Genomic DNA, 135367 nt, shown 5'->3' with positions numbered 1-135367 from the left:
TTGGAGCGGGAGCAGACTTGGTGAGGTCCACGGGTGAGGGGTTGCAGCGAGGTTGGAGCGCAAGTCTCGCGGTGCAGTTACTGGCTTGGGCTGTGGGTGGCGCCATGGTTATTGCTAGAGTTGGGTGGGGAAGGGATTCACGATGGTGGGCGGAGCCAGGAAGGTGAGCGGCTCAGGCGATTGGACAAGTGCCAGTGGGCGCAGCTCTGGGCCAGGGGCAAGGTCAGCAGCTGAGCCTCTTCTCACAGATCCAGTTGTCGTTCTCGTTGTTACACGGCGCGTCGTTCCACATCCCCGTGCGGAGCATCATGATACAATCCTCGCGCCCCATCGAGTCGTTGGGCTCCCCCCGATTCCAGTGGCTGCAGTGGTTTGGCAGGGGAGGAGGTGTTGCTGAAAAGCTAGGCCTTTCCGAGTTCTAGCCTGTTTATTACTTGGGTCTAACCCTCACATCCTGAGAATTAACCTGAGTATGCACCTTGGTGTATCACTTTCTCAGCCCAGAATTTAACCCTAGTCAGTTCCTGGGGTCTGGCCCGCCCAGCCCTAAGGATACCCTATGACCTGGCCGAAGCACTTCCCCTAGGATCCGAACGGTCAGCCTCCCCGGGTCCCTTCTCACCTGAAGCTGAGCGCGACTCCGTCCACCCACTGGTAGCCCTGGATCCTGCGCACCTTGCGCACGGCCCTGAGGCCCAGCCAATAACCGCGGCCACGCGTGTTCCGACTCAGGAAACCCTGGGCAGTGGGGAAAACTGAGCCGGCGGCGCCCGTCCCCGCCTCTGACCCCGGGCCACGCCCCCTCGGGTAAACGCTTTCGGCCCTCTCCCCTCTCCCAGGCAGCCGGGGCTTCGCACCTGCTCTTCCAGGCCTCCCACTATCACCAGGTGCGCGCCGGAGCGCTCGCAGTGCTGCTGTGCCTCCACCCATGTGGCCCGCAGCGTGGAGAAGAAGTAACAGGAACCCTGGAACGGCAGCCACGACTCGGGGCACTCCTTGCAGGAGGAGCCTGCAGGGTGGCGAGGATCAAAAAGGTGATTTGCTCCCGAGTGGAGCAGACGAAGTGGATTGGAGAGGGGGATGTTGGACAACACCCCCCCGCCCCACCCCGGGCCCAGTTGGAACCACCGAGACCAGGCCAAGGACAAAGGGCGGGGCCAGGCGGATCAGGGAACCCCGGGCAGGGTCCACGGATCCTCTCCCCTCGCCGCCCTCCCCGCTTGCTCACTGTTCCCAAGCCGGGCTTGCTCCAGTGCCCGGAAGAGCTCAGTGCGAATGTTCTCACGGTCCCTCCCCGCTTCAGCCAGGCTCCGGGTCACTGAGAGGGAGAAGATTATAGCTAGGGTCAGGATCAAGGGTAAGATCATGATTAGTTAAGGTCAGCATCCACGTCCGTGGCCAGTGCCAAGGTGACGAATGACATTACTGTCAAGGACTGTTAGAGCTGGGTAGGGTGCCCATTGTGGTTACGGTTAGGACTTGCAGTTAAGGTTAGAGTCCACAGGTCAGGGTCAGGATGGGGGACACGATTTGGGTCAATGGTCAAGATCACAGGTTAGGTGGGGGGGGCGGGGGCTGGTGGTGCATAGAAGGGTCCAGAGTGAATCAAGGTTCGGGTAACAGCCGGGGTGAGGGGTCAGGGATGGTCCCGCCCTCACCGCGCTCGCTCAGTTCTTTTAGGGCACTCTCCTGCTCCAACAACTTCGACCTTGCCTCTGCAAGCTCCTTGCTGACTGTCTGCAGCTGTGTCTGCGTCCCCAGGCCTGGGGAGGGGGTGAGGTGATGGGAGCGGGACACCTGAGGTCAGGCCGCCCAGCCCCTACGAGCCGCGAGCCCGGCTCCCACTCGCCTCCTCCAATCCCCGCCACAAGTCCCGCCCGCTCGCCCCCTCCCCGCCCACCACCACCATCTCACTCACAGCAGCTATTGCACGCTCGGACCTCCTCCTTCAAGATACCCAGCACCGCCGTCTGTTTGGAGGCTGGAACGATTCCACGCCCGCCCGCACGCACGCCAGGTCACCCTCGGGGACTCCCAGGACCCCACCCAACTCCAGGGCCAGCCCCGCGGACCGTGGAATACCCGCGCTCCCGCCCACTACTCCGACACCGGGGTCGGAGAACCTTCCGCCCCCAAACTCTGGCAAGGGCCTCTGTTCTCTCCGTACCGTTTGTGCTCAGCAGGTCTTGGTGGCCAAGCAGCGCCCCGCGCTCGGTGGACGCTGCGGAGAGAGGAGGACTCGAAAACTCTCCCCTCGGCCCCTGGGAGTGCGGGCGCCCGGGTCATGGGGTGCACAGAAGGGGGCGGACGGACGTGCAGCATGGGCGGACAGGCACACGCACAGGCGTACAGGCTCGCACATGTGGGTGCTCGCGCTCAGATCCAGGCAGAGGCTCCCGATCTGGCTGGTGAGCCCTGGGGCGCAGAAAACGTCTATGTTCTCTGCGGGGCGCGGGGCGCGGGGCGCGGGGCGGGGGCGGGAGGGGGGCGCGGTGCACTTGCCATCTCCCATCATCCAGTCACTCACCCTTGGAAAACAGGACGCTGAGAATGAGGGCCCACAGGACTGTGATGACCACGAGAGCCAAGACCAGGAAAAGGGGTCTCTGTCCCCAGCGTCCCGAGTACTCTGGGGTAACACAGACAGACTCCTGAGCTCCCCCCTGGATCCCTGGGCTCCGAGGACTGAGCCCCAGTCACTTGGGTTTCTCCTAGGTAACTGAGATTCAGAGAGGTGCAGTAACTTGCCTGTGGTCACACGCAGCCCCTAAGCGGCAGAGTTGAAATTTGAAACCAGGTCCAGCTGACTCTAGGATCGGTGGTGTCTTTCCTGCACCCACTACATAAGCTCTCGTGGCTGATCATCTCCCTTCCCCCATGTGTGCGAGCGTGTGTGCCAAATCACTCCACTCTTGTCTGACTCTTTGCAACCCTATGGATGGTAGCTCGCCAGGCTCCTCTGTCCATGGGATTCTCCAGACAAGAATACTGGAGTGGGTTGCCATGCCCTTCTCCGGGGGATCTTCCCAACCTAGGGATGCAATGAACCCACGTCTCTTACGTCTCCTGCATTGGCAGGGGGGTTCTTTACCACTACTGCCACCTAGGAAGCCCCTCCCTTCCCCATTAAACCCCAAACCACTGGCCAGAGAGGGACCCAAGGGGATCTCTGAGGCAGCCCCTTTGCTCATACCTCCGGGGACCTCTTCCTGCCTGCCGTCCCACTTGCTGTATCCAGCAGTGTCCATGGTGAGCAGGCGCCTAGCTCTGGGAGTAGATACAAAAGTAGTCCCATCCCTCCCCCTACCCTACCCACCCTCTTCCTTCCTTCCCATCTTCCTGGTCTCAATTCCTGGTACCGAGAACCACTGACCAATCACAGAGATGGACCCTTTCTGGGCTGGGCTGGGCTAGGCTGGAGTAAGGGAGGGGTGGGGAGGGGAAGTGGGGAGTTGGAGGGGGTGGAGGGGTAGAAGAAGTGGGGAGGGAGTGGTGGGGAGTGAAGTGTGCCGATCAGGCCTCCTGGGCCTGGTTGCAGCAGCAGCATCTCCAGGCCGCTCATCCTGGCTGGACCACCACCAAGTACACACTCCAGCAACACTCCCCAGAGTCTGCTGGGGCTTCTGTTTCCAGCCCAGTCTGCATCTCTTATAGGTCTGACATCAATCTGCCTTCAGAGAGAGACAGGTTGAACCCAGTCAAGTTCAAGGCCGCTCCCTTCTGGTCCCTGAGAAAGCCCCTTCAGGTGTGCCCCCCACTCTACCCCCACCCCCACCCCACCCTGTGCCAGCTGCTCATCCCTTTTTGGCTCTACTGCAGGTGCCAGCTAGAAGTTGCATCTGACCTGAGCTTCATTCAGTCCTCTTTGGCCAGAAGGGAGAACATTGCCAATGGTTGAGGGGCAGTCAGCTAAGCTTCCGGACTCCACGACTGGGTGTGTATGTATAGGGTATTCATATGCAACTTCTAGAAGCCTCTGTTTTTCTCCTCTGTGTAAAGGGGGAGAATGACAAGGCCTCCCTCCAAGGAATACTGTGATAAAGAAATGAAGCAATACGTGGCAAGCCTTGACATCATCCCCAGGCACAAAACCCTCCAAATGTCACTCATTCTTTCAACTAATATTGGATGTCTACCACATGCTGAGGAACTGAAGCTACGTCAATGCCCCAAAGAAGCAAATTCCTTTTCCCTTGGAGTTAACATTCCAGTAGGAGCTTCCTTGATAGCTCAGTTGGTAAAGAATCCACCAGCAATTCGGGAAACCTGGGTTCAATTCCTGGGTTGGGAAGATCCCCTGGAGAAGGGAAAGGCTACCCACTCCAGTATTCTGGCCTGGAGAATTCCATGGACAGTCCATGGGGTCTCAAAGAGTTGGACACAACTGAGCGACTTTCACTTTTCACTTTCAGGATGTGGGAACAGCCAACAATGAACATAATCAAAAGATAAGCTGAATAGCATAGTGGCTCTAAACTCCAAGCAATTAATCTCCCCCACTGATATGGACCAATGTCAGGAGACATTTGTGGTTGTCACAGTTGGTGGGGGTGCTCCTGGCATCTAGTGAATGGAGGCCAAAGATGGGGCTCAACATCCTACAATGCACAGGACAGGCCCCCACAGCAAAGACTGATTGGCCCCCAGGGTTCATATGCTGAGGGTAAGGACTTTAACATTGTGTTTTAAAAAGTCACAAGCAGCACTTTCCTCGTGGTACAGTGGATGGGAATCCACCAGCCAATGCAGGAGACCTGGGTTTGATCCTTGGTTCAGGAAGATTCCACATGCTAAGGACAACTACCGAGCCCAAACGCTGCAACTACGGAAGTCTGCACACCCTAGAGCTCATCAACAAGAGAAGCCACTGCAATGAGAAGCCTGCGCACAGCAACTAGAGAGTTGCCACCACTCGCTTCAACGAGGGAAAAGCCCATGTAGCAACGAAGACCCAGCGCAGCCAAAAATTAAAACACTTTTTTAAAAGTCACAAGCACACTGAACTTATTTACAAAACAGGAACAGCCTTCATAGCCTTAAAGAACAAGCTTATGATTACCAGAACGGAAGGGTGGGGGAAGGGATAGTTAGGGAATTTGCGATTATTTACACACTGCTATATTTAAAATGGTTAACTAACAAGACTTACTGTGCACCAAAGGGAACTCTGTAACAACCTAACTGGGGAAAGAATTTGTGAAAGAATGGATTTAGGTGCATGTATAACTGAGTCACTTTTCTGTAAGACTGAGACTAACACAACAATGTGAATCAACTGTACTCCACTATAAAATTTAAAAAGTATTTAAAAATATAAAACAAACAAAAAGTCACAAGTGTTACAAAAGAAAAGGAAGACCAATCAAGTTGGACAAGGAGCCCTGGAGTGCCAGGCTGGAGCAGTGACCAGCAAGTAAGGTAGCCTGGGTGGGCCTCGCTGAAAAGGAAAAAAAATTTTTTTTATTTTGGTAAGGAGCACTTCCTGCATTTTAGCCCCCCTTATCGATGTATTTCGGAGAAGGCAATGGCACCCCACTCCAGCACTCTTGCCTGGAAAATCCCATGGACGGAGCAGCCTGGTAGGCTGCGGTCCCATGGGGTCACTAAGAGTCAGACAGGACTGAGCGTCTTCACTTTCACTTTTCACTTGCATGCATTGGAGAAGGAAATGGCAACCAATTCCAGTGTTCTTACCTGGAGAATCCCAGGAATGGGGGAGCCTGGTGGGCTCCCATCTCTGGGGTCACACAGAGTGGGACACGACTGAAGCGACTTGGCAGCAGCAGCAGCAGCATAGATGCATTTACACACTCCACCTTCTCACATCCTCTCAACAACCCTCAAAAATAACAAACCTTATCCACCTTGTGTTTCAAATTGTTATTCAATTCCTATTCTCTCACCTTGTCTCAGGCAGGAATGAAAGAGAAGTACATGATCAAATAAAATGGAAAGACAAGAGCAGTTTTTTTTAAAGGAACACACTCATTAGTGTAACTTGGAGTCATGTGTTCTGCACCAACTCCCAAAGGTCCCCTGTGAGATTCAGCCCTAGGTGCCCACAGCAGTACCTGCACCTGAGCACAGCCTATACTAGCATTTCCCCTTCCCTCTCCTATCCTCACATTCCTCTAGGGGCTTCTAGAACCACCTCCCAGGTAAACTACAAGTCCTCGAATCCTTAGGCTCTGCTTCTGGGGTGACCCAAAGACTCCCTGGCTGTTTCAAGAGACCTGCAGAGTAACACGTTCAGCCTGGCAGGATTCCATAAGAGGTAGCTGCTTTTATTTTTGCTGTTGATACTGTTATTATAATCTTTCTATGACTGGCCATGCAAGATCAACTGAAAACTCTATTTAAATGGATTACCCATGTTAAGGGAGAGAAAGGGTCTTAGAAATGTTGATTTTAACCTATTTTCTTGTTTTTGTTGTGTAGTGGCTAAGTCGTATCCAACTCTTTGAGACCCCATGGATTGCAGCACACCAGGCTTCTCTGTTCCCCATTATGCTCCAGAGTTTGCTCAAATTCATGTCCATAGAGTTGGTGATACTACCTAACCATCTCAGCGTCTACTGCGCCCTTCTCCTTTTGCCTTCAATCTTTCCCAGCATCAAAGTCTTTTCCAAGGAGTCAGCTCTTTGTATCAGGTGGCCAAAGTATCAGAGTTTCAGCTTCAGCATCAGTCCTTTCAATAAATATTCAGGGTTGATATCCTTTAGCACTGACTGGTTTGATCTTCTTGCAGCCCAAGGGATCCTGCAAGAGTCTTCTCCAGCACCACAATTTGAAGGCATTCTTGGTGATAACTAAAAGGAGGATTATCAGAGTGATGAGAAAACTGGGTTGCTGGGTCTTCTGTGATGGCTCAAGTGGTAAGGAATCCACCTGCCAACCCAGGAGACACGAGCTCAAGTCCTGGTCTGGGAAGATCCCACATGCAGCACAACTACTAGGCCAGCGTGCCACAACTATTGAGTCCATGCTCCACAAGGAGAGAGTAACCCCGACTTGTCACAGCTAGAGAAAGCACACCCAGCAAAGAAGACCCAGCACGGCCAAAAATAAGTGAATAAATAAATTTTTTTAAATTTATTTATTGCTTCTGCTTCACAGGAAGGAATCACAAGTTCAGACAGGAAAGGTAGTTCACCCAGGATTTAGCCAAAACGCGTCTGCGCCCTAATCCAAAGCCATGTTCCTCCTGCAACACAGCCAATTCTCTTAGTTACTGTGCAAGACTGAAACATCCGGACCAAATCTTACCGCTTTCCTACACAAAACCCTGCATTGTGACTGTGTTACTCCTCCCCTCAAGTGGAATCAATTTCCTCTCAGGCAGAATCTCGAACACCCGCGTGACTTGCTTTGACCAATGGGTGTGCAGAAGCGTCCCCACGTGAACTCGGAGTCCGGGGGCTCCAGTGCGTTTTGCGGCTTCCACCCACGTGCTCCTGGCGTGCTGCAGGTCTCCTGGTTAGAGAGCCTGACTTTGCTGGGTGAGAATGAAGATCACGTGGAGGGGAAGGTGGTCCCCATGGCCTCCAGCAAGAAAAATCCTCTCGGCTCGTCCAGCCAGTTCAGCTGTCACCCCGGGGCAACAACCCAACTGATTCTAGGCAAGACCAGGAAAGGAGTCACCCCCGAAATCCGTGGAATTGCGAAAAATAACAAGTCAGTTTTAAGCCCCAAGAAGTAGGGTGATTTATCTTGCATAGACAGCAAATGAATATGTACCGTGTATTGTAGTGTCACAGAGCAGTAAGTATACACAGTATTCTATACTATTCCACCAAGGAATGAAGGGAAAATGAAATAGGGTAGACAGTGAGTGACTTAGGGCAGCTGTTTTAGGACAGTCAGGAAGGGGTCTTCTGAAAATGCAACATTTCTTTGGAAAGTGGTTTGACAGTTCTTATGTCAGTGAAACATAGTATTACCATGTTACCCAGCTGTTTCCAAGAAATATGAAAACACACACCCACATAAAAACTTTCACCTGAATGATCGTAGCCGCATGATTCATAGTAACCAAAAAGTGGAACTAAGCCAACTGTCCACCAACTGATAAGTGAGTAAACACAGTGGGGTACATTTAAACAATGAAATGTCAGCCATAAAAAGAATGAAATGTTAATACATGCTATGATGTGGGTGAATTTCAAAAACATTATGCTAAATGAAAGAAGCCTGATATAAAAGACCATATATTATATGACTCCACGTGTAAGAAATATCCGGAACAGGCAATTCTGTGGAGGCAAAAAATAGATTGGCAGTTGCCTAAGGCTAGGAGTGGGGCTTCCCAGGTGGTTCAGTGGTAAAGAATGCACCTGTCAATGCAGGAGACTCAGGTTCAATCCCTTGGTCGGGAAGATCTCCTGACAAATGAAATGGCAACCCACTCCAGTATTCTTGCCTGGGAAATCCCATGGACAGAGGAGCCTGGTGGGCTACAGTCCATGGGGTTGGAAGGAGTCGGACATGACTTAGCAGCTAAACAACAACAAAGGCTAGGAGTGATTGAAGGGAAAGTGGAGGGTGATGGTTATAGAGTGTAGGTCTTATTTTTAGGGATTATGAAAAGTTCTTACATTGGTTATGGCGATGGATGCATGATTGTGTGAATATAATAAAAGGCAATGCATCGCAAGAGTGAATTGTATGGTATGTGAACAATATTTCAACTAAGCCAGAAAGAGAGAGAGAGAGGAAAGAGTTAGGGAGGGAGGGAGGGAGGGAGGATGCAAGGAAAGAAGGAAGGAAGGCAGGGGAAACATTTAAGCACAGATCCAAAAGAAACAAGAGAATAGCCTCAATGCTGGGAGCCAGCTCGGGAGATCCCACCCATGACAAGGTCATGCGAAGGAGACCTGATAAGCAAGGCCTCAGGACTCGAGGGACTCCCTGGGCCAGTCCCATCCATGACAAGGTCATGCGGAAGAGACCTGACAAGCAAGGCCTCAAGGAACCCCCCTGGACCTGCTCGAGCATCTACCCCAAAACCAGAATCTGTCTGTCTTACTGTTTTATGCCTTTCACCAACTCTTCTGACATTAACAGGGGGCTATCCCTGACCACCTTTTTCTGGCAAAACTCAACTTAGGGCTTTAGTTAATGAGTCTCTTGGGCATGACAGGAGTATTTCAGTTCAAACCCCCCTGTTAGCATTCTAGCTTGCTTGGCAGATTTATCCAGACTCTTGCAGCTATGCTTGTGATTGTTCACAGCCTCCCAACTGTGAGAGGGATGGAAAGCCTAAAACATTCTGAAAATATAGAGCCTTTCAAAGAGTTAAAAACTATTAGAGTAGTGCTAATGTAGGATTTCACTGTTGAGCCAATGCTTGCTGCCAAGCTCCCATATCCCTTATCCATTGTGCACCTGGGAGTGCATTAGTTAACATAGTTGGAATTTAAGGAAAATAAGCAGTAACCTTGGAATTAACCACATCAGACCTTTGAGCTAATTGGTTCTTTCTTTGTTGTAACTCACTGAACCTTTGCTCCGTGAGAAATGTAACTCTGTTTAATACTTTCTGAGGCTGACATAGATTAGAATTATAAAGAAAAAACACTTTGAGGGAAGGTAAGTTTTCTGGTTGAGCAGCCTTTATCAAAAGAGGGTCATAAAATGTCCACAGGCCTCCAAGGCCGAAATATAATGTACACAACATTGTTTATGGGAAAGGTATGCAGAAAAAATCCTGGTTTTGATAAGGGCAAAACTGCTGGAGTGTTTGGGCTGATTCTGCATGACCTTGCATCTTTCATTTCCCTCTAAGTACAAGTCAAGGTATAAAAGTTCCTTTTGAAAATAAAGTTAGGGGCCTCGCTCACCGAAGCTTGGTCACCCCGTGTCAATCATTCTTTCTCTCTCTCAGCCTCTTTCTCTCCCCTATTTTCTTATCTGCAACATTCTTTCTTTATCTCTCTCTAAATCATTTACTCACACCGACACACTTCGGATACCCTGGATCCAACCGGGGCAGGACCCTGGCACCTCAACATATTAGAGAAAGCACATTTCAACCAAAGGGAATAGCAGGTGCAAAATCTTCACTATTTACTCTCATTTATTTAACAAACATTCATTTAACACCTCCTAAGTGACAGACCCAGTCCAAGGAGCTGTAGATGTCAAAAAGAAGCAGCTGCAATTTCTGCCCTCATAGAAGTCACACATGAAACTAAGAATTCCAATTATTATGTTACTAGAACAAAATGTTCCATAAATTCATTTCGTTTTCTAATCAATGATATTCTCTCCTACTTTCCTAATTCACAAGCTCAGGTTTTTCCCTCCTTTCTCTTGAATTGTCCAAGAATCTTTCAGTTCAGTTCAGTTCAGTTCAGTTCAGTTGCTCAGTCGTGTCCAACTCTTTGCAACCCCATGAATTGCAGCACGCCAGGTCTCCCTGTCCATCACCAACTCCTGGAGTTTACACAAACTCCTGTCCATCAAGTCAGTGATGCCATCCAGCCATCTCATCCTCTGTTGTCCCCTTCTCCTCCTGCCCCCAATCCCTCCCAGTATCAGGGTCTTTTCCAATGAGTCAGCTCTTCGCATGAGGTGGCCAAACATTTGAAGTTTCAGCTTTAGCATCAGTCCTTCCAATGAACACCCAGGACTGATTTTTAGGATGGACTGGGTGGACCTCCTTGCAGTTCAAGGGACTCTCAAGAGTCTTCTCCAACACCACAGTTCAAAAGCATCAATTCTTCTGCGCTCAGCTTTCTTCACAGTCCAACTCTCACATCCATACATGACCACAGGAAAAACCACAGCCTTGACTAGACAGACCTTTGTTGGCAAAGTAATGTCTCTGCTTTTGAATATGTTATCTAGGTTGGGCATAACTTTCCTTCCAAGGAGTAAGTGTCTTTTAATTGCATAGCTTCAGTCACCATCTGCAGTGATTTTGGAGCCCAAAAAAATAAACTCTGACACTATTTCCCCATCTATTTCCCATGAAGTGATGGGACCAGATGCCATGGTCTTCGTTTTCTGAATATTGAGCTTTATGCCAACTTTTTCACTTTCCTCTTTCACTTTCTTCAAGGGGCTTTTTAGTTCTCCTTCACTTTCTGCCATAAGGGTGGTGTCATCTGCATATCTGAGGTTATTGATATTTCTCCCAGCAATCTTGATTCCAGCTTGTGCTTCTTCCAGCCCAGCGTTTCTCATGATGTACTCTGCATATAAGTTAAATAAGCAGGGTGACAATATACAGCCTTGACGTACTCCTTTTCCTATTTGGAACCAGTCTGTTGTTCCATGTCCAGTTCGAACTGTTGCTTCCTGACCTGCATATAGGTTTCTCAAGAGGCAGGTCAGGTGGTCTGGTATTCCCATCTCTTTCAGAATTTTCCGCAGTTTATTGTGATCCACACAGTCAAAGGCTTTGGCATAGTCAATAAAGCAGAAATAGATGTTTTTCTGGGACTCTCGCTTTTTTGATGATCCAGCGGATGTTGGCAATTTGATCTCTGGTTCCTCTGCCTTTTCTAAAATCAGCTTGAACAACTGGAAGTTCACAGTTCATGTATTTCTGAAGCCTGCCTTGGAGAATTTTGAGCATTACTGTACTAGCGTGTGAGATGAGTGCAATTGTGCGGTAGTTTGAGCATTCTTCAGGATTGGAATGAAAACTGACCTTTTCCAGTCCTGTGGCCACTGCTGAGTTTTCCAAATTTGCTGGCACATTGAGTGCAGCACTTTCACAGCATCATTTTTCAGGATTTGAAATAGCTCAACTGGAATTCCATCACCTCCAGTAGATTTGTTTAGTAACCCTAAAAACCAAAGGGGAGGAGACTTAGCAGACCACCCCCAGTGGAGACTGGGACTTTTTCAGCCCACTTTTGCCGTTCCTTTACAAACCATGCAGTGGTGTTATTGAAGACCAGTCTCTATGGGTTGACCAATGAGATGGGCAGCCTTCTGGATCCAGGTACCCAGAAGCTAAAGCTGTCTCTTTGCACTCACTCTCACCAAAGGACGTGTGGGTTGAGATGCAGACTGATATCCACCATCCCAGGAACTCATTATCTTAAGCTTCACCCAAACTCTTTGAATAGATATTTAATGACTGCCTACTCTGGCCTCTTGTGAATTCCTTTAACAAATATTTCTTGAGTGCCTGCTATGTACCATGCCCTGTGGAAGGCCAAGTCATGGCAAAAAAGTCAGCCAACCCCAGCTCAGTTGGATCTAAATCTAAATATTTGAAAAGCAAAATGTTGGGGGAAATAGCCAGGTAGAAAGGATTTCTTAGTCAAAATATCAAGAAGACAAAAGAATGATTAATAAATTAAGCTATTTTAATATATTATTTGTCTATTTATTTTTATCTATTTATTACTTATTTGACTTTAAAATTTTTAAAGCTGTAGTCCAATTTATTAATGTTTATGCAACAAAATGATGAATATTAACACTTGAGGAATTTTTAAAAACCCTATAAATCATTTCACATCATTTTGCCACCAAATGATTTACAAGAACATCTTTTCTGTTTTTAGAGTTTCATAAATTTGACATTGTGGTTAAGGCACTATGGAGCATTCGTTCTGGGGGAGCATTCTGTTCATGTGAGGGGTCGGGGTCTGATATTCAGCTCAGTTGATTATACAACTGTTTCTCTTAAAACGTTGTAACCATTTCTCCATGGCTTTAAAATTTTTTTAAAAAAATTCTTTTTTAAGATTTTTATCTATTTATTATTTATTTGCCTGTGTCTGTTCTTAGTTGTGGCATATGGACCTTCATCATGTCATGTGGGATCTCTTATTACAGTGCACAGACTCTCTAGTTGTGGAGGGAGGGCTCAGCAGTTGCTCCTGGGCATGTGGGACCTTACTTCCCAGACCAGAGATCAAACAGTCCCCTGCCTTGGGAGGCGGATTCTTAACCACTGGACCACCAGGGAAGTCCCTAAACTACATTTTCAGAAATTCAACTTTTATTTGGGTTATGTTTCCTTAAGAGGCTGTTTTCCCCAGATCTTTCAGTATATTACTATATAAGCACACACAGTGGGGTTTTTAAAAATTATTTTAATTGCTGTTCTATTTTTGTTGTACTTTTATATCCATTCCAGGCTTACCTTAGATATACCCCATGGGCTAGTCTGATTCTAAAAAATAGGTTATGTTTTGTTCTTTCTACTATTTTTGGTTTAAAGACATGGTGTTATTTACTAGTTGAGTCAAACTTCCTGGGTTTAAATCCCAAATATACCCTTTACAAGATGTATTGGGTTGGCCAAAAAGTTCCTTCGGTTTTAAAAGTGAAGCTGAAAGACACAGTTTTATATTTTTGCCAAGAACTTTATTGAACAACATATTCACATTTTGTTTCACTACTTTTGGCCATTTTTCAGGCAACTTCATAATTCCATCTTCCCAAAACTTATCTGTTTTGGCAAGGAACTGTTTCAGGTGCCTTTTACAGTCTTCCAGGGAATTGAAATTTTTCCATTAAGAATAAAAGAAAAAAGATTTTAAAAAAAGAAGAAATTTTGTAAAGATTGAGCTAAATGGACATCTGAAGGTTCAGTGTCTGGCGAATACAGCAGATGAATCAGAAATTCCTGGTCAAACACTTATAGTTTTTGCCTGGTCATCAAAAAAACATGCGGTCTTGTGTTATCCTGATGACTAATTCCTGATGCCTTTCATGGAGTGCTGCTTTCAGTTGGTCTAGTTGGGAGAAGTAGTTGTTGGAATTCATCGTTTGGTTTTCCAAAAGGAGCTCGTATAAAGGACTCCCTTTCAATCCCATCATATACACGTCCTCACCTTCTTTGGATGAAGACTGGCCTTTGCTCTAATTGAGAGTAGTTCATTTCACTTGCCCCCAAATCTATTCCATTCCACATTATTGATTATCACACAGTATCCAGTTTTCATCCCCTATCACAATTTGTTTGAAGAATGGAATGGTTTCAGACTTCCATGGTCATCCGGTGGTTAAGAATCCACTTGACCATCCAGGGGAAATGGGCTCGATCCCTGGTCTGGGAAGATCTCACGTGCCACGGAGCAGCTAAACCCACGCACCACAACTATTGAGCCCCCATTCTGCAAGTACTGAAGCCCTAGAGCCCGTGATCTGCCACAAGAGAAGCCATGGCAGTGAGAAGCCTGTGTCCCACAAAGAAGGCTCAGCATAGTCAAAAATAAACATATATTTTTAAAAATTCTACTGTCATTTAAAACAATGAAACATTTTTGTTATGTTTCAGTAGAGAATTGCATGTGGAAATACAGTGAAGAAAGTTTTTCCCCGTTAACTTACGTGGAACCCAAACATCAAAGTGATTAACTTAATCAAGCTGGTGCAAATGATCTTCAACACTTGACTTGAATACTTTGAGTATATTGGCTATCTCTTGTGTGGTATAACATTGATTATTCTCAATGAACGTATTGATTTGATTGATATCAATTTCAACTGATCTACCTGACTATGGAACAATCTCCAGCACAAAACTTCATAGACCACTATTGACACGTTCACAGCACCTTCTCATACACTGCACAAACCTCTTTGCATTTCAGTTATGTTTTTTGTTGTTATTCAGTCACTAAGTCCTGTCCAACTCTTTGTAACTCCATGGACTGAAGCATACCAGGCTTCCCTGTCCTTCACTGTCTTCCACAGTTTGCTCAAACTCATGCCTTTGAGTCAGTGTCTAATCCTCTGTTGCCTACTTCTCCTCCTGCCCTTAATCTTTCCCAGCATCAAGGTCTTTTCCAATGAGTTGGCTAGAAAAGTTGCCTTTTTACCTTTCTTGAAATAATAAAGCATAGTATGCTAAAAATGTTGCTTTCTTTCCTTTCACCTTCAATATAAAATGGCCACCCAAAAATTCACCAATTTTGATGAGTTTTTTAAAATGCATGCTGATATAATAGCTGTCACAATACAATCTAACAAAATTGTTTCAAATGAAGTTAAAGACAACTAAGAACCACTAGAGCCATCTTATGGAAGAAAATGAATGAATCTTTTGGCCAAACCAATACAATCTTGGAACAATCAATGAATCTTCTTATGACTCAGTTCCCCATCTAAAAAATGGGAGAGTAAAATTAATAGTTTCTACTTCTTCAGATGGCTATGGGCTTATGAGTTAATATGTATAAAAGTTCTTTGAAATTCATGGCTATTCTTATTTTTATTCAATTATTTCAACTTTAATTTTAAAAACATCCCCTATTCTTACTTTCTTTTTGCGTGTGTTGTTTTATTTTTTATTTTTTTCCCAAGTTTTATTTTGCTTTTATTGTTTTATTTTGGCTTTTTAAAAACTAATTTGTCTATCTATGACCCAGCAACTAATGTCCTGGATGTTTATCCTAGAAAAAAGAAAAAGTATGTTCACCCAAACTTTGTGTACAAATGTTTATAGCAGCATTGTTTATAATAGCCATTAAGTGGAAACAACCCACTTAAAAACTAACTTGTCAAGTGAGATTAATTCCTTCATTTTCAGTCCTTTATTAATGGACTGAACCATCCTTTCAATCCACCCTTCCCCCCAACTCCTCTCTCTTACTTTCCACACATGCCCCTCGCCTTAGTTTTTTAAAAAAAAAGTCTTCACATTTTTATCAGAAAACTCCTTTTGCTTCTCACTGAATCTCATTGTGGCTTTTCCCCCTCTCATTGTGGCTTTTGATCCTGTTCCCTGACTCCTGCAGATTTTGAGTATCAGTATGTATTAACTCTTCTGGTTTGCTTTTCTATACATTGTATCCTTTTTCCAACTTTTTCTATGAGATGGTTTAGTTTTGTTTTGTTTTTTCCTTTATTAACTTAGAGAAGTTCTATAGGTAGAGATACAAAGGCAAATAGCATCTCCCAGGTAATGGAGGGTTCTTTCCATTTTTCTTGTGATGCTTTTGATTGCTTATTAATGAAGAAGAAGAACCTGATGGGCACTCACTCTGAAACAAACGAGTAATAAACTAGTTGCGTCGGTGGCCGTGGTCTAGAGCCCAGTGACCTAGGTTGACAAGAAGCAGAAACCGCTTGAGATATATAGCTCTGGGACATTTCTGTAACTTACACACACACAACCACACCAAGTACGTATTTATATGCAAGGGTGTCTTTCACCCATTCAGAGAGGCTGGCCATGGTGCTGAGTTGGGGAGGATGATTAGACATTAAAAGTCAACAGTCAGACTTCCCTGGTGGCTCTGTGGATAAGAATCTGCCTGCCAATGAAAGGGACATGGGTTTGATCCCTGGTCCAGGAAGATTTCCACATGCCAAAGAGCAACAAAGCTCGTGCGTCACAACTACAGAGCCTGTGCGCCTGGAGCCTGTACTCCACAAGAAGAGAAGCCACAGCAATGGAAAGCTCTTGAAGCACAAGAGTAGCTCCTGCTCACCAGAGAAAGCCCACGCAAAGAGAAAAAGAAAGCCCATGCAGAGCAATGAAGACCCAATGCAGCCAAAAATTAATAAAATAAAGTTTTTAAAAGTCATCAGTCCTGGGGAATTCGCTGGTGGCCCAGGGGTTAGGACTCTGCACTTCCGCTGCAATGGGCACAAGTTCAGGAACTAAGATCCCACAATCTGCATGAAGTGGCCAAAAAACCGTGATAACGACAACGGCTAAAGTCAGCAGGGCTCAGAGGCCGTGCAGGGCTGACGACGATTCCTGTCCACAGGATGGGAGGTTCCCGCTCGTCTTTCTAGAAGTCCCCTGATTCTGAGATGCACAAGGCTTATCTTGCCTTTGTCATCAGAAATGGAACCTGAATCAACAGGGGCTGACAGCTGCCTTCCCAGCAGGAGGTTACAGAGGGGCAGGACATTCTGGGAGCGTGCACCCTCCTTCTAGGGCTCTCAAGGACAGCAGAACTCAGGAGGGTTGAGGGCTCAGTAGGAGGAAACGGAAGGAAAAAAAACCCACAAACGTTGCACAATCTCATTAGACTATGTTCTTGGGAAGGGATCTAGAAGGAATGGATTTGTCAGCCATTATGGAGGGCATTGCTATTTACTTTTGGCTGTCTTGGATCTTTGTAAAGAATCTGCCTGCAATGCTGGAGACATAGGTTCAATCCCTGGGTTGGGAAGATCCCCTGGAGAAGGGAATGCCAACTCACTCCAGTATTCTTGGCCTGGAAAATCCCATGGACAGAGGAGCCTGGCAGGCTACAGTCCATGAGGTTGCAAAGAGTCGACATGACTGAGCAACTGACGCACATATATGGAGGGCATTAGAGGAAGTTTTCTGGAAGAGGTGGCATTGGAACAGGGCCACCAAGAACTTGTGTACTGCTGACAGAGAAAGGAACAGTCCACCAGACAGAGGGCACAGCCAAGGCTAAGGCAAGGAGACAGGAAAGTGGATCTCTGTTGTACATACTTGTAGCTGAGGATACTTTGGGGGAGTGTGGGGAGGAGAGGGGAGATGTGCGCCATTACCAGGCAACCAGAAGGCTGCCTACTCCCTGTCCCGTGCTCAGAATTTTCCCACAGGGGAGGTTCAAAGGGAAGGGAGGTCCGAAGCACAAGACCAGCCACAGCCCTCTAACGTCTATCCCTGTCCTCCACCCAGGGAAGGAATGGAGACTCATCCTGGGAGTGGGAGAGAGAGAGCAAGGAGATGGGAAACATGGGACCAGGAACTGGAAAACAATGTGATGAGTCTAGGAAGCACAAGGGACCAGGAGAACCCCTAGAAGCATCTGACTCAGCCTGGAGGATCCGGTGGGGCTTCCGGGAGGAGATGTTGCCTGAAAAAAAACCCAGAATTATTCCAGAGGACGAAAGAGCATGATATTAATATTTGCTAAGATTGGGAGGAGAGAGGGCATAGGACTCTTCAGAGAAGCTGAGACTAATTCAGAGTGGCAATCTGAGGCTGGGGTGCCGGCTGGGGTGCCACCTGGGGCCAGATTGTACAAGGACTTGGATCATGGACACAGGGGGTTTGGATTAGTGTGGGAGGAAGGTGAAAGTCAGACTTCCCCAGGTGGCTCAGCGGTAAAGAATCTGCCTACAATGCAGGAGATGCAGGAGGCTCTGGTTTGATCCCTGGGTTGGGAAGATCCCCTGGAGGAGGGTGCGCAATCCACTCCAGTATTCTTACCTGGAAAAGCCCATGAACAAAAGAGACTGGTGAACTATGGTCCATAGGGTCACGAAGAGTCTGAAGTGACTGAGTTCACAAGGTGAGAGTCACAAGGTTCAGTCCCAAGGCCAAGACCACTCTGATTTCCATTCTCGCCAAAGACAAGAAGCTTGCTATTGACCAGGGTACCTGGTTTGGTGCAAAGTACATCTTGTGCTTTGGTCGCTGATGTTACTTTTGGGTTTGCCTTTTTATTATTAAGAAAACTAAGCATGTACACAGGTTAAATATGAAAAACCCCTTGACTTCTACTCAGCTTTATCAAGTACTGACTTTGCGTTTTTTGAGATCTTCTTAAAAGTGACTAAATTGTAGCTGATAGTCTCACATACCCACTCTGGTTTTATTTCTCTCCTTCCTTCCCCAAAGAAGATGCCCTCCCAAACTTTGTGTTTCTCATATTAAATCATATCTGAATCATGCGTGCATTTAAACAATTTATTGAATTGTTTCACACATCTGAAAACTTTGTCTAAACAGTACCATGTGGGCTACATCCTTCCACAATTAATTTTTGACCTTTCCACATTGCAGTTACAAAATATATCTATTCAATGCTCATTCTTCTTTAAAAAAAAAAAAAGAGATAAACACACACAGAAAACAAATGGTGAGGTAAACGAAGAATGAGATAACAATTTCTTCTTTTGATAAGTGAGAATTTCTGGGAACCCACAGAAATGTCTTACTTGTGAATTAACACATTATAAAGCAGCTATAAGGCTTCCTCAGTGACTCAGTGGTAAAAAAAAAAAAATACACCTGCAATGCAGAAGACTTATGAGGCTTGGGTTCAGTCCCTGGGTTGGGAAGATCCCCTGCAGGAGGGCATGGGAACCCACTCCAGCATTCTTGCCTGGAGACTCCCTTGTGGGTCTAAGTCCCAAGCTGAGTTACACAGTCAGTTTATACCATAGGATGAAGCTGAGACCAGGGAAGTGAGAAACGGAGTATTTCTTGCCATATCAATAAACAAGGGTGTCACAGTCATCAGCAGTTGGAGCCTTCCAGGGCAACCGGGAAGAGAGCAATACCTGTGATGACAGCCATTGAACGGCAGCCACTCTCCACTGTGAACCCCAAGGGAGGGCAAGATGCGAAAACACGGGATACTGGCTCCAGTTAGCTGAGATATATATGGAAGGAATGATTTTCAATGAGCCTAGACTCTTGCATCTTACCATGCATAGGTAAGCACTAAATTCCTTATCTGGTTTTCTTTAATTAACAATAGTCTTCTGACGTTTAGACTACTGACCCTTTGTTGCAACACTTCTATATAACCTGGCTCCTCTCCTCACCTCCTTGGAGCAGCTCTTTCAAGGCTACTTGAGATGCTGCCTCCTGGCCTTGAAGTCCTAAAAATTCCCACTGAATAAAACATCACTCTTAACTTTTAGATTTTGACTAATTTTTAAGTCAGCAGAAGGTAGAGGTGGATGAGAATGGGGTCAGGAACAGCATCCCTGATCTGCCGAGGACCACTGTAAAAAAGAACTTACAGTGAGCCACACCAATTAATCACTCAATCATTCTTTTACTCCTGTTTCTGCTCTTATTATGTTACTGTTGTTCAGTTGCTCAGCTGTGTCTGACTCTTTGAGACCCCGTGAACTGCAGCACGCCAGGCTTCCTGTCCTTCACCATCTCCCAGAGCTTGCTCAAACTCATGTCCATTGAGTCAGTGATTCCATCCAACCATCTTGTCCTCTGTCATCCTCTTCTCCTCCTGTCTTCAATCTTTCCCAGCATCAGGTTCTTTTCTAATGAAAAGAAAGGCTTCTGCACCCATGGGCCCCACAGGGTCCTGCTCAGTTTCAGTCTTGAACATGGAGATAATTTTTAAATCCCTGCTTTATTTTGAGGAAGAAAAACAGAGGTGGGGGAATCAGGCTTCCTGAGCTTCAGGCTATATTACAAAGCTACAGTAATCAAAAAAGTATGGTACTGGCACAAAAAATAGAAATATAGATCAATGGAACATAATAGAAAGTCCAGAGATAAACCCATGCACCTATAGTCATCTAATCTATGAAGAAGGAGATAAGAATATACAATGGAGAAAAGACAGTCTCTTCTATAAATGATGCTGAGAAAACTGGAGAGCTACATGTAAAAAAATGAAACTTAGAAAACTCCCTAACACCATATGCAAAAGTAAACTCAGAATGGATTGAAGACCTAAACGCAAAATGGGACATTATAAAACTCTTAGAGAAAGACATGGGCAGAACACTCTGACATAATTTGCAGCAAGGTGTTATTGATATACTTTCTGGAGTGATTAAAATAAAAGCAAAAATTAAAAAATGAGACCTAATTAAACTTAATAGCTTTGCACAGCACAGGAAACAGTAAACAAAATAGAAAGTAAGCCCTGGGAATGGGAGAAAATATTTGCAAAAGAAGCAACAGACATGGGATTAATCTCCAAAATATATAATAGCTCAGGCAGCTCAATATTAAAAAAAAAAAACCTCAATCAAAAAATAGCAAGGAACTTCCCTGATGGCACAGTGGATAAAGAATTAACCTACCTATACAGACAGCACAAGTTCAATCCCTGGTCCAGGAAGATCCCACATGCCGTGGGCCGCTACTACCCGCACTCTGGCACCCATGCTCCACAACAAAGAGAAGCCACCACAATGAGAAGCCCAGGCACTGCAATTAGAGAGTAGTCCCCACTCACTGCATCTAGAGAAAGCCCAAGTGCAGCGAAGAAGGCCCAGCACAGCCAAAAATTAAAAACTTAAATAAAAATAAACTAATTAAAATTTTGAATTAAAAAAATCAAATAGATAGTTAAGAAACTCCTACTGTACAGCACAGGGAATTCTATTCAGTGGTAGGTAATGACCTATATGGGAAAAGAATCTTAAAAATAAGTGGACATATGTATGTATATGTATAACTGATTCACTTTGCTGTACGCCTGAAACTAACACAACATTGTAAATCAACAATATTCCATTTTTTAAAAATTCAGGTCTCCCCACCTATCTCTGCCACAAACAGAACAAACAAAAACAAAATCCACTAAATTAAGTCGATTTTGCTGCATTGGCATAAGTGGGCACCATCAAGCTGCCCGTATGAACAAAAGGACAAAAGTAAATTCAGAGAGAGTAATTGGAAGCACCTCGAGAAAAAGGAAGGAAAAGAAAAAGATTTTCTGACAGAGTTAAGGCTTATATTGATATCCAGAAAGTTCTCAAATAGTATCTAATCAGATCAAGTAACAACCTGATTTGTTCTTGTAGACACTATATATGTGTTAGTGTGTGTGTGTGTTTAATTCAATTTTCTAAAATTTGGTTTTATGATGTCTATTGGGCTTCCCTGGTGACTCAGATGGTAAAGAATCCACCTGCAATGCGGGAGACCTGGGTTCGATCCCTGGGTTGGGAAGATCCCCTGGAGAAGGGCATGGCTACCCACTCCAGTATTCTTGCCTGGAGAATCCCCATGGATAGAGGAGCCTGGCAGGCTACAGTCCAGGCATCACAGAGAATCAGACATGACTGAGCAACTAAGCACAGCACAGCACAGAATGAAAATACAGACAAAATCAACAAAGGAAAAAGTTCCTCTGAAGTGGAATCAGGAAGTAGAAGAAAACTGTAAGTCAACACTCTAAAGAGAATTAAATGTAATCCAACAAACATTTCAGGATATGAAAAACCACTATACATCAAAAATTAAAAACTGGGGATTTCCCTGGTGGTGCAGTGTTTAAGACTTCACCTTCTGATGCATCACCTTCTGATGCAGGTCCAATGTTTAAGACTTCACCTGACCAGGCATGAAACCCTGTTGGGTTATTGAGATCCCACATGCTGCAGAATGCAGACAGATTTTTTTTTTTTAATTTAAAAGCTAAAGAGCCAAGTACTGATGTGGTGAAGAGATATTTGAATCAACTAAGGAAATAAATGGCAGAAAAAGACAAACTTATTTCAGAAATGCAGACTAAATAAGGTACCCAAGAGAGAATAAACTCAAATGAAAGTATAATAAAAAGACATTGGAAAAAGACAGAAAAACAAAGAAAGTGACAATGATATAAAGAGGAAGAAATGGAAAAGCTTCAGAGACAGGGAGAAATGAATGGCAATGGAATTTTGGACATGGAAAGAGAAATACAGACTTTTTTGGGATCCTTGAAGAAACAAAACAAAACAGCAAAGATTTAAAGTCATAGGGAATCCCTTGGCAGTCCAGTGACTGGGACTCCACACTTCCCCTAGAGGGACCGTAGAGTCAATCCCTGGTGGGGAATCTAGGACCCTGCATGCCACACAAGCAAAAACAAAAATTAATCAATTTTTAAAAGGTAAGATATGGGACTTCCCTGGTATTCCAGTGGTTAAGAATTAATCTTGTGATTCAGGGGATGTGGGTTTGATCCCTGGTGAGGGAATTAAGATTCCACTGCTTTGGAGCAACTCTACCTGGGCACTACAACTACTGAGCCCATGAGCCATAGTTGGAGAGTCCGTGCGCTGCCATGGAAGACCCTGCGTGATACAACGAAGACTCAACACAGCCAAATGAATAAAGTAAAGTCATAATAAAATTTTTTCCTGAAATTACACATTGAGAGGGCTGACTAGGTACCTGGGAAAGTAGCCCAGAAGGTCAACTCTGAGGCATATTCCTATGTCAATTTGACATAGGAAAAGCTACTTGATTTTGAAGATTAAGATAAAATTCTTAAGTCTTCCAAATCAAGAAATTTGCAAAGTCATAAGAATTATACTGGTATTAGACTTTACAAAGCTAATATTCAAAGCAATACAACAGTGGAGGAACATTAAAAATTACTCAGTGCATGAAAGTATGAACCAAGGATTTGATATCCAGCTCAGCTGTCTTTCAAACATGTACAAGAAATTAAGGAATTTAATTTATGTGTGTGTGTATATATATATATATGTATACACACACGTGCTTAGTCACTCGGTCATGTCCGACTCTTTGGGACCCCATGGACTGTAGCCCACCAGGCTCCTCTGTCCATGTGATTCTCCAGGCAAAAATAGTGGCATGAGTAGCCATACCCTTCTCTAGGGAATCTTCCTTACGTCGGGTCGAACCCGAGTCTCCTGCAGCTACTGATTGCCAAGTGGATTCATTACCATCTGAGCCACCTGGGAAGCCCCAATCCCAGGTGGCTCAGTGCTAAAGAATCTACAGGCCAGTGCAAGAGATGCAGGAAATGCAGTTTCGATTCCTATATCAGGAAGATCCCCTGGAGGAGGAAACGGCAAGCCACTCCATTATTCCTCCCTAGAAAAATCCCGTGGGTGGAGGAGCCTGGTGGGCCAAAGTCCATAGGGTTGCAAAGAGTCGGACACCACTGAGCATGCATGAAATGCACAAACAGGAGGGTGGGGGGGAAACACCAGGCAAACACAATCTGAGGAACAGTGGACAGAAGCATTGACCAGCACGCATCAAAAATGACAGGAGAATGAAGGTTAGGGCAAGAGTAGACCATTACAGATTGGAGGAGACTAAGAAATGACAATTAAATGCTATTTGACATCCTGAGCCAGGAAAAGAACCAAATAAGTTTGGTTAATAATAGTGTATCAACATGACGTTCCTGGGTTTAATCATTATACTGTGGTTGATAAGACGTTAACATTGGTGGAATGTGGATGAAGAGTATTTGGGAATTCGTGTCTATTTCCCCAACTTTTCTTCTAAGTCTTAAAATCATTTCACAGTACAAAGTAAAATAAATAAATGCGCTCCAGTGCTCCTTTCACTCATAAATTTTATCTCAGCATAAAGTTTCTATTGCGTTTGTGCCTTTCGTGGTTAGCCCACCAGCTGACCCCACACTCAGGTGTGGTTTATTTGGGAGATGAACTTGAGAGGCTTGAGTAAGGCAGTGGGGATGTGAGAAACGAAAAAGTGGGAATTAAGATAGCAGATAGAAATAAGGTCTTTAGTTGACTTACCTGAAAATAGTGGGTTTAGACTGCTTATCCAGTGTGTGTGTGCCAAGTCACTTCAGTCATGTTCAACTCTTTGCGATCTTATGGAATAGCCTGCCAGGCTCCCCTGTCCATGGGATTGGAATGGATTGCCAATGCCCTCCTCCAGGGGTTCTTCCCAACCCAAGGATCTAGACTACGTCTTTTGTGTCTCCTACATTGCAGGCAGATTCTTTACTGCTGAGTCACCTGGGAATCCTATGCTTATCCAGTGGGACCAATGTAAGGGTCCTTTAAATGTGGAACAGATGAAGCAGTGTTTGAGCTACACAAGGTGAGAAAGACTTAGTCATGGCTGGCTGACAATTGCAGGCAGCCTCTAGAAACTGAAAAAGGCAAGAAAGCAGACTCTCCCCAGGAATATTCAGAAAGGAAAGCAGCCCTACTTGCTTTCAAGCCCATGAGACCCATTTTGGACTTCTGAATTCCAGAACTGTAAGATAACACATTTGTGTTGTCTGAAGCCACTAAGTTTGTGATAATTTGTTACAGCACCAATAGGAAGCCAATATGTACTTAGTCACTCAGTCATGTCTGACTCTTTGGGACTCTATGGACTGTAGTCTGCCTGGCTCCTCTGTCCATGGGGATTCTCCAGGCAAGAATACTGGAGTGAGTTGCCATGCCCTCCTCCAGGCGATCTTTCCAACCCAGGTCTCCCGCATCGCAGGCCAATTCTTTACCATCTGAGCCACCGGGGAAGCCAAAACACACACCTAGAAATAGTGGGTTTTTTCAGATTCATATGAAGAAAATCATAAAACTTTACTGAAGAATATTTTTAAAGTACCTGAATAGGGGAGGGCAGGTGGGGAAGGGATAGACTGGGAGTTTCGGATTAGCAGATGCAAATTGTTATATACACAATAGACAAACAACAAGATCCTACTGTATAGCACAGGGTAATATATTCAATATCCTGTAATAAAACCATAATGGAAAAGAATACGAAAAATATATATGCATAAAATCACTTTGCTGTACACCAGAAACTACGATAAAATTGTGAATCAACTATACATTAATAAAGTAAATTTTTAAAAACTAAAGTACCTGAATAATAATTGGTTCATGAATAAATGAACACACAGCTAGACAGACACATATAAACATATGCATATTGTATATATGCATATTCCCAACCAAAATTACAAACTGATTCGAAACCCTATCTGGGGACTTCCCAGGTGGTCCAGTAGTTGGGAGTCTGCCTGCCAATGCAGGAGACAGGGCTTCAGTTCCTGCTCTGGGAAGATCCCACATGCTGAAGGGCAACTAAGCCCATGTGCCACAACTTCTGAAGCCTGTGGGCCCTACAGCCCAAGCTCTGCAACAAAAGAAGCCACTGCAATGAGAAGCCCACGTTTCGCAGTGAAGAGTAGCACCCCTCCCCCATCCCATTCCCCGCTTACCGCAGCTAGAGAAAGCCTGCATGCAGCAGCGGAGATCCAGCAACGCCAAACATAAATAATTTAACTAAATTAAATAAAAACTGTATCTGGGGGACTTCCCTGGCGGTCCAATGGCTACGACTCCATGCTTCCAATGCAGGGGGAGGGAAATACAGGTTCCATCCCTGGTCAGGAAACTAAGATCTCACACGCTATGTGGTGCAGTCAAAAACAAAACAAAACGGTATCTGGGAAATCAGCTTACACAAAAAAAGAGAAAAGGGCATTGAAAAAAGACAATGTCCTCCGGTGCATCAAACAGATTATCAAACTACAGTAACTCAAACAGTGGCAAAGGAACAAAAATAAGTTCAGTGGGACACATAATGCAAGGTATGACTTTATTAGGGGGATATCATGGTGGGACAGAGTGGGGAGCTGAGCCTATCGACAGATGAAGAAAAATGGTCTATAGCTTGTGGAGAGATTGGTCTTAGAGGATCTCAAAGTCTTCTGAATAGTAAGGGGATGGGCATTCACGAGAGGGGAAAACAGAAAGGGGTGGGGCCCAAGAGGAACCCTCGGAGTGGATGTTCCAGTTGGCTGATCTCTGCTAACGGGGCGGGATTGGGAACGGGGCGGGAATGGGGCCGGGATCGGGAACGGGGCGGGAATGGGGCGGGATCGGGAACCGGGCGGGATCGGGGCGGGGCGGGCCGAGGTGGGAAGGTGGAGGCAGCAGCCCTCAGAGGTCTGGGCAGGGAGCCGAGGGCTTCTCACAGATCCAGGGGTTTTCTGTAACACATCTGCCATCATTCCAGCCATCGTTGTGCAGTTCCACACAGTCCTCATCTCCGTGGTTGTTGGGCTCCCCTTTTTTCCAGAAGCTGTGAACCGCATCAGCGCAATGAGACCCCTACTCCACCCAGGGCCCACCCCCAATTTTGGAGGGGCTGGTCCCTGGACTTCGACAGCAAATTGCCAATACCAGCCAGAGGTTGGTGAGGAATTCGGAGGCAGGGTTTTTGAAATGTGGGTTCAAACACCACATCCACCAGAATCAGTTCTGGGAAAGTTAAATGTGGGCTTCCCTGGTGGCTCAGATAGTAAAGACTCTACTTGCAATGTGGGAGACCCAGGTTTGATCCCTGGGGTTGGAAAGATTCCCTGGAGAAGAAAATGGGTACCCATTCCAGTACTCTTGCCTGGAGAATTCCATGGACAGAGGAGCCTGGTGGGCTACAGTCCATGGGGCTGCAAAGAGCCTGACAAGACTGAGTGATGACACCAACACAGAATTAAATGCAGATTCCTGGGCCTGTACCTAGCCGTGTAGAATCAGACTCCCACCCAGCTCCTACCACTGCCCCCGGCTGAAGGCAGGACTCTGCATCTTCACCAAGCTTCTCAGGTGATGCTTTCCAGTCCAGAGTTTGAGCACCCTTGGTTTGGAGTTCCTGCCCACCTCTCCTGGGCCGTTGTCACTGGGAGGTTACCTGAGCTGGACAGGACTGTCATCCACCCACCGCCAGGAACCCTCACTGTGGTGGTCACTGAGGCCGATCCAGGTGGGTTTATTATTTCTGGCATACCAAAAGTTCAGGAATTTCTGCGGGTGGGTGGGGAGAGGAGTATCAGGAGGAAGATCCCTGAACGCCACACATCTCATGTCTGCCCGCATCTCCACGGTCCCCCGCCTCCCACAGAAGTTCTTCTCACAGTCTAGCCTAGAGGCCCTACTCAAGTTGTATGTGTTAACATGTGCATGGAGGCTGTGGATGTGTGTTAATGTAATACATATGTGGGTATGTCTTGTGTCTCAGTTAACATGCATTGTATATGGCCTCAAGGGCACTCTGAATTCCCTTCGTATCCATACATGGGCTCCTCTCATCCATGTTCTTCTCTCACGTGACCTTCCTGAGTCCATTATGATACCTCGTCCAAGAAGCCTTCCCTGATTGTATCTCACCTCTCATCCCCCTGCCACACCCCCAACTGCCCATCTCTCAGAGTGCAGAAGAGGGAGGCAGAAGGCTTTTTCTTGACCTGGCAATATGGCCCAGCCTCTCGGGGGACCTTGCCCAGCCCACCTCCTCCTCAGTACTGTTGATGATAACTAGGTGGGCCCCAGTAAGCAGACAGGCAGAGACGGCAGATCTCCAGTCACTCTGGGTCCAGGAGAAGAAGTAGCAGCTTCCGCCGAAGAACTCCCAGTTCTGAGGACAAGGGTGGCACAGGCCAGCTGGGGAAGAGGGGCGGAGTTGGAGAGGTTGCTTGGCTCCTAGGCTCCAGATCTTCGGAACCCAGGGCTAGGCCCTTCTCTTCAGCTGTCAGCTCAGTTCCTCAAGAAACCCGTGAGGAACACCCCAGTTCTGCTCTGCCCTCCTCAGCCTGGCAGCTGCAGCAGGTGTGGCCCAGCCCCCACCCACCATCCTGTGACTTCCTCTTGACCTTGGTGTGGTTCCCTTACCCAGGGTGGCATTCATCCGGGTCAGGCGCTGTAGGATCTCCTCCAGGTTTGATTGCATCTGCTTCTGTGCAACTTCAGCTGGAGGGAGAGGACATCAATTATTAAGCACCTACTGTGTATGTGGTGCAGAGGGCCCCATGAGAACATCATGCGTGGGTGTCAGGTGACCTGGAGAGCCCATCATACAGACGAGAAAACTGAGGCTTAGAGAGTGACTTGCTGGACATCGCCAGTCCCCCAGGACCTCTTGCAGGGGTCTGGTCCCCTCCCCAACTCCTGCCCTCTCTCCTCCACCCCTGGCAGTGGTGACTTGTCCACAGCCATACAGCCCCAGAGCCCCATCCCTACTCAGACTCCGGAACCTGGTGTCCAGCCATTTATCCAGGCTGTTGTTCTCATGGTCTCCCGAATCTCTCTGCAGACACCGGATCCTGGAAACTACAACGGAGCAGAGAATTCCCCCTTTAAGCACTGACCCTGAGCCGAATCTGCTTTCAAAGTCTCCCCACGGGGAGGATGAACTACCTTTCACAGGAGGAAACAGACTTAGAGAGGGAGAGTTACTGGCCCATGGTCACACAGAAGGTGACACAGAGCCCACACGACCCAGCCCTAGTAGGTCTAGGGACTGTGGAAAAGGGCAAAGACCATCCCAGAGAGAAAACCCAAAGGGACCGAGGACCCTAAGCCCCTAGATGCTCACTCACCTTGAACCAGAGTGGTCAGCTGGAGCGTGAAGAAACCCAGGGAGACGAAGAGGAGCAGCAGGAGAAGCAGAGGGGCCCAGGCCAGACACTCTGCAGGACCAGCAGAGGGGTGGGGCTTGGGGCTGGGGGCAGACTCTGCCCCCACTTCACCCCCTGCCCGCCCCCGTTCCCCCCAGCTGCCTGCTACTGAACCAAGCGCTCCCGTACCTGGCAAGCTCCTCAAACTGTGTAGCAGTCGAGGGCGTCTCTCAGCCAGTCTCTGGCCCCCAAATGTCTCCTCCTCTGGACAGAACAGAGCACACGCACTTGAACTTGGAAGTCTGCTGAGCCCTGCTCTCAGAGTTGCAAGCTGGCTGCCAGACCCCAGCACCGTCAGGACCCTGGGGCCCTGTCATCCCCACTATCACCCTAGACTGGGGGCCCAGCCTCACCAGAGTCATCTGGCTCCTTGTGTTCATACATCTCTGCCATCCTTCTCCCCTTTCTGTTCCTCTTCCCAGCTCTGGTCTGGACTATGGTTTTTATAACCTCATGTATTTCCCTCTGTAGCCCCTCCTCAGACCTGTTCTTTCTCAACTCACGAAGAATGAGGAACACGATAGGGATAAGACTTCCTCTCAGAAAAATCTGGGGACACATGAAGCGGCTGACACAACTAAGGAGGGGTCACTTAGGGCAGGGCAGAGGCCGGGCAGTCAACTTTGCAGCCAGAAGGCACTATTCCAACCCCTGTCCAACTCCGGTACCTGCAGCCTCACGTTTCCAGAGCCTCAGTTCCCTCACCTGTGAAATGGGACAATTAGCCTGCCTAAAGGAAACTGACCCTGAATATTCCTTGGAAGGACTGATGCTGAAGCTGAAGCTCCAACACTCTGGACACCTGATGCGAAGAACTGACTCACTGGGAAAGACCCTGATGCTGGGAAAGACTGAGGGCAGGAAAAGGGGGTGACAGAGGAGGAGATGGTTGCAGGGTATCATTGACTCAGTGGTCATGAATTTGAGCAAAGTCCGGGAGGGAGTGAAGGACAGGGAAGTCTGGAGTGCTACAGTTCACGGGGTCACAAAGAGTTGGACAGGACTTAGTGACTGGATGGTATCGATCCTGCTTCACATTATAATTGTGAGGTTGAATACAGTGCACTAGCAACGGATAGAAGCTGCCTCTTCTAATGATGAATACTCAATCATAACAGCACTGGAGCATATGCCAACCATTCTCCTTGGTGTATGCTCTCCCTCACTGCTCACAGTAATAAATCCAGATTCGTTAATCACAGTGTGTTCTTGGTGGTCTAAAAGTTCTCACAATAGCCCTATGAGAAAGGTAGTTACTATCCTTCTTTACAGATGCTGAAACCTAGAGGGCAAGGAACTGCCTGCGGTCACACAGCTCAAAAGCAGTGGGGTTAGGAGCTGATTCCTGAATCCCTGCTTAACCACTACACAAAGCAGTTACTTTTTCCCCCTTTATAACTACTAAATATAATATAGACAGTCACTTTGAAACTTTGTGTACCAAACTTCCAATTTATTTCTATACGGACCCTATCTGATTCAACTGAGTATATATAACTATTTTTTCCCTTAATCTTAAAGTGAGTCTTTTGTAGACAGCATATAATGGGATCATCTGTTTGATTCTTTCTGTCAATCTCTACCTTTTAGTTGGAGAATTTAACCCTTTTATATTTAACATAATTACTGATATGGTAGACTTTCTATCTGCCATTTGCTATTTGTTTTTCATATGTCTTATTTCCTTTTTACTCCTCAGTTCCTTTGTTACTATCTTTTTCATGTTAAATAACTTATTCTTTTTTTAAAAAATGAAGAATAATTGATTTACAGTGTTAACTTTTATGTAAACTGGGAAACCAAAGAATTTATGTGGTTTGCTTCACTGCAGTATTTGCTTTATTGTGCTAGAACCAAAATTCACAATACCTCCAAGGTATGCCTTGTAATATAATATGGCAACTATGGATATCATATTCTACCTCCTCCTGAAGGTTTCTTGTCATTGCTATTTTCCATAGTAGTTGTTTCTTATTGATTTAATGATTTTTCTGAATTAATTCCGCAAAGTCTCTATTCTCTGTCATGTACGATCACTTAAATCTCTATTTAGCTTGGTGTTTAGCAAGTGATTGAACAAACTTCCTTGAAAATCTGAAACTAAAAGTCTCCCAGTCTTCACCCAGAATCTCTGTGTGTTTTGACACTCAGTCAGGAAGCTTGCAACCCAGCCTTAGCTGCCACTTCCCGCTTCCTTGGAGCCTTGAAGTCAGCCAGAATTAAGAGCTTAGGAACTTGTCAGATTATTCCTGAGTATGCACACAGCCTTCCACATGCATGCGGCCTTCCAGATTCCCAGGAATACGTTGGAACTTTTCAAAGCCTCTTATGTTCACACTTAGTCTCTCAGTCATGTCCAACTCTTTGCAATCCCATGGACTATAGCCCACCAGGCTCCTCTGTCCATGGTATTTCCCAGGCAAGTATACTAGTGAGTTGCCTTTCCTCCTCCAGGGGATTGTCCTGACCCTGGGATTGAACCCTTATTTTCTGCATCTCCTGCATTGGCAGGTGAATTCTTTACCACTGAGCCATCTGGGAAGCCCTTTCAAAGTCCCTACGGACATCTCATTCCTTAACTTTTCTTGTTAAGACTGTTTGGTTAGGTTATTATTTGCCCCAGCTGTTATCCTCCACCTCAGGGAGCTGTGATGTTAAAATATTTGACAGACATCACCTGGGGAGAGGTTTTTAGCATTGGGCAAGTTCGAGTGAGGTCAATGAAAGATAATCTTTTCAAGTGTGGTCTTCCAGGGAACTATTCCAGGTAATACTATTCCTTGGGAACAAGGCTTTGTAAGAGCTCTGACTCCATTTTTCTTCCTGTACCAGAAAAGTGACCTGTTATTTTTTAAGGCTATCTTGTTTTTAAATTTTGTTTTATTGAAGTATAGTCAGTTTACAGTGTTGTGTTAATTTCTGCTGCACAGCGAAGTGGTTCAGTTATTCACATATATACATTCTTTTTCATATTCTCTTCCATTATGGTTTATCACAGGATATTGAATAAGGCTCCCTGTGCTCTACAGTAGGAACTTATTATTTACTCATCTTATATATAATAGTTTGCATCTGCTAATCCCAGACTCCCAATCCTCCCCACCCCCTTGGCAACCACAAATCTATTCTCTACGTCTGTGAGTCTTTAAAGCTATTTCTGTGTTGGAGAGAGGGGAATGGGACTAGGGTGAGTTAAAATTCCACCAAGCTCACTGTTCTTTATTGAGATTCAGCCGTATTTCTTGTCTAAGTACTCCCTGAGTTACTGTGAGCGTTTGGTTGATTGCCAGCGTTCTAAAAGTGTTGATTCGAACAAATTCTGCAGTTTTTCCATTGCTTTCATGGAAGGGCAAAATTTTTACTCTGCCATTTTTGCTGACATTTCTTTTTTTCTTTCTTTCTGTTTTTTTGATGGTTAGAGTGTCTTTGATTTGGCTAGTGGGAGCCTTTCACTCTGGCTCTGTGTCCATTTAACATGTGCTTATCAGTTCTTTTGCTGATCAGACTTTCCTTGCCCAAAGCCTGGAATCACCCATTTTCCAAAAGAGACCCAGTTGGTTTTAAGTGGAGAATGACATTCAGAAACCAAGACCTGAGTGTTAAGTGCATCGTTATTATTAGGGTGTCACTGATCCCAGGACCTCTGAGTAGACAGACAGGAAAACAGATACATGCACATTTATTTCTCCATCAGTCAGTTCAGTCGCTCAGTCGTGTCAAAATCTTTGGGACCCCATGGACTGCAGCACACCAGGCCTCCCTGTCCATCACCAACTCCCAGAGCCTGCTCAAACTCATGTCCATTGAGTCGGTGATGCCATCCAACCATCTCATCCTCTGTCGGCCCCTTCTTCTCCTGCCCTCAATCTTTCCCAGCATCAGGGTCTTTTCAAATGAGTCAGCTCTTCGCATCAGGTGGCCAAAGTATTGGAGTTTCAGCTTCAACATCAGTCCTTTCAATGAACACTCAGAACTGATCTCCTTTAGGATGGACTGGTTGGATCTCCTTGCAGTCCAAGGGACTTGCAAGAGTCTTCTCCAACACCACAGTTCAAAAGCATCAATTCTTCTGCACTCAGCTTTCCTTATAGTCCAACTCTCACATCCATACACGACCACTGGAAGAACCATAGCCTTGACTGGACGGAACTTTGGTGGCATATTTCTCTATATATATCACAGATTTGGAAATGACTGAGCAACCAAGCACACACACATATATGTTGAAAACCATGAGTTCACACCAACACTAAATACAGTAGAGTTCATTTTTAATTTGCCCTCCATTTTTTTTTTTTTTTTTTGTCACACAGTTTTCAGCATCTCAGTTTCCCAAGCAGAGACTGAACTGGGGTCATGACAGTGAAAGCCTGGAATCCTAACCTCTAAGCCACAAGGGAATTCCCACTCCATTCATCTTTGTAACACTCTTCTCTGATGGTGGGAAACCTGGTTCCCATTATCCTGGATGCATTTATTTACTTATTTCATCAGTCCCACCATATGTATAGCCAATCTCATCTTCCCATCACCAACCCTTATACAGTATAGATGCACTGGGCACTGACCCCCTCCGGCCAGGCAGACAGGCCCTCCTGTTGTTGTCCTTCTTACCTCACTTGAGCTCTGACATCCCATACCACTCATCTCTCCACTAGGATGCTCTCCTCCCCAAGTCTGGACTCCAACACTCTAGTGGCGGCCATTCTGAATGCTTCCTTCTGTCATCTAAGAACTGGCTGATCTATCTTGTCCCCAAAACACCTCTCCATCCATGTGCGCCTGTCCATACCCAGAGCTTGCGCCTGCCTGTCCTCTGGGATAGAAGCTGCAACTGCTGTTGGCTCACCTAAAAGGAGTTTTTGTTGTTGTTGTTGTTAATTAAAAAAAAAAAGTCACACCACATGGCATGTGGGATCCCAGTTCCCAGGCCAGGGGTCGAGCCTGTACTCCCTGCAATGGCAGCAGAGTCTTAACCACTGGACCACCAGGGAAGTCCCTGAAGGGCTCGTTTTTATTTCTGAAACCCAGCTCCTCGAGGCTTCCTTGCATTTACCACTCTGACTAGGAAAAGAAAAGTGTGGGGCCTTCTAGTTATCACCGTAGAAAGGAGGATCTTTGGGAAATTTCTGCATTCTCACCAGTGGAAATCCTGTCATCACTCTTTCAACACGTATTTTGTGCTAAATGCTTTTCAGACACGATCTCAGCAAATCTCCACAACACAGCTACTACTGTCCTCATTTTACCTATGAGCAAACAGATTCAAGGGCTTCCCAGGCTATGCAGTAATAAGCAATCTGCCTGTCAATGCAGGAGGTAAAAGAGATGTGGGTTTGATCCCTGGGTTGGGAAGATTCCCTGGAGGAGGAAATGGCAACCCACTCCAGTATTCTTGCCTGAGAATCCCATGGACAGAGGAGCTTGGCAGGCTCCAGTCATAGGGTTGTAAAGAGTTGGACATGACTGAGCAACTGAGTACACACATACAAACAGAGGTTCAAAGGTCACATCAAATGTCCATGATCCATCAGCTTATAAATGCTGGGGCTTAATCCATGAAAACACATCATTTTCTTTTCTCATATAGGTTCTTTTTTTTTTTTTTTTTTAGTTTTGGTCATGCCCTGCGGCATATGGGATCTTAGTCCCCCAGCAGGGATGGAATCCACACCCCCTGCGTTGGAAGCACAGAGTCTTAACCACCAGTGAAATCCCAAGCACATCATTTTCATTCATCGCTGTGTCTCTCAATTCAAACCAGCTCAAAAAATACCCATTGGAGTGCGGAGTGAGAATTGATAGTTTGCATCTCTTAACTGAGAAGTCTAAGAGAAAGAGAGCACCAAAGAATTGATGTTTTTGAAATGTGATGTTGGAGAAGACTCTTGAAAGTCCCTTGGACAGCAAGGAGATCAAACCAGTCAATCCTAAAGGAAATCAGTCCTGAATATTCACTGGAAGGACTGAAGCTGTAGTTAAAGCTCCAATATTTGGGCCACCTGATTCGAAGAGCTGACTCACTGGAAAAGGCCCTGATACTGGGAAAGACTGAGGGCAGGAGGAGGAGTGGGTGACAGAGGATGAGATGGTTGGATGGCATCACCGACTCAATGGACATGAGTTTGAGTCAACTCCAGGAGACAGTGAAGGACAGGGAAGCCTGGTATGCTGTAGTCTATGAGGTCACAAAGAGTCGTACACAACTGAGTGAGTGAACAACAAGAAAAAGAGAGAAGAGGACAAGGTTCAAGTTTTTGAACCTAGCTGTCTCACCCAGAAGGTAACCTTCTAGACCAAAAACTGGCAAATGTTTTCTGAAAAGGGCCAAATATTCTGGGTGTCATTTCCGCCACAGTTACTCCACTGTACCCCTGTAAAAACTGGGACAATATGTATCAGTGGCTGGGTGGGGCTGAGTTTCACCAAACTATTTATAAAAACAGCTGGAGCCAGCTGTTCAGAGGAAGGAGACCGATTCTGTTTTATTCACTGCTTCATCCCAGTGTTAAGAACACTGACTGGCAAGTAATGGGCAATTCAAAGATGATAATAAGTGAATTATCACTTGTGTATTCTTTTTTCCCCTTTATCTCTTTCTCTTTTTAAGTTTTTTTTGGGGGGCATGCCATGTGGCTTGAAGGATCTTAGCTCCCCAAACAGGAATTGAATGCACGCCCTTAGCAGCAAAAGCACAGATTCCTAAGCACTGGTTGTTGTTCAGTTGCTAGGTTGTGTCCGACTCTGCCACCCCATGGGCTGCACCACGCCAGGCTTCCTGTCCTTCACTATCTCCCAGAGTTTGCTCAAACTCATGTCCACTGAGTCGGTGATGCCATCCTTTGAGTCGGTGTTGCCCACCCCTCCTCCTGCCCTCAATCTTTCCCAGCATCAGGGTCTCTTCCAATGAGTCAACTCCTCGCATCAGGTGGCCAAAGTACTGGCACTTCAGCTTCAGCACTGGTCCTGCCAATGAATATTACCTAAACACTGGACCACCAGGGAAATCCCATTGCTTGTATATTCTTGATGGAAAAGTAGTGATACAACCAGAGTGAGCAGTGCTGGTGGGATGGTTGGACAGAGCATGGGAGATTCAGCTGCGCAACATATTCAAGGTGTTTTGGAGGAGTTTTTGCTCTTTAAAGAAAGGAGTGGGAATGGGACTCCCATGGGGGTCCAGTAGCTGAGATTGCAAATTCCAAAGCAGGGGACATGAGTTCGATTCCTAGCTGGGGAACTAAGATCCCACAGGCTATGGCCAAAAAAAAAAGTTTTTTTAAAGGAGAGAAAGAAATGAATTTTATTGGGCAACTGTTTGGTGCCAAGAGACCTAACTTTTCTCATGACAGACTTGTGAGGTGGGTCTGTATCATAGACTGAATGCTTGTGTCCAACATCCCCACCTTGGTATTCCTATTTTGAAACCTAATCCCCAATGAGATGATAGTCAGAAGTGGGGTATTTGGGAAGTAATTAGATCAAGAATGGGATCAACACTCTTATGAAAGAGACGCCAGGGACTTCCCTGGTGGTCCAGTGGTTAAGATTCCAAACTCCTAATGGAGAGGACTACGTGGTTCAGTCCCTGGTCAGGGAACTAGATCCCACATATTGCAACCAAGGGTTTACATGTTTCAAATAAGACCCGGCACAGCCAAATAAATTAAAAAAAAAATTTTTTTTTAAGAGAGAGACGCCAGAGAGCTTTCTCCCTGCTTCTGCCCCCTGAGGACATACCCAGAAGGAGATGGTCTTCCATGGATCTGGAGACATATCCTCAGGTTGTGCTAATGGTAAAGAACTCACCTGCAATGCAGGAGGTGAAAGAGATGTGGGTTTCAGTCCCTTGGTTGGGAAGATCCCCTGGAGGGGGAAATGGCAACCCCCTCCAGTATTCTTGCCTGGAGAATCCCATGGGCAGAGGAGCCTGATGGGCTACAGTCCATGGGGTCACAAAGATTCGGAAACGACTGAGCACACACACAAAAATACAAAATCCTCAGCAGACGCCAAATTTCACCACATATTGATCTAATTTATTTTATTTTGGGGCTGCACTGGGTCTTTGTGGCAGCATGCGGGCTCTTTGTTGTATTGTGCAGGCTTTCTCTAACTTAGTTTCCAAGCTCAAGCTTAGTTGCTCCATGGCAGGTGGTATCTTAGTTCCCTGACCTGGGATTGAACCCCCTGTCCCCTACATTGAAAGGTGAATTCTTAACCACTGGACTCCCAGGGCAGTCCCCTCACACGTTGATCTTAGACTTCCAGCCTTCAGAACTCTGAGAAATCAATGTTGGTTGCTTAAGCCCTCAGAAGTCTATGCTATTCTGTTACAGCAGTCTGAATGGACTAAGATGATCTATGTCCCCATTTCTCATATGGGGAAAACTGAGGCTCAGGAGTTGAGGAGACACACCACTCATGGCCTCAGAGCTAGAGACACAGTTGGGAAGGTGGTGGCTTTCCCATCTCCAAAGACACATCAGCAGAGTTGGAACACCAGCCTCTCAGAAAGGTGAGACAAGACACTCTATTGGATGGGCTATTCCTACTACATTCATTATAAACCTCTCTGCCTTGTAGGGCTTCCTTGGTAGCTCAGCTGGTAAAGAATCTGCCTGTAATGCGGGAGACCCAGGTTCAATCCCTCAATCCCTGGGTCGGGAAGATCCCCTGGAGAAGGAAATGGCAACCCACTCCAGTATTCTTGCCTGGAAAATCCCACGGACAGAGGAGCTTGGAGGGCTGCAGTCCATGGGGTCAGAAAGAGTCAGACACAACTGAGCAACTAACACACACTGCTTGGTGTTCAATGCTCCGTGACTGGATCCTGAACTGGCCACCCCGTTTTTCTCTCCTGGGGCGGCAGAGGCCTGCTGAAAAACTTTTTGTTCCTCTAGGAAGCCACATTCTCTTTCACTTCCCGACCTCTGCATGTGCTGATTGCCCAAACAGAAAACACCCATTCTCCAACCACCCTGTCCCATCTCCTCTTGAACAATCAGTCCTTCAGGATGTAACCTTTCCCCTAGAACATGATCTTAAGAAAGCTCCAGAGTATTTTCCAGCATCCTCGAGCCACTCTCCAAGTCTCACCAGACTCCAGTGGGATGTCCTGCAGACTGAAGGCAGTTCTGACACCATCCACCTGGAGACCAAATGAAATCTGTTTAAAAAAAAAAAAAAAGCAACTGCGTATATGTTAAAGATCTCATTGGCTTTATCCAATGATGCATGAATCAGGCAGCATCCAGTTTGGCAGACAGAAAGGAGCTCTGAAGAGCTGTACAAGGCTAGAGGTTTTCTAGGCAGATGGGAGCAGGGTCAAGGAAGTTGTACCTGAAAAAAAGTGGATGGGTCATTGCAAAGTTATTTTCCAATAGGGGGATGGCAGAGGTCTATCAGATGATTCCTGATTGGCTGGTTTAAGATGTCATTTCTGAAACAGCTGAAACTGTCATGAAGGCTGAGTTAAGCTTTATTGAGGCTTTCACTGGCTAAATCAAAGATCTCCCTTGGTATTAATAAATGTCACATTGCACTTGAAAATGTGCGTTATTTTAAAATATGTTTTGACGTTGATTTCTGACATAATTCCACAGTGATAAGAGAACAGACTGCATGGTTTCAATACCTTTAGACCACGAAATTTTTGCACCTTGTTTTATGTCCCTGGATATGTTCCAGTGTCTCCTAATTTATAGTCTATGGAAACTTGAATAGAGTTTGTATCCTACTGTTGTGTGAAAATGGTATAAATTTTAATTGTGTTGGATTGGTTCACAGTGCTTTCCAGGTCCACTATATCCTTCTACTTTTCTGTATATTCATTCAATTAATTTTTGAGAGTCTGATGTTGAAACTCCAGCCAAAAATCTTAACTTATCTACTTTAAAAATTTGTAATATATAGTGAAACAATTGGAGAAGGAAGTGGCAACCCACTGCAGTATTCTTGCCTGGGAAATCCGATGGACAGAGGAGCCTGGCATGTTACAGTCCATGGAGTTGCAAGAATCGGACACAACTGAGTGACTAAACCACCGCCACCAGGTATATGTAACTTTGTTCTGTATTTTCCAAGTCTCCTGTAAATGTGTTATCATGCCTTCATAATTAAATTTTAAAAAAAAAAAAGAAAGAGAAAGAAAAGACTGAGTTAGGTGTTGTGAGACTTACCATAAGTAACTCCACTTTTGGTCTGTTGTCTTATTTTTTTTTTTTAATCTTTATTTCTGTGTATGCATGCTAAGTTGCTAAGTCATATCTGACTCTTTGAGACCCCATAGACTGTAGCCCGCCAGGCTCCTCTGTCCATGGGATTCTCCAGGCAAGAATATTGGAGTGGGCTGCCATGCTCTCCTCCAGGGGTTCTTCCCGACCCAAGGATCAAACCCACGTTTCTTATGTTTCCTACACTGGCAGACAGGTCCACTAGCGCCACCTGGGAAGCTCCAGTTATTTCTGTACATACCTTTATTTTTGGCTGTGTTGGGTCTTAGTTGCAGCGGGCTCAGTAGTTGAGGCCCTCGGGCTTAGTTGCACCCCAGGCATGTGGGATCTTAGTTCCCTTACCAGAGATTGAACTTGTGACCTCTGTATTGGCAGGTGGATTCTTAACCACTGGACCACCAGGGAAGTCCAGATATATTTCTTATTCTATCACAAAAGCTGTCCTAGGTTCCCTCCAGGCTGGGTCAGGTGCCTCTTCTGGGCAATCCCAACCCCCTTTTCAGGTATCACACAAAAGTTCTCTGCTTTCAGATCTGTGTCCCCCTCCAGATTGTGAGTTCCACAGGAGACCATGTCCTTGGAATCAAAGCAGATGTTCGACAAATGTCTAGTAAACAGATGAGATGAGTGAAGAAATGTTGTCTCATTCTATTGCCTATTTCATCTTCTTACCACCCAGACATGCGTAACTGTCCAGTCCTCCATTCCCACCCAGAATCTCACCTCTCTCTTCCACTGACAAATCACATCTTTTAATGCCACCTCCTCCAGGAAGACTTCCTTTCCCACCCACTTGGAGCCCCATCCAAAACCAGGTGAGGAGCAGACTCTGTCATCCCTTAGAAGGTCTCATCTGACAGCAGGAAGATTTCCCCAAAGACTTGCCCCAGGTTAGACCCCACCTTCCTCCTCTCAGACGAGTGCCATCCGCTGCTTTAGAGGTGTCATTGAAATAGGGCTCAATGGGCTGGGCTGGCCTTACAGAAACTTGCCAGCATCAGAATTCCAGAACTTCAGCTAACATCGTAGACTGGGAGAAGACCATCCTGGGCTGTGGGCAGGAGGAAATCAGGGAACCAACAGCCTATTGGGTTTCTCGCCAGGTTGGACAGCGCCACCCAGTGGTCAAAAAGGCTTCGACATAGGTTAACAGAACAGACACCTTCCTGCCTCCTTGACTTCGCCTTGGCTGGTCCTTTTGCCTGGCATGCCGCCCTTCCTCCGTCTCTTGTCTTACCTGCTCTTTAGAGTGACATCACAGTCCTCCAGTTTGCTCGTTTCCTCACCATGAGCCTCAGCTCCTCTAGAGCCCCAGGAAGGAAGGCATGTCCCACCACACATTCTGCCCTGCAGTAAAATGTCCTGAGTCAGCTGCTCCTCCAGCCTCGACGGCCCCACTCCTGGTTATGTGGGTAAACTGTGCCCCACGTCTTGGAACAGGAAGACTTCCAGGAACAGGACCACGCTTCTTCCATCTTTGAGGGGAAAACCTCTGGGTATCATCACACTTCTTAGAAGAGGGCTGTTCTCATTCTTGCCTTCACCCCCTCCCCAAATCACCAGTGACGGTATCTACCTTTCCTTTGAGAAAAAGAGCAGACCCATTTTTGTCTTGGTCCCACCCGTGACAGAGGTGGCCACTTCCTCCTTCCTGCCTGAACTCCACTTTCCTGGGACTCCCCTGATAGCCTCACCCGCTGTGTCGCCTTCTTCCTCCTGGGCTGCTCCTGTTCCATCTCCCTTCCTCTTCTTTTGCCTGACCTTGCAACTTGCTTGTCATTGATGAATCTTTGCTATCCAAATCCTCTTCTTCTGTTGGGAGGACGAGAAAGGAAGAATGCCAAGGATGGACTGATTGTCCAGTTTCTCCAGGATTGCGGCCAGCCTGAGGTTGCAGAGGGCAGCAAAGTCAGAGGGAGACACCAGAGCCAGAGCCTAGTAAGAAATTACCCAAGATCCAGTATGTCAAAAGTGAAAACCCAGGGACTTTCCTGGTGGTCCAGTTGTTAAGACTTAACGCTTCCAGCCCAGGGACCTCCCTCCTGGCACTAGTGATAAAGAATCTGTCTGCCAATGCAGGAGGTGCAAGAGACGCGAGTACAATCCCTAGGTCAGGAAGGTCCCCTGAAGTAATAGGCAATGGCACTCTGCTCCAGTATTCTTGGCTGGAGAATCCCATGGACAGAGAAGCCTGGTGGGCTACAGTCCATGGCGTCATAAAGACTGAGAACAGGCACACCTGCGTGCACGCACGCACACACACACACACACACACACACACACACACACACACTTTTCCAGTTCAGGGGGGCATGGGTTTGATCTTTGGTCAGGAAACTAAGATCCCACATTCTGTGTGGTGTCGCAAAAAAAGCAAGAATGCCCAAACTGGTTTTAAACACCAAATGGCCACAAGCTAGGGTATAGGGAGACCAGGATGAGGCTATAAAACCATCTTACCCTGATGCTGTTTCAGGTACTTGGTCTTTAATCATCTTCCTTTCTAGCGTCTCCTATGATGTTTAGTCTGCTCAGTTTTCAAACCTCTCCTTCGTGGATCCCTTCGGATATCTTGTGTCATTCTATGGTCTATTTCCAAATTGTTCTTTGATTTGTTTGTTTCAACTCTGGCTCCTCTATATAAAAGTTATCTATTATCTATTATCTAATTGCTACACACTGAGTGGATTAACATGCATTTATTATTCCAGGCTTTTGTGGCTTAGGAATGTAGCTATGTCTTAGTGGATCCTTTGCCTAGGATCTTTCTTGATGACCTAGGGGGTGGGTTGGGGAGTTGGAGGGAGATTCAAGAGGGAAGGGATGTATGTATACATAGGACTGATTCACAACATTGCGCAGCAGAAACTAACATAACCATTGTGAAAGTTGCTCAGTCGTGTCCGACTCTTTGCAACCCCATGAATTATACAGTCCATGGAATTCTCCAGGCCAGAACACTGGAGTGTGTAGCCTTTCCCTTCTCCAGGGGATCTTCCCAACCCAGGGATTGAACCCAGGTCTCCCACATTGCAGGCGGATTCTTTACCAGCTGAGCCACAAAGCTAAACCCATGAATACCGGAGTGGGTAGCCTATCCTTTCTCTAGCAGATCTTCCTGACCCAGGAATCAAACTGGGGTCTCCTACATTGCAGGCGGATTCTTTACCAACTGAGCTATCAGGGAAGACCAAAAATATGTGACAGTCACTCAGTTGTGTCCAACTCTTTGCCACCCCATGAACTATATAGTCCATGGAATTCTCCAGGTCAAAATATGGGAATGGGTAGCCTTTCCCTTCTCCAGTGGATCTTCCCAACCCAGGGATTGAACCGAGGTCTCCTGCATTGCAGGTGGGTTCTTTACCAGTTGAGCCACAAGGGAAGCCCAAGAATACTGGAATGGGTAGCTTATCCCTTCTCCAGAGGATCTTCTGGACCCAGGAATTGAACCAGGGTCTCCTGCATTGCAGGTGGGTTCTTTACCAACTGAGCTATCAGGGAAGCCCATAACCATTGTAGAGCAGTTATATTTCAGTAACAAAATAACTACCTTAAATATCAAGCTGGAAGACTCATATGTTCTGATTTTAAACAATGCAAATCTATGGTAACAAAACAGTTCAAAACAGTGTCATTCTGACCCAAGAAAAGATGTATTACCAACAGAAAAGAATTAAATGTCCAGAAATAAACCCATGCATCAATGGCCAGTTGATTTTTCACAGTGGTGCCAAGTCCATTCAAAGGGGGGGGAAAATAGTATCTTCAACAAATGTTACTGAGACAACTGGATTTCCACAAGCAAATGAATGAAATTGGACACTTGGATCACATTGCACATAAACATTAACTCAAAGTGGAACAACAGCCTAAATATAAGAGCTAAAACTATTAAACTCTTAAAAGAAAGCATAAGGGTAAACCTGTATGACATTGTATTTGGCAACAGATTTTTAGACATGACATGCAAAGCACAGGTGACCGAAAAAATAGATAAACTGGACTTCATCAAAATTTAAAACTTTCATGCATTAAAGGACATCTTCAAGAAGGCGAAAACAACCTACTGAGTGAGAGAAAATACTTGTAAATCATATATCTGATAAGGACTTGATATCCAGAACATATAAAGAAAATCCGCACCTCAATAACAACAAAAACATACAATTCAGTTTAAAAATGGGCGAAAGACTTGAATAGACATTTACCCCAAGATGATGTACAAATGGCCAATAAGCACATAAAAAGATACTCGATATTATTTGTCATTAGGTAAGTGCAAGTCAAAGCCACAATGAGATAACAATTCACACCTACTAAAATAACTATAATTTTTTTAAAAAATAATAAATATTGGTAAGAAGGTAGAGAATTGAAACCCTCAGGCTTTGCTGCTGGGAATTTAAAATGGTGCAGCCACTGTAGAAAACACTTTGATTGCTCCTCAAAAAGTTAAACATAGAATTATCATATGGTCCAGCAATTTCACTCCTGTTGTTCAATCACTCGGTTGCAACCCCATGGACTGCAGCACACCAGGCTTCCCTGTCCTTCACCATCTCCCAGAGTTTGCTCAAACTCACGTCCATTGAGTCGGTGATGCCATCCAACCATCTTGTCCTCTGTTGTCCCCTTCTCCTTCTGCCCTCAATTTTTCGCAACATCAGGGTCTTTTCGAATGAGTCAGCTCTTTGCATCAGGTGGCCAAAGTATTGGAGCTTTAGCTTCAGTGTCCGTCCTTCAAATGAACATTCAGGATTGATTTCCTTTAGGATTGACTGGTTTGATTGCCTTGCAGTCCAAGGGACACTCAAGAATCTACTCCTGGGTATTTATCAAAATAATTGAAAGCAGGGACTGAAATAGACACTTGTACACCTGTGTTCATAGCAGCATTATTCACAGTAGCCAAAAGGTGGAAACAACCCAAGTGTCCATTCACTGATGAGTGGATAAGCAAAATACAGTTTAGGCAAACATCAGAATATGACCTAACTTTTAATAAAAAGGAAAGAAGTTCTAACACAACATGAATGAACCTGCAAATCTTTGCTAATAGAAACAAACCAGACACAAAAGGACAAATATTGTATGATGCCACTTACGTGAAGTGCCTAGAATAAATTCATAGCGACAGGAAGTGAAACAGAGGTTACCAGGGTCTGGGCAGGGTAGGGGGTGGGTAATGGGGAGTTTTTAAATAGGGACGGAGTTTCTACATGGGAATGATGAAAAAGTTTTGGAAGTAGGTAGTAATGATTGCGCAGCATTGTGAATGCACCGAATGCCACTGGATTGTACATTTTAAATGGAAAATGTTAGGTTACATGCATTTTACCACAATCAAATATTCTCAAAAAAGAAGAAGCTGCCATGTCTCTTAAGTTCTAGGCTCAGAACTAACTAGCCCAACATCACCTCTGATGTATTCTTTTGGTAAGAACAAGTGACAAAACCAGCTCAGATTCAAGTGATGGGAAAACAGACTCCACTTCTTCATAGGAGGAGCTATAAGTATTATCCCCCTGTCTGCTCTTTACAAGACAAAGTATCAAGTCTGAGCCCACGGTGATCAATATCACAACAAACAAATTTTGAGTTAAAAATCTTAATCTCGAAAAAAATTTTGTGCTGAAACTTCTTATCCTCTAAATACTGAGAGAAAAATAATTTAATCAGTTGAAAGATGCAAAATTTGACTCTGAAGAAATGATAACCACCTCCCCCACTACTGAAAAAAATCACAGAGAGAGAATTGACAGTTGGTAAAAGAAAAAAAGAATTGGACAAAAAGAACCCAATGAATCAAATGTTTACTGCAAAGATCACATGGAAAAAATGTTCCTGATAAAAATGATTTCAATCAAATAAAAGTAAACACTGAAAAAAAAAATTGGGGACAGTTTAAGTGCACTGAATAAAAGCAAAGTTATCCAGGAATCTAGTTGGCTAGATGCAGCTTAGGATTCAAAATCTTTTCCAACAGAAACGTGTTGGATTTTTTTTCTCACTGAGCTTTTAAAAATGGAATCAAAGTGTCCCCAGAATAAAACCATCCTTTGTGTGAGCATGGCAGGGTGAGCAAGAGAAGGTCAAAAGCCCTGGGCATCTTTCTGGCATTTAATTTTATTCCCCAGACACCAGACACCAATTATCTCCTAGGCAAATTCCCAGAAACGATCTAGTCCTTACGTCTTTCTGGGCTTCTCTGGACCCCACCCAGGTTTGTGTCTCTGCAGACCCCTGTCTCCCACCTCTCATAACAATCCAGGTATTTTGTTCCTTAAAAGTTGTAGGTCACACTAAACTGTTCTTTTCTGGGGGTGAACCCCAAGATTTGTCCTCACTCCTCCACACTGGGGAGTAATGGGCAGCCAACTCAGAAATTATCCCTTGGTGGTTATTTGGCCCTCACCACATCCTGGGTATTACTCTTGCCCTCCTGACTCGAGACCATGTGTTCCATCTCTAGGGCTCACCTAGTGCTTCCCAGGTGGCACAGCGGTAAAGAATCCACCTGCCAATGCAGGAGATGCAGGTTCCATCCCTGACTTGGAAAGATCCCCTGGAGGAGGAAATGGCAACCCACTCCAGCATTCTTGCCTGAAGAATCCCACGGACAGAGGAGCCTGGTAGGCTACAGTCCATGGGATTGCAAAGAGTCGGACACAACTGAGCAACTGAGCACATCCCATATCTATGTCCACAGGGATCCTCCCCCCACCTCTTAAGTCTGCTAGGAATCAATGGACAATGTCCATGAGGTTCACTTCAGCTTCATACTCTGCAAATACAAGGCCACCTTGTGACTATGTCAGGACTATGAAACGTCTAGCACATAAATTTTAAACTAAGGGAGCAAATAGAGACTTCCCTAGTGGTCCAATGGTTAAGGCTCCACCCTTCCACTTCAAGGAGCATGGCTTCAACTCTGGCCCAGGCAATAAGATCCTCCTCCCCAAAAGGAGAGGGAAGGCAAAGATATGCTTTTCTGGCCATGTGGCATGCAGGATCTTAGTTCCTCAATCTGGAATCAAATCCCGGGCCCTTGGCAGTGAAAGCACAGAGTCCTAACCATTGGACTGCCAGGGAATCAAAGATGTGTTCTTTAAAAAAAAAAAAAAGAAGTATGGGGAAATATGGGCATGTGGAGAAGGAATTCATTATAATTATTTTTGCCATTGAGTTTTTAGAAATATGCTTCAAAGCTTTTCTGAACAGTTCCAGAATTTTAATAGATGCAATGTACAATAGATAGTAAGAGAGAGGGGGAGAGAGAAGACATCCACTGAGGGAGTATAGACAGTGGCGAGAGGGTGTAGACAGACTCAGAGTGGAGACAGAGACAAAGAGAGAGAAGGCAAGCAAAATGTAGATTAGACAGAGTGTAGACTGAGGCGGAGACAAATCACAGGGGCAGGGAGTGTGGCCTGACGTCGTTCACTGCTCCCCAAACCAGAAGGAACCTCCTACCTACTATTTAGAAGACTGAGATCTCAGACCTCAGTAGGTCCTGACATGGCCCATCTTGAGTCCCAGGCTTCCCGTTCCCATTTCTGTCTCTTTCCATTTTCAGCTCCATTCTGAGCTGACGATGTCACCCTATCTTCTGTGACAGGGTCCTTCTTCCCTGCCCCAGCCCCTCCAGAACCCTTCCCTGCATCTTGGGGTGTAAGCGTGTCCTTTTTGCTAAGTCTTGCCCCCTATCAGTAACTCCCCAGCCTGAATGATCCTTCCACCCTTCCCTTCCCTTCCCTGTTAATATCTTGGGCCCGCCATTCATTCATTTATCAAACATTTTATAAGCAGTCCTATGTGCCGGGCCCCTACTCAGCAATGCTGAGGACCACGGGAGGAAACCTGACCTAGGCCCTGCATCACTCCCACCCTGCCCCCGTGGGTCTAAGAGGTGTTGGGGGCGTGGGAGTCATGTAAGCAGTGATAACGGCATGCTCAGAGTTTGATGGAGGAACATTAGACACTTAAGAGAAGATATTTAACCTAGCCTAGACTAGAGGAGGGCCTGAGTCCCCGGTGTGACACCCCAACCCCCCAAAGCCCCGCCCCCAACACAAATAGGGCAGTGTGAAGATGCTGTCCCTCAGCCGCAGGGACTTCTGATAACGCCCCTTCTCAGACCCAACCCTTTAGCCTCTACCTGCTCAGCCCCTGTCCCAGGGCTGATCTAGGCCACGCCCCTCTCAGCCCCTCCCCTATTTCATTCACTCCCGAAGTCCCACCGCCTGGGAGGGCAACTGCGCAACAATATCGCAATCTCATTGGCCAGAAAGCGTTACTTCACCGCCCTCCTTCAGTGTCATTGGCTCGCTAGATGTCAATTTTCTTTATAGCGGCCCAACAGTTGCCATGGCCGAGGTTTGAGGGACAGATAATAATAGACGTCCCAGGACGTCTCATTACTGGGCAAAAAGCCCGGCTCTGGGCGGGGCTTAGCGCCAAACGCTCGCCTGCCTCTGTCTGCGGTTCCTCAGGGACGCAGTCTTTCCTCAGAGACACACCCCTCTCTCCTCGCTATTGGTCATGCCAAATGTTGATCAACAGGGCGCCACATTTCGATAGGCAAAACTACCCGTCCTTCACTGCTTCCCTAACTTCAATTCGCTTCTCTCCTTAAAGGCGGCAACCTTCTGGCCGTAGCCAGGGCCCGCCTTACGATATGACCAAGGATTGGCCAAACACGCCATCACTCCTTGACAGTGGGCGGAGCCAGAGCGGCTGGGGGCGGTGAATTGGCTGACTGGGCCTCGGGGGCGGGGCAGCGGCTCCTGTCAGCGGGTGAAATGGCAGCGGCGGAGCCGGCGGCGACCGCGGTCCCGGGGGGCGGCTGAGGGGGCCGGGCCGGGCCGGGGCTGCGGGGCGAGCGACACGGCGGGGATCCGGCGGCGCGGCCCGGGACGGCGAGACTTGGCATGGCGATGGCGCGCTCTTCACAGGTAGGTAGGCGGCACGGGCCGGGCCTCCCGGGCGCCTTCTCAGGCCCGCGGCTCCGCGTTGCGGCCCACGGGGGCCGGGCAAGACCGGGACTCCGGGCCCCTTGCCCCGGAACCCGCCCCGGGAGCCCTCGGCACTCCCAGCACGGACACTGGCCGTCAACCTCGGGCCCTGGCCCCTGCACATCCTCGTTCCTGGAGCTTCCCAACCCCTCTGGGCCCCTCCCAGGACCCTTCCAGGTGCCCTCCTCCCCCACACAGCGCCCTTCCCGGGAGCCCCCCTCAGGCCCATGACCCCCGCTTACCCTCTTTACTGATCCTCAGGACCCCTTTCCAGGCCCTTCAGGGCTCCCCCAGTCACCACCCCACAGACCCGCCCCCTACAAACGCCCCCTACCCCGCCGCAAGCCCAGGACCCCCGCCCTCCCTCTCTCCGGATCCCCCAAGACTCCTTTCATCTGTAGACCCCTGGTCACGCCGTCCCTCTTCTAACTTCATATCCCATCCCTGGGCCCAGACCTGCCCCCACCCCCAAAGATACCAGCCTTAGAGCCATACCCCTCCAGTCTGACCCCTCCTCAGCCTCTGTAAATCTGGATTCCTGCCCACAAGCCTCACCTCAGCCTGCTGGCCCATCTCCCACTCCCAGAAGCCCCATACCCAAGGGCACCCCCGAAAACCACTCCTGGGATCCTCCACACACACACCCCTGAACCTGATTCCCCTCAATCCCTGCTCCTGAAAATCCACCCTCACTTCGTGCTTGAAACAGCCCAACAGATAGTCTGAACCCCCTCCCCAACCAGGGACACCCACCCCTCTAAGGGCCCCACTCACTTGCACAGACACACACACACCTGAGAGCTAACAGAGCAAAAACTATGAATCCTCAACAGCTCATACTGATATGAGTATGAGGGGCCCAGGGTGGGTGTGATAGACGGCCTGGACCCCTCATACACAGACATTCAGGAGCCCTTCACACAAACACACACACACAGAGTCTGACTCTTGGATCCCCAACACACACAGAAACACTTAAGACCTCCAACACAGACCCAGGCAGTTGGGAACCCCCCAACTTGCCTCCCATACACACACACACACACACACCACACACTTGCCTCCCATACACACACATGTGTGCATGCACGTGTGCGCACACACACACACGTCTCCCACACGCACACACATGTGCATGCACACGCACACACACACACTTGCCTCCCATACACACATGCGCATGCACACACACACACACAACTCCTCAGCACTTTAGCACTCCTCCTTGGAATTCACCTGCCCAAGTCCTCCTGGAAGCCGCCACCAGCTCCCAGCTCAGGCAGAGACTCCAATGTCAGCTGCCTGCCCTGCCCCAGATGGCCAGCCTTTCCGTCCACACCAGCCTGCCTGAACCAGTACCCTCACCGGAGCCTTGCAGGTGGCAGAGTGACCCAGAATCTCCCAGCATCCCTGTGGACACCTGTCCCAGACCTCTTCCCATTCATCCATCTCTCCCCATTCATCCATCTCTCCCCCTTCAAAGGGAAGGATGCTCCCTCTTTCTCTCCCCTACACCAGTCTCCCCCAAAGACCCAGTGCCTTCCCCCTGATTGATGCCACCCGTGGCATAGGGTGGGGGTGCCGGCTGCCCCTGGCCCCAGTCCTGAAGTCTGACCAGACTGGTAGGACCAGCATCCTGACCCCATCACGCCTGCTGGCCTCAGATGGCAGCAGCTCCCCAGATGCCGCCCATGACTGGCCCGGGAGCTCCTTCCCCCATGGCCAGTGTGTCATGAGAAAATGAAACAGCTTCCACCCACCCTGGCATTTGGGACCCGGTGGGGCTGGGTTTGGGCCTGCCAGAAGCAGGCAGCTCTTTGTTAAGGAATATTTTCAGAAGGGAAAAATGTGCTGAAGAGGCTCGGGTGGAACACGAGTGAGGAATCGGCTTGGTTTTTGTTTTTGTTTTTTTTCCCCACCTTGGCCTGACTGGGATGGAGCTGGGCGACCTGTGTCCACATGTCTTTCTAGGTGTTCTGGCTCTTTCTGCCCAGCCGGCCCTGGCTGGCTGACCCACAGCCCACCCCCTCGTGTCCAACCTGTGGGTTCCCCTGGGCTTCAGCAGTTGCCCGCAGGTGATCCGGCCCTGGCACAGGGAAGGGGCAAGTCACAGAGGGGGCCAGATCAGAGAACTGGGGAGACAGCGTGTCCAGGACCACAAGGTTGAGGAGGAGCCCCAGGTCCCCCCCCAAAGGGGAGTCTGGATCAGTCCAGTGCTGCCTGCTGTCTCCTTCATCTGACCTGAGCCTACCTGGAAAACCCTAGAGAAATAAGCTCAGCTTCTCTGTGGACATTCACCAGTGGTTTCTGGGTGGCTCTGGGAAAAAGTGCATCTTGGCTTGAGGCCTTGACTTACGCATCTGGAGAATGGGGAGAGAAATCCCACGACCAAGACCTGGGACTTCAGGGGAGCCAGCGAGATTAGGATGTGTCCCTGAGTGTCCCCCTGGGCACCATGTGAAAGAGGGGTCCATGGGGTCTGTGGTTGCTAGTAGAGTCACTGGCCTTCTCAGTCCCCTGGTTGTAATTCGCTGATGCCTTGGTGAGTAGCGGCTGTTCTTCCATGGCTGGGCTATGCTCAGGGCTGAGAGTCTGTTATGGGATTTGTGGTCACACAGGGACCTCCCAGAGGGACAGAGGGCAGTCGGGGGTCCACTGGCTGGCGATGCCCACACCCCATGGAGCCCTCTGATATGGGGCAGAGCGAGGTTTCTTTTGTCCACGTGCTGAAGGGAGGAGAGAAGGGGAGACTGCTGAAGGTCACAAGGTACACAGGAAGCAAACTCCACAGCCTCCCTGGGGAAGGGGAGACTTTGTGCTAATGCACTGAGGTCAGGAGGCTCCCAGGACAGACTGTGAGCTCCTCAGGAAAAAACGAGAAGGCTCCAAAGGAGGGCTGGTGAGCAACATCGGTGCCCATTTACCCTGGTCTGGGGGTCCGGGGCAGGTCTTTATGTCTGTGCTATTGATGTACGGTACAGGGGGCACAGAGGATCCTGATCTCAGTTTCCCCATGCAGAATACAGGTGCTGGTTGGTTGTTCCAGGTGAGGCCCCCAGCAATGAACTGGGAATTGAGTCAGGGGTTAGGGTGTGAAGGAATGTCAGGTGTGGCCCATGCCCTGTGTCTAAAGCCCCTCTCCATTTCAGGAGGCCAGAGCTGAAACCAGTAGGTCATGCCAATCAGGCCATGCCATGTGCCATGCCTGGTGCCAGCCCCATTTACATATCATCTCACTTAATCCCCCCAAACCACCCGGAAGAAGTGGCATTCCAGCCCCTGCCCTGACCACCACATCCCATGTGGGAACAGGAGACAGATTAATGGATGGCATGTACTGGGAGCAGAGGGAAGGGCCCGGCGCATCCCAGAAGCATCAGGGAAGGGGGAGCAGGGATGACATATGAGTTGGGAGAGGAGCTCTCTGGCTCTCCAGGCAGGCGTGGCTGGGAAGGGCATTCAGGCAGCCCGAACGCTTGGACCAAGGCCTGGGCAGCAGGAGCGAGCGTGGCGAGTACAGGGAGGTGCGTCTCTTGGGTGGGTTTCATCCTATACACCTTCATGTCCTGCATGCAGTCCACGGGGCACATACTGGGGGACCCTCCCTGGTCAAAGGAGTCAGTATTTGGAACTGAACTTGGAACAGCAGTCAACCCTACCCTGCCCAGAGATGTCTGCAGCACGCATGCTCTAGAAGCTGAACACAGGGCAAGGGGGAGGTGAGTTAGGAGAGCTGACCGCCAGGGCCAAGGAAGATATTGGGCCCTCCAGGGAGATCTCAAGGGCCTCACTGGCACAGTTCACCTGCACTTCTATTTCATTTCTCATCATGATGTGTTGGTGAGATCGTTTCTTTTCTTTTTCTTTAATCTTTCGGCTGTGCCATGTGGCATGTGGGAACTTAGTTCCCCAACCAGGGATCAAACCCGTGCCCTCTGCATTGGAAACATAGAATCTTAACCACCGGACCTCCAGGGATGTCTCCATGAGATTGTTTCATTGGCGGCTGTTTTCCAGTCCACAAGTCCCACAAGGGCAAGGCGCATGTCTGTTCATGGCTGAGTCCAAGGTGAGAACAGGGCATGCAGAAGATGTTCAGTAAACACTTGGTTGGTTTCAGAAGCTGAGCATCCTCCCTACTCACCCACTTCTGCAAGAGGGCCTGGATCTCTTCTGCAGAAAGAGGTTGTGTCCATCTACTTGGAGAGCCCCCAAGGACAGGGTAGATGCACCCCACCTCAGCCCCCAGCCTAGCCAGCCTTCACAGCAGGAAAGCTACCATCTTGACTTGAAGAGCCAAGAGCTGTACAGGATGCCATTTCTCTTACTCACCTGTCCCTGGAGGGCTTCTGGGGGCTTTAAATTGTTTTCTTTGTCATCCTCAGGGACACTGAAATATGGAGAAACGAAGGATTTGCCAGGAAGGAACTTGTGACAGTGGCAGGAAGTATTAGCTGCTGACATGAAGGATAGTAAAGTTTTGGGGTTTTTTTAGGTCAGAAGAGATTCCAATGGTCATAATAAAATCTGCCCCTCAGATTTTAGCCTGAGGTTGTTTACTGCTGCTACTGTTACTACTAATAAAGGTGATTATAGTTTTACTGCATTTAACACTTAAACAGAGCCACCACGGAAGGGATGGGCCTGCTGAGGAGGGGAAGTTTGTTTCTTCAGTCCACAAATGTCAGATGCCTGATGGTACACTGGATGCTGGGGATCCAGTAGTGGGCAAGTCAGCCCCTGCCCTCATGGAACTTTTCATCCAGGAGAATATTACAGGCCAGTTCCCCTCCTAGGCACTTGACAGGTTTTAGCCTGTACATTCCTCCCAACAAAACCTGTGAAGTCGGTACTGTCATCAGCCATGTTTTCAGATGAGGAAATTGGCATAAAGTGCATCATACCCAGATCAGAAAGCAATAAACTGGGAGAAGAGGGATTTGAACCCAGGCTTCTGGCCCCGAAGTCCTCCTTGGAGACCAGGAGACCTGGGATCAGTTATCTACACACATGACCGGGGTGGGAGGTACATGGACATGGAAACATTCTGTGTGGTACAGAAGAGAGGCTAGAACTGGGGATGAGAGGAGGGCCAGCAGTGACCACTTGGATTCCAGCAGCTGTCTTTGTTACCCAAGGGGCAGTTCGCCCATCAAATGCCCACCCCATTGCCAAGGGAAAGAGCCCAAGACATCAGAGTCAGTGTGGTCTGTGTGCCCCACCTGATAGTCCATCAGTTGGGTAGATGGGGTCAGGTATCTTTGAAGACTTCAGGTTCAGAAATGATTCTATGTCCCTATAATCGTTAGAGGTAGAGCAGGGGACTTCCGGGCCAGGGACCAGTACTTCCTGTCAGATCAGTGGCAGCATTAGATTAGAAATAAAGTGCATGTAAGTGTACTGTGCTTAAATCATCTTGAAACCATCCCCCTGAACCCCTGGTCCATGGAAACACTGTCTTCCATGAAATCAGTCTCTGGTGCCAAAAAGGCTGGGGTTGGGGACGGGGGGCAGAGGCAGAGCAGGTAGGGAAACAAAATTAAAGGAACCATGGGGTCTTTCTTCCTGCCTCAGAATGATGGAGCACACACCCTCACTCTCCCTGGTGAAAAAGAGTAACTCATTTACAGAGTGCCCACTGCACTCCATGTTTCACGTGAGTTATTTCTAACGTATGCAGAGAGAGTGGCAGCTCAGCGGATTAGCTTGGGATTAAGACTCTAGAGTCAGAAATCCAAGTGCAGGGAATTCTCTGGTGGTGGTCCAGTGGTTACGACTCCATGCTTCCAGTGCTGAGGGCTCAGGTTCGATCCCTGGTCAGGGAACTAAGATCCCTCAAGCCTTGTGGTGTGGCATGAAAGAACAAAATGAAGTGATTAAAAAAAAAAAATACTTGAGTCACTCAGTATTTTAAAAAAGAAATTCCAAGTGTAAATCCTTCCCCTACTGCCTCATCTAGAGACCCTGTGAGTGACACTACCCACAAGGGGACCTCTCCCTTGTTACCACTGTCCTGTACTTTTCTGTCTACCTTGGTACAGAATCTTCTTTCTCTTTTTTTAAAAAATTTTCAAATAGGCTTTAGGGACTTCCCTGGTTGGTCCAGTGGTTAAGACTCTACAATTCCACTATAGGAGGCACTAGTTGTATCCCCAGTCTGGAAACTAAGATCCCACATGCCTCATGGTGCAATCAAAAAATAATAAAATGTTAAAATAAAGTAGGCTTAGTTTTCAAAACAGTTTTAGGTTTACAGAGAAATTAAGAGAGCACAAAGCTCTCACACAGACCCCACACCCACACCCAGCTTCTTCCCCCTTAGTAACCTTACCTGATATGTTTGTTCTAATGAATATATGGACCAGTATTCAGTTCAGTTCAGTCGCTCAGTCATGTCCAACTCTTCGCGACCCCATGGACCACAGCACTCCAGGCCTCCCTGTCCATCACCAACTCCCAGAGTCCACTCAAACTCATCTCCATCGAGTCTGTGATACCATCCAACCATCTCATCCTCTGTCGTCCCCCTCTCCTCCTGCCCTCAATCTTTCCCAGCATCAGGGTCTTTTCAAATGAGTCAGCTCTTTGCATCAGGCCAAAGTATTGGAGTTTCAGCTTCAACATCAGTCCTTCCAATGAACACTCAGGACTGATCTCCTTTAGAATGGATTGGTTGGACCTCCTTGCAGTCCAAGGGACTCTCAAAAGTCTTCTCTAACACCACAGATCAAAAGCATCAATTCTTCAGCACTCAGCTTTCTTTATAGTCCAACTCTCACATCCATATATGACTGCTGGAAAAACCATAGCTTTGACTAGACAGACCTTTGTTGGCAAAGTAATGTCTCTGCTTTTTAATATGCTGTCTAGGTTGGTCATAACTTTCCTTCCAAGGAGTAAGCATCTTTTAATTTCATGGCTGCAGTCACCATCTGCAGTGATTTTGGAGCCCCAAAAATAAAGTCAGCCACTGTTTCCTCATCTATTTGCCATGAAGTGATGGGACCAGATGCCATGGTCTTAGTTTTCTGAATGTTGAGCTTTAAAACAACTTTTTCACTCTTTCACTTTTATCAAGAGGCTCTTTAGTTCTTCACTTTCTGCCATAAGGGTGGTGTCATCTGCATATTTGAGGTTATTGCTATTTCTCCTGGCAATCTTGATTCCAGCTTGTGCTTCATCCAGCCCAGCATTTCTCATGATGTGCTCTGCATATAAGTTAAATAAGCAAGGTGACAATATACAGGCTTGATGTACTCCTTTTCATATCTGGAACCAGTCTGTTGTTCCATGTCCAGTTCTAACTGTTGCTTCCTGACCTGTACAGATTTCTCAAGAGGCAGGTCAGGTGGTCTGGTATTCTCATCTCTTTCAGAATTTTCCACAGTTTATTGTGATCCACACAATCAAAGGCTTTGGCATAGTCAATAAAGCAGAAATAGATGTTTTTCTGGAACTCTCTTCCTTTTTTGATGATCCAGCGGATGTTGGCAATTTGATCTCTGGTTCCTCTGCCTTTTCTAAAACGAACTTGAACGTCTGGAAGTGCACGGTTCATGTATTGCTGAAGCCTGGCTTGGAGAATTTTGAGCATCACTTTACTAGCGTGTGAGATGAGTGCAATTGTGATGTGAAAGGTGAAAGGTGAAGTCGCTCAGTCGTGTCCGACTCTTTGCAACCCCGTGGACTGTAGCCTACCAGGCTCCTCCATCCGTGGGATTCTCCAGGCAAGAATACTGGAGTGGGTTGCCATTTCCTTCTCCAGGGGATCTTCCCGACCCAGGGATCGAACCCAGGTCTCCCACATTGGACGCAGACGCTTTAACCTCTGAGTCACCAGGGAAGCCCAATTGTGCGGTAGTTTGGGCATTCTTTGGCATTGCCTTTCTTTGGGATTGGAATGAAAACTGACCTTTTCCAGTCCTGTGGCCACTGCTGAGTTTTCCAAATTTGCTGGCATATTGAATGCAGCACTTTCACAGTGTCATCTTTCAGTATTTACAATAGCTTAACTGGAATTCCATCACCTCCACTAGCTTTGTTCGTAGTGATGCTTCCTAAGGCCCACTTGACCTCACATTCCAGGATGTCTGGCTCTGAGTGAGTGATCACACCATCATGATTATCTGGGTTGTGAAGATCTTTTTTTGTACAGTTTTTCTGTGTATTCTTGCCTCCTCTTCTTAATATCTTCTGCTTCTGTTAGGTCTGTACCATTTCGGTCCTTTATTGAGCCCATCTTTGCATGAAATGTTCCCTTGGTATCTCTAATTTTCTTGAAGAGATCTGTAGTCTTTCCCATTCTATTGTTTTCCTCTATCTCTGCACTGATCACTGATGAAGGTTTCTTATCTCTCCTCGCTATTCTTTGGAACTCTGCATTCAAATGGGTATATCTTTCCTTTTCTCCTTTGCTTTTGGCTTCTTCTCTTTTCACAGTTATTTGTAAGGCCTCCTCAGGCAGCCATTTTTCTTTTTTGCATTTCTTTTTCTTGGGGATGGTCTTGATCCCTGTCTCCTGTACAATGTCACGAACCTCCATCCATAGTTCATCAGGCACTCTATCCGATCTAGTCCCTTAAATCTGTTTCTTACTTCCACTGTATAATTGTAAGGGATTTGCTTTAGGTCATACCTGGATGGTCTCGTGGTTTTCCCTACTTTCTTTAAATTAAAGTCTGAATTTGGCAGTAAGGAGTTCATGATCTGTGCCACAGTCAGCTTCCGGTCTTGTTTTTGCTGACTTGTATAGAGCTTTTCCATCTTTGGCTGCAAAGAATGTAACCAAGCTGATTTCGGTGTTGGCCATCTGGTGATGTCCATGTGTAGAGTCTTCTCCTGTTGTTGGACCAATATTGATACATTATAATTAACTAGATGGTAACATGGTAAAGAATTCACCTGCAAATGCAGGAGATTCAAGAAATGCAGGTTCTTTCCCTGGGCCCAGAAGTTTCCCTGGAGTAGGAAGCTGGCAACCCACTCTAGTGTTCTTGCCTGAAAAATGGGCAGAGGAGCCTGGCGGGCTGCAGTCCATGGAGTCGCAAAGAGTCAGACACGACTGAGCGCCTGGGCACACACATGATTGACTAAAGTCCATATTTTATTCAGATTTCCTTAGCTTTTCCCTTTTTCTGTCTTAGGACCACATCCTGGATCCCACAGGACATTTTGTCATCACATCTCCTGAAACTTCTCTTATCTGGGACAGCTTTCTTAGGCTTTCCTTGTCTTTGATGACTTTGACACTTGAGGAGGACTAGTCAGGAATGCTCTAGAGCATCTCTTAATCTGGATTGGTCACATGATTTTCTCATAGTCTTGGGGAGGAAGACAGAGGTGAAGGGCCCTTCTCATGTCAGCATATTAAGGGCACATGCTCTCCATGTGACTTATCACTCACTAATTCTGTTGACCTTGATCACCTGGCCGAGTGGCACAGGGACTTTTCTCTTCATTCATCCAACAAAGACATTGATTGAGAACCTGCTAACGGCCAGATGCTGCCTTATAGGCTTGGATTAAAACATTAAGAAGACAGGCCTTTGCCCCCAGTACGTTCATGACCCAGTAGGGCAGGCAGGTGGATATACAAAGAATTGCTGTAGAATGTGTCTTGGGGGACTTCCCTGGTACTCCAGTGGTTAAGAATCTGCCTCCCAGTGCAGGGGATGTGGGTTCGATCCCTGGTGGGGGAACTAAGATCCCACATGCCGTGGAGCAGGTAAGCCCGTGTGCTGCAACTACCGAGCCTACAAGCCTCAACTAGAGAAACTCATGTGCCACAACAAAGACCCAGCACTGCCGGAAAAACACCAAAAAGTGTGTGTTGGGCTGGGGTGTAGGGTTAGATATTTTCAGAGAGAGGGGAGAAAAGTGAGCCCGCATACTGGGGGTGGTGGGGTGGGAGGATTTACCAGGAAAGAGTTCACCACAAAAAGTCTGTTCCTTTTTATGGCTGAATACTATTCCGTCATATGGACAGACCACATTTCACTTATCCATTCATCATTTGGGTTGTTTCCACTTTCTGGCTGTTGTGAATCGAGCTGCTATGAACAACCGTATACAGGTTTTCATGTGGATGTATGTTTTCCGTTCTCTTGGGTAGAATTCCTAGAAGTGGAATTGGTGGGTCATATTGGTAACACTTTTTTTTTTTAAGAGAGAGCCTATTTATTTATTTGACTGCACTGGGTGGTCCTTAGTTGCAGCACACAGGATCTTTTCAGTTGCATCATAAAGGATCTTTAGTTGCAGCATGTGGGATCTAGTTCCCCAAATAGGGACCAAACCCCAGTCCCCTGCTTAGCCACTGGACCACGAAGCAAGTCCCATATTGGTAACTATCTACCTTTCTGAAGAACTGCCAGACTGTTTTCCACTTTTGTTGTTCAGTCGCTAAATCGTGTCCTAATCTTTGCTGCCCCAAGGAGTGCAGCACACTAGGCTCCCCGGTCTTTCACTGTCTCCCAGAGTTTGCTCAAACTCATGTCCATTGAGTCGGTGATGCCATCCAACCATCTCATCCTCTGTCACCCTCTCCTCCTCCTGCCTTCAATCTTTCCCAGCATCAGGGTCTTTTCCAGTGAGTCGACTCTTTGCATCAGGTGGCCAAAGTATTGGAGCTTCAGCTTCAGCATCAGTCCTTCCAATAAATATTCAGGGTTGATTTCCTTTAGGATTGACTGGTTTGATCTCCTTACAGTCCAAGGGACTCTCAAGAGTCTTCCAGCACCACAATTTGAAAGCATCAGTTCACTGCTCAGCCTTCGTAATGGTCCAACTCTGACATCCATCCATGACTACTGGAAAAACCATAGCTTTGACTATGTGCACCTTTGTGGGCAATATGATATCTTTGCTTTTCAATATGCTGTCTAGGTTTGTCATAGCTTTCCTTCCAAGGAGAAAGAGTCTTTCAATTTCCACTGCGCCTCATCTTTTATTCCATGGGTTTCTCTCAATCAGTCATAGTAAGTTCAGGTGATCATTTCTGAGTCTGTTCTCCCTGTTCCACATGCTCTGGGTGGGCAGGGGCTGTGCCTCTCTTTGCCCAGCAATCTTCAGTCCTCACCTCAGTGAGGTGAGGAAAGAGAAGGGAAAAGCTGGGGGCACGGGTGTCACAATCATAGACAAGCCTTTCTGTTCATTTAAGTCCTGAAAGCAACACCACCAAGGGCCTGAAGGGATAAGGGCCAAGGCGAGGCCTGTGGAAGAAGGGGCCTCTTGCTGGGCTGAGGCAGAGGAGGAGTCCCAGGAGGCCAAGGAGCCCAGTGTCTCAAAACTATATGGGAGTGGACTTTGAGAAGGAGGAAGTGTAGGGGATTTCCCTGGTGGCCCAGTGGTTAAGACTCCAAGCTCCTAGTTCCATCCCTGGTCAGGGAACTAAGATCCCACAAGTCATATGGCATGGGAAAAAAATTATATTAACAGGAAAAAAAATTTGCCAGGAGGAAGAAGCATGGTTGTCAGTGTCCAAACGCTCCTGCAAAGGAGGAGAAAAGAGAGGTAGAGGGACCCTGGCATCTGGACCTCTCTGTACCAGCCCCACCCTGCCCCCAGCCCCAGCTCACCAGCAGTCTCCTCCCTCTCCTCTGGCTTGGCTCAGCCTCCTGAGCCATGCAGCCAGCGTTTGGGGGCATGGAGGGTAGTGGTGCCAACAGAGGCTGTGTTAGGTGGCTCACCGCCCACTCTTTAGGCCAGGATCCTGCTTTGGGTGGCCACAGTGGAGCAGAAACAAAGGGCATTGAAGTTGAAGCTGTTGAGAGGCTGGGACCCCAGACCTGGAGGGTCTGTGTGTGGATCTCAGAGGCTAGTGGCTCCTCAGCACTCGAGGGGACCTGCCTTGTCTCTGTGCCCAGCCAGCAAAGGGTGGGACGGCTGTATGCCCCGAGGAGGTGGGGGCTCATTCACCTGGTTCCACTCCACATCCCCTCTCTAGGACGGTGCAGGCCCTCAGACAACACCCAGTAAGTGCCAGGGGAGGAGAGGCTGAGTCAGTAAGAGTCCAGGCGCTCAGAATAGAGGGGGGTGGGAGACAGGCCTGCTCACAGAGCTCGGAGGGCAGAGAGCCCGTGTCCATTTCTGTCTATTGGATTCAGGCACGGGGAGCCTTGGTCAGTGCAGGAAGGGTGTGTGTGAGTGTATATGTGTGTGCATGTGGGCAAAGGGGTGTGTGGGTGTAAGATAGTGTATGAATGTGTATCTGAGTGTGTAGGTGTGTGATTGTGTGTGTGTGTATCAGAGCATGTGTGCATGAGCATGCAAGACTGTGTATTAGTATATCCATGTATTGATGTGTGAGATGGTTTATGAGTGGGAATGCATCTGAGTGTGTGGGGTGTGAGGTGGTAAATGTGAGTGTGTGAGTGTGAAGTAATGTGCGTTCATCAGCTTCCAGGCTGCACAGTATTTAGAGAGTTGGGGGTGAGTCAAGAGAAAGTGCCTGAGGGATTGGAAGATCCCGCCTCTCAGACTGCACATTTCAGCCCTGGGTATGGGATCAGGTTTATTTCTTGTGTGAAATACACATTAATATGTGATAAGTATCTGAGCAAATTCTGCGAGCATATGGCCCGAGTTGTTTCTTTTCATCAGAAACCCAGAGCTGAACCACTGGGCTCTTTCAGGCCAGGGTGTAGGGTAGTGAGGCGGGGAAAGGCAATGCACTTCTGAGATTACGGTTCCCCTCTGCGCAGCAGGGAAACAGTGGGCCACAGCCCGAGCCACATGTGGCCTTTGTCCCTGAGCCCCACATGACTCTTCAAATCCAGCTGTGCTTCCAGACTTTGATCCTTCTCCCCACCTCCCCTCTCCCACCCCAGTCCTGATGTCAGGAAACCCACACAGCCTTCCTGCCTCTGCCTGCCCACAGAGAGCCTTCCAAGTCAGCACTTGTTGTCCGCAGCCCATCTCTGTCCCGCAGCCACAGACTTTGACTCTGCGGGAAGCCCCAAGCGGCCCCCACGGTCCCTCTCTCAGGAATGATCAGCTCCTGGCTTGGAGGTGTGTGTGGCTTGGTCTTCAAGGCAGGTGGTCCCTGGGCCGGGCAATGGGAGGAAAAGTTCTTCCGGTTCTGAGGGGAGCCATCACCTCAAGTTTCTACCGCTCGCTAAAGCTAGAGCCCTCGGTGCCCACCCAACTCAGGGGGCCCTCGGGCGCCCGAGGGAGAACCAATTCCCTGGGGAGCCACAGAGTCCTGGGGTGAGAGTTCTGGGCACCCCCACGAGGTGAAAGAAAAATGGTGTCCCCCTCCCACCCCATGACAGCCCTGGGAAAGGAGACTAGACTCAAGTGCATGGCCAGGGCCAATTCCCACTGACCTGTGGGCTTGCGAGTGTTGGTAGGGGGCTGCACTTGGGCTGTGGGAAGGTGCCCAGTGACCTGAGGGTGCTAGGCAGGTATGTTTTTGTCCTGTCACTGTCCTGCTGCCACCTAGGGGACAAGATGCCCCTTCTCCAGAAACTGGCCAAGAGCCCCTCTGTGGTTGAGCTGTCCGAACCTCCACTGGGGTCCAAGGGAGCCTCACTTCAGATGCTGGTCCATTTGAGTCCAGAGCCTCTGTTTTTGGCATAGTGCTGAGCCACCTCTCCTAGGTCTGGCAGAGGGGAGATGCCAGTGTCCCTGAAGCTCCCAGGAGGGTGGGATCAGACCCTCCACAGGCAGAACAGCAGAGATGGGCCAGCACCAACCCGGCACATGGCAGGCCAAGATCAGGACACCAACGAGAGCCTGTGCCTCTCGCTCTGCACCCGCCAGAGCACAGATTCCCAGCACTTGGATGTGCCCCTGGCTTCCCAGCCCGGGAGGAGTTGGCTCTTCCGGCCATTGGCAGCACCAGACAATTAACAGTAGAGAATAATTGCTTTCTGGCTGTGCCAGCAGCCCACTCTGGTTGATGAGACAGGGCAGGTCGGATGCTGAGGCAGGGCTCTCAGGTCAGACCACAGCTGGGGACAGGGACCAAGGCTGACTAGAACAGGCACCAGAGCAGGGACGTCTGCAGGTCCTGGCAGGGGCCCTGAGTAACGAGCAGCCTTGGCCCCTGGCCCTGCTGAAGACTCAGGGGTGTCCGCTGGGAGTTGGTGTCCATGCCCAGGGAGAGCAGAATAGCACAGGCCCTGGCCGTGGCCCTCCTGACTCCTCGCTGGCGCCTGGACCATAAAAGTGGGGAGCCTGGTAGCCAGCACCCGGAGCAGAAGGAGCCAGCAACTGGACTGGGGTGCCTGGGGACAAAGGGTGACCAAGTGAACAGACCTGAGGTGGGAAGCCTGGGGTGAGGAGATGTCTCAGGTGAGCAGCAGCCTCACTGGTCCAGAGCCAGCAGGATAGGGCAGGCACCCCTCCCAGTGCTGACCACACGTGTCTCTGGTCCCCAGACAGTGCTGTGACCTTACCCTGCTCACAGCTGAGGAGCCTGACCACCATGGCGAGCCCCACTCTGAGCCCCGACTCCTCATCCCAGGAGGCCCTGTCAGCCCCTACCTGCTCCCCCACCTCTGACTCCGAGAACCTCAGCCCCGATGAGTTGGAGCTGCTGGCCAAGCTTGAAGAGCAGAACCGGTGAGTTGGGCACTGGGGGACCAGGTGGGGCCCCAGGGTACAGCCTGGGCCCCAAACGGAAGCTCCTGGGTGCACCCTGCACCTAGAGCCCTAGGCCAAGTAACACTCCTGCAGAGGCTAGGCAAGGGCATTTGCCATCACCTCCCAACAGACATTCTCCCATTCAGGTGAGGAGATCATGGGGTCAGGGCCCAGTGAGCCCTGCCTGCACTTTCAAGCCTTTGTGAAGGAAAGAGTAAAGCTTCTGACTCTGGAACTGGCCCTTCCCAACCTTCTTCTCTGGCTCAGCCCCCGTTTTAAAGTGTGGATTTTATTATTGTGCCAGTAAGTCAAGGCCAGCAGATCAGGAGATGACCCCAGGAAGTCTGGGGACTTCCTTGGTCAGCATTTAGAACGCTGAGCTTCCACTGCAAGGGGCATGGGTTCAATCCCTGGTTGGGGAACTAAGATCCTGCATGCCATGTGGTGAGGCCAAAAAAAAAAAAAAAAACAGTTTGTTACTCACAGATTCCAAGAAGAGGGGCACAGAGCACCATGCACCCTGTGGGGCCACCCAGGGAAGCACCAGGACCAGTCAGGAGGCAGAGGGTGTGAGAAAAATGTGGGTGAGAGCCTTTATTGTGGTTTCCACCAGGAGTGGTGAGGCAGTGTAATCAGGGTTAGGACTGGCTAGTCTGAGTAACTTCAGCAAGCTGGGGCACAGGGTCTGGGCCTGTTAGTCTAGTATCCGGCCCTGGGTAATTAGGGCAGAGGACAGTGGCCCTGAGTGCTAGCACCTAACAGGGGTGGTTGGTTTTGTGGACTCTGGATTGGTTGGTTTGCATATGATAGGTGCACTGACAAGCGAGTCTGTAACCATTTCTGCGGATCTGCTAGGCCTGGGAGGGGCTGTCCCTCCAGAGTCAGGGAGGCCCCAGATGTCAGAGCATCAGAAACAGCTGGTTAATGCAGCCCCTTGTGAGCCAGGGGCTCCCAGCCAGCCACTCACCCTCTCTGTACCTCATCTGTAAACACATCTTAACAAAGCCTGCCCCTCGGAACTAAATGAACTGATCCCCAAGCTTCTCAGCCCAGGGCACAAAGTGGGACACATGCATGGCAGCCTCTCCAGGGACCCAGGATCAAAACCAGAGCTCAGAGAGGTTAGGGCACCGGCCAAGGTCACACAGCAAGTGCCATGCAGGAAGAATAACTAAGACCCAATCTGGGACCCCAGGGAGGAGGGGCCGGGCTCTCTGGGGTCCAGGGGCTGGAGCTGGAAGTACCTGCAGCCACCCCCCACCCCCTGCCTGCCTGCCTAGGCTACTGGAGGCCGACTCCAAGTCCATGCGCTCCATGAATGGCTCCCGGCGGAACAGCGGCTCCTCGCTGGTGTCCAGCTCCTCAGCCTCCTCCAACCTGAGCCACCTGGAGGAGGACACGTGGATTCTGTGGGGCCGGATTGCCAATGAGTGGGAGGAGTGGCGACGCCGGAAGGAGAAGCTGCTGAAGGTGGGGGGACTGTGGGGCCGGGGCAGGCTGGTTGGTGGCTGGGGGCGGGCAAGGTCCAGGGCTGGAGGTGTGCCAGGCGGAGGGAGGAGAGGAGGGAGAGTGGGCGGGGCTGGCGTCCCAGACACCCCCGCCTGCTTCCTACCTGTGTGCTCCGTGACAGGCTAGAGCACTGTGGCACTCTGTGCCATGAGGTGGCTTAGCCAAGCTCTCTGGGCCTCCGGGGAGGTGTGGACAGGCCCCATCTCCGAGGCCCCGCTGGGCGGCCCTGGGGAGGCCACTCTGGGACCGGATCCAGCCCGGATCCAGTCTTAGTTGTTCTTCCTGCATGGCACTTGCTGTGTGACCTTCTGCTCCCCCTCTGACCGTTCTCCAGGAGCTGATCCGCAAGGGCATCCCACACCACTTCCGGGCCATCGTCTGGCAGCTCCTGTGCAGTGCCACAGACATGCCGGTTAAGAACCAGTACTCAGAGCTGCTCAAGATGTCGTCCCCCTGCGAGAAGCTCATCCGCAGGGACATCGCCCGCACCTACCCAGAGCACGAGTTCTTCAAGGGCCAGGACAGCCTAGGCCAGGAGGTCCTCTTCAATGTCATGAAGGTGAGCCCTGGCCCTGGAGAGATGCTCCGTGGTCGCCGGCCCAGTGGGACCCCGCCCTGACTCCCGTGTGTTCTCGTGCAGGCCTACTCGCTGGTGGACCGGGAGGTGGGCTACTGCCAGGGCAGCGCCTTCATCGTGGGCCTGCTGCTCATGCAGGTAGGTGGCCTGGGTCAGCCCAGCCCGCTCTGTCAGTCCCTTGGAGGTGGACAGAAGCAAGTGTTCCCTCCATCAGTGTAGGCCTGGGGTCAGAGCCTCCCCCCGCCCACCTGTGACCTCCGACAGTCTCCCAACCAAGCACAGAAGGCTGGCCGCTGGTCCTCGCCACTATCCCATCCCGCTCGGTCACCTGCCAGGGTCAGATGGGAAACTCCGGCAGGGGACTTGGTTCGGCCAGTGTGTTTATGGGCCTGGGGGTTTCCTGTGGAGGCTCCGGCAGGCTCAGGAGGGGAGAATGGTGGGGACTGGACAAGAGGCTGCCTCCACCATGGGCTCTGGGGTTCAAGTCCCAGCTCCACCGTTTCTTGCCAGGCGGCCTTGGGCTCGCGACTTCGGCCTCTAGACGCTTCCCATCAGTGAAACGGGGACGATATTGACCGGAGGTTTGCCGTGGGGGTCCAGGCAGCCCAGCACCGTCTGTGTTCAGTCAAAGTAAACGGAGCAGAAACAAGCAAAGTCAGGAGAAGAGCAGCGGGCATCCCCTCCCATGCCACCCCCACTCACAGACACCCCCTGCCCCCAGATGCCTGAGGAGGAGGCCTTCTGTGTGTTCGTGCGGCTGATGCAGGAGTACCGCCTACGGGAGCTCTTCAAGCCCAGCATGGCCGAGCTGGGGCTCTGCATCTACCAGTTTGAATACATGTTACAGGTGAGCAGGCCCAGGTGGTCATGCCTACCCACTCCACCCCCCCATACCCTGCCAGCCACACTCACGGGTGCTGACCTTGGCCCTCCCAGGGAGTCTCTTCGACTGAAAATTCCAGGCCTGAGAACCCACCCAGATGCACCAGGGCAGAAAGGGGTCCTACTCCCCAAGGGGCCCTGGAGCACTGCCTGAAGGATGCTTCAGGGGCCAGTCTTTACAGTGGGGGCTTCTGAGAACTCAGGGTTCCCAGAGTCATTCAGGCCAGGATGGAGGGGTTGGCCTGCCTCAGACACACCCCCACACCATCCCTTTATATCTGCTCCCCAGTGTAGTGGAAGGGGGAAAGTGTTGTCTGCCTGCCTTTGCTGATTACTAGAGAGCTGCAGCCGCCTGTTTATAAATAGCAGCCCCCGCAGGGCCTGCTCCTGGCTGGCAGACAGCACCGGTGTACACACACACACACTCACACACTCCGGCCTGCTCCAGAAGCCGGTTGCAGGTGGGGCTGTGTGGCTCTGCACCAGTAGGCAGGATGTGTCTGGTTGTGAAAGCCCCCTCCTCAGGCCTGGAGGACCACGAGGTGCTGTCGGTCAAGGGGACCAGAAATGCCAGCCAGCAGATGGCCCAGAGCCACAGAGAAGGAGCCAAGAGCTCCCGTGGCAAAGTAGCTGGCCACCTGAGTCCGGAGGAGGCCCAGGTCAGGCCAGGGGACAGCCAAGGGTCCGTTCTCCCTGTGGAGCACCAACAGGGGCTCCTAACATCTTCTGCAACCTCAGTTTCCCCAGTTTCTGTCACTTTCCAGCCATCTAAAGTTCAGGCCAGTCAAAACATCCCTTAAGCATGTCTGGGCACAAAACGCAAAGCATTGTTGGGGGTGGTGGTGAGGATTCCCTGGCAGCTGGGCCTGCTATCCCTGCCTGTGTCTCCCCTCATGCTGCTCAGAGTTCTGGGGTGCTTCTGCCCCACCCAGGGACAGTGTGGTGGGAGGGCTGCCCAGGGAAAGTCAAGGAAGGCTCCCTGAAGATGCAGGTACTTCCGGGTAGAGGGAACCTGAGGGTGTGGACTGCTGTGCCCAGCGCCCTCCTCATGGTGCCTGGCCTCCTCCCTGACCCCAGGAGCAGCTCCCGGACCTGAACACCCACTTCCGCTCCCAGAGCTTCCACACGTCCATGTATGCCTCGTCCTGGTTCCTCACACTCTTCCTCACCACCTTCCCACTGCCCGTCGCCACCCGTGTGTTTGACATCTTCATGTACGAGGTGAGGACCCCTTCCTCTCCTGGGCGCTCTGGATGGAGTGGCTCAGGTCCCCACTGGAAATGATCCCAGGGCTCAGGGAGGGCTCAGTGGCCCCCTGGAGAGCAGAACCAGAGATGCACTGCCTCCTCTGCCTTTGCAGGGCCTGGAGATCGTCTTCCGGGTGGGCCTCGCCCTGCTGCAGGTGAACCAGACGGAGCTGATGCAGCTGGACATGGAGGGGATGTCCCAGGTGGGCAGGGGTCCAGGGTGGTGGGTTTGCCCCCAGCAGGGCACCTGGGCAAGTGAACCCTTCCTGAAAGATGGGGAGACCCTGGACTTCCTGAGTGCCCTGATCCTTTCCCATCATCTCTGCCCCCCAAGATCTCCCTGAAGGGCCCGGCGGGGGGGTGGCCTGAGGAGCCGCCAGCTCTGCGAGACTTGGGCCAGGGCCAGCAGCCTGGCAGCAGGGGGAGAGGAATGCCAAGCCCGGAAGTCCACCCCTCTTCACCTGCCCCCAGCTCCAGGTCCCCTAGAGCCTAATGTGACAAATAGCAATACTAGCCACACCTGGAGGCCTTGGGTGTGGTTTCAGTCCCAGCAACCAGGCCAGGCAAGGGCCCAGGAGGGAGTGAGGGTCTGGGGCTGACCCTCCCCTTGCCTGCCCCGGCCAGCTGCCCTGCCTGCAGAGAAGAGGCTGGCCTGCTTCTCACCACTGTGTCCCCCTCAGGCAGGCCCCTGCCCCCTCCCAGCGTTCTCCAGCTGGTGGTTTGGGGAAGAATGCACAAAGGCCACAGTTGTGTTCACGAACACGGGCACCCATTGTCCGCAGCTGCCAGAGGGGGCCAGCTGGGCTGTGGAGCAGAGCCAGCCCAGTCCCAAGCTGCAGAAAGCTATGTCCACCAGCAGCGTGCGCTTAAACTCTGCGTGGAGGCCCCAGGGGCCCTGGGCGAGCAGGCAGGCCCCCAAGGGCTCCTTCTTTCGGCTTCCTCCCTGCCACCCTGATCCTTCAACCTCTTCCATCTTTTTTCACTGCCCTGGGTCAGTGGCATGGCTCCCTCTGCCCCTACCATGAAGGCCCCTCTTCTCAGACCCCACCCCGGCCTTCCCCCTCAGGAGCTCCCGAAGCCTGCTTCTCCTGCAGACAGAAGTCCTGGCCACAGGCAGCTCCTTCTCACGATTCCTGCTTCTCATACTCGCTCGCTCGATCCACATACACTGATGGAGCGCCCACAGGGGGCCAGGCCATGCAAGGCCCCAGGCCAATGGGCTCTGGCTGACACTACTGGCATGCCCAGGCCCCTCCTCCAGGGAAGCAGGGCCTCCCAGGGACTTGAGTGGTCCCAGGTGGTCAGGGCCCACATGTCAGTGACCACCCATGTCCCCACAGTACTTCCAGAGGGTGATCCCCCATCAGTTCGACAGCTGTCCAGATAAGCTGATCCTCAAGGCTTACCAGGTCAAGTACAACCCCAAGAAGATGAAGAGGTCAGTAGCGGGCATCCGGGGTGAAGGCAGTAAGGGGGTCCCTGAGGGTGGGACAGTGAGCACATCGGCCCTCCCCTCTCTCTGCAGGCTGGAGAAGGAGTATGCGGCCATGAAGAGCAAGGAAATGGAGGAGCAGATTGAGATCAAGGTGAGTTCAGGTGGAGATGGGCCAGGCTGGGGCAGGATGCCCCAGAAGCCCCCTCGATGAGGGTGGCCCCACCCAGCATGGGCCATACACCAGGGTGTCCCATGGCCTCGAGGGGTGATCCCTTGGCCCAGCTGCCCTTTCACTCACCACCAAGCCGCGTGAGAGCAAGAGCCACCCCCACCCCCTGAACTGGGGACATGGTTTAACAGGTGGAGTTTCCTGTGCATGGAGATTCAACTCCCAGCCCTCTCCCTTCCCTGAGGTCAGGCAGAAAGTTCCAACCCTCTCATCACAGGATCTGGTCACCTGGCTACCAGCCCCATGCTTAGGTGACCTGGGGGATTTCCAAAAGTCACCTCATTAACATAACAAGTAACACCTTGATTCCTTTCTAAGAAAATTCCCAGGGTTTTAGGAGTGCTGTGCCAGGACCAGAGATGAAGACCAAATATATATTCCTGGTAGATCACAGTATCAGAGGGTCTTTCCTGGGCATGCAGAGCCTGTACACACAGACTCCCTTCCATCTCCTTCCCTCTGCTTTCAACCCTCTAGATATGATCTTGGTTCTCTCTCCACAGGCATCTAGCAGGCACCTACTATGTGCCAGAATCATGGCAGAGACTGAGGGCCCCCAGTCCAGTGGGGGTGGGGGTCAGACACAGATGCAAACCCCAACACAGCCTGGCTCTGTCTTCTTCAGGGACAGAGTCCCACAGTGCCTGGGCCTGGCGTCCCACAGACCAGAGTTCAAATCTCGGCTCTACTATAAACCAGCTGGGTGACCTGCCAGGAGCGTGAATGCACCTCTCTGAGCCTCAGTGTCCCCTTCTGCAAAATGGGGATGACACTTGCTCTACTGTTCAGATTGTTATTATGAACCACCACCATCATCCCAACTTCCTCTCGAAAGACAGAAACAGAACCTAGATTATAATCCAGGTTACCTGCTGCCCATATCTGAGTGGGGAAAGAGGACCTTATTGTCCTGGCCCTGTTGGTAGGTTTTCTAAGAAAGTTTTGTGTCCTGAACTTTTAAGCATCTCCCTTTCTCAGGAATGGCAGCATTACTGATGCACCAGTCCAAACATGTACATGTGTCTTGCTCATGCAGACAAGGGCCTGCTCTCACCTGGTGGCCAGGAGGGCTCAGCAGTAGGGAGGGGTGCAGCAGACCCTCAGAACACGTGCCCAGCCTGGAAATCTCCCACAAGACAAGCCTGAGCACCCCCAAGGGCAGGGCAGGACAGATGCTTTGTCCCTTGTCCCTGCCCTGTGCCCTTTCACCTTTTGCCTGTTTTAAAGCAAACCTGGAATTTGTTTTCATCAAGTACAGTGAGGTGACAAACACAGACAACCGCCTTTAGAAGGACAGTTTGTTACTCACAGTTCCCAGAGGGGCACACCTGCTGTGTGTGCAGGGCCGCATGAGGAAACATCAGGGCAGGGCAGGAGAAAAGCCTGGGCCAGAGCCCTTGCTGGGATTTCCATGGGAAGGGGTGGGTCATGGTTCAAGAAGGTGTATAGGCAGGTTCAAGAGAGTCAAGATTGGCTGGTTTGAATAATTTCCAGGGCTCTGGGCTATAGGAGTGGTCACCACCTGTCCTGGGACAATTGAGGGCATGGGAAATAATGGTTTGGTGTGTGAGAGGTAAGGGAGGTAGGCAGGGGTGTGACCGGTTAGTATGTAGAAGGCTGACCAGCAGGCATGCTGTCTACTGTCCCTAGGAATTAACTAGTCCTAGGAGCAGCAGTATCTCCGGGATTAGCAAGGCGGCAGGATATCCAAGTATCAAAAATACACAACAAAAAAATTTTCAGTACTGTGATTAGTACGTAGGCCCCCATAGTCCTTGTTCACACCCTATCTGGTTTTCTCCTGGGAGGAAGAGGAGCGAGGCGAGGTGTTGGTCAGCACACTCAGCTCCTCCGAGGATGGCTGAGCTTGGCCATCCGTGCGTTGAGGCCAGAAAGTAGACAGAACCATCCAGGGGTCAGGGGTCAAGACTCTGGTTCTGGATCCCTGTGATGGACAGAGACCTGGGCCTGCAACAGCTCTGACTCTGGCAAGCTAGGAGCCTCCGGCAAGACCCTGCCTGCCTCCAACTCAGTTTCTCTTGACATGAGTCAGCGCCCATCAATCAAGTCTGTGATCCTCTCTGACCATAGCTGCTTTCTGGGTGTGTTCTGCATGTTTCCATCACCTTCTTCTCTCCAGAAGAATGTCCTGTGTGATGCACAGGGAAGCAGGACTCTCGCTGACCCACTGATGGAAGGGCCCACTGCTTAAAAGGCCCGGGGGTAGAAACTGGGAGTGAGGTGGATGTCAACCTCCCCTGCTTCCCAGAAGGCTGTGGAGAAACCTAAAACCATGAGTACCCCCACCAAAACCACCAGCACAGTGGAAGGAAGGAAGGAAGACTGCCTCAAAAGTTAGAGGAGGGGTAAGGGAGACAGTGACAACTGTCGGGGGCAGCTGGTTCTCAAAAGGACGCAGAAATGTAGTCATCAACAGCGTGCACGTTCCGCAAGACCCCTTTCCTTTCCTGGACCTAGACTGCAAGTCTGTCCTCTAAGCCTTGGGGCTCAAATCCAAGCTGTGAGGGGCAGGGATTGTCTGCCAGCAGCTTCTCCCAAAACACAGAAGGCTCTGCCCTTGACAGGCCCGAGTCAACTCCACAGGAGGACACGGATGCTGACTGCCCCCTCCATACCCCCTCCGCCCCCACCATACCCCCTCACACAGTGCATATCCACCCAAGCCATCACATTGGTTTTCCTGAACCAAGATTTGTTGTTGTTTTTTTTTAAAATACCTAGTGGGCCATTCCAAATGAGAATTGGCCTTGACTGTTTTCTGGAATCACAAACTTGGACCATTAGACTCTGGTGCCCTCCTGCCTGAAGATGGCCTGGCCCCAAGGGAACAGACTTCTGGGTACACAGGAGCAGGACACAGGGCTCTGACTCACTCTCCCCTCTTCCCCCCACTACAGAGGCTTCGGACGGAGAACCGGCTCCTGAAGCAGCGGATCGAGACCCTGGAGAAGGTGAGGGTGCGGCTGCCAGCCTGCGGCAGCAAACCCTCCCAGTCCTAAGCAGGACCTAGCAGCCAGAGGGCTGGCCAGCCAGCCTCCCGCCCCAGGCGCAACCCCACCAGAAATCCCACGGGCCCCACCATGTGTTTCCCTGAGACTTTGGCTGCTGTGTAAATTGGGGACCAAGGGGAAGCTTTGCCTGAAAGGGGACTGAGTTACAACCCCATTAACTGCAAACACAGAAATCCATTTGGGTCTGGCTCCCTCCCGGGCTGCCTGGGTGTGGGCTTCTGTGACAAAAGAAAGGAGGAGAAGAGGGTGGCCGTGCACAATGGAGGGGGTGCCATAGTCTTGACCCTTGCCCCAACCTGTTTTTAAATATGAGAGTAGAGATGGGGGCTCTCAACTTCTAGCTCCCCGCTCAGTCTCACTTGACCCACTACTGACCGCAGATGGAATTTGTCCTTGCCCCAAAGCCTTGAGTCTTTTTCTGCCTCCAAATTAAAACTGCACTCAGGGTCCAGGGCTCCCCCACCAACCCTCCTCAGGTGAGGCCCCATCCCCGCAGCTCCCATGGGTGACCCTGCTCCCCCCCACTCACACACAGACTCCTTCCCAGGATGGAGCTCGCTCTGGCTTTGGCCTTCCTCCCGGCCCTCTCCTGCTGGTTCTCTGGTTCTCCGGTCTCACTCCTCTCTCCCGCTTCTAGAGATAGCCCACCGCGTTAGTGACATGTGGTTCTTGTCTGTCTCCCCTCTCCTGTCCCCGCGCCTTCCGCTCTGCCTCCTCCCCCTGTCGCTCGGAACCCCTCCGCCGGGTAGGAGAGCGCTGCTCTGGCTGATAGGTTAATACAGGTACTGTAGCTTTTCCTCTCCCTCTCCCAGTTCTTCCCGGTGCCCACACATGACCACCAGACGCCTCTGCCCTGGCCGCTGCCATCCTCGGGAGAGGAGGGGGGAGGGAGCAGACCTGGCGCTGTGCATGGGGGCGGCTGGGGACCGCTTCTTCAGGAGACAGAGGCTTCCCTCTGGGGGAGGGGGCATGCGTGTGAAGGCCTGGTGCCTGTGGGCACGTGTGAGTGCACGCAATGCACAGGTTTCCTCTCTCCAGGGGACACTGGTAGGGATAAGGGTGGGGACCCTGAGGTTACATCAGCAACAGGCCCTGGTTGGTGTGTGCACAGCTGAGCCACCCCAACACACACACACACACACACACACACACACACACACACACACACACACACTCTCCCCTACCCTTATGGCCCCTCGCATTCTTCTCTGCTCCGGCCTGCAAGGCTGTCCTCTTTTCTCACTCGCCTGCTTCTGCTGCTGCCTCTTCTTGAATGGCTTTCTCTGGAAGCTTCTGCCTCACCACCTGGTGGCTCTGAGCCTGGAATGGGGGGCCTAAATTGGGGGTTAAGGGGATGAGGCTGGGGAGTCTTAGTCTTGGGCAGGTGGAAGTCTGGGGGCCCAGGACTGAAGAAGGTTGGGAGAGAGGTGTACCCCCAAACCTGGCCCCCAGGAGCCCGTCCTGAGCCTCTGGGCCCTCGGCTGTCCCCAGATTCCCGTCATCCCTGGCAGAGCCTGGCCTCTGCTGTGCTGTCCACCCTGTGGACAAGGACTTATTTCTCCTCACCTGGGACAGAGGCTGCAAGCCAGAGCCTGGGTCCCAGGTGGGTCTGTTCCTCCAGATTCCTCCTGGTTCCTGTTCCTGCCTCCCCCCCAACATCCCCAGGCCCCACAGGGCACCCCATCCCAGGCTCTTGAGTGTGGGAGGTCCTCCTCCTCCTCCCACCTCACCTCCACCCTCTCTGGGCCTCCCCCCTGGCAGGCCCCAGGCAGAGCCGGGGGTGTGAGCAGAGAGTCACGGCACTCCTCGCTGTCCTCAGGGGCAGGTGACGCGCGCACAGGAGGCAGAGGAGAACTACGTCATCAAGCGGGAACTGGCTGTGGTGCGGCAGCAGTGCAGCTCGGCGGCCGAAGACCTGCAGAAGGCGCAGAGCACAATCCGGCAGCTGCAGGAGCAGCAGGTACCAGGCCGGTGGGCGGGGCCCAGGGCCAGGCCACGCCCTGTGCCTGGCTGCCTGCAGAGCTCTGGGGCACCTGGCCCCAGTCAGCCCTGCCTCAGCCCCTGGCCCTCCTGTTCCTTCCTTGGGGACAGGGCACCCAGAGTCTCCCCGAGCCCCACACCCGGGGGGATCCTGTGGTTTCCGTTTCCCACCCACCACTGGGGCATCCAGCCTACCAGATTACTACACTGAGGGCAAGACAGTCAGCCTCCCCCCCTCCCCCAACTGTCCCTGCAGGGACCCCGCCCTCCACTGATAGAGCTGTGCTTCCTTGGGGGAGCCTTGATGTCTCTCCAGGGTCTGAAGGGCTGTTGGGCTGTTATCAAACCAAACCTAGGCCCACTCATCTGACATGCAGCAAAACCAGCTACCAACATGGCTTGTGGTGAAGGAAACTACAGCATCTTTTGCAAACAAGGAGAAAGGGCAGCTCATGCTCGAAAGAACCCAGAAAGTCCCTGATGGCTTTTTGGCAGGGGTTTTTTTAGTACTTTCATTTATTTATCTGGCTGAATCAGATCTTGGTTGTGGCACTCGGGACCTTCTGTCTTCACTGCAGCACGTGGAATCTCTAGTTGCAGCATGTGAACTCCTAGTTGTGGAATGTGGGATCTGGTTCCCCAACTAGGGATCAAACCCAAGCCCCCTGCATTGGGAGTGTGGAGTCTTAGCCACTGGACCCCCAGGGAAGCCCCTAGGCAGGGTCTTTTTTTGAGAGTGTGCCAGGGGAGAGGGTCTTAGTACACAGGGTCAGCTCATGGACCTTCTCCTGATTGGCTGGTGGTGAGGAAACAGGGTGATGTTTAGGGAACCTCAGTCATCATCAACCCTCTTGCTACAACCAGTCTGGGGCCTGGTGCTGGTGGTCAGTGTGTAGTCACCATGCTCCACCTGGCTGGGGCTCTTAATTTCTGCAGAAGAACTCAAAGACCCATGTCAAGTAGTTATCTCTACTCCTTCAGGAGGGCCTAGGCGTCCTGGGACTCTATGGTCCTCATCATTTACTGCCTGAGGCTGCTCTCTGGAACTCAGCGGAGGCCTTGGAGACTACAGCCTTTTTCTACAAACAAGAAATAGGGACACGGAAGGGCTTTTGTACCCAGGAGGGCCCATGGGATCCTGCTTGGTTTCAGCCCCCCATTTTCTTTGAAACTCAAGAGAAGGGTGGCACAGGAAAGGCAATAAAGTTTTGGGGGGTAGAGAGGTTAATCATACACTCAGCAGGGGAGCTCAGTTTCAGAGCTTCCTCAGGGGGTGCAGCCTTCCTCAGCCATGCATGGTAGGAGCTGGGATGAGGGAGGGTAACCCCCTCCAGTGCCCAACACCTTGCCCTCAGAAGAGGGTCTGGTCTGTGCCCACCAGCCTGAGCTGATGGGTTGGGGATAAGGTGGGGGGCAGCCCAAGTCTGTTGTGGAGTCATGAACTCAGGTGGGTGGTGGAGAGCCCATGAGCTGAAGCATGGCAGAGTCCACTTCCCCCAGAGAGGGCTTCCAGAACTCTCCTCCAGCCACACCCAGCAGCTGCCTTCCTGATGTGGTAACCCACTGGCAGCTGTGGCCTCCAAACTCGCAAGTATGACTGAGCACAGGCCCCGAGGGGCAGGAAAGGGTGCTGTCAGCTCCCCACACCCCAGGGCTGAACCAGCAGGGCCTGGCAGTGAGGTGAGGATCCCTGATGTGGAGAAACCACAGGGTGCTTGAGAAACAGAGGAGAGAAGGAATGGTCATTGGCTGAGGAGAATCCCTCCCCTACGTGTTGACCCTCTGCTCCTGGGGACAGAGGGGCAGAACTTCACTACTGCTGACCCGCACCCACCTCCCGGCTCAAGCTCAAGTGCTGCAGCCCCACCTGGCTCTGAAGCAGCCAGGCCAGTGGGGAAGCTGAGGCTGGACTAACCCTACCCATGGCACAGTGCCCTTCGTCAGGCCAGGTGGAGAGACATTCACCTGCCCCCTCAGGGCTCCAGCCCTTAGGCCTGCTGCAGAGCTAGGTGAGGCAGGGATGTCACTGCAAGGCAGAGGGATGCAGGGAGGGAGTGTGGGAGATGCCGGTGGGGCCCCTGGAAGAGATGCAACCGGGCAGAGCTGCCACGGGGCCCAGGGCTGAGAGAGAGCCACCCACACCCCTGGACTTCAGAGACCCCCAGTGGTCCAGGGTAGCAAGCAGACCTGGGCAGTTAGGCAGGAGGGCCCCATAAAGAAGACCTGGTCAGTGGGGAAGCGGGGGTGGGGCAACTGAGGAGCAGGGTGGCTGGGGCAACTTGCCAGAGAACTGCCCTGCCAGGCCACCCAGGCAGCAAGATGCAGGCTGTGCTCCGACCCCAGGGGCTTCCTTCCTCACTCTCGAGGTCTTCTGTATGGGGCCAACCCGTCACCCCTGGGACTCCCAGGTACCTCTGAGAAGCCCCTGGACACTGACCAAGAAAGTGGTCTCAGCCAACTCTTTCCCCACCTGCTCCTCACAACCCCCATGGTGTGGTCAGGCCACAGACCACACAGCAGGAAGCAGCGCCCAGAGAACTCGCTCTGCATACTCACCCCAATGATTCTGTGAACCAGCCATTGGTGTCCCTCAGGGGGCCTCCTGAGGCCATGTGTGGTGTTCCCAGGACCCCAAGACAAAGCATCAGGGCCCCTGTGGTGTTCTGCCCCTCCAGGGGATATGGGCTTTCTCCTTGTCCTCCTCTCCACCCACAACCTAAGCCCCGCTCCTGGCCCTGGGGGCGGAGGAGGTGGGCCCAGGCCTGGGCCCTCACCTGGCTGGCAGGAAAGCTGCCCACCTCCGACCGCAGCCTGTCGCCCAGCACAGCCCTCTGCCTGCCCCCAGGATAACCCGCGCCTCACCGAAGACTTTGTGGCCCACCTGGAGACGGAGCTGGAGCAGTCACGGCTTCGGGAGACCGAGACCCTGGGGGCACTTCGGGAGATGCAGGACAAGGTTCTGGACATGGAAAAGGTGTGACTGAGCGGCCGCTGGGTGCACCCTGGAGATGGAGCAGTGAGGGCGCCCCTGGGAGGTGACAGCCGGGCTCTTGCCGAGGATAAGGGGGGCAGCCCCAGGGACCTGAGGGCCAGGCCCTGGAGTCAGAGCCCTTCCCCTGCCTCCTCCCCCATAGTCTCCACAGCAAGGTATGTACCACTGAAGCCCCGGAGGCACGCACACACACACACAAACACAGCAGCACGACTCCATGAGAGCCACGCCTGCCCTCATATGCCAGCCACCAGGCCAGCAGCACAGCGGCTGTCAGGCCCCCTGGACAGCCCACCCTGACTGTGTGTGTCCCCCTCAGGCCCTGAGCTCCAGGGGGAAGGGAAGGCTCAGGCCCATCAAGGCTGCTCCCCTCCACAGCCCCACCACCTAGGGGGCCGCCTTCTTCCACCTGCAGCCCTGGCCACCAGAGGGCAGTACTCACCCACTAGTGGAAGCCACACACACACAGACACTCTCTCTCTCTCTCTCTCTCTCTGCAATTTGGGGTGTCCTCCTAGGTGGGGTGTCTCTGCCACAGCCTTGCATGGGGCCACTGGCCTCACAGTCCCTAACAGACCCACCACCCAGACTGGGCTTTCCTCTCTCCTCTCTACATCAGAGGGGAGTGTGGGCCCAGAAGTTTCACCACCCTCCCCCCAACTCCCAGACAAGGGGCAGCAAGAACCTCCTGCAGCAAGTTGGCTTTTGGTCCAAGAGGCTGGAGCATAAATCTTTCATCACTGAGCCCTTGGGAGGCCAGGATAGGGCCTAGGCCGGCCCTCTGTCCCCAGAGGGCTGTGCTGAAACCTTCTCAGCTTCTGCTGGGCCAGGTCTGGGCCAGGAGGGCGAGGATCTCAGATTCCCAGGTGAGGAGCACCTGGCCTCACTGCTCTCCTGGTGTTATGAACAATCACTTACGGTGTGGGGGTTGCCCTGGACCAGCCCCGTGAGAGAGCAGGTGCTGTTACTACAGCCGGGTTTACAGACCAGTATTTCCAGCAGGGGCTGCGAGGGTGGGGTCTCCTCCCGGGGGCCTCCTCCTCATTCCCCTGGGCATCCGGGTGTCCAGGGTGCACCCTCTCCCAGCCCGGCTGCCTGTGGTGAAGCCCAGAGGAGAAGGAGCTGGGGAGTGAGGCCTGCGGGCAGCTCTGAGCGCTCCTCTCCCCGCAGAGGAACAGCTCGCTGCCCGACGAGAACAACGTGGCTCGGCTTCAGGAGGAGCTGAAGGCGCTCAAGGTTCGGGAGGGTGAGGCGGTGGCCTCGGCGCGGGAGCTGAAGCTGCAGCTGCAGGAGCTCTCGGACACCTGGCAGGTGAGGGCGGGCCTCGTTCCAGGCGGTCGAAGCGGCCTCGGGGGCCCGGGCGCAGGCCGACCGCCGACCTCTCCCCGCAGGCCCACCTGTCCCGCGGTGGCCGCTGGAAGGAGTCCCCGCGGAAGTTGGTCCTGGGCGAGCTGCAGGACGAGCTGATGAGCGTGCGGCTGCGCGAGGCCCAGGCGCTGGCCGAGGGTCGAGAGCTGCGGCAGCGCGTGGTGGAGCTCGAGACGCAGGTGGGCCGAGGCCGGCCCGGGGAGGGAATTCGGCGCCCGGGGTCGGGCCCTCGGCAAGGCCGTGACCCCCGCCCATCCGCCCCCAGGACCATATCCACCGCAACCTGCTGAACCGTGTGGAGGCTGAGCGCGCGGCGCTGCAAGAGAAGCTGCAGTACCTGGCGGCGCAGAACAAGGGGCTGCAGACGCAGCTCAGCGAGAGCCGCCGCAAGCAGGCGGAGGCCGAGTGCAAGGTGCCCGCACCCCCACTCCCCCCATCCCCTAAGCCCTGCCGCGCCCCTTGACCCCTTTTCCCCCACCCCCGCCCCCAGAGCAAGGAGGAGGTGATGGCCGTGCGCCTGCGGGAGGCGGACAGCATGGCGGCGGTGGCCGAGATGCGGCAGCGCATCGCCGAGCTGGAGATCCAGGTGAGCGGTGAGGCCGAGGTGGGGGGGGGGAGGGGGGGAGCGCCGCGGACCGGCTCGGGGACTGGACCCCGTGCTGACTGGCACGGCCCGCCCTCAGAGAGAGGAGGGCCGCATCCAGGGCCAGCTGAACCACTCGGACTCGTCGCAGTACATCCGCGAGCTCAAGGATCAGATCGAGGAGCTGAAGGCCGAGGTGAGCGAGGGAGGGGCGTGAGAGCCCCGGTGGCCGCGGCCAGTGATGGGCTGGGTGTCGGCGTTTTGGGGAGCGGGAGAGGAGAGGGGCCCGGCGGCCGGAATCCGTCTATGGGGACGTCGATGCATGCCTCCAGCGCTCGGGTCCCACCTTACCCCAACCCCCTGCCCCAGGTGCGGCTGCTGAAGGGTCCGCCGCCCTTTGAGGACCCGCTGGCCTTCGACGGGCTGGGCCTGGCGCGGCACCTGGACGAGGACTCACTGCCGTCGTCCGACGAGGAGCTGCTGGGCGTGGGCGTGGGCGTGGGCGCCGCGCTGCAGGATGCGCTCTACCCGCTGTCCCCGCGCGACGCGCGCTTCTTCCGCCGGCTGGAGAGGCCGGCCAAGGACAGTGAGGGCAGCTCCGACAGCGACGCCGACGAGCTGGCTGCGCCCTACAGCCAGGGCCTGGACAACTGAGGCCGTGCCCCGCGTGCTCGGAGCCAGGGCGCGGGGGTAGGCGGGTGGGCCGCCGCCAGCCCGCTCCTGCGTGGGCGCCAGCTCTTCACTGACTCCACGCCCTCGGCGGTTTCACCCACCCAGAGGGCCAGGCCCAGCACACAGCTGGGCACAGAGGGCAGGGCCGGAGGCTGGGGATCCTCACAGTGCCCTGGCAGGCCCACCCTCCCCAGCAGTGTTTACCCATCTTGGTCCGTTCCCTTCTCGGCCCGTTTACCTGGAAGGTCTGCCTCTCTTAACAGCCAGGGCCAGGAGGACCCAAGGGTCCCAGGACTGCACCAACGGACGCTCCCTCTCCTAGCTGGCCTCCTCCTGGGACAACAGCGGCCCTGCCGGGAAGGGCCCAGGCTCTGGGGCAGGCCTGAGGAAGAAGGTGCCCCTGTAGGCCAGACTTTACCACCCATGAAGGCCCTGGGGACCCTTGGCCTCTGGAGATAGATGGCCAGGCACTGCCTGGTGCAGGCATTGTGGCCCCTGCAACAGAAACCAAAGTCCCCCCTACTGAGTGCAGGGCTGCCAGGGTGTGAGCGGCTAGCTGGAACCAGCCAGGGCCTGGGCAGTACCTGTCCCTATTTCCTAGAGGCCAGAGCAGCTGTAAGGAAGTGGAGAGACCTCCCCCTCCCCAGCACCCCACCTCTTCCTCTGTGGCAGCCCCATCACCCCAGCTTGGCCAGTGACGGGGGGAGAGGAGCTCCCCATGCAGGCTAGCCTCCTCTCCAGGGGATCCCCAGCCTCCAAGTCCCTTCCTCCTCTGTATCCCTAGCCCCACCCTCCAGCCCCAGGGGAGGAGGCCTCCTGGCTGAGTTCCCCCCACAACCTGCTCACAGTGGTCCCGTGGTCTCTGCTGAGTCAGAGCCAAGAACGGTGCCAAAGTCCAACGATGCCCCCAGATCCAACCCCCCGGGACCTCATGACCCCCGGGCTGACCTTCTCGGTGCTCCTGGAGCCTAGAACAGCATCACAAACAGTCCCCCTGGCGCTTCCTGGGGTGGAGATCCATGCTCAGTCCCCCCTTCCCGGTCGCCCACTCAGTGTTACAAAGCCTGGGGACCAGGGTGGGCATCCCAGGGGCTCACCCACATGCCCCCCGCACTGCCCACCACCATTTTGCACACTGCCTGTTCACACTCCACATGTCGCCCAGGCAGGAAAGATGGAAAATAAAGTGTATTTACACAGTCACAACAAGGGGCGCTGAGTGGGGCAGGCCTGGGGGTCCCTGGCCCCTTGTGAAGCAGTGGGGAAGGAAGGAGGCTGTCTATGCCCTTGGGAGCCTCCCACTGTCTAAGAGAACCAGGGGCACAGGTCACAGCAGGCCAGCAGGGCCCCAAAGAGGCTGCCTAGGATGGGGTGCAGTGTGGAAGAGCAAAGTTCACACTGTGCGTGTGAACATTAAATGTGGGGGTAGGAAGAGAGGTTGGTATTGGAGGAACAGGTCAGATGCACCCTTAGAGCAGGCATTTTCAGGAGGATGGCTCTGGACATGGAGAGAGTGGGCCATGATTTCCCATCAGGGCATTTCAGCCAGGGCCTCCCCTGAGAGTCATGGAGAATGAAGGGGCTTGGGCTTGGGGCCTCAGGAGGATTCAGAATCTAGTTTCCTCCATTTGGCATGTACTTCCCGCAGCCTTCAGGGTTTTCTGCTCTGAGCCTGGTTCTGAGGGGTCCCAAGTGCAGTGGAGGAGACAGACAGGGATAAGCCTGCACTAAGAGTGGCAAGTGCCTAGATGAATGTGTAGGGAGATCAGGGAAGGTTTCTTGGAGGAGGTGGGGGGTGGATGCATCTCCAAGGGCAGAAGCATAAGGGTGAGATGTGGAGGGATCAGCAGGAGACACGTGAGATCTGTGAAGAAGGAACAGGAGAAAGTGGGCATGGCCAGACTGGGAAGAGGGTTTTCAAATCAGGAGAAGAAAGATTTTGCACTTTGAACTGAGGGTACTGGGGAGCCATGGAGGGCTTGGGTGAGAGGGGCACCATCAGAGGGACTACAGTCTTGGGGGTCAGCACAGAGACAAAACTGAGCCAGGCATTGGGGACTGCCCTGGGGAAAGAAGACCCAGAGAGGCAGGTTTTTTTTTTAGAGTTGCCCACAGAGCTGAGGCGTACTCCCAGCTAGCACAGGGAGTCAGATCCAGGGATGGCAAGGAAGGCTTCCTGGGGGAGACATTTAACTGGGTCCAGCCAGATACCAGCCTGGCCCTGGCCTCTACGCCCGGTGTGGACCCACAAAGTGTGCCCTGCTCTGCTGCATGATACCTGCAGAGCAGCAAGCAGAACACCTGTCATGCACCGGGACAGCTGCGCCCCTCTCACACCACAGCTCCTGTAGACCCATCACCATCCCCACCACACAGTTTGAACACAGACCTTGACCATGGCTGCCTGCCTCTCCTGCTCCCACCGAGTAACTCTACCCGGTTAGCTCCCAGCATGGGGCAGGAAGTTGGGAGAACTGGGGCTCTGCCCTGCTCCTTCTCGAGGGCTGGCCTTGGGGCCTCAGCTACCCAACATGTCACGAGTCAGCCCCTACCCTCGGGCTTGTCTCAGCATCTGGAAACAAGGGCACCCAGATCCTCACCAGGGCCCAGCTTAGAAAAGGAACCTCTGGAGTTTGTCACCTTAACTGATCAGCTCCCAGGGATGGAGGTGACAGTATCCCATCAAGACTGGGCCAATTTCTCTTCAGATCCTAGGTTGGGAGGCAGTTGCTTCTGGGGTGGGGACCAGCAGGAACCCAGCTTCAGGGACTGGGTCTATGGGCAGAGAAATAGCCCCACATGGGGTCCCTCTCTGTCCATCTACCTGTCCTGAGGATTGTGGTTCCCCTTGGGCCACCATCATTTTGGGTGTAAAGCAGGACACCCTTGGGGAGGAAAGGCCTAGGGGATCCATTTCCTGCACGGGTACTTGGGAAGAAGGAGGGCCTGGGCTGTGGCTTAAAGGAGCTAGAGTCAGGATGACTGGACTGTGGGAGGAAGGGCAAGGAATTCTGACTCGGGGAGACAAGCAAAGGCAATGGTTGGCTCTGGTGAGGACCCTCGACACTGGTGCACAAGCAAGGATGCCTGGCTAGAGGGCTTAGGGGGGACATCCTAAGTTGGGATGAAAGGCAAGGCCCATGGCTGGGAGGCAGGCCCAGAGGGGCATGGTGAGGGCACCTGGAGAGGAGTGGGCAACGGAAGCATGCCCAGATCTCCCATCAGCGTTGGAGAGGCTTCTCCTTCCCTGTGCTCCTCAGTGCGGTCCGCCCAGGAGGCAGTGACTCCCTTTCCCAAGCCCAGGGCTCAGCTGCGGTGCTGCTCTTTGCACTGCAGCCTCCTTGGTGAGCAGAGAACAGTGTGCCCTCTTGGGAGGCCCTGGAGGGACCTGAGATGGCCATCAGTCTCAGGCCTCCCCTGTCTCCAACACCCCAGGGTGTAGAAAGTAAAGGGGTGCACACTGTGAGGAAGAACCTCAGGAAGTGGCTTGCGCCCTCTCCTGAGATCCAAGCAATCCCTCCCCAAGTGTCTCCCCCAAGCCCGCAAGGAGTGCCTGCTCCCGTGGCAGAGTATGGGAAGAGCTTGGTCAGCTGGCCACACCGGGCACACCTCATTCATTCACTTTCTCGCGCAGCCCCACCTGGGCCCCTCCTGCACTTGATATTTCCATGAGAAGTCAGGCATAAGAATGCCTACATTCACGCACGCTGGTGGGTGCACGGCGCTGGACCACGGGAACTCTCAGCATTTCCTGATCCCACCGCACCCTCTCCTTGCACGCCCCTACCCTCAGTGGAGGAACTCTGGGGAAAGCCTTCAACCAGAGCTACAACCTGCTGTGCACAGCCGCCAGCATGGCCTGCCTGGCCGCTCGCGCCGCCTTGTGGTCGGATGCACCCAGAAGGCCCCCAGCCAGAGACCGCGAAGGGGAAAGTGAACAGGCCTCAGTCTTCGCTTTATTGCAAACTCGGGCTGCGCAGAAGACAATACACTGGATACCGCGAAAAGTCTAGGCTGAGGAATGGACGGGGCTCGAGGGGTGCGGGAGCGCGTTCTAGGCCAAAGGCGAGGGGCTCAAGGGGAGGGCCTTGGCCAAAGGTGTGGTTGGGTCGCAAGAGTGAAGTTAAGTGAAGTCGCTCAGTCGTGTCCGACTCTTAGCAACCCCATGGACTGCAGCCTACCAGGCTCCTCCGTCCATGGGATTTTCCAGGCAACAGTGCTGGAGTGGGGTGCCATTGCCTTCCCCAGTGGGTCGCAAGCCTGGACCAAAATTCTAGGGCTCTAAAGGGACTGAGACCATTCCACGGGAAGCCAGGCTCCTGGAGGAAGGGAGGAGGAAATCTAAGACCTTTAAGTGTAACCTGAGGGGCAAATCCTAAGGCAGGGGTCGGGTGGGGTGGGCGGGCAGGGACAGGGTCGGGCTCAGTGGAAGGTCTCCACCTCTACCACGGTCCAGTCACCCTGCGGGGAAGCCACGTCATCCGGGGAGAAGCTAGTGACTGAGGTGATGCTGGCGCGGGACTCGTCCAGCGGAGACAACAGTTCGGCCCAGCGGCCCAGTTCGGCGTCGCTCAACGCAGTGCGGGCGCCCCCCACGCTGCCGCCACCCCCGGCGCCCCCTGGACCACCGCTGCCTCCCGCGGCCTCCTCGGTCGCAGCTAGCAGCAGCGTCCGGCTCAGCAGGTGCTGCACGACGCTCGCCTGCAGCGCCCCCAGCGGCAGCTCTCCCAAGCGCGCCGGCTTCGCGCCACGAGAGGCCGCACCAGCCGCAGCTCCGGCCGCCGCCTTCCCACCGCCCGCGCCGGGCCCAGGGCCGGGATCCAGCGCGTCTGTGGCGGGGCTCGCGGACTCGGGACCTTCTGCCTCGTAGATGGTGCACAAGCCATCAGCAGAGCCCGACCCGGATGCAGGAGACCAAGGCAGGGGCGCTCCTGCGTGGTGGGGGCGTGATCAGAGGAGAGGGAGGGTCTTGCAGAGGGGGTGAGGCAGAGGGAGAGGGGCCGGGATGCACAGCGAGAGCGGGAAGCCCCACCCCCGCCACGAGACTCCGCCCCTCCCTTCAGCTCCGCCCTCAGACCCAATTGTCCTGCCCCCGAGCCGAGCCTCCGACCCCGCCCTCTCACAGCCCAGACCCTCGCCCCTTCTACTGCTCCGCAGAGTCCGGAGGACTGCTTACCTGAGGTGCTACGGATGGCCAGAGGCGGCGCGGAACCTCGGCTCCAAGCTGCCGGGTGGCAGGCGGCGAGCTCGGCATCGGCAGGCGGAGAGGCTGCGGCGCCTCCTTCGGGCCCACTGTCGTAGCCGCGCAGCTCCTCGGGCGTGCTGGTGGCGCTGCTGCTGTGGCCCGCCAGGTCCGGGCCACTCAGCGTACTGGATGGGCTGCGCGACGGCGGCGGCGGTGGGCCCGGGGCCAGCGCCAGGGTCAGCCGTGGGCCCGAGATGGGGGCATCGGGACCTGGGGTTGGAGGGCGGCGTGGGGCCTGCAGAGGAGGTGAGGCAGGGGGAGAGGGAGGGGTCTGCAAAGTCGGCAAGGCCAGGGAAGGTGGAGCACGTGGTGGGGGCGTGACCAGAGGAGAGGGAGGGTCTTGCAGAGGGGGTGAAGCAGAGGGAGAGGGACCCGCCTGCAGAGGGAGCGAGGACAGAGAAGGTGGAGCCTGCAGAGGCGGCAGGCTCTGAGGAGGAGTGGCCTGTAAAGGGGGCGTGCTCAAAGAAGGCGGATCCCGCGGAGGGGGTGTGGCCAGAGGAGAGGGAGAGTCTTGCAGAGGGGGTGAAGCAGGGAGAGAAGGAGGGGCCTGAAGAGGGGACAAGGCCAGAGAAGGTGGAGCCTGCAGAGGAGGCAGGCTTTGAGGAGGAGTGGCCTGTAAAGGGGGCGTGCTCAGAGAAGGTAGAGCCAGCGGAGGGGGTGTGGCCTGGGGAGAGGGAGAGTGTTGCAGAGAGGGTGAAGCAGGGGGAGAAGGGGGAGCCTGAAGAGGAGGCGAGGCCAGAGAAGGTGGACCCCTCTGTAGGGGCAGAGCCCGAAGAGAGGGAGGATCATGCAGAGGAGATGAAGCAGGGGGAGGAGAGGGTGGGGCCTGCAAAGGAGGTGAGACCAAAGAAGGTGGAGCCAGCAGGGGAGGCAGGCTCTGAGGGGAAGTGGCCTGTAAAGAAGGCGTGGTCAGAGAAGGTGGAGAGTGCGGATGAGGCACAGCCAGCGGAGGAGGGGTCGCCCGCAAAGGTGGTGAGGCTGGAGATGGGGTCTGTATAGGAGTGGCCTGTCGAGGGGAAGTAGCCAGAGGAGGTGGAGTCTGTAGCAGAGGCCTGGCCAGGGGAGAGGGAGACTCTGAACGGGGAGAACCCTGCAGAGAGAGTGTGGTCTGAGAGGGTGAGGCCTGTGGACGGGGGTGTGAGAGGCGTGTCCAGTGTATAGGGCGTGGCCTGAAGAGGTGGAGACAGAGGACTGACCTGCGGAGGGGGCGTGGCCAGAACGGAAGGAGCTTGAGGAGGGGGTGTGGTTAGGGGAGAGGACAGGTTCCTCACAGATGCTGCTTGAGACAGAGGGGCTTGTATGGGGGCAGCGGCTGGTGGTAGAGGACCTGCCGAAGGTGGTGTGGCTAAGGGAGAGGGGAGAGCTGGAAAAGGAGGTAAAGTCAAAGACGCCTCGGTGGGGAGTACACTATGCAGAGCAGGTGAAACTGGAGGGAGAGGGGCCATGGCCAAAGGAGAGGCGGACCCCTCCAGAAAGGATGTACCCAGGTGTGTGTGTGGAGCCTGCAAAGGAGGTGTGGCCGGAGGAGAGGGGAGGGTCAGCAGAGAGGGTGGAGCCGAAGAGGGAGGGGCTAGTGAATGGGGCGTGGTCAAAGACCGGCTGAGGGCCTGGGAAGGGGGCGTGGTCGGTGGAGAAGGAGGGAGCGCGTCCCGAGAGGGAGTGGCTGGGACACGCGGAGGCGGTGCGGTAGGACAAGGTAGAGAGGATGTGGCCAGAGGAGAAAGGCCCTTCACTGGGGCTGCGCCTTTCCTGGGGGATGTGGTCTGCGGGACGCGAAGGGTCTGCAGCCCTTTCGACTTGGGCTGAACAAGAGCCCGGGGTGTTCCAGCCGGGGAGGCTCCAGAGCGGACAGGGGAGGATAGAGGGGTGACGCTAGAGCCCAGGGGGCGCGAGGTTGGCCTCTGGAGGCTCCCGCCGGCGCTGGGTCGCCTCCTGGCGGCAGGGCTCGGCTCCGCCGCGCTGCGCTCTGGGGCGCTGTTCACTGATTTCCTGGAGGCCTCAGTCGTCGGGGGCCGGAGGCGGGCACTTGGAGCTGCCCGGGGGACACCCACCTCAGCGCCCGCAGCCCGAGGCCGACGGGAATTGACCGGGGAGGGTATGGCTGGGGTGGACCCAGAAGAGTCTGGGGACAAAACCGAAGGCCAAAGGTCACCAATACTTCACAGCTCAGGAACCCCGCCGGTTCCTCCCCCCAGGTCACATACCTCTCCGTGCCCCGGTACTCAGGGCGCTTCTTCTAGGTGAATCTGTGGCTTTTCCTCTGGCCGCAGGTTCCTCAGTTGGGGTACGGAGCCCCTTCTGCCCAAGAGGGCCTGGTCTGAGGACAGGAGGGGCTGCGATCAGGGCAAAGCTCCAGCTCCTGTTTCCTCTCCCAAGTCTACATTTCCCCATCTGTAAAATGGGGCATATGCTCTCTCTGCCAGCTAATAACAGCTTTCACCGATTTGCGCCCAGTGATCAGCAAGTGCTCCCACACACTTTAATTAAAGGCTTCCAGATGGAGACACTAACCCTTGCCTAAGGGACTAGGGGAGGTGGGGGCTTGTGTGTTACCTGGTGGGCGCGCTGGCATGCCCGGGGCTAGAGATACAGCCTGAGCCTGGGGTCCTGGCAGGGGCCCGCTCTCCTCTCCCAGCCGCTGGGGGCCTGGAGGCTGTGGGGAGAAGGCCGAGTCAACACAGGTGCCCCAGATATCAAGGGGATGCTGGTGCCTCAGAGGAGAGGAGGCAAGATAGGGTCAGAATCAGGGAAAGAGGCTGAAGTACCTGGGCTCCGGGGGCCCGTCCCAGCGCTCCGCGTTGGTCCCAACTGGGGAGTAACCTCCGGGAGAGCGGTTCCCCGGATGCCCCCAGTTCTCTCTGCCAGGGGCCCTCGCCCTGCGGCGGCTGCTGCTCCCAGAACTCGGAGAGCCGCGCTGGTTACTGGAGGAGGGGGTCGTGGAGACCCTGCGGACTTGGGGATCGGAAGGCCGGGAGGGCGAGAAGCGGGCAGGCGACCGGCGGCCGCTGCCCTGGACTTGTCCTTCTTGTCCATCCAGCACCTCACGAAGAAACAGATTAATCAGCATCCCAGGTCCTGGACCGCTATGCTGCGTGCAAGGCTCTGGGTCCTGGCACCTTTCTGCTCCTCCTGCGTCACCACCCATGGGTGCCCAAATCTCTGTTAGGATCCACTTCCTTCCACCCACCCACCACTCACCAGTGCAGCTGCTCATGGTGGTCCCCAAGTCTCGTCCTTATCGCCTTTCCTCCAGGCCACGCCTGCCTCTGCTCCCTCTCAGGACTAGAGATCAACCCACCTACCCCTCGCCCCCTCAGGGCCTTGACCACCAGCGTCGGGCCAGGGGGCCTGCCACAGGTTCCATATGAAGGGATGAGCACACACCCGGGTCCCCTCGCCAGCCCCCAGAGCAGTCCCGGGCCTCCGGGAGAGATGACGGCACCTGCCGGGAGGAGGAGCGGTCCCGGCAGCCCGCGCACGGGCTTGGGAGACAAAGAGCCGCGTTCCGAGCCCGTCCCCCTGCGCCAGCTGGGCCCTGGTCCGCGCCGCCCTTCCACCTGCTCGCGCCACTGCTCACCTCGGGCTTCGGTCTTCCTCCGCTCCACGCTGGGTCGCCTGGGGTGGGGCCGGGTGGGAGCGCCGCGGCGGTGGCTGCGGCGAGCGGAGGGCAGGCGAGGGGAGGGGGCGGCGGGCGGCGGCGCCGTGAGGCGGGCCCGGCCCTTGGCGGCGGGCGGGGGAGAAGGGGGCTCGTGCTCTGGATCCAGACCGGGAAGGCGCAGGCGGGAGCGCGCGGAACTGAGTGGGGAGGGGGGAGCGCGTGGGAGCCACAGGCGGCTTCTTTGCGGCTGCGCCTGAGGACCTCAGACACCCAACCCGAGGGGCTTCGCGGAGTGGGTAACTCCTTGGGGTGTCCGATCCAGTCTAACCCCCTCTTCCCCATCCGCTGCCACACACACACCTGCCCAGGCCCCCACCCAACCACCTGGAGACCCGAGGCCGGCCTGACCGCGGATAGGCTGGGCCCTGGCAACCAGGAGGGGCGGGACCATCGCGCCTCGTGCCCAGTTCGCCAATCCGGCCTCTTGATGTCCCTGGCCCAGTCTTTGCCTTCGCGACCGCAGAGGCTGCCCCCGGACCCAGGTTTCCTGGGGCTTCCACCTCTCTTTTACCCAAAGCTTTTTCACAGACCCCAGGAAACCTCCTATCTCGTTGAGCTCGGGAGACTGGTGGGAGAATGAAGCCCTGGAAAAGTAGGGGTAGGCCCCGATTTGGCGGAAGAGAGGAAAAAAGAATGAGGGGGAGAAAGAGACCGAGGCTGATGAGAAGTGACCCAACCTTCTACAGGGCAGCGTACCCCCACTCTCCACACCCTCTCGGGTCAGATAAAGTCAAGTCAGCAAAAGCTTCTGGATAGAGCCAGGCTTTGGGGAGATGAGATTATTGGGGGGGGGGGGAGGGTGCTGGAGGTGTCAAAACCAGTGCATGAAGGAGCTGAAGAAATCCCGTTCGAGGTTTCCCAGCCCAGCCTGAGGGAGTAGGGGTGTCATTTTGGTGACTTGACAACTGGTGCAGGGGCCACCTGGAATACCTTGATAGGGGACTGTGGCATGGAGGGGATAGAAGCATGAAGAGGGAGATGGCCATCTTCAGCCGCCCTGAGCTGGGGGACAGTGCCAGGCACCCTCCTGCACCTCTGCTTATACTCAAAACCACATTGGGGACTTCCCTGGTGGTTCAGTGGCTACCCTCCCAACACAGGGAACTAGACCCCACATGCTGCAACTAAGAGTTTGCCTGCTGCAACTAAAAATCCCGTGTGTCGTAACACAGACTGAAGATCCTGTGTGCTGCAACTGAGACCCAGTGCAGCCAAATCAATTAATTAAAAAATAAAAGACCACATCGACCCCACAGAAACACTGGGCTCTCTGCTCTCAAGCCCAGTCTCTCCAGACTCTTAGCTACTCACTATCCCATTCCAAAGAACCAGCTCCCTCTGCCCCACCTCGTCCCCATCACATTTGTTCATACAGAGAGCTTGAGAATGCCCTGCGTGGTCCCATTCATACAACCTTCTGGAAATTGCAAGCTAATCTATAGACAGTGACAGAAAGCAACTCAAGGGTTGTTGGGGTCCAGGGAAGGGAGACTTGCACCACTCACTGTAGCCACTCTCACTGATTCCTCACCCTGAGAAGCTGCACGTGAGCTCAGGTCCCCCAGTCGAGTCTGACTCTTTGTGACCCTACGGACAATAGCCCACCAGGTTTCTCTGTCCATGGGATTTCCCAGGCAAGAATACTGGAGTAAGTGGCCATTTCTTCTTCTGGGGATCTTCCCAACCCAGGGATAGAACCCTTTTTCTCCTCTGTCTCCTGCATTGCAGGTAGATTCTTTATTGCTGAACTACCAGGGAAGTCCTGAGTAACTGTCAGACAGTAAATTCTTGTTGTCTTAAGGAGTTAGGTTTTGGGACAGTTTGTTACACAGCAATAGATAGCTACCTCAGGTTCATAAAACCTTAAAAGCTGGTTATAAATAAACACGTACTGGTGAGAATATGGAGAAATAAGAACACTTGTGTACCATTAGTGGGAATGTAAAACGATATAGCCACTGTGATCCACTTATATGAGGTCCCCAGAGGATTCAGATTCATTGAGATGGATGGTATAATGCTGAGTGCCAGGGGCTGGGGAAGAGGAATAGTGAATTCGTGTTCCATGAGGACAGAGTTTCAGTTTTTGCAAAATGAAAAAAGTTGTGAAGATGGATGGTGGGGATGGTTGCCCAACACTGTGAAATTACTTAATGCCACTGAAGTGAGAGTACTGGTTGCTCAGTCGTGTCTGACTCTTTGGGGACCCCAAGGACTATATCCCTCCAGGCTCCTCTTGTCCATGGGATTCTCCAGGCAAAAATATTGGAGTGAGTTGCCATTTCCTTCTCCAGAGGATCTTCCTGACCCAGGGATCAAACCTGCATTGCAGGGATCAATCTGTATCGCAGGCAGATTATTTACCTTCTGAGCCACCAGGGAAGCTCTTAATGCCAGTGAGCTGTACCCTTAAAAATAGTTAGGATGGCAAACTCTTTGTTACGTATGTGTACATTACCACAATTGTTTAAAAGCCTGGGTAGTGTGCATGTGGGGAAACTCATGAACTACCAGTGGGAATGTAAAGTAGACGGTCTTTCTGGAGGACCACTGGGCAGCATTGCATGTATGTCATATGGCTAAGACATCCCACTCAAGCATTTGTACCTGTGGCAGATCCCATACAGCCCCTCCCATATCCTCTGAGCACCCAGAGTCCCCACGTGCAGGGAAAGTCAGGAGTCCCAAGGCGTGAACGCCCCCCTCCACCCCCGTCTCCAGAGAAGCCCTCAGCCACGACAGACAGAAGCTGGTGCAACAATACTTCCACTCCCCGCCACTTGGGTGGGTACACCTTGGAGGTGCATCTGCCATCATCTCCCAGAGCTACCCTAATTAACACTTACTGGCTTCCTTCTCTTCCCCACTGGCTCACCGTTCATGCTTCCTGAGTTCACCTTCCAGAGAAACTATTGCCATCTAATTCCTTGCCTCGGAGTCTGCATCAAGAAGAGCCTGAACTAAGCATCCATCCGTCATTTGCTGAATGCCCACTGTGTGCCAGGCACCATCTGAAGTGTCAGAAAAGATATGTGTCTAGGGCTCGTGGGGCTTCAGTTCCAATGACTGCAGAGACTATTGCACAGAAGTGCAAAGCAGTGTGTAACAAGACACACATCCCAGCATATAGCTGAGAACAAACCCTCAGGGCATGGGTCTCAAGGAGCTACTCCAGAGGCTAGAGGAAAAGGAGAAACTATTCGTCTCAAAAGGCCCCTTTGCTACCACTTCACCTCACCCTGTTTTGCTATATACACAGCATAAGTGCATGCTCAATCGCTCAGTCATGTCCAACTCTTTGAGACACCATGGGCTGTAGTCCACCAGACTCCTCTGTTCATGGGATTCTCCAGGCAAGAATACTGGAGGGGGTTGCCATTTCCTTCTACAAGGGTCCTTCCACACCCAGGGATCAAACCTGCATCTCCCGCACTGGCAGGCAGATTCTTTACTACTGCACCACCTGGGAAGCCCCTATATACACAAGCATTGGTCACAAATTGACATTATCTTGTTCCTTAATTATACACATCCTTACCCTCTCCCTCTCCCCACCCCCACCCCCCCACCCCCCCACCCACACACCCCAATAGAGCAGAAGCTCTGAGAGAGAAGATAGCCTCACTTATCTTGTCCACACAAAGGTTTGTCTTTGGGCGGCCCATGGCCGAGCCCACAGGGACTTCTGAAGGGGGTCACGCCCATTGCCAGATTTCACAGAGGAACCTAAGCTTAGGGGGTCCCAACCCTCGAGGTTTCAGAGTATCTCTAATCTGGTGAACTTGTGGGCTTCTTTTCCCCATGAGATGGGGTCTCACTCTCCCACCTTCTCAGGTCTCCTCTCTCTTGAGTCTAGCAGACAGAGCAGATCAAGGTGAAAGTCTTGTCTGAGATCTAGGTCAGGCCTCCCAAAGTGGGGAGGAAATCGTGGGGGTTGGAACAGCAGGGTCTCCCTTTGAGAAGCAGATCTCCCAGATTGGACTCCAACCTTGGCTCCCAGAGCCCTCTGACCCCGGACTCTGTCTCCTCCCCAGAAAGCCTCCCTTGGTTGGGTGGTCAGAGCAGGAAGGAGAAAGCGCCCCGCCCTCCCTTGGGCCCAGATCACTGATTCCCTGTTTGAGTTTCAAAGCCAAGTAGCTGCACCTGGGAGTGAAGGGAGGAGGAGGGCTTCCACCTGTTCCTGACTGGCCTAAACAGCTTAGATCCCAGAAAGCTACTCTCAGGTTGGCTTTGGGCGTCCAGCGCCTTCAGCCCCTCTCAGTGTCCCCCACGCCAGGTCCGCCCCACTGCAGTGGAGCGCAGAATTCTACCGTTCCTGCTCCTCCGACGAGCTCCTCCCCTCCCCGGGGACTCCAGGGTTAGAATCGCCTACCTCCGGCTCTCCGGCGGTACCGGGAGTCCGGGAGCGTCCGAGGGGAGGCGGGGCCGAGACGGCTGGTGGGCGGGGCGGGGCGGGGCAGCCCGCGGCTCCGGTCCCGCCCGCCCTGACTCACCCAGTCCTGCCCGCGAACTCCGCGGGAGTCCCGGCCGCTCAGCTCCCCGGGACACAGGAGTTGGAAACAGCGTCCGGCCCGTGAGGTGAGTAGGTGGCTCTCCGCGGTTGGGCACCGGGTGGCGGGGTGAGGACCTGGCCCACAGGAGGACAGCCCGAGATGCGGCTGGCCCTGCGACCTGAGCCCTAAGCCGTCTGGGGCACAGAGGAGCTGGGCGTTGGGGGGGGGGGGGGTGGGGGCGGTGGTGAGAGGGGGCGGTGCAGAGAGAGGCCCGGCCCTGGCCAGCCCAAGGGCGCCTATCCAGGGAGCCCGGCAGGCCTGACCAAGGACAGAGTGAAGATCGAACAGCTAGGGTCCACCCTGGGCATCTTGATACCTTGTTCCCCTCTCCTCTTGGCGGTGACAGCTCATCCCAGCGAGCCCCTCACCTCCCAGAGCCCTAACACGTGGGGGCCTCCCCAGGCTGTCCCTTCCGGGTCCCCTGAACCTAAAGACTGCCCAGATCCCCCAGTTCTGGAAGGGCAGCTTGGAAAAGTTCTAGGTTGGGACTCCCCAGGCCTAAGGCCCAGAACTGGCTCTGCTGCTACTGCTCCCCACACCCCTGACCATAATTTCTCCCTCGTGTAGAAGTCAAAGGTTAAACCGAGTGCCCTCCAAGGCCCATTTCGGGGCTGACAACTGTCACTCTTTGTTCTTTGCCGCTTAGCTTGGACAGTGGGTGGAAATGGGGGGTGGGGGGATCAGGGGCACCCACCACCGCTGCCAGTGTTTAGAGGCAACGTGGGGGCTTGGGGGAGGCCTGAGAGAGAAGCAAGGGTGAGGCATGGGTAGGCGGAGCTAAGGCTACGCAGGGGGCAATTTCCCGTTCAGAGGCTGACAAGGACAACTTAGCCTGGTAGGCAGAGCAGCCATCCTCCCGTCATCTCTTCTCTACCGGAAGAAGCCCCCTTCTGAGGCCCCCTGGCAAAGATGCTTCATCTCAGTGAGAGGTTCTTGCTCAACCTGGAACATAGTGCCTGTGATCAGACGGACAGGACTCAGGGGGTCTCCCTCAAATGCTGCTTGTCACAAGCTGGGACACCTTGAATGAGTTATTTCACTTCCCCGAGTCTGGGAAATAAGGGTCTCCATATCCATGCTCCCGGAGTTGAGGGTCAAACAAGACACTGAAAACATCTGGTGGCCTTAAGTTCTCTGTCCCCACACCCCCATGATGCTTTTCCCCCTAGCCCTCCCACCAGCCTGGTTCAGACAAAGGGGGGCCAGTCTTGTGTCTGGGGAAACTTAATGGCAGGTTCCAAACAATCAAGATTGAGTCATGGAGACAGATAATGATAACCCCATGTCTGCCTTTGAGGCTGTTGTGTATACACCTTGCTCCATGGGAGCCTCTGACCCATCTGTTGGGGACTCTGGGTGTCTCTGCCTTCTTGCTTTTGATTGTGGGTCTGGGATGACCAGTAGCAGAGCTTCCACAATTGTGAGATGTGTCCTGAAGGGTGGCAGGGCCTCGGGGGCAGGAAGTTGGTCCTCCCTGCCTGTCTGTGTGGCATTTCTGCTAAGAGTCACCATTCTTAATTGAAGCAGTGTCCATTGCAGGGGCAGGTGGCCAGGGCAGGGAGAATAGTGGGTGGCCAGAACTGGAAGAGAGTGTATGGCTGTGTCTCTGGTACTGAGTCTCCCTTCAGCTTGTACACACGTGCACTGGTGTGTACACACTAGAATGCCCCCAAGGTTGTCCCAATCGGTAGCTGCAATTTGGCCCCTGGGGGCTGTGGAGTTGCCCTGGGTGTGTTTCTATTAGATTCCCTGGTGCCTGAAGCCTGTGATGCACGGGGGGGGGGGGGGGGCGGGGGGGGGGCGCACCTTTACTAGGCTTGTTGTTGAGGACAGGTTGTGAAACTGAGTGCAAGGGCTGGGTCATTGGGTGAGGGATCCTGTGCTCTGTGTACCCCCTTGCGTGTACCTGGTGCTGGGTGAGTCAGGGCCTGAGTCAGGGGCCCCTGGAGACCGGGTGTAGGCAGGTGTGTCCCTTCCCTTGCATGCCATCCCTAGTGGGATTAAGGGGTGTGGCCGACTGCCCTGACTTCAGCCTGCAGGGCGGGGCCTGCATCCTATAGCCCCGCCCACTTCCACCTTGTCCTCATTCAGTAGCAATGGGAGGCCTTCCATGGTTATGGGGACCAAAGAGGGAGGCACGGAGGTATCAGAGCAATTGGCTGAGGTGTGGGACAGAGGCCAGGCCCTGCCTCCCAGGAGATGGGTGGGAGACTGGAGGATGATCCGATGACCCAGACGCCTCCCTTCCTTGCCCAGCCAGTGACAAGCTATCAGGATGAGGACCACAGGGCCCAGGAAACCTACATGAGAAACAGGCTTCCGTGCTCAGTCATGTCCGATTCTTTGCGACCCCATGGACTATAGCCCCCCAGGCTCCACTGTCCATGGGATTCTCCAGGCAAGAATAATGAAGTGGGAAGCCATTTCCTCCTTCGGGGGATCTTCCCCACTCAGGGATTGAACCCGCATCTCTCGCATCTCCTGCATTGGCAAGCAGGTTCTTGACCACTGTGCCATCTGGAAAGCATGAGAAGGATGAGAAACAGGGGCTTTATATTGGGGAGCATGGGTGCTGGGGAGGGGAGATGGACCGGCCTAGGAGCCCCCTCAGAGACAGTGGAGGCCTTGCTGCCTCCCTTTCTTTCCCCTTCTAGACCTGAGAAGAAGAGGCTCCAGGGCTGCCTGTCTGGGAGGGTGCTGCCCCAGCTTGTGGTCCACGCCCCCGAGTGACTTGCGCCTGGCTGGCTGTATCTGGAATAATGATACCTTGGTCTAAAATGAAACCCAGGGACAGACAGAGTAGGCTAGCCGCCCAGGAGCCTGGCAGCCCAGCCCCCTCCTAGACTTTGTAGTCGTAGGTGTCACCCTGGCTCTCTCCCTGTGAGTTTTCCATTTCCTGATTCTTTGCCCCTCAGCCCTTGCCTTTGAGGTATCGGTTTTCCGCAGCAGATCCTAAACACTGGCCCCACCAGAAACCCAGGTGTCTTCATCACTGCCACCCCCCCACCCCCCAGGGCCGACAAGCCTTCAGCTCCGCCACTCCCTGCCCCTGGGGCCGGTAACCAGAGCCAGGCTCCAGCCGGCTTTTCCGGTTGGAGGTTGGAGGTGGTGCCCAGAGCGCCCCTGAAGGGGGTGGGGGTCCACGCCCCGGAAGTCCCGAATCTCGGGACTCTCTGTGGTCCAGTGACGGAGGGATCCGGGGCTGGCCGCCTGGGTACCGGGTGTCTGGAGTCAAGGAAGCAGAGCGAAGTGTTTGGGACTGGCGTCAAGGGTGGGAGGAGATGCCTGGGCTTGGGGAGAAGGCCACACCGACGAGCGGTGGAGCAGCGGCCTCGTGGAATGCCCCTTCTGAACTCTGAGTGGTCAAGCCCAGTCCCATCGGGGCAAGGGTGCCTGGGAACAGAGGTGGTGAGGACTTACCGAGCAGTAAGTACTTACCACCCTAAGCCAAGCATTCAGTCTTAGTCGCTTGGCTCCAGGAAGGAGGTGAGGTCTAGGGGACGGGGGAGGGGAAGGGAGCGCACAGCTGTGGGTTCTGCCGGAGTTCGGCGGGGCGGAGCGCGGATACTGGGAGCAGAGGCGTTGATTCTGGCTCTTCTGGGGGCCTGGCTCACAAGGCGCCCTTTCCTGAGCTTCCTGCTGTCCTCATAGGAAGGATGATTCCAGTGGCGGAGTTCAAGCAGTTCACGGAGCAGCAGCCCGCCTTCAAGGTGCTCAAACCTTGGTGGGACGTGCTGGCCGAGTACCTCACCGTGGCCATGCTCATGATCGGGGTCTTCGGGTGCACCCTCCAGGTAAGGGGCGGGGCGGGGTGTGGCCTGGATGGGGTGGGGTTTCCCAGGGGCGGGGTCTGGGAGATTCCGGAAGTCTTCCCTTATCCTATCATAGTTCTAGAGACTGGACCTCCGAAATCAAAGTGTTGACAGGGCTGGTTCCTTGCGAAGGCTGTGCCTCTCGTCTAGACTCTGGTGGCCTCAGGCATTCCTTGGATGATAGAGGACATTCTCCCTGTATCTTCACAGCATCTTCCCTCAGTGTGAGTGTGTGTGTGTGTCCAAATTTCTCCCTCATCTTAACTTGATCACATCTGCTCTGCAAACACTATTTCCAGATAAGGCATCAATCACAGGTCAGGTATTTGGGGCTTAGGACTTCAACATCTTTTTTGTTTAATATTTATTTACCTGCACCAGTTCTTAGTTGCCTCATGTGGCATTTTTACTTGCAGCCTGTGAGATCTTCATTTTTTTTTTTAAGTTGGAGCATGAACCCTTAGGTGTGGCATGTGGGATCTAGTTCCCTGACCAGGGATCAAACCCAGGCCTCCTGCATTGAGAGTGCCCAGTCTTAGCCACTGGGCCAGCAGGGAATTCCCTAGGTCTTTAACATCTTTTTGAGGAACACGAATCAACCCAGCTCTTTTATTTCCAGACAAAGTCCCATGCTCAAAGGTTTAATGACTCTTCCAAAGTTACAGCCAGCTGAGGACAGCTGGGGATCAAGGCAGACCTCTCCTGCTTGCAGCCTGCTTCCTCTCCCTATAACTTCCCAGGTCACCCCAGATCCTTCACCCTCTTTCATACCCTCGCCCCCATCCCCAGGTGACGCAGGACAAGATAATCTGTCTGCCCAGTCATGAACCCCGGGAGAATTTATCTGAAGCCCCGTGCCAACAGCTGCTGCCCCGGGGGGTCTCAGAGCCCATGGGGGACCTCCGGGAGTTGAGTGGCCTCAAGAACAACCTGGACCTACAGCAGTACAGCTTCATCAACCAGCTCTGCTACGAGACGGCCCTCCACTGGTATGCCAAGTACTTTCCCTACTTGGTTGTCATCCACACACTCATCTTCATGGTCTGCACCAGCTTCTGGTTCAAGTTCCCCGGCACCAGCTCCAAGATCGAGCACTTCATCTCCATCCTGGGCAAGTGTTTTGACTCGCCATGGACTACTCGGGCACTGTCCGAGGTCTCCGGAGAAAACCACAAGGGCCCTGCCGCCACCACAGCTGGGCGGGCGACAGTGACCTTGACCACAACGGCAGGGGAGGGCGAGAAGGAGAAGGTGTTGCCAGAGCCCGAGAAGGTGGTGACAGAGCCCCCAGCTGTCACCCTGCTGGACAAGAAGGAGGGGGAGCAGGCCAAAGCCCTGTTTGAAAAGGTCAAGAAATTCCGTGTGCACGTGGAGGAGGGTGACATCCTGTACACCATGTACATCCGGCAGACGGTGCTCAAGGTCTGCAAGTTCTTGGCCATCCTGGTCTACAACCTGGTCTATGTGGGGAAGATCAGCTTCCTGGTGGCCTGCAGGGTGGAGACCTCGGAGGTGACGGGCTACGCCAGCTTCTGCTGCAACCACACCAAAGCCCACCTCTTCTCCAAGCTGGCTTTCTGCTATATCTCCTTCGTGTGCGTCTACGGGATCACCTGTCTCTACACCCTCTACTGGCTCTTCCACCGGCCCCTCAAGGAGTACTCCTTCCGGTCAGTTCGGGAGGAAACTGGCATGGGCGACATCCCCGACGTCAAGAACGACTTCGCCTTTATGCTGCACCTCATCGACCAGTACGACTCGCTGTACTCCAAGCGCTTTGCTGTCTTCCTCTCTGAGGTCAGCGAGAGCCGCCTGAAGCAGCTCAACCTCAACCACGAGTGGACTGCCGAGAAGCTGCGGCAGAAGCTGCAGCGCAATGCCCGGGGCCGGCTGGAACTGGCCCTCTGCATGCTCCCGGGGCTGCCAGACACGGTCTTCGAGCTCAGCGAGGTAGAGGCACTGCGGCTGGAGGCCATCGGCGACATCACCTTCCCCCCGGGCCTCTCGCAGCTGGTGCACCTGCAGGAGCTGAGCCTGCTCCACTCACCCGCCAGGCTTCCGTTCTCCTCGCAGATCTTCCTGCGGGACCGTCTGAAGGTCATCCGAATCAAGTGCGAGGAGCTGCGGGAGGTGCCCCTCTGGGTGTTTGGGCTGCGTGGTCTGGAGGAGCTGCATCTAGAGGGGCTCTTCCCCCCAGAGCTGGCCCGGGCAGCCACCCTCGAGAGCCTCCGGGAGCTGAAGCAGCTGAAGGTGCTGTCTCTGCGGAGCAACGCTGGCAAGGTTCCTGCCAGCGTGACTGATGTGGCTGGCCACCTGCAGCGGCTCAGCCTGCACAATGATGGGGCGCGTCTGTTGGCACTGAACAGCCTCAAGAAGCTGGCGGTGCTGCGGGAACTGGAGCTGGTGGCCTGCGGGCTGGAGCGCATCCCCCACGCCGTCTTCAGCCTAGGCGCGCTGCAGGAGCTTGACCTCCGGGACAACCACCTACGTTCCATTGAGGAGATCCTCAGCTTCCAGCACTGCCGCAAGCTGCTCACGCTCCGGCTGTGGCACAACCAGATTGCCTATGTCCCCGAGCATGTGCGGAAGCTCCGGGGCCTCGAGCAGCTCTATCTGAGCCACAACAAGCTGGAGACGCTGCCCACCCAGCTCGGCATGTGCTCCAGCCTCCGCCTGCTGGATGTCTCGCACAATGGGCTGCATTCCCTGCCAGCCGAGCTGGGTCTCCTGCAGAATCTTCAGCACTTGGCTCTCTCCTACAATGCCCTGGAGTTTCTACCCGACGAGCTCTTCTTCTGCCGCAAGCTGCGGACGCTGCTTCTAGGTTACAACCTTCTGAGCCAGCTTGCACCCCAGGTGGGGGCCCTCAGGGCCCTCAGCCGCCTGGAGCTCAAGGGCAACCGGCTGGAAGCACTGCCGGAAGAGCTCGGCAACTGTGGGGGGCTCAAGAAGTCGGGGCTCCTGGTGGAGGACACCCTTTACGATGGGCTGCCGGCAGAGGTTCGGGACCGGATGGAGGCGGAGTGAAGCTGGGGAGGGAGGACAGGTTGAGGTCAATGCCTCCTGGATGCTACCACCCTGGAATCTCTACCATTATCTTCGAGGGAGATGGTTAAGTGGGCCCCATCCAGGAGACAAGGAACAGACATGTCAGGTTGATGGAGCCCAGGCAAGATCCTGGGACGGGTTTGTCTGGGAGGCTGTGGATTTGGGGTGGAACATCCTGGAGGGATTAACTCAGTCAGAAGACTCTCAGACCAAAACCACACCCGTGTCTTTGGTTTGGCTGACCTGCCCCTAGCCCTGGGCCAGAGATGCTGCCCTCCCCCAGACAGCAGCCACAGTACCACATATGGGGGTTGGGGTGGGGGAGGCTCATCCCAGTGGGATTTAACCCTCTTCCCCTGACCAAAACAGCTTACATCTGGGGTTTTCTCCCAATGAGGGGACACAGACACAAGGGACCAACCTCCCCCCCTGCCCCCAATTTTGATATTAATCCCTTATTTATAAATTGCTTGCTATGGACACCTGAACTCAGAAAGCAATGGTTCTCATATTTGGCTGAAATCAACATCTCCAAAACAAAACATCCCAGGCCCCACCCTTGAAAGGCTGACTCAGGATGTTGGCTGGAGGCCAGGAACTTGCTGGTAAACAGAAGCATCCCAGGTAATTCTGATTCAGACCATCCCAGGCCTGAATGTTGGGAAATGCTGACCTACAGAGTAGATATCTGGGTGTCGAGAGCAGGGATTCTGAACTTGGTTCTAGATCCCTAGATGCTTTGAGAAATCTGATGAAAGCTGGGCACCTCCTTCCTCAGGAAAATGCTCCTGTTCACATAAGTTAAAAGCTCTGCAGACAACTTCAAGCAATCAACATTCCCCTAAACCCCCCAGGGGGCTATTCTTGCCTGTGCTAAGGATTGGAACTCCTGCAGGGGAGGTACATTTTTCTGTAGGCTGGGACTTTGTCTTTCAATGTTCCCTATGTGAGGGAGTGTATATCAGTGGGTGTTTAATAAATAACACTATGAGAACTATATATATTTTTTTGGCTTAGCTGGGCCTTCCTCACTGCACTCAGGCTCTAGCTGTGGTGCATGGGTTTCTCATTGTGGTCACTTCTCTTTTGCAGAGCACAGGCTCAGTAGTTGCGGCACAAGGGCTTAGTGGCTCCGTGGCAATGTGGAATCTCCCCAGACCAGGAATTGAACCCATGTACCCTGCATTGGCAGGTGGATTCTTAACCACTGGGCCACCAGGGAAGTCTGAGAATAAGTTTGATCCCTTGTGTCCACTCCAGCCACTGTCTAAGTCTTCTATTCCACCAGACCAAGTAGAGGTAAGTGGCAACAATCAGGTTCCAGAATCAAGACTATAAGCCTCTTCCCTGGGAGCAGAGGCAGAGAGAGACCTCAGTTAACCAGGAGACATCAGGTGGTCGTCTACCTAGCCTTTTCCCGTAGAAGTGCCTGTCCTTTACATTTCGTTATTCTCATGGCTCCACAATTTTGGATCTGCTTCACCTGTAAGTTGTCACCAGGGGAGTCATCAGAAACCTTCAGTTTTCTCGTGCTAGAGTGGGCAGGGCCTTGGCACAGCCTGCCCAACCCTGACTTCCTGGGATTCCCCACTCCCATGGTGTCTCCAACATGTGAGCCTCCTCCAGGCACCAGAGAGCAGAAGCAAGCTGCTCACCTGGGCGCCCCAGGGTTCCAGATGGGGACATTTTCCCAGCGCTCTTCAGGCCAGCTGAAGAAAAATGTGTAGGTGGTAAAGACACTAGGTGGAGGAACCAAACCCCAGGTCCTAACTTCTGCATTGTCCAGGAGCTAAACAGATGAGGGATGCCTTCAAATTTCCCACGGCCAATCTGACTTGGAACTCTCCAGCCCTGACCTTGGCCCCATGTCGCTGAGGATAGGGATCACGCCGCTGGATTCCCACCGTCCAGATAGTGGCCCAAACCCTACCCCGCCCCTTCAAGTCCTCGTGGCCAACCCTGACCCCGCTGAAATGGAAAGGGCTTCCCACAGGTGCCTAATTATGGTGAGTAGGCAGCAATTAAGCACAACAGGGACCGTAACAAAGCACTGTCCGAGATGAGAAAGGCAGTTTTGGAAGGCGTGGGTGCCAGCTAGGGCCGGCCGGGAAGAGAAAGAACGAGGCTGAGGACACAGCCTGGCGACCACCGAGGACAGCGGCAGGAAATTAAAAATAGAGAAAAAGAGAGCGAGCGAGAGACCAGAAGTGCGCATGCGCAGCAGACGGCACGCGTGTGCGCTCGTCTCACCTTCTGTACGCCTGCGCGCTGCTTTCTCCGCCCACCGCTCTTAACTGAATGGTGAGTGGGTTTTCAAACATCGCCTCCTGCCGGAGCGCTCGGGGATCTGCACATGCGCATCACACTGGGAGGATGTGTACGCTGCCACCCGAGAGCTCTGGGAGGCGTCTTCCCTCCGGCTGGAACGAAGCACGCACGCGCGGAGGTTCGCACACGGGAAGGGCGGGTGCGCGCCTCGGGCATGCGCCTTGCAGAGCGAGACGGCGGCTCGGCGGGGTCATCCAAGCGCAGGCGCAGTGCGGTGTTTGTCTGCCGGACTGACGGGCGGCCGGGCGGTGCGCGGCGGCGGCGGCGGCGGGGAAGATGGCGGCGTCCTCCCTGGAGCAGAAGCTGTCCCGCCTGGAAGCAAAGCTAAAGCAGGAGAACCGCGAGGCCCGGCGGAGGATCGACCTCAACCTGGATATCAGCCCCCAGCGGCCCAGGCCCAGTAAGCAAGGCGGCGTGGGGGAGGGGGCGGGCGGGGCGGGGCGCGCGCCGCGGGAGGCCCCGCCCCCGCCGCCAGGCCCCGCCCCCGCTTCCGGGGCGCTCTTGCTCCTCCTCCTCTCCGCCCGGCTCCCCGCTGTCGGCCCGCGGGGAGAGGGTCACGGTGACCCGGGGGGCGTGGGGCCCGTGAGCTCCCCGTCAGTCCTCACCCTGCCTCGGGGCTCCCCCTAATGGGGCCTGGGAACCTAGTTACCGGCTCCAGGGCGAGGCCCTCCATCTGATGACCCGCCCCCAATCACCGGGAACCTCGGAGCCTCTGTCACCTACTCTAAGCCTTGGTGCGCCTACTCCATGCAACCGTGACCACATCCAGCTCCTCCGTATACGTGTACACATGCCTTCTCACCAGCTGATTCCACTGTCGCCATCTCAGAGACTGTCGAGAGGTCCCCTCCCCCGCCACCTGGGTCCTTGTGAGCCGGGTTCAGATGACACAAGTGCAGCTGACCTGGGGACACCCGACATCGCTGGACCATATATAACTGCCCCTGTGATTATGTCTGGTGCCCCCTTCTCCCCGCTCAGGGATCTTGTCACTGGTTCAGCAGGCTCCCTCCCACCTACCTTTTTACCCACCTAAGCCAGGCCCCCTCCTCATACTCCGCGGACTAGTTTCACTGCCATCATCTTTCTGGATTCTCCAGAAATAAATACGAAGCTTCCAAGCATGGCAACTTTGTCACCTTGAATCAAAGCCAGTGTGAGGCTACCTGGGCATCCCAGGATATACACGTACCGCTACTTTGTGATCCCATGATCTCAGTGCCTGTCTCTCCGGAATCCTGTCCTCTGGCGTCAAGAGCTGCCCCTCAACACCCGCATCTGGCCCGGGATCACCATGCAACATCTAGTCTGCTTGTAACGTCTTACGGAACCCTTCCCCACATCCTCGAAGCTCACAGGGAGTCAGATTTTACCCCTTCCTAGTGGCCTGATGAAGAGCGTTCCCCACACGTTTTCTTTTCTTTACATAACTTTTTGGCCACTTCTTGTGGTATTTGGGATCTTAGTTCCACGACCAGGGATGGAACCCGTGCCCCCTGCCTGTGTTGGAAGTGCAGAATATAAACCAGTGGACCACTAGGGAAGTCCCCTCCCACACGTGCTTTCTGTGTCCCTCTTGACCCAGCAAATTCCCCTTGTTAACCTCTCTGATATGACTCTTGTGCCTTATGTAGCTCCCTGTCGGGTCATCATGAGAGGTGGGGAAGATATCTCCTCATCTGGGTACTCCCACCACTCCCTCGTCACCCCCCATTCTGGTGTACGGTCCACTGCCCACCCTCCCTTTTCTGCCCTTGGTCCAGGTGGGTTCCTGACTGGAGTGGGGAGGGGTCTCTAGGGGCCCAGGAAGAACCCTGAGGCAGCAGTGCTGTGTTAGACTCTGCCTGGGATAGGAAGCCCAGCCAGGACTGGAGGGTCCCCACCAGCCCCAGCGTGGATGAGACGGGCCTGGGGTGCCTGGCGGGGTGGCTGTCCCAGATGGGCAGGAGGCGCAGGGAGGCCCATGGAGAACATGCCCCGGGGAGCCCCCTCCTGGTGCCTGTGTCTGTCAGCTCCATCCCATCCTCTCAGCCCTCCCATCTCTGTTGTTCTCTGCAGTTTGGTGCCGCGTGCCTCCCCCCTCCTCCTCGTTATGATTTGATTTTCTTTTCTTTTGGACAAATCAGTTGTTTCTGTTGTGATTTATCGTGGTGTTGTTTTTCTTTTTTTTTCTTCCTTTTCCCCATCCAGTTATTGTGATCACTCTAAGCCCTGCTCCTGCCCCGTCCCAACGAGCAGGTACCAGCCTTTTTATCATCGCTGCTTGGATCTCTGCACCATTGACCTAACCGCTGCCCTGGCCGCAGAATGCCATCCCTCCTCCCCCCCTCCCTCATGTTCCGTGTGTGCGTGTGCGTCCCCCCATCCCACCCTCACTCTCTCCAACCACACGGTCAGCGTCTGGCCCACCCGGCCACTTCCTCTGTGTCCTGTCACCTCCTGCTCCTCTGTTCCTCTCGGGCTCAGGTTTGGACTCCCCACAGGAGGAAACAGACTCCCTCACCCGCCAGGAGTCTGTCACCTGCTGAGGGGGTCCCGAGTGTCCGTGCGTGTGCCTGCAGGCGTGTGTGTGTATCTGTGTGAGTGTGCACATGTATGTGAGTGGAGGGAAGGAAGGTTGGGCTCCCTACCTGCTGATCCAGTTCATCAGCTCAGTGGACCCGTGTCGCTTCCCACCCTGTGCTGAGCAGTACTAGGCCTGGACTGAGCCCGTCTGTTCCAGGGGCTGGTGCTCCCCTGGGGGTGGGAGGCCCTGGGGGTTAGGGGGTCCTCCGGGCAAGGAGAAGTGGAAGAGGCCCCGTGCCTTGGAGGAAAGGCCCAGTGGAGCAGGGTCATGGATTCCACAGGGTTGGGGGGTGGGGGAGGGCGGCGGTTGGGAAGCCTGGGGAGAAGATGGCATTTGAGCAAAGTCCCCTGGGAAGTGGGGGAGCACAAGAGTGGAAGTAAACAGCCCCCCAGGGCCCAAGAGGGAGCCAGACGTGCCTGTGGGGAAGGTGAGGGGTGGGGGGCGGGTTGGCCTCATTGATCCTTGTGTGCGTAATAGGACTGGGTTGGGAAGTGTGTGTGTGTGTGTGTGTGTAAGAACATGAGGGAAGAGTTGGCTCTATTGGGGGTCCCGTGGCGTGTCGTCTGCACCTGCTTGTGGGTTTGTGCCATGCCCTGTGTGTGTATGCGTGTGTGCTCACGGACAGCCTGGCAGGCTGCATGCTCCCCCCCACCCCATCGCCCTGTGTCTTCCCTCGTCCTTGCTCATTCATCCTCCTCTTTTCTCTCTCCCCTTCAGTCTCTGGCTCTCATTTGGCCTTCCTGACCTGCCGTGGGCCCGGCACCACCTGTGTGATCTCTGTTTTCAGGGCTTTTGTATACCTCCTCCCGCCTTACCCCCCTTAGCTATCCTGCACCGGCTCCTCTTAAATACCTGCCGTGCTTCAGTTTCTGGGACTGGCTGGAAGCCTCTCTGCCCCCACAAACTGCCTTGGCCCCGGGCTCTGGGGGAGCCCTCAGAGGGCCCAGTGGACTGTGTGAGGGGTGGGGGGTGGAGGTGACAGGGCACAGAGAGGCCTGGGGAGGGGAGGGGAGGGGAGGGGTGTGACCCTCACCCAGGGAGCCGAAGACAGTGTGGGGCAGCCTGCCAGGGATCCAGGGTCTTTGGGAGCCCTGGAGGGTGTCCAGCCAGAGACGGAGGGTTTAGGACCAGGCTTCTGGCCATGGTAGAGCAGGGAGGGCACTGGAGGAGAGGCCTCTGGGCCAGTGGAAGGGACTGGGCTCAGCCACGTCCTCGGGCTCCCAGAGCTCTACCATCACTCTCGCCATGCCCTCCTGGGACTGGCAAGCCAGGCTTATAGGTCTGCTCCTCGCTTTGGCTGCAACCAAGGTCGTAGGCCAGCAGAGCACAGAAAGTGCCCAGGTGCCAAGAGGCACACTGCATCTGTCTGTGCCCGTTGGCCACTGGGCCCACGCCACCAGGCGCCTGGAGAACTTGTAGGGGAGAAGCTCCGCCCCCCCGCCCAGCTCCCAGCCCGCTCTCCAAGGGGAGGTGGACCTGGGGGGTGCTTGTAGCCTTCGGCCTCCCCAGCCAGGGGCTCCCTTCTGGAGGCCGAGTGCCAGGGTCTCTGAGGTTCACGGGTTCGCTGGAGGGCCGTCCACCTTTTCCAGGGCCACTCTGGCCTCTGCTCCCACTGTGTGGCCTGCCTGACCGGGAGGCTCCTTGTCCATCAGGGGCCTGCTCTCTGGTCCCCAGCCCCTCTCCGGCCTGTCTCTGCAGCGCCTCTTCTGGGCAGCTGGGCCCAAGTCTCAGCTCCCATCTGTCTGTCTCCCACCCTCCCGCCCCCTAACGCCGCCTGCCCATCCTGGGGTGCCCGCTGCCTGCCCGCTGCCTGCCCGCCTGCCTGTAGCATGCCCAAGCTGTCCGCATGCAGGCTTCTGGAAAGAACCAACCTCCCCACCTGGCCTGGCCCCTGGCCCTGGAGCCCTGCCAGCCCCTGGAGGGGCTGGGTCACCTGGCTCCCTTCACCTGAAGGACACAGGTCCAGCCTGGGCTCCTGCCCTGGCCGCATTGGCCCCAGCTCTGCAGGCCAGGCCAGAGGCTTACAGAGTCTGCTGGCCAGGGGGCAGCCCTCCCTGACCCTGAAACAGAACAGGCAAGGCAGCTGGAAGCCTGGGTCCCTCACCCACTCTCTCCCCAGTTCAGCGTTGCCACTTTGTGGGGGTGGTGGCCCTGAGCCTCTTCCTGGGCAGAGTGGGGAGGAAGGGGCCCCAGGGTAGGGGCGGCCTACCTGCCCGAGGTCCACTGGCAGCCTCAGGGCCTCCTTTCTCTATCAGGGAATACTTGGGGTGAACCCTCAGCCTCTGGGGACCACCCCTTCCCCCACCAGCCCACTGCAAGCCCTTCCCAGTCATGGGGGCTGGGAGAAAGCACCCCGAGAGTGGTCTAGGATCGGGGTGCTCTGTGTCTGCCAGGGCTGGGGGCTGTGCCGGCCCACCTAAGGGTTACCAGAGAGGGAAGGATTGGGGCACCAGGGCCTGCAGTTGGGGCCAGCCAGGAGCTAACCCCCTCCCCACCCCTGGTTCTCACCACCCCCCAGCCCTGCAGCTCCCACTGGCCAACGATGGGGGCAGCCGCTCACCGTCCTCCGAGAGCTCCCCGCAGCACCCCACGCCCCCCGCCCGGCCCCGCCACATGCTGGGGCTGCCGTCAACCTTGTTCACACCCCGCAGCATGGAGAGGTGAGCCTCCTGGTGGATGGTCGGGAGGTCAGGGGGTGCAGGGCCAGCCTCAGGGTGGCGCTGGTGAGCTCTGTGGAACCCTTTGCGTGTTGGAGGCTGAGGTAACCTCACGTTGGTCAGGACCCCCCTCCACCGGCACTCACTCCCTCTCCTTTCAGCATCGAGATTGACCAGAAGCTGCAGGAGATCATGAAGCAGACGGGCTACCTGACCATCGGGGGCCAGGTAACCTAACGCACTTCCCTTGGTGGCCCCAGGGAGGGTGGGCGCGACACAGCTGGGAGATGTGGGCCGGGGGTGAGGGCAGAGGCCTACTGGATCCCCAGCCCTGGCTCTCCTCGCCAGCGCTACCAGGCGGAGATCAACGACCTGGAGAACCTGGGGGAGATGGGCAGCGGCACTTGCGGCCAGGTGTGGAAGATGCGCTTCCGGAAGACAGGGCACGTCATCGCTGTCAAGGTGAGCCCACCCCGCCCTGCCCATGGAGCGCAACCCCCTTCCATGTCCCATGGGGCCCCTGCGCCCCAGGCTCAGCGCTAAGCCCTCGGCTGTCCCATGCAGCAAATGCGGCGCTCGGGGAATAAGGAGGAGAACAAGAGGATCCTCATGGATTTGGATGTGGTGCTCAAGAGCCATGACTGCCCCTACATTGTGCAGTGCTTCGGGACTTTCATCACCAACGTGAGACGAGGGCTTCCCCCAACCCCCCCCATCTCCTCCCCCGGGCCCTGAGCCTGTCAGGTGGGCAGAGGGGTACAGCCACTGCTGTCCCTGCAGACGGACGTCTTCATCGCCATGGAGCTCATGGGCACGTGCGCAGAGAAGCTCAAGAAGCGGATGCAGGGCCCCATCCCCGAGTGGATCCTGGGCAAGATGACGGTGGCGGTGCGTGGCCTGGAGGGCACAAGTGGGCAGGCAGGCGCCACCCCAGCCTCGGCTTCCACATCACCGATAAGTGCCCTCCCCTGCCTACACTGCAGATTGTGAAGGCGCTCTACTACCTGAAGGAGAAGCATGGCGTGATCCACCGTGACGTCAAGCCCTCCAACATCCTGCTGGACGAGCGAGGCCAGATCAAGCTTTGTGACTTCGGCATCAGCGGCCGCCTGGTCGACTCCAAAGCCAAAACGCGGAGCGCGGGCTGTGCCGCCTACATGGCAGTAAGTAAGGGGACCGGGGGTGCTGGCGGGAGGGGTGGTGCACCCACCCTGGGCCCAGGCCTCGGTCATCACCCTCTCCCACCTCCCACCTGCAGCCTGAGCGCATCGACCCCCCGGATCCCACCAAGCCTGACTATGACATCCGGGCCGATGTGTGGAGCCTGGGCATCTCCTTGGTGAGTTGGGGCCCCGGCTTTTGGAGGCTGGGTTTTCTCGGGGCCCAGAGGCAGGGAGTGGCAGCAGAAAGGGCAGGGCCCCGTCCTCCCTGGCCGGCCCAGCCTTGCCCATTTCTCTCCCAGGTGGAGCTGGCGACAGGACAGTTCCCCTACAAGAACTGCAAGACGGACTTTGAGGTCCTCACCAAAGTCCTCCAAGAGGAGCCCCCGCTCCTGCCCGGACACATGGGCTTCTCGGGGGACTTCCAGTCCTTCGTCAAAGACTGGTGAGCACCCCCAGCCCTGCCCTCCAGTCTGGAAGGCAGGGCAAGGTCAGACGTGACCCTGAGCTTAGGCCACTGGGGTGGGGCAAAGGGCCCCCTGGGATGGGGGTGGGGGGGTTTGCAGACTCAAGCCAGAGCCCAAGCTCTAGGGGCTAGAAGTTGGGTCCAGACTCAGCCATAGGGAACCCCTGGCCCTGGGGTATTTGGCAGGGTGGTCCTTGGGCTTCACCAGGGGACTGTGAATGAGCACAGGTGTCCCAGGGCTGAGAGCTCAGAGGGTCCCATACCAATAAGCAGGGTGTCCACACAGGAGCTTTCCGGGGGGAGGGTGGAGAGGTGGGTGGGGGTGGGTGAGAAGCCCACCCATCTACCTATCCCCCCACCTACTTACTTCTCCCATGGGCGTCTCACGGTGCGTGTCAGGTTTTTGTCACAGATAAGGGGCCTGAGTGCCAACCCTGGCCCCTCTGTCAGCACAAGGCTTGAGGGGCGAGGACATGGGCTCCGGCCCGCAGATCCAGCAGCCCTGAGTCAGTGGGGCGGGCAGCCAGGCCCTGCCTCCTGGCTCTCATTTCTCTCCTTTCTCTCTCTCTTTTCAGCCTTACTAAAGATCACAGGAAGAGACCAAAGTATAATAAGCTACTTGTGAGTACCCAGGACCCCTCCCAGCCCCCATCCGAAAACCCCTACCCCATTGGAGGCCAGGGAAGAGACACCTTGGTCCTGAGCCCCACCCCCTTGGGCCCCCAGGAACACAGCTTCATCAAGCGCTACGAAACGCTGGAGGTGGACGTGGCTTCCTGGTTCAAGGATGTCATGGCGAAGACGGAGTCACCGAGGACAAGCGGGGTCCTGAGCCAGCACCACCTACCCTTCTTCAGGTAGCCGCACGGTGGCGGCCGGCCCGCTGGGGGACGCGGCCTCAGGCCCCCACTTCCCTGCACAGTCCCCCAGCTGCCCACCAGGGGAGCCCTGGGACCCGGATGGCCGACGAGGGCTGAGGACAGATAGTAGGGGGCGCCGACCCACCCCCGACTCCCTGCCCACCAGCCGTGGACAGATGGGCCTGCCAGGCCCCAGCCCTTTCCCATCCTGGGATCAGCCGGCCGTACACGTCCCCCCAACCCCGACAGACACTGTGAACGGAAGACAGCAGGCCGCGAGCAGTCTCGCTATTTATTCAGTTGTAACCTCTGGGCTGGGGCGGCCCCCAGGGGTCGGGAGAGAGCCGCCATTCCCTGCACCCTCCCACACCGCGCTGTCCCCACCACCCCCTCCATGCACACATGCACCCTGGCTCCATCTCCCTCTCTGCCACTTCCCTCTCTACCTCTCTGGCTTTCCCCGTCTCCCTCCCCGCCTCTGCCTCTCTCCTGGCCCAGGCCCTGCCACCCCCGGCAGGACCCCTGGGTCCACTTAGGTCTCTGGCCAGTGATGAGCCAGTTGGCGGGTGCCCTTCCCCGGCAGGCGGGCTGGACATTGTGACTGCATCCGGACCCGGGCTGGTCTCTCTCTCTCTTCTTTGATCTCAGGGGGTCCTTTTTGGAGTTTATTGTATTTTATTGTACTTGGTGGGGTGTTTGGGGGTGGGGGGAGGAGAAGAGCTTGTTCTCATGGGCTTTGTTGGTACCTTCAGAAACTTTTACCAAAGTCGTGTTTAGCTGCTTGTGGCGGCAGCCCCCTGAACCGCCTGTGGGTACTGGGGGGCTGGGCTGGGGGCTGAGCTATGGGGGCTCAGGCCACCACCCGGGAGAGACTAGTCCCAAAGGTGGGCTCTGGGGATGGGGGATTGCTCCTCCCTCAGGGCTGGAGACTGGCCAAGCTTGCAGGGGTGAGTGGAGGACCTCAGGGGGTACGGAGGAAGCCCAAGGGGCCGTGGCCACACAGGGTGGCCTTCAGGGACAGTAGGCGCGGGGCGTGGTGGAGGGCAGCCAGCGCTGGTGTGGCAGGGAGGTGGCGGAGGGAACGGGTGACAGAAGGGGGTCCATGGGGCCCCGGGAGGCAGGGATGAGGGTGCACGGATTGGACGTGGGGGTTCGAGGATGTGTTGACAGGGACAGAGGTGGGAGCAGGCCAAGGGCTGGGCGTGTGCAGGCAGTCACGCCCTCGTAGTGGCCCACGAGTGCCCCTCGACTCACCCGGAGCTGGCCAGTCCCCAGCCCACCCTGAGGCCCCAGCGTCCATGGGGCCTTGGGCAGCAAGCAGCCAGAGCAGGAGGGACTGTGTTTCCTTGTTGTTGGTGATGCATGCGAATCGAGTGGACAGTAGAACAAAATAACATAACAGGAAAAAAAAAAGGAAAAAACAAAACCCCAGAAAAACCACAAAAATCAACCAACACCAAAGGTGAGGAACCTTGCTGGATGTAGCTGAAGCAATCTAGACTAGGCATCACTGTACCCTCCATTTATCTCACCGAATCTAGTTACTACTAGGATAGTCACAAAACGCCGCATGTTTAAAAAGGACTCAAAGTCATCTTTGTCCCCCGCCCCAGGGGGTGGCCACCTTTTCTTGCTCCAGTCCCCATTGTGAGGGGAGGGGGGCAGGGTGTGGGGCCAGTAGGCATGGCCTCTGCCCTCCCTTGCCAGGGGACTTTCTGGGTAGCAGGAAGGTTGCTTGGCCAGCCCCAAGGCCCGCACAGGCCTGAGGCCAGCTGCCTGGGTTTAATTTTTATTTAACTTTCTGTTTCGTGTGTAAGTGTCCACCCATGTCCCCCCTCCCCTTCAGTGTTAAATGGGAGCCTCTCCTTCCCCTCTCCCTCTCCTATGTCTCCCTCCCCCCGCCCCCCAGTCACCAGCCACCAGCCACCCCCTCTCAACCAGGCAGAGGGCAGAGTGGGCAGCCAGGGGCCTGGGGCGGCCTGGCCTAGCCCATCGGCCCACCACCCCTTCTCAGGCCGCCAGTATTGCCCCATCCCTTTTTAAAACAAAATGCCCTCGTTTGTAAATCCTTAGACGCTTGAGAATAAAACCCCTCCCTTTTCTTCCACTGAGTCTGTGGTGTGTGTCCTGAGCCTGGCAGCAAGGTGGGAAAAGGGGAAGGGGTCCTGAGGCCTGACCTTGGAAGTGGGGGGCTGGGGCCATCCAAGTGGAAGAGGCCTGTGCAGTGAGGGGAGGCAGGGCTGGGGGCCGGAGGGGTAGTTTGTAGCAACTTGCCACATATTCAATGGCCAGTGTCTGGGACCTCCCCCTAGTCTGATAGCCATAGGTCCAGTGGGAGAGCCCTTAATCCCTGGCAGGCCTTGGGCGCCAGCTCTGATGTCGACCCAACAGTCTGCCGCCCCCGCTCCTTGCCTCCGGAAGTGGCCACCCAGCCAAGGACAGGGCTGCCTGCCCACCTCCTGGGTGTGGGTGCTGCCTGGCTGTTGCCTCTGCCACCAGCCCTGTACGCTCTCACCTCAGCCAGGCCAGCATGCTGGGCACCGTGCTCCTGCTGCTGGCCCTGCTCCCAGGGACCACCGCCTTGCCCAGTGAGCCAGCTGGTATGTACAGGCAAGGGGACATGGCCCAGCACACTCCCATTCCTGTGCTGCCCTATCTCAATGCAACCTCTCATCTACCCTGCCTGGGGGAATGGAGGTAGGTGGGTGGAAGGTGGGGTCTCCCCCACCCTCCATTCCAGGTTGTCTTGGATCCCCAACTTCAAAGTCCCCAGCAGCCATGGTGAGGCCAAGGGCTGTGGGAGGGGAGTGGTCTGCACAAATATCTTAGGAGTGCTGCACGTTTAGATAACATCCTTTTGAGAACATAGCTGAGTGCCTCCTGAAGGCAGATGCGGGTAGCAGGGTGATCACACACTCCAATAGGGGCTTCCTGGTACCTATTCCATTGCTGCTGCTGCCCTCAGTCCAGAAGTGAGGAACCAGACTCGGGGAAAAGCCCCAGACCCTGGTGGCTAGGCTGGGCTTCCATGGTGCTGAAAGGTTTGGAGGAAGACCACCTTGCTGTTCTCCCCAACTCTTAGAAAGGAAAGGGTGGGGTCAGCATCGTCCCCTCTAGACAGCCTTGCTGTGACCCCAAAGCAGTCCCTGGTGGGTGGGGATCGGGGAGGACCTCTGCACCCACCCAGACTGACCATCCACTGCCAGGCGCCCTCAGCCCCTTCCCCGCCAGGGATCCTTTGCCCACTGCAGGTGGAGAAGACGAGCTCTGGGAAAAAGGGCGCCTCTTCAGGAAGGTGCAGCTTTGCGCCCAGGCTCAGGGGCTGGGCTGAATGTCCTGGGGTTCTCCAGGGGGTACATCACAGCAGCTTTATGGCTGAGGGCGTGAGGCACAGGTGAATCCTCCACCACAACTGCATCCATCTTCCAAAGAAGGCGGGGGAGGCGGGGAGGTCGGCCGGGGGAACCGAGAGACAGCGCGTCCTCCCTCTCCTGTGCCGCTCTTTCTCCCCTCCAGAGCCCCCGTTCCCTGCGGCGCCCGGGCCCTGGCTGCGCCAACCCCTTTTCAGTCTGGAGCTGTCGGACGCGGAGGACGCCTTCCCGCGCCGTGCGGGGCCGCTCGAGGTCCCAGCAGACAGCCGCGTGTTTGTGCAGGTAGACGCGGGACGCACGGAGGCCGGGTGAGGGCCGGTGGGGGCTGCCGATCCTGACGGCGACCCCGCCCCCCAGGCGGCCCTGGCCCGTCCCTCCCCGCGCTGGGGCCTGGCCCTGCACCGCTGCTCCGTAACACCGTCCTCGCGCCCAGCCCTGGGCCCCGCCCTGGCGCTGTTGCGCGGGGGCTGCTCCGCCGACTCCTCGGTCACCTTCCCGCCACCGCGGCCGCTCCTCGGTGCCGCCCGTCCTGCGCGTTTCAGCTTCCGCCTGCGCCCGGTCTTCAACGCCTCTGTGCAGTTCCTGCACTGCCAACTGAGTCGCTGCCGCCGCCGCCGACTCCGCCGAGCCCGCTGGACGCCTGCGCCTTTGACGCTGCCTCCACTGGCGCCGGTGCGCGGGCGCAGGAGCGCAGGACCGGGAACCTGGGCGCCCGGGCCCATCAGGGGTTGGGCGAGTGCCTCTGACATCAGAGGGAGAAACTCCTTAGGGTTTGGGCATCTGGGCGCTTTTGGACCTGGGGGCGGTGGTATCTCGAAACTGGGAGTAGGTACTGGGTCTCAGGCTGCGGTTGGGGGTTAGAGACGTCCGAAGGGGCCAGATTTCCAGGGTTCTAGTGATGCGATCCCTGGTTGCAACAGAGTGCTGGACATTTAGATCTGCCTGCGGCCCAGTCCGTGGAGTCTGGCCCCTGACATTCCCGTCTCTTGTGCCCCCTCTCCTTGCAGTGTCTGCCTCAGGATGAGGCGTGCGCGGGCGCCGGCAGTGGCAACGATGAGAGCCTGGGTGCTAACAGCCCCCACCTGCACACACTGACACAGCCCATCGTGGTGACTGTGCCACGGCTGCCCCCCAGTGAGCGCGCAGCAGTCCTCCGCGAGGGGATCTCTGGGGTCCAGAAGAGGGGTGGGGAGGACATCTGAGGCCTGAGCCGTCTTAGCGTTGTACTTCTCACAGGGCTACCCAAGGGCTTCCCCGGCAGAGCTGTGCGCCCCGAGTCTCCCGCGCCGGCCCCGGAGGCCCTGGAGCCCGCGCCGGTGGTAGCACTAGTGTTGGCCGCTTTCGTGCTGGGCGCCGCTGTGGCCGCCGGCCTCAGCCTCGTGTGCGCGCACTCAGGTACCAACCTCCGCCCTCCGGGATCTCAGCCTGGCCCCCAGTCTATTCCAGCGCGTCGGCCTGCTCCGCCCTGAACATCCCTAGACCGGCCTCCGCTACGCCCGCAGCAGCCTCCAGGGGTCGCTCTAGCTCCGGCTCTGTGCACCGCAACCCCTACTCAGCTTCCCTCTCTTCTCCAGCGCCCCAACTCCCCGGTCAGCCCCCGAGAGCCTCGCCCAGCGGCCCCCTGACCAGGAGGCCCCAGTGAGGCAGGTAAGTGTCTGGGCGTAGGAAGGAGGGGGAGTGTAACCTGGGGCGAGTTAGGGCAGATGGAGGAGGGAGCGGATGATAAATGATCATAGCCCGTTCTTTCTGCCAGGTGGAGTTCCAAATGATTAACGCATATTAATCCTTGTAACAACTTTCTACTATAATCCCCATAATAGAAGGAAAATGAGGCACTCTCTAAAATGGACTTGCTAAAGGTCACAAAAATTTAGTGGAACTCAGCTAGTGGGTGACCCGTAGCCGACTGCGGGTTTAGTGTCGTGAGAAAGGTTCTCAACACCTCACACAGGCACTAGGCAAAGAGAATTCGGGTTTCAGACTTAGCATCCACTCTCACCCGGCCACGCAGACTGATGAGGCGGCCAGCGATGGATTGAGAAGGGGGTGACCAGCCTTAGCGTCCTCTCCCCACTCAGCCTGAGTCGTCTCTTTCCAGAGATGGCGCGCCCCCAGCAGGGTCCGGACACAAACCAGCCACGGCCTCGTATCAGGCCCGCCTCGGGGGACTACGGTACTCTCTGGGACTACGATCACTGTGCCCGCCCTCCTTGCTTCTCCTCCCACCCTCGCACCCTCCCACCTGAGCCCGAAATAAACTTCTGGCCTGGACTGCAGCTTTCTGAAGTCCGCGCGTGCGCGTGGCGCGTGGGTGGGGATTCCGGGCAGGAAGAGGTCCAGACTGAGGGTGGGGCTTTGAGGAGGGGCTCACACGCCCTTATACACGTGTGCAGATACCGCCCACGGGCATTTTGTCCCTAACAGAAGGGAACACCCAATCCTACCGGCTTAAATAGCCTCGTCTCCTCCTCCAAACCTGCACCAGTACACCGGCCTTCTCAACGCCTCTCCGCGCTCCACTCCCACCGCCCGGACCCTGCCCTTGCTAAGACCTCGAACTCAAGTCTCTGCTCCAAGCTCCTCTCCGTCTAGCCTTAAGGTCCTTAAATCCCTCCTGCCTGACCTCACCCTCCTCACAGCATAGACAAGGGGGGATTTTAGCTCCATTTTACGGCTGAGGAAACTGAGGCTCGAAAGGCCACATCACTTAAATCACCAATCTGGGCTATCCGACGCCACAGCTGAGGTTCTTGGCTACAAAGCACATAACAGGAGTTTCACAAGACTTATTCCTGGAATGGAGGGGAGGGATGAGATCTAAGGTCTCGGCTCCAGTTCACGAATGAGACAGAATGCGGGCGGTGGGGTCTCGTTCTCCTTAGCTTCTGTTAGATATCAGTTCCCATCGCTTCCGGGGTAGGCAGTTCCCTACGGGCCAGCAAACGCAGAGCCACGCCCCCATCCAAGTCTGCTTTCGCGCGGGGTCTTTTGGACCCAGAGGCCGCCGTAACCCCGCCCACCAAGGAAACACTCCGGAACGACGCCGACGCCCTCACCCGCCTCACCGGCATGAAGCCACCGCAGCGGCGGCGAGCGATCCCGAGGCGCTATCTGGTTGAGGTGACTGGCCCCGCGGCCTGGAGAGCCAGCGAGAAGCGGCAGCTGTTACGACTACTGCAGGCGCGACAGGGCCAACCAGAGCTGGACGCCGCCGAGCTGGCCCAAGAGTTGCCGGGCCGGAGCAAGACGGAGGTAAGAGTCCCGAGATGGGAGCAAGGCTGGAGGCGGGGCTAGGATGTGTCCGGGGCTGGCATAGGGGCGGGCCCTGAGGGTGGGCTGGACGGAAGTGAGGCTTGGGGGCGGGGCCTTGGAGTGGGCCGGTCGAGGGTGAGGCGGGGACGAGGCAGAGGTTGAGGAACCGGAAGAACGCCGGAGAAGGCGGGACTAGTGCAAGGCTGGGCCTTGTCTGGCTGCGAGAAGCTGAGGGCGGGGTGAGGGCGGGACAGAGTGAGTCGAGGGGCGAGGCGAGGAGGAGGCCGTGTCGCCGAAGTCTGAGAGGCGGAGCGAAGGCAAAATTTAGGGGCGGGGCGAGCTCTGAGTTCGAAAGGAGGCCCCAGAATGGGTCTTCTCTGCTGGCTCAGATGGTGAAGAAATCTGCCTGCAATGCAGACGGCACCGATTCGATCCCTGGGTCGGGAAGATCCCCTGGAGAAGGGAGTGGCTACCCACTCTAGTATTCTTGCCAGGAGAACTCCATGGACAGAGGAGCCTGAAGGGCTGCAGTCCATGGGGTCGCTAAGAATCGGCAACGACTGAGCGACGAACACTTTCCTTCACTTCCCAGAATGGGTGCAGGTCGCAGCGGGACTGGACTGGAATGAGGTTGAAGTGGGAGTCAGGAAGTGAGAGTCAGGGAAATAGAGAGGAGTGGAAGGAGCGGGTAGGTGACTAGGATAGTACTAAACCACGGGTGTGGGCTGTGGCTGCGGGGAGGAGCCAGAACCGGCCAGGGCCTTATATCTTTGTCAGGTAGCTGGTCATGCCTAGGGCCTTGGCCCGAGAACCCCGGGCAGAGTCCCTATGACCCTCGACCACTGGCCAGCGGGAGGCTAGGGAGCAGTGGCTAGCCCTGGAACAGGCAGGACTGCCTAGCCCTGGGCTTCTAGAAGGTCCATTTGGCCTCTTCTTACTTCCCAGATCCAGGACTTTCTCCGGCAGCTCAAGGGCCGAGTGGCCCGGGAGGCCATTCAGAGGATACATTCAGGTGGCCCAAAGGGTCCAAGGCGCTGGGAAACACAGACCCCAGCCCCCATCGAGGTGAGATGGGGCAAGGTTCCCCAGGGCTGGCCCCTGGGGAATGAAGTGGGAGTTCCGGGGGATAATCTGGACAGGGGAGCTCCAGGGAGGGATAGGGTATGGGGGACTCCTGAGGACTGATCCCAAAGTACCTTCTGCTTGTTCCACCCAGGTGTGGATGGATCTGGCTGAGAAGGTAACAGGCCCACTGGAGGAGGCGCTTACTGTGGCTTTCTCACAGGTACAGCCATCCCCCGCCCCCCCCCTCCAGGCGGGATGGGGGTGTCCCAGAGGACAGGATCATATATATGAGTCTAAGCTGGACCTGGATCCCTTCCCTTTGCCAGCTCTGTAATTCTGACCTGTCACTGGTCACCCTAGCCTCCGTGTCCACCCTCTCAGCCTTCCTCAGGGTGGGAGGGAGGATTTGAAGGTTGTCTCCTGCAGGACAGGGGAGCAACCCGCGGGGACACTTCTGCCCTTCCTTCCCTGAACTTTCTCTGCCTGCCAGGTGCTCGCCATCGCTGCCACAGAGCCCGTCAGCCTCCTGCACTCAGTGCCCTCCAAGCCTACGCAGGCTTGTGGAAAGCCACTGCTCCTCAGCGCCCCTGGAGGACAGGAGGACCTGAGTCCTGAGGCTTCCAGCCCCACTCCCGAGGCCCCCGGAGGGCGTGAGGTTCCTGGCTCTGCCCCCAAGACGCAAGGCCCTGCTCCTGAGGCATCCTCCGAGTCCCTGGCTGGCCAGTCTGCTGAGGGAGACTTTTCTGTGGACTTCGAAAAGATCTACACGTACCTATCATCCGTCTCCCGTGGTGGCCAGGGCCCTGAGCTTTCCGCAGCTGGTGAGGAGGGAGCAGCCGGCACTCTGGAGTGGGTTCTTTGGTGGCCAGCCCCGCCCTCCTGACTCATCCCCTTTCCATCCCTCACCAGAGTCTGCTGTGGTCCTTGACCTGCTCATGGCGCTTCCTGAGGAGTTGTCCCGTCTGCCCTGCGCCACCCTGGTTCAACACATGTCGGGTATGTACCGACACCTGACGGCCCCCCAGCGCGACCTTGCCATTGGGGGCCTGGCGTCGGGAACTGAGGATAGTGGGGCAGGTTCCAGGGGTCAGGAGGAGACTGGCCAGGCCCGCTCTCAGGCCCCCGAGAATGCTGGCTCCAGCCAGCCCATATCCTCTTGGCAAGCAGCTGGGGTGTGCCCCCTGAACCCGTTCCTGGTACCCTTGGAGCTTCTGGGCCAGGTGGCAAGGTAGAGGCCTGGCAGGCAGGGGACACGCCAGACCTCAGTGAGCCCCAGACCCTCAATCCTGCTTGGTCTGGCCCTGGATTGTCATGAGGATCTTGCCACGGTGGAAGGTCCCTGAGCCAATGTGCAGTGGCCTTAACATGCTTGATGCAGTGGGGGTCTCCGAGACAAAGCCCAGTTGTACAAGGAGGGGTTCAGCCACAGAACTGGCTAGCTTAACACCACCATCAAATATTTCCACCACTGGTTCCTCATCCCTTCCGAAGCCCAGTATCCTGTTTCCTGTAACAGTGAATAAAGTTCTTGTCAATCCCCCTGAATGACTCTTTCTCCTGTGAGTTAGAGGTGGGAGAGGGCTCAAAATGCTGGAGGGAAAATCTGAGCTAGAGAATCGCAGCTTAGAGTTCCTGGGGTCTGAGGGGGCTATGCCAGGCAGGAGGGTGTGGTGGGCAGTGAAGCAACCCTTGGTGATTGTTTGGAGGGTCTTGGCCTGAGCCTGACTGAGGTGGGGGAGTCAGGTCCCTGGCCAGGGGAGGGGGAGGGGTGGGTATGCCCATGTGTCAGGAAGTTGGAGGGAGGGGAGTGAGTCCCTGAGGTGGCCTTGGGGAGGGAGGGAGAGCTGGAAGGGGAGCAGAGAAGGGAGTAGAGCTGGGTAGAGGGTGGGGCTGGGCTCCCAGCTGCTGTCAAAGGCCTTATGTTCCCAGGGGTGCTCCTGGGTCTCTCTCCCTGCCCGGCCCCCTCCATCAGCCTCCCTGAGGGTGCGGAGGCAGGGACAGGCTGGTTCAGGCTGGGCGGGGGCACCAGGTGTCCTCCCACAGTACCGCCTTCCCCCAGATCTCACCAGTCCTCTAAGAGCTGGCGAATTTTCTGTTCACGGAGCCTGTGCATTCACACAACCTTCCTTTTATAGCAACACTCAGTTTCTCCCCACACACACTGCACACGGCTCCCCTGGGGCGCACAGCATTTCTCCCAGGCGGGTCGTGGAACGGAGCCAGCCCACTCTGTGACCACGGCCCCACCACACCAGATCTGAGGTTCCTGAAGTTGATGGTGGGACGGAGGGATCAGGTCAGAGTGGTTTGGGGCTGCAGGTATGGTCACGGTGCCAGGAGGCCACGTCAGGTCTCGGAGACAACCTCCAGGGCTGGCTGAGGGTGCCCCATCCCAGCTCCCTACCAGGCTAACTCCATTAATGGCTCCCAGAGTCACCCCAAGTTAAGGGAAGGAAGGGTGGTCTTGGCTCTTTCTGGAATGGGGGAATTAGAGATGGTTAGCCTCAGTTCCCCAGAGCATGCATCTACGTGTTTCTCAGCCCTGGGCAGCTCTTAAGAGTGTGCAAACGTCAGCCCTGGGTTCAGATTCTAGCTCTGGCAAGTCACTGAACCTGTCTGGACCCGAGTCCCCAGGCCTGTAGAATGATGATGCTAATAGGATCCTGAAAATACAAGAGGCCAAGTGCAGAGTCTCTACCTCAGCACACTGCTTGGCATGCAGTAAGCGCTCAATAATAGCTTTTATTAACAGCATGGGCTCAGAGGCAAGGAGGATTGAGGGGCCAGGGGAGGGTCTGGGGAGGGGGTGTGGCAGTGGGATCAGGGGGAGGTAGCAGGGGAGCCAAAGGGTGGAGGTGGTAACGGAGGGGCGCGCTGACCTGAACTGGGGCCTGGGCTGGGGGCGGGAGGGAACCTGTCTGCCCTCTCCTCCTGTGGAAGGAGCCACCCATCCTGGACACAGCAGCCATTGTCGCTCTTCAGGCTCTGTCTCTGGGGCAGGCCGCGCAGGGCATATTGGTATGCAGTATCCCACCCTGTGAGCCGAGGAGAGCCTGCCCCGCAAGCCGGAGCCCGAGGAGGGGCTCAGCGCTTACGGGCGGGGTTGCGCGCGGTGGAGAGTGAGGATGGTCACAGAACAAGGAGGAAGGGAAAGGATACGGGGGTCTCCGAATACAGGAGTGGACAGGACACTCATGCTGCTAGGCGGCAGGACAACAGCAGAGAAACACCTACACGCTGGGGGCGGAGGGGTGGTACAAGGCAGGATAAAGGCACGAAGTGGGGCTCTGGCCTGGCCAGGAGGGAGGATGGGAGGGGTCTGAGGGGGGAGGGCTTGGACTTCTCATGCCCTCCCCACTCGGGCTGCGGGCTCGCGGGGCAGGATCCCGAGCGCGGTCCAGGCCTGGCGGCGCCCCTCGTCAGATCTGCCCTCCGAGAGAGACCCCGCCGAGGGCCGGCCAGGGGCGCCGCACAGCTCAGACCAGCGCGTAGTCGAACTGCCCGCGCTCGAGCGCCTCCTTGTGGTCGGTCCAGGACGAGGCGGGCATGCGGCTGTAGGGGTCGAGCAGGATACGCACGCAGCGCACCATCAGCAGCACCAGCACCACGAGCAGGCACAGCACGAAGGCGAACACGGTGCGCTGCTCTGCGTCCAGGCCCGCACCCACCGGGGGCCCCGTAGACGGCGGCAGCGGCTCGGGGGACAGCGTCCACGTCGCACTCATGGCTCACATTGCCGCGCGCCCTGGGGAGGAGAGGCCCGCCCGGGATGCGGGGATGAAGCTGCGACCTCCCTCGCCCCCGCGTCGTTCCCTCCCGCCGCCGCCCCCCAACTCCCTGCCAAACCCCAGCCCCCGCCTGCGCCTCAGTCCTGGGGCTACGCCCATGCCCGGCCCGCGGGCACCCAACTCCGGGCGTGCTCGCAGGTGGGGAAGCTATGAACAAGGAGAGGAAACCCCGACCCGGCCGGTCCGCGCACAACAGGTGCGAACGCGCGGTCCGGGGAGAGGACGGGGGCTAGACCCGACTCTCCCGCCCCACTCCCTTTGTTCTTGCGTCCCGGGGACCCCCCTCCCCCACCACCTCCGTCCCGCCGCGCCCCTCACCCTGGCCTGAACCGGGACCGGGACCCAGCGCCCGGCAGCCTCGCTGTCTTCCGGGACCCGCACCTTGTCCGCTCTTGGCCTCTCCGCGGCGGCGTCCCCGGCTCTGCCCACCCCACCCGCCCCTGGAACCGCGGAGACCGAGGCAGGCGAGCAGAGCGAGAGCCGGGCCGCCGCGGCTGTTCCCATGGCGACGGGGGGGCGGGGCCGCCGCGGGGGGCGGAGGCTGCGCAGGGAGCGGCGGCGCGCCCGCGACCCCGCCCCGCCCACCGGGAAAACCGGGCCCCGCCCCGAGCCTCTGCATGGACCACTGGCCCCAAAGAACCGTGAGCACCAAGGACTTCACCCTCCCACCCCCACCAGTACTCCTAAACCTCCCAGCCCGACCTCAGCTCCCACACCCCCATTCTCCTCTGCAACTGACCCCTCAGTTTCCCTGTTTGGAGGATCCCAGTGCCCCCAAAACTCATTCTGTCGCTAAAGGTCCTCTGGCCCCAGGGACCTCAACCTTAGAGACCCCACCCAGGTCACCGAAAACCTCCATAGCTTTCCTTGTCATTGCCCCCCCTCACTCCCACACATAGCCAGGGTGGGCAGGGTCTTGCCCAGGTAAAGCTGCCCCCTCTTCTGTTGCAGCTTCTTTAGTGACCACGACGGCCTCCTCATCACCACTGGGCTGGCCCACCCCCCACCTCCTCCTCAGTCCCAGCTCCCCCACTCCAGTGACAGACACCCTAGACAACCCAAGTTGTTCTCTTGCACTTTGGTGATTTATTATTTCCAAATCTCCACTTATATACAGGATAACAAGGTCACGGTTTAAAAAAAAAAAAAAAGGAGCTAAAATGGCCTGGCTGATGTGGCCAGTGGGCCCAGGCCCCACTGCTCAGTCCTGGGAGGGAGTGCCTGGTCTGAGGCCCACAGGCCAGCAGCCCACCAGGGGGCCGATGCAGCCCCCTACCCTCCCCGCCCCATCCAGCCGGGTGTTGCAGCTGGCCTGGCAGAGCAGGGGCAGAGCTGACAGTCCTGTCCCCAGAGGTCTGGCTACTGCAGGTGGACGCCAGTTCCCTGCATGTCCACAGTGAGGGTCAGCCCTGAGGGCCCGGGCATGGCCGCCATGCTCAGAGGACCTGCTCTGTGCTGGAGGCCGAGATGTCCAGGAGCCGCCAGGCCGCAAAGGGGTTCAGCTCTTCCTGGTCTCGGCAGAGAGCCCACACATACAGCATTCGCAGTACCTTGTCCTGCGGAACCCAGAAAGGATGAGGGCTGGAGGCAGGGAGCATCCGGTACCCACACCAGAAGGAGGGTGTGGGTACTGCAGCCAGATCAGGGCTGAGAGGGAGCAGAGAGTGGGTCTGGGGTGTTAGCCTGGGTCTGGAATCCAGAGCAGAGGCTTGGACTCAGGACTTGGTCAAACCAGACAGATCAGCGGCCCTCTGACCTCCACCAGGCCCAGTGCAACGTGCTATCCTGGTGCCCTGCACTGCAGGAACTCTGCATGCCCTGCCCCTCCCTTCCTGCCCACTCACCGGGTCGCCCTCGACCACCTCGCCTTTGGGGTTCTTGATCACCATCACCATCTGGGCCTGGAAGGTGATGATCAGCACTGGCCCCTGCTCCATCATCTTGCCCATGGCCAGCTGCAGGGGGTGGGGACAGGGTGGATGGGCCTCAGAGAGTGGTCCCTGGTGCCTTCCTTGCAGCCCCCGTCCAGGGGCAGACCCAAGCTTCAGCACCCCAGGCCTCCCTACCGCCGCCCACTGGTCTGTTTTCAGTGGGCACTTCCCAACTGTGAGCAGAATCTGAATCGCTGAGGACCCAGACACGATTCCTGCACTGAGGCTTTGTGGACACACAGAGCCCTCTCAGAGCCACCCGTCTTCCATACGGCTATGGGCTCCCCACACAGTCATGGCAGAGAGACCAGTGGGGGCCTGAGTGGTCCCAAAAGAGCCCCCACCTTTCTCAGTGAAGGTGCAGGAGAGCCCTGGCCTCAGGAGCCCCTGGATCTGGGCAGCAGCACCCCTGGGCCACCACTTGCTGGAGAATTCCCAACCCCAGGACTATGGAAACCCTTCAGTGAAAGCGACCCTACTCCTCCAGGGACAACGAACTCACCCTTCCCAGCTGGGCACAATTCAGAGAAGCACCCTTGCCCCTCCCCCCCACCCTGGAAGAGGCACTCACATCGATGTTGTCAATGTCCAGGATACGGGAGTGGAACTGGAGGCCCAGAGCCTTGGCCTGCTGGATCGGGTGGGCCAGCTGGCTGTAGGTCTGCAACAAAAAGCCGAACATGCCCATGGGACCGGCCACCCTCAAGCAAGCCATGCCAAGGCACCTAGGAGCCAGGGGCACCACACACCCCAGGCCGGTAGTAGGCTCCCAGGCAGGGTTTCAGGCTTTCAGCTCATGTATATCCCAGAAAGGGCTCTCACGCCAGGAGTGACAGATGCCAGGAGCACGCAGGCTGGTGCCACCCTCTTGCTGGCACGAGTCACACACTTCCCTCTCATTACCAAGAGCACTGTATCACCACTACTGAAAGCGGTATTCATCAGTGAGGTCGGGAACGCGCCTGGAACGCAAACAGGAACATGCTCCCAGAGAGGTAAGTTGAGGCCTCTCTGGCTGATGCAGAACATTCTCCTGTGGATCCTGGCCTGGAACCAAATGCTTTTTTCTAGGATTCATCCTGCCCCACGGCTGCACTGGGGTGAGCTGACTGGGTCTGCCCGCTTCTCCCTGACCAGAGCCTGTGGGTGGCTCTCGGCCGCAGGCAGCCTGTTCCTCCTATGGGGCAAAGACACCATAGCCCTCTCGTGCCTACTCCCAAGCCTGGAATATGGCAATCTCGCATCTCAATGGAAGACATTCCAACAGCACTCACTTTTTATGCCACTAATGGACCCACCAAATGAAAGAAAAAAAAGGTGCCAATCTTGAGTTCTGATATGCTTTCTTAAAGATGACATTCTCAGAACGCCCTGGGGTGAGTGGCTTCAACCTCAGCTGTGTTTCTAGGGGCACCTGCAGCAGCTCGCGGGTAGAGATAACCAGTCACATTTCAACAGTCCCAAAGTAAAAAAAAAAAAAAAAAAAACCAACCCACTCATAAACGCCTGCTGGATTAGTCACCGTGCAGGGGAGTATTTAAAAAGAAAACCTGACATCTTCTCCTCTGCTTTTCCCAACTTGTTTGTGAGCTGGGTACAGCAGAGAATCAACCAAAAGAGATTCTGGATTATTTAGTATCAAGAAGCTGGGGGTGAAGAAAAACAAACTCCCAGAAGACACAGGTCAGGGAGCCAGAAGGATGGGGCAAGGTGGCCCCACGGGGACAAGCAGGCTGCCAGGAAGGGACGGGGCAGATGGGGTGCTCCCGAGGCCGCCTGACTTGCCACCACGCAGCCCAGCCCTGCCCATGGCCTGGGACCTGGAGCTCCAACTCCAGGAACAGCTAGGCCTCCTTAAGACACGCAGCTCTTACCCACGCAAAAATATATCAATGTCTGCTTGGATCTATGTTTGAGGATCTCATGATGAGAACAACAGCTAATGAATCCATCCAATGCCGCCTGTGTGGGAGCTCTGCTTTGGTGTCCCCGAAGCACCCTCTTGATCCCCAAGGGATGAGCCCAGTGATGTAACCCTGGCCTCGGGAAGAGGGGCCGTGGGGCCTCACACCCCACTTGCTGGCCAGCACCTGTGACCCCCACGCACAGAGTGAACATCTGATGCACCCCAGGGTTCTCCAGTGTCCCTTTCCACCCACTTCCCTGACCCCTGGATCCCCAGCCTGCAGCCACTCCCACCCCCGACACCCCCATCCCCATCGATCTCTTCCTGGATGGAGCCACCCAAGCAGATCTCCTCCAAACTGTTATTTCTTCTTAGGCCTAAACAGGACCAAAAAAAAAAAAAGAAGCCAGCAAGCACTCACAGCTTCATAGCACCAGTCTTTGAGAATGTCGAGTTCCCCAGAAATCATGGCCTAAAACGGTAAAGACAAAAAATCAAGTATGGGAATGAAAGTGGGGTTTGGAGGCAGGCAGATACTGCTGGAGAATGTTCTCCAGGGGGACCCTTTTCTCGCAGCCTCCCAGGCCCACCCTGAGGTCCAAGTCTGGGGAGGGGAGACCTGGCCAGGCTGGGGCAGTGGGAGGGGAGCTCCCGCAGCTAACAGTGGGGCAACCCAGGGTGGGTCTCCAGAGTCTGCGGGAAGGAAGAGGAAGGTGGCAGTGGTCAGAGGTCTGGGTCCCAGCTAGGAAACTGAGCTGAACTGGCCAGGCAGGGACAGCCTGCCTGCCCTGGGGACAAAGCTCTGGATGGCCTGGCCTAGGAGGAAAGGGGCAGAGAGGGGGCAGAGGAGGAGTATGGAGGAGGGCTCCCAGGGTGCGAGGAGAGAAGCTGCCACAGGAACTGGATGTGGTGAGGGTCCTAGGGGGTGGGAGGCGCTGGGGGGAACCACAGGGCACGGTGGGGGTGGGGGCTGAGATGACCTTACCCCAGAGGTTCCCGCCTTGGCTCGGGCTGCTGCTTTGGGGAGTTGCTACCTTTCCATCTCCTCCCAGCCCTGCCCCAAGTGTCCTGAGGAAACTGGGAACGCAGAGGAGGGAGAAGGGCCCCAAGAGGAGGGATCGGATGTTCACAGAGGACTGGGGGGTGGGGTTGGGGGCGCTCCCTGCAGTCCCACTAGGCCACGCCACAGGGCTCTGTATGGGCTGGGCTGCAGGACTCCCAGGCTCCAGCCAGGGCTGGTGGCCATGGAGGGGCAGGGACATGGCGCACACCCACCTCCAGGACGTTGGGGATGATGTCGTTCTCGCACTGCTGCAGGAAGCGGTCCTTGTCAAAGGCTGGGTCCACACGCAGGATCTCTGTGAGCACCTCTGACATCTCTGTCTTCGAGAACAGGCCCCCTGGGATGGCCGAGCCGGCAGGGCAGTGAGGGCCTGGGACTCTGCCCCCTTGCCGGCTCAGGGTGAGGGGATGGTCTTGGGGTGGCCCACTCACCCAGCAAGTCCGTGACCTTGTCTGTCAGCACACGGGATGCCCGGATGAAGGCGTTGTCGCTCTCGTCATACTTCATCTTCATCTCGAAGAACCCTGTGGCAGGTGGTGGGTAGGGTCAGGGCTCAGGGGTCCCTTCCAGAAAGACACACCCCCTCCATCACAGCCACCCCGAGCAGACATGGTAACTGAGGGGCCCTCTCCGAGGCTGCTTCTTCCTAAAGAGACCAGGGCCTGTGGGTCAACCTCAGGGTGGGGGTGTGGAGACCCTGCCACCATGAGCTTGGGGGGCTGTGTGAACTGTGGGGGGCCATCTCCACTGGCAGCTGCTTTCACCGCAAAGAAAACACAGGCTTCTGGGAATCACCATGGGATGAAGGACAGGGCTCCCTGTCAGCGCGAGGGAAGCCAGGTGCCCCAGAGTGGGCAGAGCACGCTGGGCCTTGAGCTGGTTCCTGGCTTGTGAGGTGGGGTGTGTAGGGGCCAAATCCACAGCTGCACCATCGGGGTGGGGACAGGGTCGGGGGGCGGGGGGCACTCACACCTGCCTGCCCCACAGCCACGCTGGCTCTAGTCAAGATGGTGACCCAGCCCCGACGGCAGAGCCCCTGCCGCCCGAGATGTACTGGGTGCTTCCCCTTGGGCCTCCTGAGGCCTGCACTCCGCTGTGCACACGCTGGGTGATTCTGCCGCAGTGCCTGGCTCTCTCAGACCCCAGCCTCCTCCGCTGTCTGGTGCCCGCCCCCGGGGAGCACTCTGAGTGTCTCTCACCGCCCTGCCGTTGGGCGGCTCTGAGACAGGGACACTCACGATTGAATACCACATTGTTGTCCCTGAAGTCCTTCCACTGCTGGTACCACTTGGAATCCTTGTGCAGCACAACTCCCAGCGCCTCTCTGGGGAAGACCAGGGAACCAGTGAGCGCAGCGCGGGGGCTGCTCCCACGGGGAGAGGCAGCAGCCAGACAGTGTGATGACCCTGGCCTCACCTCCTGGCCTCCTGCCTTCTCATTTCCCCTGCCCATCCCTCCCCACCTCCATTCTCTCAGGGAGCCAGGGAACCTTGGGCAGAAAGAAACCCTACAAGCAGACTTGGGTCGGAACCCTGTGTGGTCCTCAGAGACAGACAACACTGCAGGTGGCTAAAAAGGGAGGTGGATATGGGGCGGGAAGGCCCCTGACCGGTCTGGTACCTACTCATTGGCCTCAAATACTTTCTCTTCCTTGAATTTCTCTCCAGCGAACTCCTTCCTTTTCCGGAGCCGCTCAGGTCGCCGATAGGGCCCGGTCTGTCCCAGGACGCTCTCGTCGATCTCCTTCTTGACAGACTCCACGCCCTGCAGAGCACAGCCGGGCATGTGGGAGCTGGGCGACCCCCGACCAGAAGCTGTACACCTACCCTGGCTCCAGGTCTCAAGGTCAGCTGCCTTGCAGGTGCAGGCCAAGGGTTCGTCAGAGCCTCAGGGGGAGGCAGATGCTCGCTGCCGAGAGGAGACCCTGGCTATCTGACTTCTGTCCCTGACTCCCCCTCCACCCCCATCAACCCCTTCTCTACGAGCAGCCCCCAGACGACCCTCACATTCTGAGGTCGATTCCCCCATCTCCCTGGAAACCTCCCTTCAGGTGGGGAGAAACCAGCAACTGGAGGGGCATCCTGAGCGGCCCCTGCCCCATGACCCCCATTCAGACTGACCCAGTCTGTGGATCCCAACTTCCCAAACCTCCGGAACCCATTTCCCTCCCAGCCCCACCACCCCAGACACTCTCCAGCCACCTCTGGGCCGCTGCCCGAGTCCTTGCTGGTGGCTGTGCTTTCAGGATAAAACCTGAACTCTTCCGTATGGCCCTCAGGCCCCTGCAGTGTCTCCGGTCACAGCCAGTTGGCCCCGGTGCCCCCAGCTGGCAATGCCTGCTCCCCTGGCCTGGAGCCGCCCCCGGACGCTCCTGTCATGTTACTCAGAACTGCCTGCCCCTCCCCTGTCCCCATGCCTGCCTTGTGATCCTTCGAGAGCAGCAACTCGGACCTTCTCTCCTATGGCCCTGTGGCCAGCAGAGGGCCCAGTGTGCGGTCAGGTCTTCACAGAAGGAATTCAGGACCTCAAGTGACCGGAAGCGACAGTCTCGGGGTTCTGGGCCAGACCTAAGGGTGTCAGCCACTGACTGCAGACTGGAGCTCTCGGTCTGTTAATCTGTAGCTCCCTAGGGGCCACGATTTGCCCAAGACCACCCAGCTGGGAGGGGCTGAGCCCAGAGATGGGAACTCAGCTCCCGGGGGGTGGGAATAGGACAGAGCCTGGAGTGCCCACAGGCACAAGCGCAGCCCAGCTCACCTGGGAGAGGGCTTTGAAGGCAGCAGTCCGGCCAAGCCTCTCCCCGCCTTTGGACACTGACTCGGCAGACTGCTTGGCGGTCTTGGCTGCTTCTTCCACACCTTCCTTGATTTTCCGGCCAAGGTCACTTTTACTGACTTCGTCAAGACTCTACTGAGACAGAGAAAGGGGAGGTGTCAACATGGAACAAGCCGGGGGCTGCAGGAGCTCCCTCAGGGTTAAGGGCCAACCAGGCCGAAGAGGGGTGGGAGTAGACAGCCTGAGCATGTCTGGCTGGTGGAGCTGTGACTGGGGTATGCGTGTGCTCGAGAAGGGTTCCTACGACTTCTGGGGCACTGGGCCTGTGGCTGCAGGCACTGAGCAGACAGGAGCCCCAGGCCTCCCAGGATACACAGGAGTGGCAGCCACGGGTGGCAGGGAGGCAAGAAGAAGGTGAGGAGGCATGCATGGAGCTGGGCTGGCCTCAAAGCCCTCCCCCTCTCTCCTGGAGATGCAGGAGACTTGGGTTCGACCCCTAGGTTGGGAAGACCCCCTGGAAAAAGGCATGGCCACCCACTCCAGTATTCTTGCCTGGAGAATCCCATGAACAGGGAGCCTGGACAGAGGGCTACAGTCCATCGGTCACAAGACTGAAGCGACTTAGCAGGCAGGTCCCTCTCTCCAGCCCAGGAGAGCAGAAAAACCAAACAGAAGCAACAAAGAAAGCCCTCCAGGAAAGTCACTCCCACCGCCACCCTTGGAGGCAAAGTGCTCCCCTCCTATCCTAAGGAGGGAAGAAAAACATCCTCATTTGACCCTCCTGATTGCAGCACAGAGGCTTCTAACTTAAGCAGGCCGGTGGGCTGGTCTGCCCTCGCCCTCCTTCCTGAGGGCATCCTGGACTCTATCTCTGGAAAGCCTCTGGAGTGGACAGGCTGCTCACACCCCAGCCTACACAGTGCTGGCTGCCAGTTCCTCCTGAGGCTCCCAGCACTGCCTCCGCCCCCCAACTCCTCTGCCAGAGGTAAGAACAAACCGGCCCTGAAGCCTCGGCTAAGAGGCCCTGGGAGCCCTGAGGCCATTACCTCCTTGACGGTGCCTGTGATCTCCCCCAGCTTCTTCCTGATCACCTCGCTTGTCCGCAGCGTTTCCGATTCAATGGTTCTCTAGGGGGAAGGACATTGTGTCTTCGTGTTGTGATACACAGTCCAAAGCAGCATTTTCTCAGCAGTCACCTCCTCCCCAGACACCTCTGCTTCTCTTGCCCCTCCCCCTCAGCCTGCCCAACGGGTCCCTCCCTTCCGGCAGGGTCCCTGGCTGCCCCGCAGCCTGGCATGAAGCCTGCACAGGGACCCGCCTGAGCACAAAGCCCTATGCCCCGAATCTCTCTCTGGGTGGCAGTGGGTGAACTTGCCTATCTTCTCATCAGCGATATGTTGAGGGTGGTAGTGGGGAGTGCTGTTCCCACTCTGCCCCCACCCAGGCACCCTGCCCCAACCTCAGCCTCCTCTGCCCCCAGGTGGCCCCTCAGCCCACTCCTCTTCCTTAAGGACAAGGAAGGGCACTCTCCCATAGGGTGGAATCCCCCACAGAGAGTTTAGCAGAGACTCGGAGGGAATAGGCCTCACTGTGCCAGCAGCCTGGGATCGGGGATCAACACAGCAAAACACCAAGGGACCTGGGGCATCTGGGACAAGCGCCCACACCCCAGGCTCAACCGCCCACAGGGGAGATGGCGGCGCTCTGCATCCACCTCGCAGAGCCCTCGCGGGCCGACAGACAAAGGGCCACAGGCCCGTTCTCAGGCAGCTGAAAGTTGTTTGGGTGTTTCCGTACGCTCTAATGGAAAAATCCAAGTTTTTGGCCAAGCGACCATGTAACAATTACACTAGCCCTGGAACCCACTTTCTACCCATTTCACTCAGAGGCCCTCCAGAGTATGCATCTCAAACCTAGTGCCTGAGAGACCTATGGAGATGCAGATTCTTTTCTTTTATTTTTATTTTTAATTGGAGATAACTGCTTTACAATGTTGTATTGGTTTCTCCTGTAGAGCAGTGCAAGTCAGCCATAAGTATACACATGTCCCCCTCTCTTGAGCCTCCCCCACAATGCAGATTCTGATGCAGGAGGTCCAGAAAGCCCCCCGTGTGCTGGTCTGTGTGTAGAGGATGCCACAGGCTCACCACAGACCTGATAGGCTGAGTGGCTCCCCCCCCGCCCCCTTACTCCCCATCGTCAGGGACCCTGACAGCCGAGGCACTGCGCTACGGGGATTCCTGGCTCCAGGGAGCAAGTAAGAGGTGAGAGAGGTTAATCAGTGATTAACATACTGGGTTGGCCAATAAGTCTGTTCAGAGACGAATCACGAAGGGGACTCACGTATTTCCTCCTGGCTTCCTGGAGCGCATCTGACTCTTCCAGCTTCTTGGCCTCGTCTCGGAACTTTTTTATACTTTCTTTCATTTCTTTGTTTTTGGCTAATTCCTGTTTGATGTTATCGAGCAAACCGGAGAGAAAGCCTTTTCTGCTTCCAGAGGAATAGGATTTGGACTAGAAAGAATGTAGAAAGAGACAAAGGATTTTTTTTTTTAATTTTCTATTTTCTGTTGATACAGGTTTAACAATGAAGAGCTCTCTCTTTGCAGAAGAGTAGAAGAGGCACACTAAAAAACTATTAGGTGATAAACTCTGGGGCACCCAGGCAACAAGCTATTATTCAGCAATAAAAAGAAATGAGGCCAGGGACTTCCCTGGTGGCACAGAAGATAAGAATCCGCCTGCCAATGCAGGGGACATGGGTTTGATCCCTGGTCCAGGAAGATCCCACATGAGGCCCCGCTCCATGCACTGCCCTGCCCAAGACACGGGCTTTAGGGTCAGACACAGCTGGGTTTAGATCCTGGCTTCTCCTCCTTCGCAGGTTCAGGAAAGAGAAAGCTTCAAAAATTACTGTGAGCGAGTGACTCAGGTCACGGGGACATGGCCTCGGGTGCTTGGCTGCTCCCACTTCTGAGGGTGCACGGGGTCCACCACTAGGCCTAGGGACTCACCCAACTAGTTTCAGGGGCAACAGCCTCCCTGTCTGCTATCGAGCCCCAGCAAAAGAAGCGGAAAGTCTGGGTGCTGCCGCAGAGGTGGGGTGGCCAGGTCTGGTGCTGGCACGTAGCTGTCTGGTCCAGATGGGTCCTGGCCAGCCCTTCTCCAGGGAAATCCAGGTTTCAAGAGTGTCAGGGACTGCATCAGCTCACAGCAGCCCCACCACTCACCCCAGGGCTGGGGACTGGATGGCAGTGGTGGGGGGCAGGGCAGATCAGAGAAGTGGACAACTAATGGGAAAGACACGTCCCACACCTACAACAGCCCCAGGACACGGCTGGGGAGACAGGCTGGCACAGGTAACTAGAGGGTTGTGCTGAGACTCAAAAGGGAAGGGAGGGTGTGGGCTGCTCAAGGATGTGGAAGTGGAGTCAGTGTGAGGTTTGGGGCTTTCCTCCCCATGGTGGTGAAACACCAGCAGATGCATGGTTGAGGAGGAGTGACGGGGAGGGCAAAAGCTCTAGAAAATGCTGTTTCTGACAACAACGCCAAGAGTAAGAGATATCGGGGCTTCCCTAGTGGTCCAGTGGTTTAGAATCCACAAGCCAACGCAGGGGACATGGAGTTGATCCCTGATCTGGGAAGATCCCACTTGCTGTGGGGCAACTAAGCCCTGGCGCCACAATTACTGAAGCCTCCGAGCCCTAGAGCCTATGCTCTGCAACGAGAAAAGCTGATACAACGAGAAGCCCGCGCATGGCAACTGGAGAGTAGCCCCCACTCGCTGCAACTAGAGCAAGCCCCAAGCAAAGCAACCAAGACCCAGGATAGCTATAAATAAAAGTATGCAAATTTTAAATATAAATTTTATAAAAATATAAAAACTAACATTATATAAATATATAAACATAAAATTACATAAATCTTGTACAAAAATATAAATGTAAGTTTTATGAATAAATACAATTTTTAAAAAAATAAAGGTAGGGACGGTCTAGCCTGGGGAAACCCAGCTCCAGGAGATGTGTGACTCTGTGAACGCAAATGCCCATGGGGCCGCCTCCCAGAAGCAAGGCCCAGCTTTGCTTGAAGGACCCAGACGTGTGACCCAGTAGGCAGTGCATTTCAGCTCTGCTACAGGGATCCCACTCCACTCTGGGAGGCAGGAGCCCCGCCCCCAAGTGTGCCGAGCACTTCCAGATACCAAGAGCACCAGGCCCACTGGGCTCTCTGGCTCCAGAAGGCCTGCCCATCAGATGCCCCGGCAGTGTGGGCGGCATCCTGCAGGGCTCTTCTGTCACCTGTGCCTGACCCTCACACCGCCCCTTCCAGCCAGCTCGTTCACGTCTTGAGTCACTCACCAGGGTCAGCTCTCCACTAGGCCGGGGCAGCTGGTAGGTACCATGGGGCAGTGGCACTAGATTGTGGCTGGACAGGAGATGGACTCCGCTGCCAACACATCTCTAATCGAGGGAGAAGAGATAAAGATCCATTTAGACCAGAGGGTGATGAGGAAGGAATGAAATAGGCCACCTAAAAGAGCAGAGATTGCTAAGGCTCATCTGACGATTTTTATCCCATGCCACCTGCATGCCTGATGCTCGACCATCTTCTCAAATTCTGAGAAGCCAGTGGAATCTGGTAGAAAATCTTGTAACTGTACCTGCAGGGCCTACATGTACCCTCCCGACTCTGAACCTAGGGGAAACCAGATGGGTCCTAGGAAATGCCAACCTATGGTGGAAGAACGCTAAAGGCTAAATGTGCCAGTCTGATTTAAGGCCTTAGTCTGAAAATGGGCATGCGGAGCCTTGATGCTGGTGGCAACCAGTCTTCTCTCACCAGCCTTCTCTACTTCTGCCAGCCTTGGAGGACCAGAGGCCTGGGCTTTCAGAGGTACACACTGATAACTTACTGTCCCAGGCACAACCCGGCGATAAACCTACCATATTCTGATCCACGGTTGGGATGTGATCAGAGCAACTCAGGGGAGTCACCTGGGCAGAGAGATGCTGCTAACCTCATGTGAAAGGCATTTCTTCTCTGACCAAATGATGAACTTAAGCTCCAGGAGGGAAGCTCCATGTAGGTCCTATTCAGTGCTGCATCCTAGCACCCAGCATGGCGCCAGTAACACGGATGTCAGTGACCTGACAAAATCACATTTCCATTTCTACAGTCCCTGGGCCTCTCCTCATCCTGTTGCATGCTTCCTGTCTCCAGGAACTCTAAGCAACATACAGACTTACACAGATGCTATGATCTCCTATCGCTACTCAAGAGTAACTCCTGTGACTTATCGAAACTTTTAATTGCTTTGTTGTTTTATTCTTCTAAATGCCTACAGCTATTGGTCCTGGAGCCACCGATGTCAGCAGCAGTCTGAAGTTGAAGCGGATCGCTCTCTAATTGGGAAGGAAAACCCCACAGGAGGACGGAACCTGATGGTGGCTCCTCTTTTGTCTTGTGCCCAAATCAAACACCTATACACGCAGCCTTCAAACTCTGACTCAAAAGACAATCAGTCCAGAAGAAAAGCTCTGCCCTGAGTCAGAAATACCTTGTTTCTCCTAACACTCAGATTCCTGTGAGATAACATTCCTTCCTGACCTGAGGTTTGGGCCAGGTCAACCACCCTGCTAGCTCTGAGACTGCGGGCAGCTTGATTAGCACGACTGAGCTCCCAGTTTCCTAACCTGTTGAGATAGCATCAAACAGTAGCAACGTGAGTACTATTGTCCCAATGCACTTTATACGCCTTGACCCTCAAGGCATCTGTCAGCCCAGATTCTCAGCCAGGGCGACAACTACCTCCCGTACTTTCAGAGGATTAGGAGGAGAGACGGAAAGTGCTCCCGGTCGCGGACAAAGCATATAAAGCCGAGCCGTGACTGTCACGGTTTTCCGCCTTTTCCTCGCCACTGCTTCTCCACGGAGCGCCACGGTCACCATTCACTCCTCGGTACACGTGGGGTCAGCCAGAAATGAGGGGTGATCCTCTCCCTGCCGGCTCCATGCATTACTGCCCCTGGCCGGACAGTCTCGGCTCCCCAGCCCTCAGGCCTAGCTCCAGGCCCCACGTTACCGGGCCCCCGCCCCGGCCTCGGCTGACCCAGTGACCAAACTCTGAGTCTCTTGCGGAGCCCAGGGAAGGCGCAAAGAGGTCAAAGATCTCAGGACAGCGAGATCCTGGAGGTCGCCGGTCCGGAGCTCCCTAGTCCCGCCCTCCTGGCCCCGCACATCTGCTCACCCGCGGGCAGCGGCACCAGCCTGCCCGCAGCGCCGCCGCCGCCATGCTGGAGGATCCCGTGTGACCTTCTCGGGGCGCGACTCGATACCGTCATCCGCCGCGTCTGCTTGGTAGGGTCTGGGCCTGGGAAAAGCAAGTCCTGGGGGCGGGGTTTGTGAAAGGAAGGGCGTATCATTGGACAGGGCTCCCAAGGAAGGAGGGGCCGTGGAGGGAGTCCACAATGGAGGCGTGGCCTCACAGAGGGCGGGAGAGTCCTGGAGAGCTAGGCCTCTGATAGGGCAGAGTTTCGGAAGAGCGGGGCCTATGACTGGATGTGACCTGGGGGGCGTGTACTCCTGTGTGGCAGAGACCTATGGTTGGATAAGAAAGCGAAGAGGCGGAGCCTGAGGATGTGGAGTCTGTCACGAGCGAAGATTTTCCTACAGACACCCAGGGTTCGCGTGGCCGGAAAA

General features: G+C 54.3%; 10 protein-coding genes and 1 long non-coding RNA gene across 23 annotated transcripts in view; 5 read left to right on the top strand and 6 right to left on the bottom strand.

Moving 5' to 3' along the window:
* CLEC4G (C-type lectin domain family 4 member G) overlaps positions 1–3280 on the bottom strand; it is a 3466-nt gene extending 186 nt beyond the window's left edge. Inside the window, exons 1-9 of the mRNA XM_005682410.3 lie at positions 3194–3280; positions 2528–2629; positions 2168–2221; positions 1919–1981; positions 1659–1763; positions 1229–1318; positions 858–1009; positions 623–738; positions 1–362 (exon numbers count right to left, since the gene is read on the bottom strand). The exon at positions 1–362 is cut by the window's left edge and continues 186 nt beyond it. Of these exons, the coding sequence (XP_005682467.1) occupies positions 224–362; positions 623–738; positions 858–1009; positions 1229–1318; positions 1659–1763; positions 1919–1981; positions 2168–2221; positions 2528–2629; positions 3194–3248 (876 nt within the window). The 5' untranslated portion in view covers positions 3249–3280 and the 3' untranslated portion in view covers positions 1–223. The remainder of the gene's footprint in view (positions 363–622; positions 739–857; positions 1010–1228; positions 1319–1658; positions 1764–1918; positions 1982–2167; positions 2222–2527; positions 2630–3193) is intronic.
* Positions 25947–29264, bottom strand: CD209 (CD209 molecule). Its single transcript, XM_005682411.3, has 8 exons — positions 29171–29264; positions 28947–29021; positions 28740–28829; positions 28381–28470; positions 28033–28110; positions 27653–27804; positions 27056–27168; positions 25947–26446 (listed from the first exon to the last, which is right to left on the bottom strand). The coding sequence occupies exons 1-8, from the start codon at positions 29208–29210 to the stop codon at positions 26305–26307; spliced, it is 780 nt and encodes a 259-aa protein (XP_005682468.1). The 5' UTR covers positions 29211–29264; the 3' UTR covers positions 25947–26304.
* EVI5L (ecotropic viral integration site 5 like) lies at positions 47883–80364 on the top strand. Of its 2 annotated transcripts, XM_018050954.1 has the most exons (20): positions 47883–48009; positions 62451–62634; positions 63936–64125; positions 64499–64723; positions 64805–64879; positions 65463–65588; positions 66701–66844; positions 66984–67073; positions 68211–68308; positions 68396–68456; positions 71453–71506; positions 72316–72348; positions 73386–73526; positions 76392–76520; positions 77709–77849; positions 77930–78085; positions 78172–78318; positions 78397–78492; positions 78590–78685; positions 78859–80364. In XM_018050954.1, the coding sequence occupies exons 2-20, from the start codon at positions 62498–62500 to the stop codon at positions 79141–79143; spliced, it is 2424 nt and encodes an 807-aa protein (XP_017906443.1). In that variant the 5' UTR covers positions 47883–48009; positions 62451–62497; the 3' UTR covers positions 79144–80364. The 2 variants fall into 2 exon arrangements, with proteins under 2 accessions (XP_017906443.1, XP_017906444.1); XM_018050955.1 differs by lacking the exon at positions 72316–72348 and having other exon boundaries at positions 47907–48009.
* Positions 64802–73382, bottom strand: LOC106502306. 4 transcript variants are annotated; one of them, XR_001295868.2, is made up of 4 exons: positions 72751–73372; positions 72096–72199; positions 65070–65356; positions 64802–64918 (listed from the first exon to the last, which is right to left on the bottom strand). It is a non-coding gene; the product is annotated as an uncharacterized LOC106502306 (long non-coding RNA). The 4 variants fall into 4 exon arrangements; XR_001918346.1 differs by having other exon boundaries at positions 64912–65356; positions 72751–72886; positions 73297–73382; XR_001918345.1 differs by having other exon boundaries at positions 64912–65356; positions 72751–72900; positions 73297–73372.
* PRR36 (proline rich 36) lies at positions 83096–88088 on the bottom strand. Of its 3 annotated transcripts, XM_018050976.1 has the most exons (6): positions 87172–87976; positions 86960–87059; positions 86611–86723; positions 86458–86528; positions 84338–84641; positions 83096–84092 (listed from the first exon to the last, which is right to left on the bottom strand). In XM_018050976.1, exons 1-6 carry the CDS (start codon positions 87437–87439, stop codon positions 83584–83586), a joined length of 1365 nt encoding a protein of 454 aa, XP_017906465.1. In that variant the 5' UTR covers positions 87440–87976; the 3' UTR covers positions 83096–83583. The 3 variants fall into 3 exon arrangements, with proteins under 3 accessions (XP_017906465.1, XP_017906463.1, XP_017906464.1); XM_018050974.1 differs by lacking the exons at positions 83096–84092; positions 84338–84641 and adding an exon at positions 87984–88088 and having other exon boundaries at positions 85036–86528; positions 87172–87446; XM_018050975.1 differs by lacking the exons at positions 83096–84092; positions 84338–84641 and having other exon boundaries at positions 85036–86528; positions 87172–87446; positions 87605–87976.
* On the top strand, positions 91657–100478 carry LRRC8E (leucine rich repeat containing 8 family member E). Of its 4 annotated transcripts, none has more exons than XM_018050957.1 (3): positions 91657–92642; positions 96269–96411; positions 97219–100478. In XM_018050957.1, exons 2-3 carry the CDS (start codon positions 96274–96276, stop codon positions 99454–99456), a joined length of 2376 nt encoding a protein of 791 aa, XP_017906446.1. In that variant the 5' UTR covers positions 91657–92642; positions 96269–96273; the 3' UTR covers positions 99457–100478. The 4 variants fall into 4 exon arrangements, with proteins under 4 accessions (XP_017906446.1, XP_017906447.1, XP_017906445.1 ...); XM_018050958.1 differs by lacking the exon at positions 91657–92642 and adding an exon at positions 95743–96043; XM_018050956.1 differs by lacking the exon at positions 91657–92642 and adding an exon at positions 95743–96103.
* On the top strand, positions 101918–111625 carry MAP2K7 (mitogen-activated protein kinase kinase 7). 2 transcript variants are annotated; one of them, XM_018050987.1, is made up of 12 exons: positions 101918–102205; positions 103996–104043; positions 106890–107031; positions 107190–107256; positions 107377–107490; positions 107593–107712; positions 107809–107916; positions 108012–108191; positions 108287–108367; positions 108491–108633; positions 109230–109275; positions 109381–111625. In XM_018050987.1, the coding sequence occupies exons 1-12, from the start codon at positions 102082–102084 to the stop codon at positions 109513–109515; spliced, it is 1308 nt and encodes a 435-aa protein (XP_017906476.1). In that variant the 5' UTR covers positions 101918–102081; the 3' UTR covers positions 109516–111625. The 2 variants fall into 2 exon arrangements, with proteins under 2 accessions (XP_017906476.1, XP_017906477.1); XM_018050988.1 differs by lacking the exon at positions 103996–104043.
* On the top strand, positions 112045–115156 carry TGFBR3L (transforming growth factor beta receptor 3 like). Its single transcript, XM_018051671.1, is given in 8 exon segments — positions 112045–112114; positions 112903–113016; positions 113019–113167; positions 113243–113557; positions 113893–114019; positions 114122–114280; positions 114460–114532; positions 114984–115156. Coding segments are annotated over 7 exon segments (1002 nt in total). The 3' UTR covers positions 114528–114532; positions 114984–115156.
* SNAPC2 (small nuclear RNA activating complex polypeptide 2) lies at positions 115896–118747 on the top strand. 2 transcript variants are annotated; one of them, XM_018050991.1, is made up of 5 exons: positions 115896–116137; positions 117083–117202; positions 117354–117422; positions 117693–118023; positions 118112–118747. In XM_018050991.1, the coding sequence occupies exons 1-5, from the start codon at positions 115955–115957 to the stop codon at positions 118432–118434; spliced, it is 1026 nt and encodes a 341-aa protein (XP_017906480.1). In that variant the 5' UTR covers positions 115896–115954; the 3' UTR covers positions 118435–118747. The 2 variants fall into 2 exon arrangements, with proteins under 2 accessions (XP_017906480.1, XP_017906481.1); XM_018050992.1 differs by lacking the exon at positions 115896–116137 and adding an exon at positions 116412–116825.
* On the bottom strand, positions 119898–121496 carry CTXN1 (cortexin 1). 2 transcript variants are annotated; one of them, XM_018050999.1, is made up of 2 exons: positions 121309–121496; positions 119898–120947 (listed from the first exon to the last, which is right to left on the bottom strand). In XM_018050999.1, exon 2 carries the CDS (start codon positions 120925–120927, stop codon positions 120679–120681), a length of 249 nt encoding a protein of 82 aa, XP_017906488.1. In that variant the 5' UTR covers positions 120928–120947; positions 121309–121496; the 3' UTR covers positions 119898–120678. The 2 variants fall into 2 exon arrangements, with proteins under 2 accessions (XP_017906488.1, XP_017906489.1); XM_018051000.1 differs by having other exon boundaries at positions 121372–121496.
* On the bottom strand, positions 122054–135046 carry TIMM44 (translocase of inner mitochondrial membrane 44). The gene is made up of 13 exons (XM_005682415.2): positions 134916–135046; positions 133027–133128; positions 131009–131179; positions 129712–129792; positions 128648–128797; positions 127515–127654; positions 127129–127214; positions 126322–126414; positions 126103–126227; positions 125249–125299; positions 123493–123582; positions 122835–122945; positions 122054–122546 (listed from the first exon to the last, which is right to left on the bottom strand). The coding sequence occupies exons 1-13, from the start codon at positions 134958–134960 to the stop codon at positions 122427–122429; spliced, it is 1365 nt and encodes a 454-aa protein (XP_005682472.2). The 5' UTR covers positions 134961–135046; the 3' UTR covers positions 122054–122426.

Source organism: Capra hircus, chromosome 7, assembly GCF_001704415.2.
Source record: "Capra hircus breed San Clemente chromosome 7, ASM170441v1, whole genome shotgun sequence".
Taxonomy (NCBI): Eukaryota; Metazoa; Chordata; class Mammalia; order Artiodactyla; family Bovidae; genus Capra; species Capra hircus.
This window is presented reverse-complemented; position numbering and strand designations above follow the sequence as displayed.

Excerpts from the sequence above, each read along its gene's own strand:
- CD209 (XM_005682411.3), bottom strand. The coding sequence starts at position 29,210 with ATGGCAGAGATGTATGAACACAAGGAGCCAGATGACTCTG. Across the intron at positions 28,471-28,739 it reads GCTGACCACTCTGGTTCAAG|TTTCCAGGATCCGGTGTCTG; the intron begins GTGAGTGAGCAT and ends GCTCCGTTGTAG. Across the intron at positions 26,447-27,055 it reads GACAGTCCTGTCCAGCTCAG|CTTCTGGAAAAAAGGGGAGC; the intron begins GTAACCTCCCAG and ends TGCGGTTCACAG.
- EVI5L (XM_018050954.1), top strand. The coding sequence starts at position 62,498 with ATGGCGAGCCCCACTCTGAGCCCCGACTCCTCATCCCAGGAGGCCCTG. Across the intron at positions 64,126-64,498 it reads GGAAGGAGAAGCTGCTGAAG|GAGCTGATCCGCAAGGGCAT; the intron begins GTGGGGGGACTG and ends ACCGTTCTCCAG. Across the intron at positions 64,880-65,462 it reads TGGGCCTGCTGCTCATGCAG|ATGCCTGAGGAGGAGGCCTT; the intron begins GTAGGTGGCCTG and ends CCCTGCCCCCAG.
- PRR36 (XM_018050974.1), bottom strand. The coding sequence starts at position 87,439 with ATGGACAAGAAGGACAAGTCCAGGGCAGCGGCCGCCGGTCGCCTGCCC. Across the intron at positions 87,060-87,171 it reads GACGGGCCCCCGGAGCCCAG|CCTCCAGGCCCCCAGCGGCT; the intron begins GTACTTCAGCCT and ends TTCTCCCCACAG. Across the intron at positions 86,724-86,959 it reads CATGCCAGCGCGCCCACCAG|ACCAGGCCCTCTTGGGCAGA; the intron begins GTAACACACAAG and ends TCCTGTCCTCAG.
- LRRC8E (XM_018050957.1), top strand. The coding sequence starts at position 96,274 with ATGATTCCAGTGGCGGAGTTCAAGCAGTTCACGGAGCAGCAGCCCGCC. Across the intron at positions 96,412-97,218 it reads TCTTCGGGTGCACCCTCCAG|GTGACGCAGGACAAGATAAT; the intron begins GTAAGGGGCGGG and ends CCCCATCCCCAG.
- MAP2K7 (XM_018050987.1), top strand. The coding sequence starts at position 102,082 with ATGGCGGCGTCCTCCCTGGAGCAGAAGCTGTCCCGCCTGGAAGCAAAG. Across the intron at positions 107,257-107,376 it reads ACCTGACCATCGGGGGCCAG|CGCTACCAGGCGGAGATCAA; the intron begins GTAACCTAACGC and ends TCTCCTCGCCAG. Across the intron at positions 108,192-108,286 it reads GCTGTGCCGCCTACATGGCA|CCTGAGCGCATCGACCCCCC; the intron begins GTAAGTAAGGGG and ends TCCCACCTGCAG.
- SNAPC2 (XM_018050991.1), top strand. The coding sequence starts at position 115,955 with ATGAAGCCACCGCAGCGGCGGCGAGCGATCCCGAGGCGCTATCTGGTT. Across the intron at positions 117,203-117,353 it reads AGACCCCAGCCCCCATCGAG|GTGTGGATGGATCTGGCTGA; the intron begins GTGAGATGGGGC and ends TGTTCCACCCAG. Across the intron at positions 117,423-117,692 it reads TTACTGTGGCTTTCTCACAG|GTGCTCGCCATCGCTGCCAC; the intron begins GTACAGCCATCC and ends TCTGCCTGCCAG.
- CTXN1 (XM_018050999.1), bottom strand. The coding sequence starts at position 120,927 with ATGAGTGCGACGTGGACGCTGTCCCCCGAGCCGCTGCCGCCGTCTACG.
- TIMM44 (XM_005682415.2), bottom strand. The coding sequence starts at position 134,960 with ATGGCGGCGGCGGCGCTGCGGGCAGGCTGGTGCCGCTGCCCGCGG. Across the intron at positions 133,129-134,915 it reads GCTGGTGCCGCTGCCCGCGG|AGATGTGTTGGCAGCGGAGT; the intron begins GTGAGCAGATGT and ends TCCCTCGATTAG. Across the intron at positions 126,228-126,321 it reads CAAGGTCACGGACTTGCTGG|GGGGCCTGTTCTCGAAGACA; the intron begins GTGAGTGGGCCA and ends CGGCCATCCCAG.